General features: G+C 42.3%; 3 protein-coding genes and 2 long non-coding RNA genes across 6 annotated transcripts in view; 3 read left to right on the forward strand and 2 right to left on the reverse strand.

Annotated features, from left to right (window-relative positions):
• Positions 1 to 56,902: 56,902 nt before the first annotated feature.
• Positions 56,903 to 64,280, reverse strand: LOC144014746 (uncharacterized). Its single transcript, XR_013282553.1, has 2 exons — positions 63,511 to 64,280; positions 56,903 to 57,634 (listed from the first exon to the last, which is right to left on the reverse strand). It is a non-coding gene; the product is annotated as an uncharacterized LOC144014746 (long non-coding RNA).
• Positions 64,281 to 83,069: 18,789 nt separating this feature from the next.
• LOC144013173 (forkhead box protein E1-like) lies at positions 83,070 to 84,155 on the forward strand. The gene has a single exon (XM_077511782.1). It carries the CDS (start codon positions 83,176 to 83,178, stop codon positions 83,851 to 83,853), a length of 678 nt encoding a protein of 225 aa, XP_077367908.1. The 5' UTR covers positions 83,070 to 83,175; the 3' UTR covers positions 83,854 to 84,155.
• A 321-nt stretch (positions 84,156 to 84,476) lies between these two features.
• On the forward strand, positions 84,477 to 100,536 carry tmem201 (transmembrane protein 201). Of its 2 annotated transcripts, XM_077514978.1 has the most exons (12): positions 84,477 to 84,728; positions 84,914 to 85,034; positions 85,127 to 85,321; positions 85,392 to 85,571; positions 85,767 to 86,104; positions 86,176 to 86,373; positions 92,080 to 92,297; positions 92,785 to 92,847; positions 94,605 to 94,895; positions 95,582 to 95,701; positions 95,942 to 96,116; positions 99,305 to 100,536. In XM_077514978.1, exons 1-12 carry the CDS (start codon positions 84,628 to 84,630, stop codon positions 99,408 to 99,410), a joined length of 2,106 nt encoding a protein of 701 aa, XP_077371104.1. In that variant the 5' UTR covers positions 84,477 to 84,627; the 3' UTR covers positions 99,411 to 100,536. The 2 variants fall into 2 exon arrangements, with proteins under 2 accessions (XP_077371104.1, XP_077371105.1); XM_077514979.1 differs by lacking the exon at positions 95,942 to 96,116 and having other exon boundaries at positions 84,478 to 84,728.
• Positions 100,537 to 101,239: 703 nt separating this feature from the next.
• Positions 101,240 to 121,685, reverse strand: LOC144014748 (carbohydrate sulfotransferase 11-like). The gene is made up of 4 exons (XM_077514980.1): positions 121,238 to 121,685; positions 108,211 to 108,287; positions 104,663 to 104,827; positions 101,240 to 104,574 (listed from the first exon to the last, which is right to left on the reverse strand). The coding sequence occupies exons 1-4, from the start codon at positions 121,329 to 121,331 to the stop codon at positions 103,894 to 103,896; spliced, it is 1,017 nt and encodes a 338-aa protein (XP_077371106.1). The 5' UTR covers positions 121,332 to 121,685; the 3' UTR covers positions 101,240 to 103,893.
• A 21,559-nt stretch (positions 121,686 to 143,244) lies between these two features.
• The window catches only part of LOC144014749 (uncharacterized), a 2,319-nt gene continuing 2,211 nt past the window's right edge, over positions 143,245 to 143,352 (forward strand). The window contains exon 1 of the long non-coding RNA XR_013282554.1: positions 143,245 to 143,352. This exon is cut by the window's right edge and continues 244 nt beyond it. This is a non-coding gene — a long non-coding RNA (uncharacterized LOC144014749).

A 143,352-nucleotide genomic window follows, 5' to 3' on the forward strand; every position in this document is an offset into this window, starting at 1 on the left:
GTGAACAGGACTGAATTTGACTCTGTGGGATGAATAATCTGGAAATGCGTATAAGGGAGGCAGTGCTATGTAATGTAATGTAGTGCAATTTATTATTTTCAAACGAAAGTTAACTCTGGGTTGGAAGTAACTTGCTTAACACTTTTCTTTATGTCATAAGTTCTTCACTACCACGCATGCTTAGAGGTGAACGAAAGCTAGTAGGTAATTTCTACGTCCAACGCTGACATGGACACCAAACATTTTAGTCCAAGTTGAGTTTGTGGAGCATAAGAGACAATGGTTGAAACAAGGAGTGTGTTTATGATCCCAGCAAAGTCCCTCCCTCTACCCCAAACAGGCCACCCTTACTTAACCCTCTGATGTGGACATTCATTGCATAGCCTCCTGGAGAAAATTTATGTCTGTGTATCAATCACTTCAAAAGTCCAGGAAACAAAAGCAGACGGTGGCAGCATCAAACAAACAATCTCATTAGTCACCGGCATTCTCTTTCACGTGGGTCACATCACGACCAAAGGAGGGTCTGTTTACTCTGGAATATGTGCCACTGTACAAGCAGAATGGGAAGAGGGAACCAACCGCCCTTCCCATTCAACAAGCAAGGAAACATGTGCCTAGTATAAGGTTACTTCAGATCAAGACAACTGAAAGGACAGAAAACAGACTTGTGTCTTATAATGTGCCATGTGGCAACCTTTTTGAATCACACTCGCTCTTCCCACACTCGTACACCAAATCACTATTAATAAGGTCTGAAAAGTACAAGTGCCCCAACCACCCTTCCCTGCTCTTGTCCCATCCAACACCCCCTGCCTGGTACTGACCCAGCCTTAGACCCTGACACCCCCTCTGCGGCCCCCTTCAATCCTGGGAAGAAGAGGCCCACGCTGGAGCAGCGATCGGAGCTCATTAGTTGCACCCACCTGGAGGTAGGCTGGTGGCTAACAGGGGTTCGAGGTATGCTGAAACTGTACCAAACGAGAGATTTCCATAGACAGTAGGTTGCAATTACAGTAAATAATGTTCTGTTTAAGTCTGAAGGCTCTGTCTTCATTACCATCATAAATTCCAGGGGGCGTGTGTTGTAACTGCATAGAGTCGGGTTAGACCTGATGTTGGTAATTTTGTAGATAAGCATAGGCTGGCAGATCTACCAGAGGTAGTGCTGTGCTGCTGTAGAGGTGGTCACAGCTGACTGAATCATGACCAATCCAAGCGACTCCTTTCATTAGTCGCACACTAGAGTCTCGACATGGCGGAAGCACATCTGTACCATGAAGTGGGCACTTGAAGACTGCCCGCGAGGGGACTGGGGAATACAAGTCATGAGATAGTGTTTCTCCACAAGAGTCTTTGTCACACTAAAGATGGTCTGTAGTTCCCGTGCTCAGATGTCCTCCATCTGGGTGGACACACAAAAGGATTCAGAGGAATGGCGGCCATGTGATTCACCAGAAATACTTTGTATGAGCAATGGCAGTAAAAGTCAATCAAAGTCTAGCCAGCTGCCACGATTGTTCGTACTATGCCTGCGTTGTGTTGAATGAGGACAATGGATATGTCGAGATGACTGGTAAACCTCCGTCACAGAGAGGCACATCACATCAAGCACAATTAGCATTAGCTTGACTCTCCAGGCTCATCCTTTAAGCAGGGTGGAAAAGTGACCTGCTGGCTCAGCACATTCCACCTGCATCCCACAGCTCAAAGAGGATCTCCCAACGCACCTCACTGCGCCACGTCTAACCATCCACCACCTGCCCTGAGGCAAAGCTCAACCCTCACCCCCCTGATCTGTGCGCACACCGTGGGTGACCCGGTGCTCCATCACCAACATCCCAGCCATTTTGCATTGCATGAAATTGCTAGCGGAGGCGCTACCTGCCAGCAAACTGCCTTAGGTGATGTTTGAATGGACTTCACTTGAGTCACCCCCCAGCCCCCTGAAGAGCGGGAGGCAGCATATGGCCGCTTCAGATGAATCCCCCTGCTGTTCCACGAGGCTCCCAGGAGCCTTCAGGGTGATTGCAACGCTACGCTCCTTTACTAGATTAAGTCAAATAATCTGCCAGTAACGAGACTTTAAACCCAGAGCGGTAAAACACCAGACCCTGAGGTCTCATAAGCCACAATACATGCCGTTATACTTTTTACACTTTATTTTATGACCACAAGTAAGAGTTAAAGTCTCCCATCAACTTTCTCCTCATCTCAGAGAATAGAGAGTCATTGAGGGAGACCTCAATGGATTGAATTGCAGCAGCTAGCATGTGAGGGGAAATGTGCTTCATCAGCAAGAACTAATGTGTTCAAGAGAAGTACTCTAAGTCTATTCTCTATGCTCACATTTGGACAATCTTGTACAAGAGCTGCATCCAATCTCTGTCTTTGCATAGATAAAGAATGCAGATTCATTCAACTTACTAAATAGGCACTTAATATGTAAAGCAAAGAAAAAGAATATGATTGGATGAATATTTGCAAAATGAATTCGCATGTATAAGGAACATATGGTGTTCCACAGGGTTAAATTCTGGGGCCTCAGTTTTTACAGTATCTGTTGCTCCTGGGTTCCATCTTAAGGTTGTTATGAAGTGCTCTATGAATACAGCTGAGTTGAGTGATAGGAGTCAGCGTCCTAACTGCATGATTTACAAGGCCAAGTTGAACAATTCCAGTCCAGAGCAACTAGCTTGCTTGCAAAACTGAAGGAACACTTCCTGAAGCTGCCTGGAGATGAGGGAATACAACTCTTGCTGAATTCATATTGAAGAGAACCAGATTCAGAAAAATGATACCACTGGGAAAGTTAATCACTCACACACAGATAATACAGAAACACCCATACACAATTGGTTGCATTTCCTGGGAATTATTTGGTGTTCATAATGAAAAAAGGACTCCCATTAATCAGACAGATCCCTTCTGAGGAGCGAACATGAGGCTCATCACTTGTCCTCGGGGCTCTCACTTTATTTATCTTGTCAAATTCATGGCAGGAGCCTGTGCATTGAAGGCTGCTGCATGCACTCATTCAATTTAGACTGACACAGCAGCGGCAGGAAGCAACCCCAGCGATGCTGAATATTAAAAGTCTTGCGTGGGAATTCTTTCTTGAAAATGGCACAATAATGGATTTGGACATGTCAGGTGATAGTAATTTCACCATATATTCTATGTGAAATGCAATGCATGACACCACTTCTAGATTGCTTATGAGTGACTTTTATCAAATATATATATTTCTATTATGCTTTGTTTTTTTTGTTTTTTTTATAAAATTGGTTGGTCCATTTGTGACTTTGCTGCTGTTCACCAAACTTGCAGCTAAAGCAGTGCCTAACACTCAACCACTCATGGATGCTAGTTGCCGAACTAATTGCACTTTGTGATTGTTCATTTGATTTCAACCATGTCGACCAGAAACTTCATTTCAATTTATTCCCAGAACATATTCCAATATTTTGGGGATCCACATCCAGTCATTGCTGCTCCATATTCTGTTATTCCACCTTAAGATCAGCAGTGAAACACCCAGGGCAGGGCAGCTTTTCGAACTGCTGAAGGAGAACGTCTCAAATGTCTGTTATCACCTTAGTTAGTCAGATGTTGTTTGCTCCTCCTCTCAAGACAAAAACATTCCAGCGTGGAGACAAGCTCACCAGGGAAAGGGACCACAACAAGGTGTCTTGGTGTGTGACGCTGTCTCTTGCGACCTTACGGCAGACAGCCGACTGGAAATGTCAGGAATGCTAGACTGCTACTCGATAGGAGATCATGTTCCACTTATTGGCTACCGGTGGGCAGAGCTATGTGGCCAATGTCCAAGATGAGTTCTCACACAATGGGAACAAGACATTTATGACTCTTCTGGCCTTGGAAAAAAAAAATTGAGAGGGTTCACGCTGAGGATGCTCATGGGCCTTATTGCTCCAGCAGCATGCTGGGAGAGAGATGCCGCTCCAGGCTCTTATATTTTCAGGCAGTAAAGAAAAAATCTCCCCTACGTCCAAGCATGTGTCCCATTTGGGGTGATTTAAATGGCCTGTTATTACCTTTCCCAGCCATTGTCCCTCGACTGGCTTTCCAGTCTCATGATGCTTTTAATTATGAGCAGGACCAGCACTCATTAGACAGAAGCCACTGGAAGTGCGGCATGGCATTTCAATGGCATGTTAAACATTTGCGGCCATAACCCAGGCAACCAGTATCACAAATTCACACTTTGAAGAACCAACAAAGAAGCTCATACGTGTGCCATGGCGTGCGCACGCCAAACAAAAGTGGAGCTTAACTTTGTTCAAATAAATGACCAGTGGCGTGAGTGCAACACTTGCAGTTACATTAAATTGTGCTAATAAGATTAAACACCTCCGAAGGTCACAAACAGGCAAATAAAGCAATAAAGTCTTCTGTCAATATTGAACCTGCTAGCCAGTTAAATTAAACCCAACACGGTGGGTCAATTGAAATGCTTGCGCTCTAATAGAGTATTAGTTCCTGAGGTTCTTTGAGATGCTACACTTATTATACACATTAAAACTGTCATGGTTCGGTTCTCAGCCCTGTTGTGCTTGTCTCTTTCAGTGCCTGTAACGAGGGGGGCGTTCCCCAGCGTCGCACCTGCAACGCGTTGGTAATCAAGGCTTTAAAAGGACTCCGAACAGCACTGACAGCTGTCGGATTATTATTTGCTCACCATTGTGTCCAAGTGTTCTCCGCGTTTTCCTATTGGTAAAGTTTTTCGAATCTGCCGTCGTCTTCAGTTAAGTTTTATTCACGTGTGTGTTTCCGCGTCGCCTTTGTTTGATATTTCCGTGTTCATTGATCCCGTGTGCATTTCGTGTCGTCCTTGCCGGTCGCAAGTGTTTTGTGTTTTTCTAGTCCTTGCCTTTTTGCAAGTGTTTTTGGTTACGTTAGTTCTCCTTGCCGTTTGCAAGCGTTTTTGGTTATGTCAGTTCTCCTTGCGGTTGCAAGCGCTTTTTGTTACATTCGCGTTCCTTGCCTTTTGCAAGTGTTTTGTGTTTTCCAATTCGTCCTTGCCTTTTGCAAGTGTTTTTTGTTACTTCCGTGTCCCTTGCCCGTGTGCAGGGACACCTCTGTAAATTTCGTTGTCTTGCCTGCGAGCAAGCTTTGTGCAATCGGTCTATCAAAAAGAATAAATCGAGATTGTTTTCCTGCTCTGAGCCTGCATTTTTGGGATCTGTTTTTCATCGACTCTGCTGAGTCGTCACAGAATAATCCGACCATGGACCCCGCAGACTCAGAGAAGGTGAGAAGGGCGTTGGCCAGCCAGGGGCAACGGGTTGGGCAAACCGAAACTGTATTAGCCGGTCTACAAGAGGTCGTGGACAGGCTAGCTCACCAGTGTGAGGAAATGTTTGCTAGGCTCGTGCAGCTCGGTTCTCGCGAAGTGCCAAACCCGGAACTGTCGCGTTCAGACACTGCCACGTCGGCGCTCCCGGAACCCGTTTTGCCCCACCCGTCACGCTACGAAGGACAGCCCGGAGGTTGCGGTCAGTTTTTGCACCAGTGTTCTCTCATTTTCGACCAGCAACCATTTACATACGCTCGTGATCAGTCCAAAGTGGCGTTCATTATGAGCCTCCTGTCTGGTCAAGCCGCTACGTGGGCGATGGTGGTGAGCAACGCACGACCAGACCTTCGGTCTTCTTTCCCCAATTTTGTTGTTGAGTTTCAACGCGTGTTTGATCATCCAGTCAAGGGGAAAGAGGCCGGAGGTCGGTTGTTAGATTTAGTACAGGGAGAAAGATCGGTCGCGGATTACTCCATCGAATTTCGTATTTTGGCCGCCGAGAGCGGTTTTGATGACTGTGCGTTGCGTAGTATCTTCCGTCGGGGACTGAACACTGGACTTAAGGATGAACTGGCAGTCCGCGACAACACGAGGTCTCTTGAGGGACTTATTGAACTTACCATACGTTTGGATAACCGGTTACGAGAACGGTGCCGGGAGCGTGCTGTTGAGCGACAGGGAGCGGCAGTCAACAACATGTCCGGACTCACTCTCGTCGACGTCGCGGAAACGCATACCCTTCCGGGACCTCCAGCCAACGGAGGGGAGCCCATGCAAATTGGAGGTGGACGCCTGCACCCCGAGGAGCGTCGTCGCCGGTGGCTCGCCGGAGCCTGTCTCTACTGCGGTCAACCTGGGCATCGGGTTGCTTCGTGTCCAGCAAGACCTCCACGCCTGACTCGACTGGGAGGCCGAGCCGACGAGACCCAGGGGTCTGGAATGGACGCACATCAGGGTAAGCACGAACCGGGGGGAACCGAACCAAGCCCATCGTCGAGGTCGATTCTTAGCAATAAACGGCTAGAATTGTCGGGAGAGCTGTCAGGGTACGGGGTGAGTCTTAAGATAATCGCGTTTATTGATTCGGGTGCAGATGATTGTTTCGTAGACCCGTGTGTCGTGGAAGCGTTAGGAAGCCCGCTGGAAACGTTAGAGGAGGTCAAGGAGGTTTTCGACCTCAACGGACGTCTGCTGGCGGAGGTTCGACATTCCACCGGTCCCCTGATCTTGAGACTTTCAGGAAATCACGTGGAGAGACGGAGGTTTTTTGTTATGCCGTCCCGTTCTGCCCCCCTAGTGTTGGGGTTGCCGTGGCTTAAGACGCATAATCCCGATATTGACTGGGAGAAGCCGGCCTTAGAGAACTGGAGTCCCTTCTGCCATGCCCATTGTCTGAAGTCGGCAGGAGGGGCTACCACTGTACCGGTTAGCGTAGCTCCAGAACCCGTTTGTCTTGATCATGTCCCCGAGGAATACCATGACCTAAGTAAGGTTTTTAGCAAAGATTGCGCGCAGGCATTGCCGCCCCATAGGCCTTATGATTGTGCGATTGAGTTGATCCCAAATGCACCGTTGCCGGGTTCACGCCTTTATCAGGTGTCCCAGCCAGAACAGGACGCTTTACGGGAGTATATTACGACTTCGCTCGCGACTGGACAGATACGCCCGTCAAAATCTCCCGTAGGGGCCGGGTTTTTCTTCATCGAGAAGAAGGATAAAACTCTCCGTCCATGCGTCGACTATCGCGGCTTGAATGATATTACCGTGAAAAATAAATATCCGCTCCCCCTGTTAGACTCAGCATTCGCCCCGTTACAGTCCGCAAGAATTTTTACTAAGTTAGACCTACGAAGCGCCTATCATCTGGTGAGGATACGGGAAGGGGACGAGTGGAAGACTGCCTTTAAGACACCACTCGGACATTTTGAGTACTGTGTAATGCCTTTTGGTCTGACTAACGCCCCTGCAGTGTTTCAATGTCTGATTAATGATGTACTCAGGGATATGCTGAATATCTTTTGTTTTGTTTATTTAGACGACATCCTAATCTTCTCACGCGATGAGCACGAGCACAGGCAACATGTCCGCCTGGTTCTCCAGCGTCTCTTAGAGAACCGACTCTATGTTAAGGCGGAGAAGTGCGAATTCCACGCTAAGTCGGTGCAATTCCTTGGTTTTATTATTGAGGGAGGGCAATTACGAGCAGATCCAGTAAAGACTCAGGCCGTGGTTGAGTGGCCGAGTCCCAAAAGTCGTAAACAGCTACAACGATTTTTGGGATTCGCCAATTTCTATCGTCGCTTTATTAAGGATTATAGTTCACGGGCAGCCCCCCTTACGAAACTGACGTCGAGCAAGGTTCCTTTTAAGTGGTCACCTGGTGCCGAAAATGCATTTTTGAAACTAAAACAGCAGTTTGTAAACCCACCAGTACTCATCCACTCTAATACGGATTTGCCTTTTGTGGTCGAGGTTGACGCATCGGATTCAGGAGTGGGGGCGGTCCTGTCCCAGCGGTCGCCAGAAGACGGGAAGCTCCATCCCTGCGCCTTCTTCTCCCGGCGACTAAGCCCCGCAGAGGCCAACTACGACGTCGGGAATCGGGAACTGCTGGCGATTGTCTTGGCGCTGCAAGAATGGCGACACTGGCTGGAGGGCGCCAAGGAGCCGTTCAAGGTTTTGACGGACCACAAGAACCTGGCGTACCTTCGGTCCGCCAAAAGACTCAACTCTCGACAAGCGCGATGGGCATTGCTGTTCACCAGGTTCAACTTTGTCGTGGACTACCGCCAGGGATCCCGGAACCAGAAACCAGATGCCTTGTCCCGGATGCACGATGCTGCCACTCCTGAGACCGGGACGGAACCGGTCTTACCTGAACGTTGTTTCTTGGGTGCGGTACGTTGGGAGGTCGAGAAGAGGGTCATGGACGCGCTGGAAGGAATTGCCATTCCTCCGGAATGCCCGACCGAGAGACTCTTTGTTCCCAATCAATTGCGTGCCGAGGTCCTACGGTGGGGGCATACCTCTCGAGTTGCCTGTCATCCAGGGATTAACAGGACCCTAGCCCTAATCGGCCAGCGATTCTGGTGGCCAGACATGAAAAAAGACACTACTGAATTCATCAAGGCATGTACAGCTTGTGCGTGTGGGAAAGCCTCCCACCAGCCGCCGATGGGCTTATTAAGGCCGCTACCCATTCCGTCGCGGCCGTGGTCGCACGTCTCCCTGGACTTCATCACCGGCCTTCCTAAGTCAAGAGGAAACACGGTTATCATGACCGTGGTCGACCGGTTCTCCAAGCTGTCTCACTTTGTTGCCCTCTCCAAACTGCAGTCATCCTGGGAGACTGCACAACTCCTCGTCCGTCATGTATTCAGGCTCCACGGCATCCCGGTGGACTTGGTGTCCGACCGTGGACCACAATTCATCTCCCAGGTCTGGAAGAAGTTCTGCAAGCTGTTGGGCGCTACAGCCAGTTTGTCGTCTGGGTATCATCCCCAGACCAACGGCCAGACAGAGAGGGCCAACCAGGACCTCGAGGCTGCCCTCCGATGTGTTTGCCTACACAACCCTGAATCCTGGTCTTCGCACCTCTCCTGGATCGAGTACGCCACGAACACTCTGCCATCATCGGCGACGGGACACTCACCCTTTAGGGCGGCATACGGCTATCAGCCACCCCTGTTCCCGTCTCAGGAGAGTTCCATCGAACTACCCACCGTTCAGCACCACCTACGGCGGGCCCACAAGGTATGGCGGGAGACCCGAGCGGCGCTATCCCGCTCAGCAGCCCGTAACAAAGAGATTGCGGATCGGCGGCGGCGTCCGGAACCCACTTACCGGCCCGGGGACAAGGTCTGGCTCTCGTCCCGGGACATGCGCCTGGCGGGGTGCTCCAAGAAATTGGGTCCGCGCTACATCGGTCCCTTCGAGATTCTTACCGTCATCAATCCAGTGACTGTAAAGCTCCGTCTTCCACCCTCACTCAAGGTGCATCCAGTGTTCCACGTTTCCCTCCTCAAGCCAGAGACTCCTAGTCCGTTGAATCCACCTGCACCAGCTCCGCCTCCTCCCCGATTGGTCGACGGGGACCCTGTCTACACTGTGAAAGAGATTTTGGACTCAAGGTGCAGGGGCCGGGGCTTCCAGTACCTGGTCGACTGGGTGGGCTACGGACCTGAAGAGCGGCAGTGGGTCCCCCGCTCCTGGATCCTGGACCCGTCATTATTGACCACCTTTCATACAGCACACCCAGAGAAACCAGGTGGTCCGCCAAGGGGCGTCCGTTAAGGGGGGGGTACTGTCATGGTTCGGTTCTCAGCCCTGTTGTGCTTGTCTCTTTCAGTGCCTGTAACGAGGGGGGCGTTCCCCAGCGTCGCACCTGCAACGCGTTGGTAATCAAGGCTTTAAAAGGACTCCGAACAGCACTGACAGCTGTCGGATTATTATTTGCTCACCATTGTGTCCAAGTGTTCTCCGCGTTTTCCTATTGGTAAAGTTTTTCGAATCTGCCGTCGTCTTCAGTTAAGTTTTAATCACGTGTGTGTTTCCGCGTCGCCTTTGTTTGATATTTCCGTGTTCATTGATCCCGTGTGCATTTCGTGTCGTCCTTGCCGGTCGCAAGTGTTTTGTGTTTTTCTAGTCCTTGCCTTTTTGCAAGTGTTTTTGGTTGCGTTAGTTCTCCTTGCCGTTTGCAAGCGTTTTTGGTTATGTCAGTTCTCCTTGCGGTTGCAAGCGCTTTTTGTTACATTCGCTTTCCTTGCCTTTTGCAAGTGTTTTGTGTTTTCCAATTCGTCCTTGCCTTTTGCAAGTGTTTTTTGTTACTTCCGTGTCCCTTGCCCGTGTGCAGGGACACCTCTGTAAATTTCGTTGTCTTGCCTGCGAGCAAGCTTTGTGCAATCGGTCTATCAAAAAGAATAAATCGAGATTGTTTTCCTGCTCTGAGCCTGCATTTTTGGGATCTGTTTTTCATCGACTCTGCTGAGTCGTCACAAAAATAGCCATTTACGGCATTGCTAGGGGGTCATGGATGTTAATAATGTTGCACATTACACTATTATTACCATGTACACAACAGCAATGTACATTTCTTGAACATGTTTTTGAACATTGTTTAATAATATTTTTCCCTCCAGATAGTTGTGTTTTATCTATGTTCTTAAAAATCTTTAATCTCTTTATTATTTTTGTTATATTTTTTCCCATTAGGTAAATAAATAAATACATATATATATATATATATATATATATTTTTTATCTCAACTGATATGGAATATTTATATTATGATATGTTTTTCAGCCACATCGCCCAGCCCTTGCTGCAATAAACTTTCAATTAAAATTTAATATATTTGTGTTTAATCTTTAGGAACAGTATTTTTTATGTATTTATTTTTTAACTTTTTAATTTGTATGGTTATTTTATGTGCAAAAGATGTTTTGAATCAGCAATCAAGATTTATCTATATGGTATGTCTAAGGGATGCATTATAATGTTCAACTGTGTATGGCGCCCTATAAATTATACTTTAAAAAATAAATAAATAAATAAATTGGCTATACCTTTTAAAAAGCTAAATTGATTAGAATATGACATAATTTATTTAAATCATTCATTTGTTTCCATGTAGAACCTTATTTCTGTGATTGTGGAAAACTGCTTGACACCGTTGAACCGGCCTAAAACGAAGAAAGCGAGTCTTGTTGCTCATTTAAGGTGGGAACATGTGCATAATGTCATAGTGCCTTATAATAATATAATCAATGTAATCAATCGATCTCAAACGTTTTACAAGCCCCAGTTTTTTTTAAGCTCTTCAAGTACCACCTTAATGACTAACATTAAAACTTAAAAATGCAGCAGCATAGTAGGCTAAGTGTTCATCAAAAACAAAACAGAGGTCTTTTTCCAATAAAGTATATAACTGTGTTTGAAAACTAATAACAGGTAACAAGAGACAAATTAGACCAATTAATACTTTGAAATACTTGTGTCAATTCAAGAAAAGGAAATGTATAGTATTTGGTGGAACTTAATGTCCCACAATTCATTAAATGAATGACAGGTCCATTCCCAGACGGCAGAACACGAGACAAGAACAGCCAGCCCTCAGGTTTAGAGTGCCACCTACTGGTGTAACACGGACTTTGCCAGTTGCTGTCTTCAGAATGAGCACTGAACATTTTATTCACGACAAGAAAATTCCAGCATTGTATTCTGTTTGGCTGTGTACAAAAGAGTGAAATAACATGCACCAATTAGTGACACAAGCAGAATGCAGTATCCCAATTTGACCCACCTTCTTCCACTTTGAGATTCACTTTCACACACGAAGGAGAAGACCGAGTTCTTTGACAAGCGGGCCTCATTCTCTTGTTCAGTGCTGGTATTTGAGCCACATCTGTTTCTCCACCTAACCCCTGGAAGAGAGTGGGGTCAGTACCATGGCTCAAAGGTCACCACGTGTCCCATTGTGAACTAGAACCAACATGAACCGCAATCTAAGGCCGCGGTCAGCAGGAAAGAGTTTGTTTTTAGGGCCAGCGACTCGTGAATTTAGCCTGAGAGGAGAAGAACAAACAGTTGTTCTGTGTTTTGTGAATCTTCAATAGCGCGGACATGTCCAAGTGAGCACTGTGGGTTTAATTCTTTGCAGGTGTGCTTGCATGAAGAGGGATACAAAACGTTCCTGATGGAGCATCACAGCAGATTGTAGTTCAATCACAGAAACACTACTCTACTACTATTGACTTAAATAAAGAGTCACTGAGTTTGGAATAACCTACTATTAAAATGCTTCTCGTCTGGAGGGTGTCGGATAAGTAGAGTGTAGCTTCTGTAAATTGTGAGGTTAAGGTAATGGTGCACTGGAAAAAAGCATACAACAACAAATGTCATTTGTTTAATGTTTTTTGTTGTTTTTGTTTTGTTTTTCAAATTCTTTAAAAAAATATTCGTTTTTGTTTATTTAAAGTAAACTTTCCAATTAATATATTTATGGTTAAATGTATTTATTTATTTTTTACTTTCATGTAATATAAATTGACAGAGGATCACCAAATTTAAATGTTTCTTTCGGACTAAAGGATTTATAATTTGCACGTGTGCAGCTTTGAAACTTCCAGTGAAAATGGTTTACGTCATGGGCGTCAAACTCATTTTAATCCTACACATTGTAGTTATGGTGTTCCTCTGGGGGCAATCATTACTTTAAACCCATAATGCGTACATGATAGTCTTATGTTATCACATACTGTATACACAACAAATTGATGGATAGCTAGTTTTGAAATCAGAAGCCATTAAAAAAAAGTTTTCTGGATTATTCTTCAGTTTATTTTGAAGTGGGGATTGGTAGCAAAAAATTGATTGCAATAGCTTATGTCTCAATGACAATTTGAAAGAAACATAAAATCGACACACATAATTTGCCTTTGTGGGCCGCATAAAATGTTGTGGGCCAGATCTGGCCCCCAGGCCTGAAGTTTGATATCTATGGTTTACATGGAAGGAAATATTTACGGGTTAAACTGAAAGGATTATGTAATTCGCCAATCCATCCATCCATCCATCCATTTTCTTGACCGCTTATTCCTCACAAGGGTCGCGGGGGCTGCTGGCGCCTATCTCAGCTGGCTCTGGGCAGTAGGCGGGGGACACCCTGGACTGGTTGCCAACCAATCACAGGGCACACAGAGACGAACAACCATCCACACTCACACGCACACACACACCTAGGGACAATTCGGAGCGCCCAATTAACCTGCCATGCATGTCTTTGGAATGTGGGAGGAGACCGGAGTACCCGGAGAAGACCCACGCGGGCACGGGGAGAACATGCAAACTCAACCCAGGAAGGTCCGAGCCTGGGCTCGAACCGGAGACCTCAGTAATTCGCCAATCCAATTCTTTTAAATTAGGAAAACCAAAATAATTGTTTTGCTTTTCTTTAATAAATAAAATTACTTGAAGGTAAATGTTTCAGGTTACACCAAATGCACATTTTTTTAAATTAATTAGTTAGCTGTTTTAATTAGTCAATTAATAAATTAGTGTATTTGCTGGGCTGATGAGAGGCTATGAAGTTTTTTTTTAAGAAGAACTGGGATGCCCATGTATGTATACATAGCGAGCAGAGTTCTGAAATAACAGCACCTATAGTCTCTAGCTGTCCCTTATCAGCACGCCATCATCCTTAATTGACCCGATTCCCAGATATCCGTCCCTCTGGGCACAAAAATGGGCAGCACAGGAGGTAGAAGATTGTCCGGCTGAGAAGAAAGGAGCGTTAAAGAAAGTATTCTTTCAATGTCTTGTGGAGAGAGAGAAAAAGGAAATCAACATAATGACTTAGCACACATTCAATTTCTCATATGCGCACCCTCCTCCCACCTTCGTCCGCCGCATCCAAATCTTGATTAACCTCCGCTTTCCCACCCACTTACATTCACACGTCCACCAAGGACACAAAAAGTGCCTCGGAGGCCTCCTGACAGATGGGGAGAGAAGGAAGGGGGTTTCCATGTGGGGCGGGTTGAGGGTGGTGGTCCCTAACAAATGGCACCCTAGTTCAGTGTGGTGTTGTCAGGCCCTCAATTGATCCCGGGACTACAGAGGCTTCACTCTGCCAGCGTGTCAAAGTGACAACAAGTGTGTGGAGCTGGGAGCAAGCTTGTACAGGCATGGGAGCCCTAGCGCAATGAATGATAGCTTAGCAAATGGCTGTTCTTTCATTAGTGTCTATTGAAGGTCCATCTCTCCTTTTTCTTTCATAAACACGCCCAGCTTTGTTGGTTTTATTGGCTTTGATTGGTTTGGGATTCCGCAACGTGTCGCGTTTTGTATGTGTGAGCATAGAGAGCATTAGAAGGCGGTCATTTTTGCTTGTTACATTGATTGGTGCTCGGCTCTCACGGTATAGTCTTTGGAAGGATGTAAAGTGAGCCAGCTTTGGCTAAAAGTAGGGAATGGGATTCACTTTTATGCGAATGAAACATTCTAGAAGTTCAGTTTGCTGTCAATGAGTGACATCAACACGAACATCCTGTCTATTTCATAAGACTTATTCAAACTGGGTCATCACACTACTTCAAATTATTTGTAGGCCCATAGCCATAAAGTTTTCTATAGTAATGTGCTTGTATATCAGCATAATAAGCTTCTGTCTCATCAAAACTGACTGAAAAGCCAATGTGACCCCTCAGCTGACCCTCAGTAACAGTTTACAGGCCCAAGAACAATCGTCCTATTGGTGGATAACATCGGCATCATCCCTGCGGCCCTTTTCAACGCCATCACCTCACCTCCTTCTGGTTAATGTTTCATCAGCAATCCTTGCTTCCACACCCGAAGAAGGAGGGGTAGGGAAATGGTGCATGAGGAGGCTTGGTTAATGACAAAAGGGTGATCAATTGATTGGTAAACAAACAGGCAGCGGCAGAGAACAAGAGCCAGGGTGCCTTGCAGCTTTATAGCCAACATGTGATGTGTCCATCATTATTATTATTATGGCTACATCACACATACACGGTTCAAGTATTATTATGGCTACATCACACGTTCAAGTATTACGAACTTACCCTTCAATAAACTACCAATCAAACCGAATATTGTAAGTGGAATCAATGTGTGAGGTCTAGCAAAGGGCGACCATTTATAGGTTGTCTTTAATGCATAAGTGGAAACAGGTCATTAAATGTGGTAGCCAAATAAGGTACCTCGAGTAGTGATTAAACAACCAACAAGCAGGCCACGCCAGTATTAGCGAGCACAGACATGCATCTCTTGCATAGCTATGGAAGGGCACCATTCTCCCTTGCTTTGTGTCACCCTCTCTACATAGCAATGGCCAGCACATTGCAATGTGTTTGAGGAGTTAAGGTTCAGGGAGAGCGTGTATTGTTGAGGGGACAAGGCATGCATATAAGAAAACACAGAGGGAGAACAGGCAAGTGAAAAGACCTTTGAATGAGAATCAATTAATTTTCATTTACCTCTATTAGCACAGTGCTGGCATTTGCATCTGTGAACCTACTGGCAAACTGGCGGTGGCCTTTTTAGTGGAGGGAGAGGGCCACATTAGGCTAATGATGGGGGGGGGCTTAGCGACAGAGACAAAAAGGCTGTGTGTGCGAGAGGAGGAGGCTCGTCCGTCCTCTCCTCTCATTAACACCACAGCGCTCGCCTCTGCTGTCACACAGCCAGGCCGCACAGGCAGATCATTAACCACAAGCTGGGCTGTGGAAAACTGGGTGTTCTCGGCTGTATCGCATACTACGCTAACTATGTGCACGTGCGTGCGTGAGTGTATTTTCCAGCGACAAGGATTGCATTTGGTACCTGGGTCTTCATTGATGATTTACCTGTCTTAATCCACCTCTTCGCATCACATTTATACAAAACATCAGTACCTGAAATAAAAAAATAAAATATAATAAAAATAAAAAGTAATAATCACATGGAGTACTTTGGAATCAATACAGTAACATGACATCAGATTAGATTGACATGGCTACACATAGGCAGTGTTGTGCTCGTTACTTAAATAGTAAATAGTTACTAGTTACGTCATTGTAAAACTCAATTACTCTGGTGACTACTTAAAAAAGTAATGCGTTACTATTAAAGTAACTCTATAATGTTTTGAAAAAGAACATACACTGTTTAACCATAATAAAGTAATGAGCGTATTTCCAAGTCGATATACTCGTCTTGCGCTCGTCTTTACTCTCCATGACTACCAAATCCGAGACCAAACCATAATGCGTCTTCTTCGTTAGTATGGCAGCGGCAATCCATTGTAAACAGGAAGTACAGTACACAGCAGCCATACATGTATTATTTGGTTATGAACCGCTTATCGTCACGGGTGTCGCACAATTAAATTATTAAATAATTTATCAAGTAACCGACTAACGCACCAACGTAACTGTAATTGAGTTACAGTGTTCCCTCGTTTTCCGCTGGGATTAGGTTCCAAAAAATACCCGCAATAAATTAAATCCGCGAAGTAGTTAGCTTTATGTTTTACAACTCTTATAAATGTTTTAAGGCTCTAAAATCCCCTACCACACAATTTAGACACTTTTCTCATTGAGGCATTTACATGTTCTCACATTTCTCTCTTGTTCAAACATTGATAATGTTCAAAACTTCATAAATTTTATAAAATGGGTATATTACTGCAAAAAAAAATATTCAAAATTGCACTTAAAAAAAAATCCGCGATACAGCGAGACCGCGAAAAGTGAACCGCGTTATAGCGAGGGAAGACTGTACTGTATTTAAAAAAGTAATGCGCTTGAGTATTGTAAAAAGTAAGTTACAGTAACACGTTACTGAAGAAACACACTCCTCAATGTCAATTATCATTTATTGACAGCGATGAAGGAGCCCTGCATAGGCACAAACATATAATGGGTATACTTACATAAAACAGGTGGACAACATTAAGAATCACCACCTAACTGATAATCACACATTAAACATGTAGACTCACATGAACAACGTCAGCAGCTCAATGTAACATGAAATTGGCAGCACTGTAACAACATGTCCTGTCGGCAGCACACCAAAATGGAGAACTGCTGCCGCGAGGCAACACAACAAACTCAATACCCCAGTGACCCCTCGTGGTCGGAGGAAACCTCTACATCCCCCCCAGTCCGGAAGGCTATCGATATATAGGTAGACGGACTCAGCCACGAAGCCAACGGCCACTCTCAGGCTCATAGCGCCTGGGCGGCCTCCTCACACGACATGGACGAGGGGTAGGGGGCGACAAAGGTGGCGACCGCGAAGGCGGGGTCGTGGCAGCCGGAGCCGCATCAACAGCGACAGGATCCCCACAGGCCACGAGCCCCACGGGAGGTCCATCACTAGGCGCAGGCACGTCCACATCCGAGGCCGAGTCGCGGGGCACATCGTTCGGCAGGCGAGGGTTCACCCGGGACACCACAGGGCCCGTAAGCACCGACGGGGGAACCAGCACCTGGGCAGGGGGCAGTGGCAACGAACCCGACGGAGGCTGCCCAATGCAGGGGGCAGCCGGCGTGAAGGAGCGGAGGAAGTGACGGTTGCGCAAAGTCAGGCGCCCTGACCCGTCGACCTTGACACGGTACTGATCGTGGCCCAGCGACTCCACCACCACACCAGACCTGTCCCACTTATGAGGGCTTGGACCCAGCTGATTCTGGATGAACACTGTCTCGCCGAGCGCCAGCGGGCGGAGAGGCCTCGAATGAGCCCTCAGCGATTCAGTAGTACAGGACAAGCGGGTACGGAGAGCGTCCTCCTTGGCCGCCCAAGCCTGGCACCATAGAGGACGGATGTGCGGGCTAGAGAACTTCTCCAGCCTGTTGATGAAAGAGAGTGAGTCCCTAAGAGGGCGACCAAAGATAATCTGAGCCGGGGAGAGGTTGCAGTCAGGATCAGGGGTGTTACGCAACTGCAACATGGCACGCAGAAAGCGGTCATTGTCGAGGGTGCCAGTAGGGCCGGTATTAGAAACAAGGAGGCGCTTCGCAGTCTTCACAGCGACCTCAGCTCTCCCATTCGACTGCGGGAAACCGACCGAGGACACACGATGCCTGATGCACCATAAGCGGAAGAAGTTCTCAGTGTCGCTCGACATGAACTCAGGACCACCATCGCTCGAAAGCTCCTCAGGCACCCCAAAGGTAGCGAAGAAAGAACGGAGGTGCCGTACCAGACCAGCCGAGCCACCCAGATCTGTGCCCGCCGTAGAGCTCAGAACCTCCACCCAGCCCGAGAGCCGATCCCCAACGACCAAGTAGTGGCACCCGCCATAGTCAAAGAAGTCGGCGAACACAGCCTCGAACGGGGTGGACGGCGGCGACGACGGCAGAGGCGGTGTGGCTGCCTGCGAAGGGGCATTGCGGTTGCAGTCAGCACAGCCGTACCTGGTGGCGTGTATCCTTGGCCCTCCTTGGCCATCCCAGGCCAGTAGACTATAGCCCTGGTGAGCAGCGTGGAGATGCTGAAGGACCCTACCACTGTGGGATGGAGGGACAACGACGCGGTCGTGATACAGCAGGACACCATCCTGCGCGTAGATCGATTCACAGACCGGAGACAGGCCCGCCAGGGCAGGGTCGCTCGCATCAATCCTACCCTCATTCTCGATGAGGTGCAGGACCCGGGCGAAGCACGCATCCGCCGCAGTTTCCTGTGCGAGGAGGGACCACGATATGGCACCGAGAACCTGTGCATCCTCACGGATGGAGGCCATTAGTGCCGACTCCACCACATCAGGCCCACTACACAACTTCACCGGTGGCTCATTCACCGGTCCAGAGGGAGACGGATGCCTCGAGGCAGCATCAGCGGCGTGGTTACTCTTGCCAGGTAGGTGCACAATGTCAAAGCGCCATGGGAGGGTGTGTTGTTTAAGTCTGAATAGGTGAGAGAGTAATTTCATCCAGCGCTGCTCCGCCGAAGACAGGAAACGAGAGCCAACCAGGGTGATCTTCCAACCCCCCGAGCAACAATCAGGTACACCAGAGGCGCAATCGCAATGCTGTTGGAGCAGGAAGTAACCAATACCACACCTGGACCAGTCCGGGCGGAGGCAGGTGCGTTTCCGCACGTCGTAGATCTCCACGCCCTCGCGGATGGCTCCAATAATGGATAGCTTGGATGCCTGGAACACTTCCTCCAATTCAGAAGACCAGGAGAACTTGCAGCGGGGGCTGAGGAACTGCTTGAATGGCGCCATCGTGTCACGCAACTGCGCATAGTTGGCCACCTGATTGACAAGGCCAAACCAACTTCTGATGTCAGTTGTAGACACTGGGGAGGGAAAGTCCCTAATTGCATCCAAGTACTTGGGGAGTGGTTCGATGGAGGCGTCAGAGACTCTGAACCCAGCAAAATCAACACATTTTTCTGCAAATTGGAACTTGTCAGCATTCAACACAATCCCTGACCGACCGACACGTGCGAGAAAGTCAATGGTCCTCCACCAGTGCTGTTCAAGGTCAGTGTCGTAGTGGACAGTGTCGTCCACACAGCGCTCCTTTCGCTCGAAGTCAGAGAGGACAGCATCAAAACGACGGTTGTATCCACCCCCCGATGACAGAAAGTCTTGAGGTGCCCTAGTGTAACGCCAGCGGCCAAAGGGCATGATAAAGGTCGTCAGGTGACGATCCTACTCACAAAGGGGCACACTATGGTAGCCATTCCAGGCATCAGTCACAGACTTCCAGGTGCCTTTCGGGATGCGACGCGCAAGGTGGAATGGGGATTCAGTAGCGAAGGTTTCGCTCTGGTAGAACTTGTTGAGAGGGGAGAGGTCCACCGTCCTGCGGGGGGAGCCGTCATGCTTCCGAGTGACGACCATACGATGGCACCAAGTTACAGGATCGCCGTAAGGAACACGTTCAATGACGCCAAGGGCTTCGTCCCGCAGAAGGTCATCGTAGACTTGTTGCTGCCAGTGCAGAGGTATGGTGGCGGCGGTGTGGCAAGCCTTTGGCGTAGCCGCCGGGTCCACATGAATTTCGATGGGTGGCCCATCCATACATGGCAAAGGCCGGTGAGGGCAGGTGTTGAAAGTAGATGAGGCGTATCTGTCGAGGAGCCAGGCCTTCATCCGACCATTATTTTCCGGTGTACAAGGGAATGGCAGCTCCGTAGGACGTGGTGGAGGGGCTGTACGCTGGGGACAGAAGCACTGAGTGTCACGGGGACCGTATGGACCTTTACAGCCACCATTAATGGACCATATAGCATTGAAAGGCGGCGGCGTGACCTTCGCATCAGGGGCGTCAGGACCCTGAACGCCACTGGTTCCTACCAGGTTGTCGCCTGACGGGAAGCCAACAGGTAAGAGTCCGAGGTTGAGCAGCATATCATAAGAGAGGTACATGCCACGGACGGAGTTGCTCACATACATCATGCAGCGGCAGGTAGTCACCGCTACATCACCACGTCCGGGGACTGTCGAGAGCTCGGCGAAGAATGCTCCTACAATGTTAATGGGGGAGCGATTGGCAGCAGACAATCCCAGACAGACAGGGTACAAGTCATTGCGAGAGAATCCACAGGCGAGAAATTCCTCTAGAGACCAAAGGTCCGATTGCGCGCCAGTGTCAGCGATGGCGGATACGTTTACCGGTTTGACCGGGCCCCGGCTCCCGTCACCGCCTCCCTGTCCAACTGGCCTGTCGATCGAGATGGCGACGGACACGCGGGGGTGGTCCCGTAGCTTGGCGCGTCTCCATTCACCTTTAGTAAAGATGTGGTGCTCGAGTCTGATAGGTGCGGGTTTGTGGACATCACTGTGTGTAGTCGAAGCACGGCGTCGGGCCCTACGACATCGCGCGGGTTCGGCTCTGGACTGAATCGATGAAACCATAGAGATTGGTTCAGATTCCATGGCGGCCTGATGACCATCTGTCATCTGCGGCAGGTGCCGCTTTTTGTGTCGTCGGGCCCGATAGCACTCAACGCAGACCTGGTGGGGCTTGGTGTTCCACCCCCGAGGCCCTTCAGTGAAAACCCGAAATAGGCTTTTACAGTCCGGGCACGTCGCTTGTCTGGTCCTGTCTGCTGGGGGCGGGGCAGCGTCCATACGTGGATCTCTCTTCTGGCTGCGAAATGACGACATCGCTGAGAGGGTGGGAGACGGGAGAGCATCACGAGCCATTTCTCTGCTTTCGACTAGTGCAATCACATCATTCACCGGCTTACGCAGGACATCAGATATGCTCAGAGTGGCACGGCGTATGTCCGAGTCATAGATGCCATTGATCAAAACATCGCGGATGATGTGGTCAGTAAAGTCCACATCCCTCCCACCCTCGCACACTGTAGCGTAGGCGCATGTCTCCGCTTTCCCCCTCACTCTGGCAGCAAAGGCTCGGAACGTTTCATCACGTTCCTGGTGCAACTGAAGCAGCTCGGTACGTAGCACACAAGTAGCCACTGGGATGACAGCAAGTGAGCGCATGGCGGCGATGAGATCTGGCAAAGGCCTGGAAGCAGCATCGGGATTAGGCTTTCAATAGGCTGTCACCTAAGTTGGGCCCGGCACACTGAAACAGTTGGAAAGGGGCCTGTGCATCTCCTATGCCCGAGCCAGCGCGGAAGACTTCCCAGCGACGAGTGAACACGTTCCATTCCTCTATGGATACACCGATGTCTACTGTGGGTCGGGCAAGTTTCGGGCCTTGGAAAGTCGGCGCCTGAGCTGACGCCTGGGCAGGTGGGTTCTGATGCACAAAGCCATGGTTCGCCAACAGAGCAATGGCGAGGGCCTCAGACACATCGGCAGTGCTGAAAGCGCAGCTAGGGACGCAGCATTCAACGATGACCATGGCTCCTTCATGAAGAAACACACTCCTCAATGTCAATTATCATTTATTGACAGCGATGAAGGAGCCCTGCAGAGGCACAAACATATAATGGCTATACTTACATAAAACAGGTGGACAACATTAAGAATCACCACCTAACTGATAATCACACATGAAACATGTAGACTCACATGACCAACGTCAGCAGCTCAACGTAACATGAAATTGGCAGCACTGTAACAACGTCCTGTCGGCAGCACACCAACATGGAGAAATACCCCAGTGACCCCTAGTGGCCGGAGGAAACCTCTACAGTTACTAGTAACTAGTTACTGCCCAACACTACACATAGGGCCCTATTTTCCTGCCCAGTGCAAGTCCAGTTTACCTGTGCGTGTGGACGAAGTATTATTTCGTTTGGTGCTGGCGGTGTTCCCTAGTTGATTTGTTTGTCATCCCATGGAAGTGGCTCTGCTCGTTCCCTTTAAATTCCACAGAGAGAGAGTCGTGCAGTCTTCATGGCGTACAAAAATGTTATGGTGGGGGTGTGGTGGGTGGACCCAAAAACGGAGGAAACAGATTGACAGTCATATGAACAACTTTATTGATGAGACAGAACAGGGTAGGACGGGTCGTGACGGGGACAGACTGAGCAGGGCGTGGCATGTAGGCTTGGCGTGGCATGTAGGCTAGGCGTGGCAGGAAGATGGTATTTGGCGTAGGAATGGCGATGACACTAGGCATGGCAATGACACTGGGCGTAGGCGTGGCGATGACACTGGGCGTTGGCGTGGCGTGGATGACTGGAGAGACCTGCCGTGGCGCGGATGACTCGGGAGACCTGGCGTGGCGTGGCGTGGCGTGGCGTGGCGTGGATGACTCGGATACAAACATACAACCCTACAAACATGCAACGTGCAAGGAATAACATTGCTCCAACACCCGCGTGAGACAAACACCACTCCCTTATACCAACACTAATGACACTACAGGACACACCTGGGAGCCACAGCAGGCAGAGGGAACCAATCAGCAACACACACACACACAGGGAAGGGAAGACACAAGCAGGTGGACAAGGTTAACCATAACGAGACTAGGGAAAAACACAAGAACACCAGACAACCAACACAAAACAAAAACCCAACCCAAACAAAACTGAAACATGACACGAAAATACATTATCTGGAAAGTAACATAGATGTAATGTAACACATTCCTTTCCAGATATTGTCTTATTGCACTAAACCTCACTGTGTGCCGTGGTTAGGGATGGGACCAAACCTCACAGTGAAGTAATGGATGCCTAACCTTGTTCTGCAAGATTAATTCTTGCGATATTTGTGAGTTCACAAACTCCTGAGAATACACCTTGTACCGAGCCCGTTGTTTTCCACTGATCCGAACGACTGGTGGTTTGGACCACACACAGAGCGACATTGTGTTTGGGGGCGGGACATGCAGCTGTGACGAAACCAGGAAGCAAGCCGGAGCGAACAAATAAACTTAACATGGATGAATGGACGCTACAATTAATTCTGTTCTTGCAAAATTACTCACCATTCCCTTGTTGAATGTTGAATCGTGAGAGGCGCTTCCTGCATTTGTAGTTGGTAATGATGCTTGTGAAAATTAACTTGTTACAGTATTGTACTTTCTAGTTTATAAAAATATACACTTATGACATAATTAAACAGAATATAATTAACTAGAGATGCGAGCAGCTATAAAGGACCCTCGCAGCCTGGGCCATGTTGGGGGTACTTGCACGTTGGGGTACTGGCACATTGGAAGCAAAATTTCTTGGAAAATGGCATGACAAACCTTTATATGTGGGATTTTTTTTGTAAAGAGCAATGGGCTTTAGCGAATGTTAAGTTATGCAAAAATCAGCGTCCTTTTATATTTTTAGTCAATGAGTTGCCCTAATTGTATTTTTTTGGAAAAGTATATATACACATCATCGTTCGTTTTACTCATTGGACAATGTTGATTTTATTGTCCATAGAGGCTAACAAAAATAAATAAAACAAAATAAAAAGTACGTATGTTTGGATAGGTCTGATGCCAGTGAACATCTTGAGTGGTGGAAAGTAAAAGAATATTCATAAATGACTTAGTTATCACACTTACAATAAGTTTATAAATTTTGTACAAAATACCTTAAGTGGGGATTTTTTTTATGCCTCAAGGACTATGTGGCGCTGTATTTATAACTGAGTTTTATCAAAGGGATACCTTCAGGCCTTGACTACAAATATACATGTCAAGTTTGAAATTTTTTGGAGCATGTACCAGGGAGTTATTAAGCATATCTTTCATTCACGATACTGCTTTTAACGTCCATAGAGGCTATCAAAAATCAATAAAACTAAACAAAACATATGTATGTTTGGGTAGGTCTGATGCCAGTGAACATTTTGAGTGGCGGAAAGTAAAAGAATATTAATAAATGACTTAGTTATCGCACTTAGAATGAGTTTACAATTTTTGTAAAAATACCGTTCAGTGTTTTTTTTTTTTTTTTTTTTTAATGCATCAAGGGCTAGGTGGCGATGTATATATAACTGAATGTTGTCATAGAGATACCTTCAGGCCTTGACTATAAACATACATGGCAAGTTTGGGATTTTTTGGAGCATGTACCGGGGAGTTATTAAGCATATCCTTTTTCATTGTGAAAGGTGTTTACAATTTTTGTAAAAAAATACCCTAAGTGGGGTATTTTTTTTGTTATGCCTCAAGGGCGAGGTGGCGCTGTATATATAACTGAATGTTGTCATAGAGATACCTCCCGGCCCCTCGTGCGCCGCTACCCCCGGCCCCAGTTCGGGCGGCGGGCTCTCTGCGCCGCCGCCCTTGGCCTCTCGTCCGGCGGCGGGCTCTCTGCGGCCGCCACCCCCGGCCCCAGTTCGGGCGGCGGGCTCTCTGCGCCGCCGCCCTCGGCCTCTCGTCGGGCGGCAGGCTCTCTGCCGCCGTCGCCCCCGGCCCCTCGTCGGGCGGCCGCCGCCCCCGGCCCCTCGTCGGGCGGCTGCCGCCCCCGGCCCCTCGTCGGGCGGCTGCCGCCGCCCACGGCCACTCGTGGGCCGCCGCGCGCCCTGAGGCCGCCGCCCCCGGCCCCTCGTGGGGCGGCGCGCGCCCTGAGGACGCCGCCCCCGGCCCCTCGTCGGTCGCCCACCGCCCCAGGCCCCTCGTGGGCCACCGCCCCCGGCCCCTCGTCGGGACGCCGCCCTACCCAGCTCCTCGTCGGGCGGCCGCCGCCCCCAGCCCCTCGTCGGGCGGCCGCCGCCCCCGGCCCCTCGTGGGGCGGCGTGAGCCCTGATGACGGGGCCACCCGCTCCAGTTCGGGCGGCGGGCTCTCTGCGGCCGCCACCCCCGCCCCAGTTCGGGCGGCAGGCTCTCTGCGGCCGCCGCCCTCGGCCTCTCGTCCGGCGGCGGGCTCTCTGCGGCCGCCGCCCCCGGCCCCAGAAATCTCCTGCTGAATGAACAAATGGTCTGTTTACTTGTATTGTGTATTGTATGAGTTTTGTATTTTCAAATTGAATTTGTATTTAAAATGTTACATCAACCTGACAAGAAGATGGAGATGATGGAGATGGAGATGGTTATAATCTGGCATGTTGACATGTAAACGCTCATACATATGCAATGTGTCTTAAATATATGTATTGTATCATTATTATTATTATTATTATATTAATAATAATAGTAATAATAATAATAATAAGAATAATAATAATAATAATTTAATATATTATTATTATTATTATTATTATTATTATTATTGTTGTTGTTATTATTATTAGTAATAATAATAATAATAATAACAACAATAATAATATATTATGACATTTTCCATGATGTACTTTTTGTGTGCGAACTTCATGTCCAGTATATATATATATATATATATATATATATATATATATATATATATATATATATATATATATATGAATTTGGCCTGGGACGGTTTTTGAAAACCGTTAAAGACGATTGGTTCAACAGTTTCGGTTCGGCCCGTCTGTGTTCCGTTCGGTCACTTTCACACGACTTTTTTTTTTGTTGTTGTCTGTCCCCGTTCATGAGCACTAATCCAATATGGCGGCGTCCATGGTTACGGAGCGCGTCATGGCCATGCATCATATCCTTCCAGCGTGGCTGGTACATATTGCAGCGGGGCGGGTACAGCCTCGGAACAGCTATCAGTTAACATGCTAAAACACACCATGTTGTTGTGTAGCGTTTCGGCGGCGCGTTTGAAATATCAGAAATGGACTTGGAACGAAAATGTGTGGGGTGGCGTGGAATCGGGACAGAAAGGTGAAAAAAAAAAAGAAACATCCAAGTACTGGCGAGTCTATTTACTTGCTGTTGAACTGTATCGAGCGAACAGCAGTGTTTGTGTTGACTCGCAAAAGTGCTCTACAGAGCAAGATTTGTTACATAAAACGAACGTCAGAATTACAACTGGCTGGAAATCGTTATGTTCATGAATGAGTTGTGTGTTTTGTTTCAAACGGGATCTTGGTTTAACGCGATGATATTCGATGTTAGCATAGCACCACTTAAGTCTTGTAAAACTCATAGGCAGGTAAATCCCCCTCAAAATAACGGTGGAACGTCTGCAACTAAAGTGCATCTTGTCCGTTTCATTTGAAATCCAGTGTGGTGGTGTTTAGAGAACGTGAATGAAGAGATGAGGTGCACACTTCGACAAGCAGCTGAGCTCATTCACACATCACGTAGACACAACATTTTACTCTATCCATATTCGATATGACTTATTACAAATTCCTGTCTTATGTTCATCAACAAAAACTTATTTAATAATTTGGTCTTACAATTTGAATAGTATAATAATTACAATTTGATCTGAGAATAATTCAAAGATCAGTGTTTGAGCGAGTGTTTTAGTACTACTACTACTACTAATAGTAATATATTTTATTTATAACCCACTTTACATTTATAAAATAAATCTCAACATGCACAGTACTGGCAACAATAAAAGCAATGGAAGCACACAGTAAATAAAACGGTCAATTACAAATCAGAGTAAAAACATAAAAAATAAATAAAAATCAACCAGGAAAAGCTTTTTTAAACCTGTGCAGCTAAGGCACTTATAAGTCAAGAACCTCACAGCACACCAACAAAAAAATAAAAAAAATAAAAAGTTAGCATACTAAAATGATTATCTTAACTGTTTAGTCACAAATATACTTAGTGTGAAATCTGGCCTTATATAGTTGAACACAAAGCTGCATATTTGCAGGTAACCATGACTTTGTCAATTGTATGAATGGCAACAGAGGGACACACACAGGTTGCTTTTACCTTCAGTTATTGGTTATGCCTGCCACTATATGCCACTGGCATAAATTGAATAATAATTTAAATGATAATATAATAATAATAATAATAATAATAAATAAATGCCACTGTCATAAATTGAATAATTCAAATCCAACAACAATAATAATAATAATAATAATAGTAATAATAAATAAATTCATTAATTAATTTGCTGTGAATAATATACACTTTATTAACTCCATGACATATTAGATTTTTTTTTTTTTTAAGTCACTGCATACTGAACTGAACCGAAAACCGTCAGCACAAAACCGAAAATCGAACCGAACCGAGGATTTAGTGAACCGTTCCAGGCCTAATATATATATATATATATATATATATATATATATATATATATATATATATATATATATATATATATATATATATATATATGTATATATATATATAAGGCCAAGGTGGTGGCCTTAAAAAAAAAGGTTCAAGGCCAACCAATGGGCCCTGGAAAGGGGAGGAGCGCGGGTAAAGAAAATACCCTGGTGGCATTAAGTGACGGCAGTCACATTTATCAAATGACTCTCTTCCCGCCACTTTCGGCCAAAGTGGCTGTGGGTGAGACCTACATATTCCAGCACTTTGCCGAAGGGGGTGAGACAAGGTCCTTCTAACGCAGCCAAAAACACACATTTTTAAAGGGCCGCAGGTATGATAAGCTCTTGCCACTTTGCAGCGAGACTAAACATGTTTTGAAAATACAACATCTGGGAGTCACTTTGACCTACTCCAAAGAACATTCGTCATATGCCTAACTACTCTTTTCCTGTATCCACAATTTGTCATTCAAATATCTGCAACCACGTCTTGCCTATGCCAAACTGCATCACTTTTGCTAACCATGCTTGTTAAGTTAATTTTATGGTGCTCCATTAAGATATCTAGAATTTTATTAACTGGTACAATACAAGTACCACTGATTGTCACAGCCACCAAAGTGGGATGAAATTCATCGGCAGTTAAAGCTACTATATGGAGGATTTCTTAAAAAAATATCTTAACAATAGCTTTTTTATTTGACCATTTATGACTGAAACATTCGAATTAGTAGATCAACATCTTAGCTGTTCACAATGGGTACTCCTACAAGCCTCTGGCCAATATTATTTAGGAAGCGTCCGGTCTGAATCCTTCGAATTTCCCGCCCTCTGTCTGCGGGATGTGACGTCATGCACGTTCTCGTCAGTTGTTTCCTGTAGTCGCGAAGACGGAACTAGTACAGATTTTCGCTGCCCCAGACACCCGCTTTTACTCCGCGGAAGGCTGCTTAAAAAAAAATGAAAACAATGTCAAGTGCCACGAAAAATAAAAAATCTAAACTTGATAGTGACCGACGCCGGGCAAGAACGAGAGTGAACATTGGTTTGACATTTCAGCGGTGGAGAGAGTTGAGATCGGACTTGGATTAGAAAAGTGATTCACAGCTGGCTTTCTTTGTACTCCAAAAGGTAAGAAGCGAGTATCTTGACATTTAGAAAAAAAATGTGTTGTTTTCAAATAGCAGTAACCTCAAGATCGATCACTTCTCGGTCGTAACTATTGGGGTGAAAGTGAGGTGGACGGCAACATTTAGCGTGAAAGGGGCGGCAAAGTTGAATGAAATAGAACAGAATGACTTTATGAAGAACAGACGTTCCATTCCGCGGCGTTTCAATCAGGCTAAATGTCGCCTTATTTTCCTCCGTGAAAACAGCCTATTTTAGCTACATTATGCTGACGGAATGTGAACGGTACTACTGAATGGCGATAACATTCATGGCCGTATCACACAAGTAGTGAATGGGTCTATATGTTTTTCACAATCGTCAATTTCCATAAATGACAGCCCACCTTTCGGCTAATGCACAATGACGCTAGCCTGGGGGCGACATACACTAATAATGACTAGAATCAGGTTGACGTCCGTCGTGCGGGGTGACTACAATATGTAACTGCATATTAACATCGGAATGAGGTCCAATTAATTGACGTAATTTGCACATCGTTTTGGAGTACAGCACAGGACTGGACTTCGACCGACTAAAGCAATATGATCTGCACGTCCCGTGGACATCAATTGTTTAGTGGGGATCGAGAGTCTCATTCCGTGAAGTAGCCAGCTTTGTATAACATTACAAAGCTTCTTACCTCTGAAAACATAGTTTAATTGGATATGAAGAGCCCAGTCTTCAGTATTGAGGTCGTGCACGTACGAGTGCGCGCAGCGTGTACGAGCGTGCAGTTTGTTTTCGGCCACAGGTGGCAGTAGCGATTTGAAATTTTAAATCTTCCATATAGCTGCTTTAAATGTCTGATTCAGCTGTAATAAAAGGGATACTTTGATCATTGAGCAATTTTCAGCAATAAAATTATTTTGTCTAGAATATGATGATTTATTTTTAGTGTGCAATTAATACATTTTTTTTTGTTTAATCATGTTTGTAATTTTTGTCAATTGAAGATGTCACCTGTGCAGAGAATGGTTAATGACCAATCACGACTCACCTGTTTTCTGGATTTAATAATCAAACTGAGTCATGATTGGTCTTTGCCCAATTCCTTTGCTATCTATAAATGTTAAAATTCACTTGCTCTGCTTACCATGAATAGGTTCACGTGCCAGAAAAACTGGTGGATTGTCCAAAGGGTTATATGACAATTGAGGGACGCCTCAGTGAGGTAAGTTGCACATGTGCACATTCTCACATAGTTAACTCATTTTAATGTCTTTTTGGGATTATATTAGGCAGAGCCTGTTCAAATGGTCACAGCTCAGGGAGTCCATGACCCTATCAGAAACATCTTTATCAAACAAGTATGATATGATTCCTCAGTTCATCCTATTGCCAATCTTTGTAATGCCATGAGCTAACAAGGCTTTTTTTCTTTCTTTTTTTTTTAAATTTCTTTTTAATTGAATTTTCACAGAATCAAGAAATGGTTAAAGTGTCTCTGTGGAGAGAATCAGCCACAGAAAATGTAAATGTGGGCTGTATATACAGACTGACACACTTAAGGGGCAATAAAAACAGTTCTGCGTTTGCCCTTAACACATCAAGCCATACTGAAATGAAAGTGAGTTAAAGCTAGTAGTTTGGTTTAACACAACATATTTTGGCAAACTGGTTTATTCATTTATTTTTTGTTCGTCTATTCAACAGGGATGCTGTACAACAGAAGAAGTACTCATCTTGGGGCTTGATGAGGAGGGGACAAAAAAAAAATAAATCTTTGACATGGCTGGGGACCAGTCCACATCCCTATTAGGATCTGGTATGAGGGTTTCCCTGAAGATCCCAGCATTCCAAGTGAGGGGCTCTTGGCTGAACTTAGCCAAAAAAAAAAAAAAAAATGGCTTCATGGCTGCAATAAAAAAAAAAAAAACTTTCTTGCCTTGAACTTGTGTTGTAGTCATTATTTTATTATTATTATTATTTTAATTTATTTATTTATTTACGGCTTCACGTTTCTTCAACAAGTTAAAACAAACCTGGAAAAATATTGTCCTATAGCATTTTTTTAGTTTTTTTTTTTTTTTTTTTTTTTTTGCAAAAACTCCCACATACTTCCGATTTACAACGTTCACATCACTTCCTCAAAAAAAAAGAAAGAAGAAGAAGAAGAAGAAGAAGAAGAAGAAGAAAAAAAAGACTCCTTACTGGGATATATAGTCTGATTCCACATTACGTGCAGTACTTGCACAATTTAAAATTAAATATCAACTTTCCCCATTTACTTTCAATGGGACTGATGTTGAACTTGTCCATATTCCACGCCCACTTCTATACATACAACTGATCATTACCAGCTCTGATACTGCTCAGTGGGTCACTTGGTATATAGTGCATTGTTCAGTAACCAGGAGGTCACACTTTTGAATCTGACCTCTGATTGCACATTGCAAATATATCCAGGGCCATTATTCTAAGCGATCTACATGTATCCCAACTGAATATATCTAATTTCATTGAAATGATTAAACACGTCTCCAGGTTTCAGCATCAGCTGACACAAATACAAATACGCCATTAGCCATGTTGGAGGTCAAGTTGCCTAGCTTACTGGTAAAGCATCCACCTTGCATTACCCAGGTCTACCAATGTGTGGGTTCAAACCCAGCTTGGAGCACTTTTTTTTTTCTCCTCCAAATTCAGGATAGTCATACAAGTTAACATCCATTTCATTAAATGTCATTTTACATGAACTTTTTTTCAATTTTTATTCATATTTTTACTGAAATGATTAAAAGCATGTGTCTCCATTCAGCAGCCTTTCAGCAGCAGATGACACTTAAATACAAATATGCCATTAGCCATGAATATGAATATGTTGCTTAGCTAACTGGGAAAACAGCCGCCTTGCATTTCCCAGTCCAGCCAATGCGGGGGTTCAAACCTTACTTGGCTCGATCTTTTTTTTTTATGTCAAACAACTCCCACATAATACTTCCGATTTTCACCATTCAAATTTCAATTTGCTGAGAAAATACACGCCTTCCGGGGTATATATTGTCTGATTCCACGTTACTTACACTCGCACAATTTAACGTTAAAGATCAACTATTCCTCATCCATATTCAATGTGCACAGTAAAGTGCACAGTACATGTACAGGCAACAATAAAATCAATAAAGTACACAGTAATTTAAAAACAGTCAATGAAAATTAAAGTTAAAAAAAAGAAGTCAAGACTAAAAATCAAAACTCAAGGGAAGAAATGAATCGTGACGCTGAATTTACATGGCCTACATTCTTTTGTCTTACCTTAAGAGATTCTGAGCGACAAAAATAGTTGTAAAGGTGTCATTTTACAGAGAATTCTGTTGAAATTCTGAACTGCATGACATCTAGTTTAGTATTAACATTAAATCGTATAAGAAAATGGATGGATGGATGTGACTTACCGGCCTTACCATGAAATCATCAAATAAAAACAATGCAGAACCTTGGTTAACATTTTTCACCTACCTAAAGCCTGGTTCACACAAAGAGAATCGGGCTGTTTTTGTCCCGATATTGCCACTTCCCGACCAAGGATGTCAAACGCCCGACGATCGTTTGTCTTTATAAGATTATCTTATAAGATTATCTTTATACAGTATGTGAGATGTGTTAAGAGTGGATTTGTCTCGATAATTGGGTCCAAAACCAGTCGGGGCCGACAATCTTAAATAATGAACATGTTCAATATTTACGACAAAAATCTTAACGAAGTGTGCCTGCGCCACCAACTATGACGTCAAACGGAATGTAGCCAATCAACTGAAAAAGACGGAAGTGCGCATATACAAAAAACAACAATGGAGCACCGATTTGATGATCCACCATGGCAACGGGGAAGCAGAGGGTAGCGTACTTCACCCTAATGCAGTCGTATAATGCTTACGAACACGTTTTTAGGAGAAAATGCAACACTGCAGTAGCTGCAAAAGAGAGACAGGCTGTGTGGGAGGAAGTTTCTGCATGGGTCAATGCGCAAGTTTAAATGTAGTCCTTTGCAATCACAATAACATTTCAGGTTGGGAAAAAATGCTTGAATGGTAGCTCATTAATTCATTTCACTTATATAAGGAAAAGTGCTCCTGGTAGCAACTGAAGATGAAATATAAAAACATTGTTCAAACAGATAAGACCTCCACATGATCTCACAGGTTTACCTAATTTCGACCGTGCTTTATTTCTGTTACCTCCCTTTCTGAAACTGAAGACGCAAAGTTTCGCCACATTTCAGGGTTTCTTGAACCAGGGTTGTCAATAAACTTGCTTTGTGAAATAGACCCCAGACAGACATGCGACATGTAGGCAGACACACATTTATACAATTTCTTTAAAAAAAAAAAAAAAAAAAAAAAAGGAAAAAAGTTTATTTGGCGTTGAGTACCCCTTCAAACATTTCAGGGACAAACAGAATGGGCTGAATAAATGACATCATCCTTTAGCAGCTGCCCAAGCCTGGAACCTGATAAATGATGCAATAGAGGAAGATGAGTATAGGGGAGTCAAGGTAATGGCATGTGACTTTTGGTTTGTCAGGGGTCACGACAGTAAGTCACTCGCATGATTTGTTTCGCACAAGTTTTATCCATCCATCCATCTTCTTCCGCTTATCCGATGTCGGGTCGCGGGGGCAGCAGCTTTAGGAGGGAAACCCAGACCTCTTTCTCCCCAGCCACTTAAACCAGCTCCTCCGGTGGGATTCCAAGCCGTTCCCAGGCCAGCCGAGAGACATAGTCTCTACAGCGTGTCCTGGGTCTACCCCGGGGCCTCCCGCCGGTGGGACATCCCCGGAACACCTCCCCAGGGAGGCGTACAGGAGGCATCAGAACCAGATCCCCGAGCCACCTCAGCTGTCTCCTCTCGATGCGGAGGAGCAGCGGCTCGACTCTGAGTCCCTCCCGGATGACCGAGCTTCTCACCCTATCTCTAAGGGAGAGCCCGGACATCCTACGGAGGAAACTCATTTCGGCCGCTTGTATCCGGTAGGGGTGGGACAAAAAACCGATTCGACCGAACCATCGGTCGTCAAGGGGAGCTAAACGACCGTATCGGTAGCAGACTTGTCAAACGATACAAAATCCGCCGGGAATCCTTAGATACATTGCTTGTAAAGCTGTGGACCGGATATCGCGTTGCTGTGAATCGGTTGCGAGTGAGGCTTAATGGTTTTCATAACAATAGCAAGAGTTCTGCACCGTGCTCTACTTGTTTTGTTTACATTTCAGTAGCATCACTATTCAATCTACTTCCGTGTTTACAGAGAGCGAGCAAAGTCGCGCTCAGAGACGCTTCATTCCCCGGATGTTGTAAACATAACGCAAAGACAGACATTACGCACCTTTTTGGGGAGGGGAGGGGGGGCCGCCTACCGTCAACGCCGTGCTCGCGACACGGCGCGCGCGCGCACACCGAGTGACAACATGCAACAGTGGAGACAGTTAGCAGAAGCCGGTGATGTGATGTGATCTTGGTATTTCCCATGGCTATCGAGTCCTCTCGGTGCACTTGTATGTCCCGGGCCGGCGTTGGTACTGCACGCGAGCCAAAAAGAATAACTCCCGTGACGATCCAATGCATGGATTCAAACGACACAGGTATGTTCTACAGCCAAACACCAGCTAAGCTAAAAGCACACTGCAAGTATCTCATTTCTCAGTTTGTGGCTCCCTGTCAATGTACACAACTAGCATGAGCAGCAGATAGGAGAACTGAGACGTGCCCGCAATTACGTCATCAAACTCAAAATGAACGACAGCCCAAAAAACAAAACAAACAGTAGTGATTCCGTGGTCATCATCGTGTCTCAGATTAAAAAAACAAAAAAGATATCATACATTAACCAAAAATGAATGTGATGGCAAAGAAAAACAAAAATTGTTAAAAACAAAAATTGTTGATAAAAAGGTTAGGGCACTTTTGGAAATATTTTTGGATATATTAAGTTGTTAAAATGGGTTTGATAGATTTATTGTTCCATAAGGTGGCTTCATATTTCTTTTGGCTGGACGGTAGGTTTATTTCATGTCTTAAATTTATGTTTCTGAAATACTTCACAATGTGGACATATTCTGTTTAATTGTGTTGGTGTCTTTTGAAAGGTTAAATATTTATATTTAACATTGAATTATCAGCCTTTTGTTTTCCTGATCCTTATTTTGAATTAAAAAAAAAAAACAAAAAAAAACAATTATAACTGTTAATAACAACTAATACATATTTAAACTGATACATTTTCAGTCATATCGCCCAGCCCTTTGTTCCGCTCCATTTAAATAATTGATTCAATATATAAAAATATAGAAGACATTGTTGTTGTTCTTTTTTAACACATTTGTAGATACTGTAAAAATTTGTGTTTTTTTAAGATTAATGTTTACAAGCAACAAATGTCAATATAAGTTTTGAATATTGAAATTAATCGTATCGAATCGAAAATTGTATCGTTCCCAAACTTAATCGAACCGTATCGAACCGTTCTGTTCTGAAAGATAATCGTTTTTCAATCGAATCGCAACTTGTGTATCGAGATACATATCGAATCGGCCTCATGTCAGAAATTCCCACCCCTAGTATCCGGGATCTCGTTCTTTCGGTCACGACACACAGTTCGTGACCATAGGTGAGGGTCGGAACGTAGATCGACCGGTAAATCGAGAGCTTCGCCTTTTGGCTCAGCTCTTTCTTCACCACGACGGACCGATACAGAGTCCGCTTCACTGCAGACGCTGCACCGATCCGCCTGTCGATATCCCGCTCCATCCTGCCCTCACTTGTGAACAAGACCCCAAGATACTTAAACTCCTCCACTTGGGGCAGGATCTCATCCCCGACCCAGAGAGGGCACGTCACCCTTTTCCGACTGAGGACCATGGTCTCGGATTTAGAGGTGCTGATCCTCATCCCAACCACTTCACACTCGGCTGCAAACCGCTCCAGTTTTATCTGACCCTTTTTTAAATCCATCCCGGCAGGAGCATGTACAAGGGGACTCAAAGGTAATTAACAACTTAAATGGGGCTACGTGTCTGATTAGTGTTAAACATGTTAGGCTGCGGGTGCAACGTTAGCACGTCCGCCTCCCAGTGCTGAGGACGCAAGATGGAGTCCAGGCTCCGGCCTTCCTGGGTGGAGTTTGCATGTTCCTCCCGTGCCTGCGTGGGTCTCCTCCCACATTCCAAAGACATGCATGGCAGGTTAATTGGCCACTCTGAATTGTCCCTAGGTGTGCTTGTGTGTGTGGATGGTCGTTCGTCTCAGTGTGCCCTGCGATTGGCTGGTAACCTGTAAGGGTGTACCCCGCCTACTGCCTGAAGCTGGCTGGGATAGGCTCCAGAACCCCGGCATCTTTACAAAGCAGGAAGGGCACGGGTTGGGCAATATGAACAATAATTATTTTCATTATTTTATTTTTTTGCTCTTACCATTTTCTTTTCCTTTTGTATATGTTTTAGGTTTCTATTTCCCCATGCAAATAAGAAAAATCATGTTACTATAACAACAACATAAAAACTACATCATTCTTCAAGCACAGCACTTTTATCCTAGGGTCCCTCTGATGAACACAACAAAGTAGCATACTGGGAAACAGCCCACAGAGGAATGCAATTGTACATTTGGAAGGTTGCGCTGGACCTTATAACAAAATGAGGGCAGGAGGTTGGGAGACTTTGCGATTGACTAGGAAAAACACACAAAGAAAGAAAATCAAGTTGTTTAGGTTTTTCACTGTCATGATTTTCTTGCCTTCATACATACATACATTAGGCAAGCATAAGACAGTTAGGAATTAAGGTGTAGTGGCGGACACAGGTGCAGGGAAACGAGGTGGAGGAAGAGGTGAAGGGAATTTAATCAAAGCAAAGCAAAGCAAAGCAAAATCCAAAACGTAAGCAAAAAAAAAAGACATTTGGGAAAACACAGCAAACGGCAGCATGATGGGGTGAAAATAATGAACCGAAAAGAACTGAGTGGAAAACAGGTGACTAAATACACAAACTAATTACACATGACACATGACGAAGGGCAGGCAAACACAGGTGGACAAGACAAGGCTTGACAATCCTAGGGGAGACACAAGGAAAGCAGAACATAACAGATCCGTAAAGAAACATGACAAACTCAAAACTAGAACCCAGACATAAGCAAAAAACAAACCAAAACCCAGCCCAAACCATGAGTCCCTTGTTGTTTTCCTTCACCCTTTTGCTCATTGTGCTTCCTGACTCTGACTGAGAAGGACGCAACTTATCGCTCTGCGATTACTCCCTTGCGGCGCAGCTGTAACAACAACTCTTTTGTTTTTACAACATGCCTAGTGGGAAAAGAACGGAAGAAATTGATGAATTAAAGACTATTATCCATAAATTGGAAAGAACCATGGAGAAGAACTTGGAAAAAATGGATAAAACCAACCAGAAACTGCTGGAAGAGGTGATCCAACTGCGGGATGTGGTTCAAGCCCAGAAGGTGGAGATGAAAAAGAAAGACCTGCAAATTGTCATCTTGCAGGAACAGGTAGATGAGCTTGATCAAAAATCTCGTATCAATGATGTCATTATCACCGGCATTAAAGTCAGGCCGCGCACGTATGCACAAGCCGCGGCCAGGAGAAGTGATGAGGATTCTGACCTAAATCCTGACAATGAATCAGTGGAGCAACAGGTGATAACCAAACTTCGGGAATTTGAAATAATGGTGGAATCGCAGCATATCCAAGAGTGTTACACACTTCCATCGGGAGGGAGAAAACCACCCATGGTCTTCATGAAACTTACTGACAGAAAAAGCAAGATCGCACTCCTCAAGCAAGGCCCAAAACTGAAAGGCAAAAATGTCTTTCTAAATGAAAACCTGACCTAAAAGAATGCAGAAATCGCAAGAAAGGCACGTCAACTTAAGAAAGATGGGAAAATCATGGCAACTTGGACCGCCAACTGCAAAGTCCTTATCAAGACAAAAGGGAGCTCACCAGAGGAGATCAAAACCAGGGTTGTCAAGAGATTGCAGGAGTTGGAAGTCTACGACAATTAATCATGTCTCAAAAAGTTGACCCCATATCACCAAACTACACAGACATAGATGATCAATTTGTGGAATATGCCTTGAAGGATCCAAATGGAATATTTGACCCTGACAAAAACTTTTACAACAACAAAGCGGACAAGTGCCACTATTTCACTGATGAACAATTCAACAAATCAATTAATTTCACTGGTAAGCTCTCAATAATTCATTTTAACAGCAGGAGTCTATATACTAACTTTGGACACATTAAAGAATATCTGCAGAAGTTCAACAACAAAATAAATATTATTGCAATCTCAGAAACATGGATGAAAGAAAACAAGGACTTGGATTTTGATTTACCTGGATATAATATGGTATCTACTAATCGAATTGGTAAAGGAGGTGGAGGGGTGGCCTTGTTCGTGGATTGTAACATCACGTTTGATATTTTGCAAAATATGTCTATACAGGTTGACAATCTCATGGAATGTATTACGATTGAAATCAATGTGAAAAAAGGTACAAATATAATTGTAAGCTGTATCTATCGCACACCGGACTCCAAGGTGGAAATGTTTACCGAGTGTATACAAAAACTTCTGTCAACAATCCACAACAAACAAATATTTTTTTGTGGTGACATGAATATTGATCTGTTAAACCCCAACAAAAACATACATATTGAAGACTTCACTGATACAATGTATTCACTAGGTCTGCATCCATTAATTACATGTCCTACAAGAATTACGACTCATAGTGCTACTTTAATAGATAATATTTATACAAATATTTTATTAAATGAAATTAATAGTGGTATAATGATCAATGATATAACTGATCATCTCCCAATATTTGCAAACTATTCATGGTATCAAAATGGTATTAGACAAGCACGAGCAGTGTATAAAAGATTTAGGACAGAAGAGAATATCACTGCATTAAGAAATGAATTGTTGACCCAAAACTGGAGATGTGTTTATGATGCAATAAATGTCAATATGGCTTATGGCTATTTTATAAACAAAATTCAACAATTGTATGATAAACACTGTCCAGTAAAAAAAGGTTTATCTGAAACAACATTCACAAACCAAACCATGGATGAGTAAGTCTTTAATAAATTCTTGCAGAAAAAAGAATAATTTATATAAGATATTTATCAACCAAAGAACTAAACAGGCTGAGGATAGATATAAAAAATATAGAAATAAGTTAAATTCTATTTTAAGGGTCTGCAAAAAACAATATTATACTAAATTATTAGACGAAAACAAAAAATAGATTAGTAAATTATGGGATATTATGAATGAAGTTGTAAGAAAGAATAAAAAGGATAAATTAACCTATCCCGAATATTTTAATGTCAATAATAAAAAAGTAGTGAATACAGAAATAATTGCAAATAATTTTAATTAGTTTTTTGTAACTGTAGGAGCTGACCTCGCCAAAAAAATTCCAGAATCCTCCTCTCACAATGAGAACAATTATGCAGGAAACCTACAATCGATGTTTTTGGAGCCAGTCATGGACACTGAGATAAGACACTTGGTTGCCAAATGCACAGCAAAAAACTCCTGTGACTCAAACGGTTTTGATATGAAGTTTATTAAGAGTATAATAAATGAAATTCTATGTCCACTAACTTATATATGTAATTTTTCATTTCAGACTGGGATATTCCCAGATGAAATGAAAATAGCAAAAATTATTCCTATATATAAAACTGGTGATGTTCATGATTATGGCAACTATAGACCTATTTCAATTTTGCCACAATTGTCAAAAATTTTAGAAAAACTTTTTAATAATAGACTTGATAAATTTATAACTAAACATAAATTGTTAGATGATAGCCAATATGGTTTTAGAAAAGGACATTCGACGGCTCAAGCCCTGACTGAATCTATGGAAATGATCACAGATGCTATTGACAGAAAATTATATACAATTGGAATATTTGTTGATTTAAAAAAAGCGTTTGACACTGTAAATCACAAAATATTATTAAATAAATTAGAGAAAATGGGGATCAGGGGCACTGTATTAAGTTGGTTACGAAGTTATCTAACCAATAGATATCAGTATGTGACATTAGGAGGGAGTACTTCTAATAAAATGGAAGTTTTATGTGGTGTACCTCAGGGCTCAGTTTTGGGCCCTAAATTGTTTATACTGTATATAAATAATATATGTAAAGTCTCTACTGTTTTAAAGATGGTACTCTTTGCTGATGACACAAACATTTTCTGTACAGGTGAGGATATACAGAAGCTAGTGCAAATAATAAATGAGGAATTATATAAACTTCAACAATGGCTTAATGCCAATAAATTGTCTATTAATCTCAACAAGACTAAATTCATGTTATTTGGTAAAAAAGGAACGAAAGAAAATATCAGCATACAAATTTCTAATGTAAATATTGAACGGGTAAACCAACACAAGGTGTTGGGAATAATTATTGATGAGATGCTTACATGGATTCCTCACATAACACAGTTAAAAAAGAAACTGGCAAGAAGTATATCCATCCTCTACAGAACCCAAAAAATATTGAGTCAAAAGGCACTCCAAATAATCTATAATGCACTGATTTTGCCTTATTTGACATATTGTGTTGAAATTTGGGGAAACACCTACAAAAGTCGATTGCAGCCATTGATGGTAATACAGAAAAGAGCAATAAGAATTATCCATAGTGCTCCATACAATGCACACACACACAAATTGTTTATTGAAGCTAAACTATTGGAAATATATGATCTAGTAAACTATAGAACTATTCAGACATTGTATAAGGCGGCCAGATATTGTCTCCCTTATAACTTGCAAACATGTTTTCAGGCAAAGGAGTCGAAATATGATTTGAGAGAGAAACATGTGTTTGTTCAGAGATGTGTTAGGACTACACTGAAGTCATTTTCGATCTCCTGTACGGGTGTAAAATTATGGAATTCATTAGATCTGGGACTAACACAAATAAAGACACTTGCTGTATTTAAGAAAAAATATAAAGAAATTGTATTAATCAGTTATAATGAAGAAAATGTTTAACCTGACTTTTGTTTAACTTTTATGTGCGAGAGCAATATCTCCAGTGTTGAAAACAAGGAGGGAGCTTCAACACAAAAATGTAAATACGTCTGACTATGTTATTGTAATCCAAGGACATTTTATTTTGAATCATTTGAAAACAGCATCTGTGCTGGGTGCTGTGAAAAGGACACTCTGCTCCAAGAACTTTTTGCAAACCAATATGGATCTAATTAGATGGTCTGTGAGTGCTTTTGATAAAATCTTCTCCATGATGAGACCTGCACCTACTGATCGTTCATGTCCAAGTGGAACTCACATGTCTGGATATGCTGAGGATTCCTGGGCAAGGTGGAGACCAGTGTGTCTGACCAGTCTGGACGTGGAGGACATTGAGGACGTATACCTGCTGGCTTTGCTGGTGGTCATGCTGATGCTGATGGGGCTTGGTACCCACTGGCTGTCTCGTACGCTGCGCAAAATGTCTGATCGCCAGAAGAATGCAGAGGAAATGGCCGAGGCCACCTGAGAGCCATCACTGGTGTGCAAGCCGGCCGAACTAAGGCCTATGATGAAACTTCTCTGGTGAAAAACGACATTGCAGCACTCAACCTTGCCATGAACGGAATGAGGAGAGACATGGCCACAAGGTTGCTTGAACTGGAGAAAAAGGTCGCGATGAATCAAAATCGTGATGAAGACGGATCTGACTGAAGGAGGTGTCGGACGCATGGTCTTCACTATGCCCAGTTATCTAAAGCTGCTGGACTGTGATAATCCACATGGTATGAATCAACAAGTGATCAACGAACTACCGGAAAGAATCTTTTGTCATGATCTATATGCGATCAAATCACTGGTGAAGAGGATCTGATTGACTTTCAATAATCCATTTGCCTAATCAAAAGTCTCCGAAAGTAATCATCTCGACAACTTGCTACTTGGACTTGATGAACTGAGTGAACTTTTAATAATCCACCTGCTTGAATCAAAAGTCTCCGAATGAAATCAACTGGAAATCGAACTTCATGGACTTGATGAACTGAGTGAAATTTTATCATCTCTGTTGATTTTATTTTTATTGCTTGATCTTTTGCGTCCTAGTTTAGTATGGGGGCGGGAATTTATAAGCTTTATGCTTCTTCCTGCCAGCCCTTTTTCTTTTCGGTTATTATATGTCTAAACTGTATGATGTAATGTTTGATTGTCATCAATGCTGTCCGAAAGGAAAAATGAACAAATAAATCAATCAAATCAAATCAATCAATCTGATAAAGTTGAGATACATGACAGTGAACCAACAATGAGAGGGATGGTATCACTTAACGCTGAGGGCGCGCGCGCCCGGGGCCGGCGGAGGAGTCGGAGGCTCGCGGGAGCTCCGACCGCCCCGGCCTGCTGGCGGCGTGGCCCGGAGCCGCGGGGTTCGTGGGGAGGAGGTGGCGGCCGGACCGGGCCCTCCGGCTCGGTTCGTGCCGCTTCACCCTCCTCCGCCGCGCTTCCCCACGTCCACTCAAGCTTAGTCCCGGCCCGGGGCCGCGGCCGGCGCGGGGACGCCCCCGCGCCGGTGCCAGCGCGGCCCGGCCACCTCGGAACCTTACCCGACAAGCCGACGGGTACGCAACTCTAACCCGTTCAAAGTCTCCCCCCGACCAGGGGGAGCGCCCGGCCGGCGCCGTCTCCCGCTGCGATTGGTTGGCAACCAGTCCAGGGTGTCCCCCGCCTACTGCCCAGAGCCAGCTGAGATAGGCGCCAGCAGCCCCCGCGACCCTTGTGAGGAATTAGCGGTCAAGAAAATGGATGGATGGATGGTATCACTTAACCTCTTCAGGTTTTTTGTTTTTTTTTGGGACAAATTCAATGCTGACAGCAATGAAAATACAAATGAGTTTACAAAACTGATTTAATTGAGGTTTGGAAAAGATCTCTAAAGTCTCGAGATGTGCATTCACACGGCCTCACGACCAGAAAAGTTCACGTTCAGTAGAAGTCACTTGCGCATTTGCTATCATATGTTTTATTTTAGCAAAACATTTTTACTCTGAAACAGCTTCTTTATTACATTGTTGTATAGGGACGTTGAAAGCCCATGAAAGATAGTCACACGCTGCATTTCATGTGTGTATCGATTTAAGGAAGTGATAGGACCATCTTACAATGTGAATGATGACGTATTGATGTGTTAGAATTTGAATCCTTGACATGTTTGGAATGAAGCAAGATTGGGCTGGCAATAAATAAGGAGGTAGTTGGCAAGTTAACCTAGGTGAATCGCTCACAACACTGACTTAATTGGCTTCTGTCACTTCATAAGGCCACGAAGAGGGAAATGAGAATCCATAACCCTTTAAACAGAGAGCTGGCTCACATATCCGGGTTGGACAATATATATATATTCACCTAAGCGGATTTGACTATATATATATATATATATATATATATATATATATATATATATATATATATATATATATATATATATTGTGTGTGTGTGTGTGTATTAGGCGGGACGATATGGGTAAACCACGATTCGATACTGTGACGGTATTTGAATCACGATATCGATAATATCACGATACACGATATCTAAGATTTTTGATATATTGTCAAAAAAGATTTAGCAATATATCACGATATGTGACTGGAAAAAGTCAAACAAATGCCCATAAAAAGGAAAATGTCCAATTATGCATTTATTTAATGCCAAAACATGTACAATGTACAATGTTCCGCATTGTGCCTCACTGCCTCTTAGCTTTTTAACTATAAACATTGTAAAGTGAGACAAATTAAAGTGCATAAACATTTATTGAAAATCCTGGTAACGATGGATGTGAGCTGGAAGGCACACATTCTAAGCACCTTACCAAGGATTTAATCGGAGCCTGCTAACGTGCATTAAATATTCATTGCTTATACCGTTCTAAAGCCATTCCTTATTGATGCTAACCATTAGCATTATTTAAATTATTTTATTTAGCATTTTTTAAATGTATTTTTATATTTTCTTTGTTCTTAATGGTAAAAGACATGGGTTAGGGTTAGGGTTACCTAACCCTAACCCTAACCCATGTAACAACAACAACCCTCTGAGCCAATCATTTAGAATCACTGTGATTCTAACACACGCCACGTCATAGTCATTGTGATGGTTGCCTAACTGAAATGTATGTTACGATCAGTGTTGGGCAAGTTACTTCCAAAATGTAATATATTTCATATTACTAGTTACTTGCATTTGAAAGTAATACGTTTCTTTACAATATTATCGTCTGTGTAAGTTTAAGTTACTTTTTTTTTTTTAAATCGGGTATTAACTCATTTAATCATGATTTTGACATTTTAAAAAGAAAATGCAAAATTTGCAACCATAGCTGGTAAAGTTAACTTGAAATGAGGAACTGTATCTACATAGCGTGGGGCATAATGTGAAATATTTTCACTCTATTATGGTGGGAGATCACTGCCTTTGATTCATATTTGTAATCAAAATGTATTTTTCAGATATTTTAACTGACATTTGGTCCAGTAAATAAATACACCATAAATGAAATTACCAAAATATTCAAATAAATTTATACACAAGGGAAAGATGAATTTATATTTCCAAATGCCATGTTCCTCTTTACCTTAACAGTAACACAATGTATTTTTTACGTATTAAAGTCAACTTAATCATTGGTCTAACAAATAATAGTGATGGATTAAGTATAATTGATAACTAAATTGAAACATGAAGTATTAGGTATAGGTGTTAGGAGCGGCATGGCTCAGTGGTAAAGTGTCATCTCCCATCTGTCAGGTTGTGAGTTTAATCCTCACCCTTGGGGACCATGTCAAAGTGTCCTTGAGCAAGACACTACCCCGATTTGCTTCCAGTGGACCTGACAGTGTCAGTATATAAATTCAGCCCTGGAGGCACTTCATTTATGATGCACGGCAATGACGTGACATCAGTATAAGTAGATCCTCCAACTCTCCATACTCGCCTCATTTCCCCGAAACATTTCTACCTCCTCCTGCCTCCCTACTCTGGCAATATGAGATTGATAAGGCACGGATTTACATAATATCCACGCGGGATCACATCTACTTCCACAAACCGGTGTCACGTGAGGACATGTTTTGGGTGAATGTCACTCGGTGTTGTGTTTTGTGCTTAATGTGAACGAATACATAAAAAAAAAGCTTAAAAAAACAGAGTGAGAATTGGGCAGCACGCCCTTCAGTGTGAACATAGCCTAATTATTTAATGTGGCGTGCAGTAGTTTGTCCAACGGAGTTTCTTTACCGTGACGTCATTGGCCACTGATGCTCTTCTCTTGGCTCAGAGACAAACAGATTTGCATTTTGCTCGCTAACAGCTAATCAGAATGATCATGATTATCATTTTTTTCATTCTGCAAGTGATGGCACATTCATTCAAATCTTATCTACATAATGACTCTTAGGCTACTTCACATTTCTAAACTCCGTTTTTGTTTTACTTTGTTTTTTTTCTGCTTGTATTTTGAATGTTGGACATTTTATTTCATGAAACAATGACAGTGAATGGTCTTACAAATGATGATTTCTCAGCCGCGGAGCTGAGTATCGTGTCTAAATAAAACAATGTTGTCGGACTCTTAAAAGAGATTGCAACTTGCAAGTGCTACCCGATAGTTGCTCTAATTAGCAGCTTGTGTTGTAAAATGTAGATATTGTAATAGATTGGGTTTAAATTTATGGTGATGTCCCCCCCCCCCCCAACACCACCCCCCCACCCCCTTCTGGTCGTGATGTTGTAACGCGTTACGAGGGTAAGTAACTGTAATAATATTACAAAAATATATTGAGTAACTCGTTATATTATCTCGTTACTATCTAAATGTAATATATTATTGCAACGTGTTACTTTTGAAATGCGTTACCCCCAACACTGGTTACGATGGGGGTGTGATGGGACCTAAAGGTGTTCATTTTTCCAAAACAGTAATCTGATTAAAGTTACTTTCCTAAGTGACTGTACGTTGCTATTTTTTTTTATTACCTCATAATGTATGTAGTATGCGACTTCCGGTTGAGCCTTGGAGAGATGTAGACGTGTCGTCTGAGCTCTCCCACATTTACCTTAAATATACACCAAAAAAGCCCTTCTTTTTTTAAAAATGGTTTACCGCCCGTGGAGCCTTTGAAAGTTAACTTCACATGAAGTTTTCACCCGTTTGGTTTTACTCTTTTTCGACTGTTACATGGAGCTCAACATGCCGAAACTCAAAGCTAACGAGCCTGGAGAAAGCTGTCCTGCAAGCTATTAATGCCCTAAAAGCTGAATTGCTGACTAAAATGGACGAGAAAGCAGAGATGCAAAAAAACAAGTTGTCCAAACAAAGAAGCACCCTTGGAGACGAACTGAAGGCGGCTATTGACCATGCAAACAACAGAGTTAGCATGCTGGAGGAGAGCACGGCTAGCTTGGAAGAGGGAGCCAATACACACTCATACAAAATTACCAAGTTGGAACAACAAGTGTCCTATTTACAAAAAACAGTGTCGGACATGACAGCAAAAACGGAGCACTTAGAATCAAGATCCAGGAGAGATAACTTGCGCGTATTTGGAGTCAGAGAAGATCGTGAATCTGGTGCAAATGTGAGCAGATTTGTTGCGGAACTTTTGCAGCATGTAACGCAAATGGCAACTCCACCTGTGATCGATCGGGCTCACCGCACCAATCCGCAATCCGGCAAGCCAGGACAAGACCAGCCACCCAGAGCCTTTGTGGTGAAATTCCACTATTTTCAGGAAAGGGAAGCCATTTTGAGGAAAGTTGCTTCCCAGAAGCTTGTCTCCAAAGATGGGGAGACCATCCGAATTTTCCCGGACTTCACGCAGCGAGTGGCTCAGCAGAGAGCGGCCCGGCGAGGCAGATTCTTAGACAGTGCGAAGGAGTGAAATACGGACTTTTGTTCCCTGCAAGATTGAGGATCACAACCCCGGATGGTGTGCAACAGATGTTCTCTGACCATGTGAAGGCAACGGCGTTTGCAAAAGGACTGAAGTCGTGGGTGATTTGGCGATGGTTCGTGTTGCCAGGATATTGAGAATTCACTCATTTGCGGCGAGGTGTTTTGACAGAAAGTTGATAGCGTTGGTAAGATTTCAATTACATCTGTCTCATAACTCCTGATTTACACGTATTGAAGTCGGTTATCTCTATATATGTATATAAGTGATGTGTGTGTATAATTGTTTTTTTTCTTCAATATTGTAATTAATAAGAGTATTTTTTTTTTCAATTTTGATTATTTCCTTTATTATTATTATTTTTTATGCTTGATTTTATTTAATAATTTGAATTCCTTGTTTTATTTATTTATATGCTTTTCAGTAATCATTTAATTTTGGATATACCTCTTTCACTTGTATTTTTTTGTGTTCTTTTATTGTCTTTTTTTTATCAATCTGTTTTGGTTTAGTTTTGTACTATATGCATATTTAAATGGCTTTAATATAGACATTTGCCTGTTAAATTTTATTTTGTATTTATTTTGTTTAGAGTGTATTTGTTCTATATTTTACTTTGTTTTGGTTCTGATTTCTATTAGTACTTTGTATTTGTAATCATTTTATTTTGGCTTGGTTCTTATTACAATTATTTATTATTTGTTTAGTCAATTGTTATTAATATTGCTATTATCTTTATAGTTATCACTGTTACTTTTCCCCCCCTTTTTTATTTCTTTATTCCATAACTTTGGATGTTCATATTTCTTAGGCTCAGCGATGGGAATATGTAAATGGGTGGGCCTTGTTGGTGTTTAATGGTGTGGTTATTTACTCAAAACTTGTTTAAGGTTTATGTGGGGTCTCAGTCAGTATTGGTAAAGGTGTAGAGTAGTTTTTTTCAGTCTAGATGCTTTATAGTGGCTTGGGAGTTGGGGTATCTGTAGTCTCTCATTTGGGGAGAGACCAGCAGCGAAGGTTTTGCTTTGGGGTGAAATTTTTTTGGGTGTATGTGTGTTTTTTGTCTTCCGTCTTTCTGCTCTTTCCGTTTTCTTTCTTCTTTTCTTCAGGGCTAGAGAAGTGGAGCAACTATCCATAATCTTTTCTCCAACCGATGATGAGTTCTCCTGGTGACATGAAAGGACGGTCAAGAAAGTTTGTAAGCTGGAATGTGAGGGGACTCAATCACCCAGTGGTTTGTTATTGTACAGGGTAGGTTATATGGTATGCCAGTGGTGTTAATTGTGTGAAGGCTGTTCCAGCCTTCACACAATTAACATTAAATTAAAATTAAAATTAGGGCCCGAGCAGAGACCGCTGCGAGGTCCCTATTGTTTTTTGTTTGAATCATTATTATTATTATTATTATTATTATTATTATTATTCTCCGTAAACGATCGCATTTTTGAGGACCTAAACATTTACGAAAACTCACCAAACTTTGCACACTCTTTGGGCCCGGTGAAAAATCTGATAATATGAAGTTGTCATAACAATGCAACTCTATACCGCCCCCTAGCGTAGAAAAATAAAAACCAATCCCGGCATGTTTGACCTAGTGGCTATTTTTTTTCTTACGAATTTTCTTCAACGTTTTTCTCCAAACACGTTGACTGGACATACCTCATATTTGCTCAGAAGAGGGTTTCGGCCTTCATGATGTTACAACACGAAGTTTGTGAGTTTTCGTGAAACGCTGTGGGCGTGGCTAAGCACTGTTCGCTAAGAAAACACCGATTTTGAGGGTCTAAACATGCACAGAAACTCATGAAACTTGGCACACACATCTGGCCTGGTAAAATGAGTAATATTTTATCATGTATTGTGCTATTTTTACAAAAATGACTCAATAGCGCCCCCTAGAAATTTTTAACTAAGCAGCCCCACTTGTACGTTTAATTAAGCAAGATCTTTGGAAATTTTTAGGTGTACGAGGGAGCCCAAGACCTACAAAAAAGTCTCTTGGACCCATGTGCTAAAATGAACAGGAAGCGAGCTACGAATTTTTGAATGTCCCATTTTTGACGATTTTAGCACATTTCCAGGGAGCATACTTTTGCCCACTTCTCCTACACGTTTCATCCGACTGACTTCCGACTTGACCTGGACCATGTCAAGACCTGAGTCAACGACAGTGGGAAAAATCTTGACTTTTCAGAATACTATATGATGAGGGCGGAGCATCAAATTTTGTGTTTCGCAATGAAAAAGGATATGCTTAATAACTCCCCGGTACATGCTCCAAAAAATCCCAAACTTGACATGTATGTTTATAGTCAAGGCCTGAAGCTATCTCTATGACAACATTCAGTTATACATGGAGCGCCACCTAGCCCTTGAGGCATGAAAAAAAAATACCCCACTTAGGTATTTTTACAAAAAATGTAAACTCATTCTAAGTGTTATAACTAAGTCATTTATGAATATTCTTTTACTTTCCACCACTCAAAATGTTCACTGGCATCAGACCTAACCAAACATACATATTTTTATTTAGTTTTATTGATTTTTGATAGCCTCTATGGACAATAAAAGCAATATCGTGAATGAAGGATATGCTTAATAACTCCCAGGTACATGCTCCAAAAAAAATCCCATACTTGAAATGTATATTTATAGTCAAGGCCTGAAGGTATCTCAATGACAAAATTCAGTTATAAATAAAGTGCCACCTAGTCCTTGAGGCAAAAAAAAAAAAAAGCCTCACTTTTGCAAAAAATACCAATCAGGGCAACTCATAAAAAAATAAAATATATAATATAATATAATAATAAAATAAAAATAAAAAGACGTTGATTTTTGCACATCTTAACAATCGCCAAAACCCATTGGGCTTGACACACTCATCACACCTGGAAAAAATAAAAAATAATCCACGTAATGGTTTATCATGCCATTTTCAAAGAAATTCTGCTTCCAATGTGCCATTACCCCAACGTGGCCCGGGCTGCGAGGGCCCTTTATAGCTGCTCGCAGCTCTAGTTATTCTCATTCTTACTTCTTGTATTTTATTCCTCACACTTTTTTGACCCGCTACTACTCCCACATTTTTCATCCGATTCACTCCGTTCAAACTTTGACATATTCCAAAAATTCACAAGAGGTGTGCGTCTATTTTTCTCAGTTCTAACGTTCATAGTTTTCCCACAATCCCCTGTTTTGTACCCCGATTTCCCCCATTCAAGCAGATGGGGAGAAAATCAAAAAATAGGACCATGTTCCAAGCCACACTGTGCGCGCATACATTAACCGAAATGAGTGATTTTTAGCTCATTTTGTAGCCACACTTCCTAGCTTTAACTCGATGTCAAAAATTTTGTTAAGAAATGTACACTCGCCCTTCTGTGCACGTTTAAAGAGAGGGAGCGTAATCGGGCTTTTAACATTGGTTCGTATTGCGCCAGCCCTTTTTCAGCTAGAGTGGAGCGGACCACGTTAGAGTGTGGGGACTTTTCGAAACATTTCAGATGTACTTGTCACCGTGACCACAATATTTGCTCGATAAACATCAAACTTGCACATTTTATAGTCAGAAGGGTCTTCTTTCAGACAAACACACTTTTGTCTGGAAGAGTCATCATTTAGTACCTTTTATTTGGCTTAAAGTAAGGACAAGTCACGTCCTGGAGCCGTGTAGTTCCATGTAAATGTTGATGCGTCCTTCAGGCAAAATCTCTAAAAGTTACTGGTTTTTAACCTGCTCTAATTCGGTCATTTTTTTTATCCAATATAAAAAATAAAAACATGCTCGCGTTCCTCAAACCCTTGCCGTTCTAACGAGCCCTTTCTTCAATCTGTATCTTGAACCGTGAATTCACGAGAGGCTTTTGTTCGAGGTCTGCGCTTTCGACTCAACTCAGTTGAAAACCATTGTGTGTGCGTGCTCCCTGGAGTGTGCGTGGGCGTGGTGCTCCCTTTTAATGATATGCACGTTTGACTGCGCCAACGCAACTTTTTGACGCTTTGGCACAGTTGTGCCTATTTGTTATTCGATCATTGTGGATGAAAATTGTATTTGTATTTTATTTTTAGGCAATGAGTTGCCCTGATTGGTATTTTTTGTAAAAGTATATATACACATCATCGCTCATACTCGTTGCACAATGTTGCTTTTATTGTCCATAGAGCTGCTAAAAAAATGAAACAAAATAAAAAAGTACATATGTTTTGATCGGTCCGTTGCCAGTGAACATTTTGAGTGGTGGAAAGTAACAGAATATCTATAAATGACTTAGTTATCACGGTAAGAATGTGTTTACAATTTTTGTAAAAATACCGTAAGTGGGGCATTTTTTTTTTTTTTATGCCTCAAAGGCTCGGTGGCGCTGCATATATAACTGAATGTTGTCATAGAGATACCTTCAGGCCTTCACTATAAACATACATGTCTAATTTGGAATCTTTTGGAACATGTACCGGGCAGCTATTAAGCTTATCCTTCATTCACGATATTACCTTTAATCACCATAGAGGCTATCAAAAATAAATAAAAAAGTTCGTATGTTTGGATAGGTCTGATGCCATTGAACATTTTGAGTGGTGGAAAGTAAAAGAATATTAATAAATGAATTAGTTATCACACTTAGAATGAGTTTACAATTTTTGTAAAAATACCATAAGTTGTTTTTTTTATTTTTTTATGCCTCAAGGGCTAGGTGGCGCTGCATATATAACTTAATGTTGTCATAGAGATATCTTCAGGCCTCGACTATAAACATACATGTCAAGTTTGGGATTTTTTGGAGCATGTACTGGGGAGTTATTAAGCATATCCTTTTTCATTGTGAAACGTATTAACAATTTTTGTAAAAATACAGTAAGTGGGGTATTTTTTATTTTTATTTTTTTATGCCTCTTGGGCTAGGTGGCGCTGCATATATAAGTGAATGTTCTCATAGAGATACCTTCAGGCTTTGACTATAAACATACATGTCACGTTTTGGATTTTTTTGGAGCAGGTACCGGGGAGTTATTAAGCATATCCTTTTTCATCTGAAAACACAAAACTTTATGCCCCGCCCTCATCATATAGTATTCCGAAAAGTGAAGATTTTTCCCCCTGTCGTTGGCTCAGGTCTTGACATCATCCAGGTCAAGTTTGAAACAAATTAGATGAAACGTGTAGGAGAAGTGGGCAAAAGTATGCCCCCTGTAAATTTACAAAAATCATCAAAAATGTGACATTCAAAATTTCGTAGCTCACTTCCTGTTCATTTTAGCATATGCGTCCAAGAGACTTTTTTTTTGTAGGTCTTGGGCTCCCTCATGCACCTAAAGATTTCCGTAGATCTTGCTTAAACGTACAACCGGGGCTGCTTCGTTAGAAATTTCTAGGGGGTGCTATTGAGTCATTTTATTAAAAATAGCACAATCAACGATAAAATATTGCTCATTTTGCCAGGCTAGATGTGTGTGCCAAGTTTCATGTGTTTCTGTGCCAGTTTAGGCCTTCAAAATTGGCGTTTTCTTGGTGAACAGCGCTTAGCCACGCCCACAACGATTCGCGGAAACTCACAAACTTCGTGTTGTGACATCATGAAGGCCGAAACCCTCATCTGAGCAAATATGAGGTAGGTCCAGTTAACGTGGTTGGAGAAAAACATTGACGAAAAATCATAAGAAAAAAAATTGCCAGTAGGTGGCGCTATGTATATATGTAATATACGTTAGTAGATGTCTTAAGGGCTGGACTCTCATCAAATGTGTGAAATTTTGAGACGATATTATCATCTGGGTCATGTTAAAGCAGCTTTTATTGTCACGAAAAATTATCAGACTTCGCGGCACCGTAGCGGCCACGCCCTTTGGCGAAAAGTTACAATATTCGGTGTGGGCCATGATCAACATCTTAAGGCTTTTCTGACCAATTTTCAACTGGATCCCTTCAACGAGCTCGGCACAGTAGCTGAAAACATAAAGTATGACATTTATTGTTACCACTAGGTGGTAATACTGAATTTTATCATATCAATGTTTTAAGGCTGTGACTATTAAGTTGCATGAGAAGTTTGACATTTTTTGGAGCTTGTACATGGGAGTTATTAAGCATTTTGTCTTTCTGGACAAATGAAATTTTAAAGGCAATATTTGATGCCCCGCCCCCGTCATATAGTATTTCAAAAAGTCAAGATTTTTTGCCCAGTTGTTGTTCTCGGGTCTTAAGATGATAAATGGCAAGTTTGAAGTTAATTGGTTGAAAAATGTTTGCAAAGGGGGAAAAAGCATGACCACAGTGAATGTGCCAAAATGGGCCAAAATTGGACATTCAAAAATTCATAGCTCACTTCCTGTACATTTTCGGAAATGGCTTCCACTGACTTTTTTTGTGCGTCTCGGGGAGCGACACGTGCCTGCCAATTTTCATAGCTCTAGGTCAAATGGGCCGGGATTGTTTTTTATTTTTCTACGCTAGGGGGTGCTATAGAGTCGCGTTGGTATGACAACTTCATAATATCAAATTTTTCGCCGGGCCCGAAGAGATTGCAAAGTTTGGTGAGTTTTCGTAAATGTTTAGGCCCTCAAAAATGTGATCGTTTACGGAGAAGAAAAGAAGAAGAAGAAGAAGAAGAAGAATTCTTACAAAAACAAGAGGGACCTCGCACTGGTCGCTGCTTGGGCCCTAATAATAATAATAATAATAATTCAAACGAAAAACAATAGGGACCTCGCAGCGGTCGCTGCTCGGGCCCTAATAATTCTTACAAAAACAAGAGGGACCTCGCAGCGGTCGCTGCTCGGGCGCTAATTAAACAGTTTGAGCATCATGATTGAAGTCATTGGGCCTCCCTCTGATGTGATACTACAGGTACATGTGCTGATTAAACACAGCAGCAAATGGCCACAACTTGGCCACGCTTTTTACTCAGGATAACGAATATATGCTTGTTAATATTCTTGCATGCTCTGCCTACATGTTATGCTACCTTGTTGCTATATAACTAAAGATGAGTTTAGGTGGTAATGTTAAATACACAAATTGTAATTCACTTAACTGGGAGTGGCACTAAACAGATTGAAATGAGTCCTTGGCCTCTTGAGAAGAACTGTTCACTATCTAGTTGTGAAGTTCGATGCCACATAACATAAACAAAAAACACCTTGCACTGTATATGAAGAAAAAATCTGGTCACTTGACGCATCACTGTATATAAGGTTTCTTTAAAAATACAGCAACTAGCATAAAACATGTTACATATTTGAGATAACTTCCCAAACAATGGTACTGAAGTAGTTGAAAAGAGTTAAAAAAAAAAAAAAAAAAAAAAAACTTTCCTGATCACCACACAAAGTAAGTGTGTGAGAATTTCGATGTTTCCGTGTTATTCATTGTGGGAAGCAGCCCTGTGAGTCCAGCGAAGAGTGTCAAATTAAAACAGGATTAGCCACAAGGAGGATGGCGGCTTATTGCGACACTATGGTGCAAAGCTGGCAGGCTCACATGTGGGAAGGGAGCCAGACAGAATGTAATGTAGCGGAAGGTATGAGCAGAGACGAGGATGAACAACTTAAATGACAGAGGGAGCAGACGGGGTCACAGATGTGACATGATGCTAACAATGGGAGCGGCGGGGGTAAAAATGCATGTGCAGACATCCCATCTTGGGCAAAGCGGTCTTCCAGCTGTTTGGGTCACCTGTCTATTAAGAGGGGACATATTTCTTCAGGCCTAAAGGGGCACCGACACATTTATTGCACTGACAAGGGCGAGGCCTTTGAGCACTTTCATTATTTAACCAGACCTCATAAATCAAGTTTTCTCTTGTTTTGGCTAACTAAGATGGACATACATGCTTGGTCTGAATTGAGGTAAATTTCCAGAAACTTTTCACATTTGACTCATTATTTATTTATGAATATTAGTTTCCTGTTTACAGACGAACCGTCATTGCTTAAAGTTTGCAGTTTATTCCAATGAATTATTTCAAATTATTGTTTTTGAATTCTTGTTACATAAACACCCCCCAGTGAAGAGGAGTAAGGTGTTTTCTCATCTAAACAAATTGAAGGCTGAGGTAACTTTTTTTTTTTTTACAGGAAACACACCTTCGCACTAAAGACATAAAAAAATTGAAGAGGGGACCAATATCACAAATTTACCACTCTGAATTAAATTCCAAATTCCGGGGTACAGCTATTCTAATAGCTATTCTAATTGGCAAAAATGTGCAGTTCATTTTGAATAAAGTCATCGGTAATGAAAGGGGAAGGTTTGTTATTGTACAGGGTAGGTTCTATGGTATGCCAGTGGTGTTAATTGTGTGAAGGCTGGAACAGCCTTCACATATATGTTATATGTTATATGTTATATGTTATTCGTTATTATAATTATTCTTATTCTTACTTCTTGTATTTTATTCCTCACACTTTTTTGACCCGCTACTACTCCCACATTTTTCATCCGATTCACTCCGTTCAAACTTTGACATACTGTATTCCAAAAATTCACGAGAGGTGTGCGTCCATTTTTCTCAGTTCTAACATTCATAGTTTTCCCACAATCCCCTGTTTTGTACCCCGATTTCCCCCATTCAAGCGGATGGGGAGAAAATCAAAAATAGGACCACGTTCCAAGCCACGCTGTGCGCACATACATTAACCGAAATGAGTGATTTTTAGCTCATTTTGTAGCCACTTCCCAGCTTTAACTCGATGTCAAAATTTTTGTTAAAAAATGTATACTCGCCCTTCTGTGCCCGTTTAAAGAGAGGGAGCGTAATCAGGCTAAACACATTTCAAAGTGACCCATCAGACTTCTCTACCATACCACTTTAGTGGGCGCAGGCCAATATCGAGATGACCTCCAGGCCTTTTCCTGTATTCTGGCGGCCCCATTCTAAAACAAAGCACACATGACAACAGAGTAGTAGAGAAATCACATGGCTTAATTGTTCTCAGACAATTAGACCATCACTCAGTAGAAGAGTGAGCAAGTGAGCAAAAGTAGCAAAGGGAGGAGGCAGCTGGAGAAAGGGATGAAAGAAGAGGACACTAAAACACCCACTGGGAATGAGAAGCAAGGAGGGAGCGGGCCAAGCTATTGAGTGCCTGACGGCACCACAGAAGCAGAGGGCAGTTGACAATACTGTACACTGCTGTTGTGCACCATTAAGTGGCATGGAGGAGCGGCTCGGGACAAAAGCCTTGTGTCTTCCAAGAGGGAGGCCAGCAGCTTCAGAGGAGTTCTCCTTTCTCCGCCCATATGTTTGTGGCTACCTCACAGGATGCTTCAGTACCGCGGCCGCATGCTCGGCATCTGGCCGCACCACGTGGATGGGCAGTCTCCATGACAACGCCGCAACGATAACACAAAGATTCAGGGCAACACTTGAGAGATTAAGGAAAGGAAGTGATTTTAGATGTAGTGGACTCCCAATTACGTTGGATTTAGGGTCGCAATAATGCCACAACAACCGGATTCTGATAATAGACGCTTAACATACCAGACAGGAATTAGGGAATGATAAGATTAAGTCACTCGGGGAAGTCCTGACAAAATAATAATGTTAAAATAAGGAGCTGGACTCGCTCCTAAAATCTTGATTCACTTATCGTGACGATGTCAGCAAGCAAATTCCAGTTGGATTTGTAACTTGATGTGATGTATTTCCAGGGGGAGAAAAAAAGAAGTATTTCTTGGAAAATATGCTAAATGCTATCTTGGTTAACTATTCAACAGCGCTAAACAAGCAATGCAGTGCACTCACCCATATCCAACTTTTTTTGCTCTATCCCGTTAGCTATTGGAAGCTGGCTGTGTCGTTTACGCTGGACACACATTATAACATTGGAAATAAAGCTCAGCTTGTCTTGTCCGACCAGCGACTGACAACCGCAGTGGATAGGACAATTACATTTCCTATGATTCTTGGATTCGAAAGCAGGAAGTTCTAGTTCCAGTCACCACCTGCTACGTAAGTCCGTCCTGCTACCGATTAGATGTGGATGCGAATGAAAATGTGAATTTGTAAGTAAATAGGAAGGAATGTAACTATTAAACTTCATTTTAATGGGTCTTTTTGTATGAATCGCTATAACAACTGTGTGATTGACATGCACGTGGCAAAAACGGGACGCCGGGACAAAACAATGAGGTTGGTGAAATCCGCCAGACCGCCGGGACCCAAGGCTCAAAATCAGGACATGCAAAAACGGTCTGGTCACTATATGCATGTCCTTTTATAATCAGGGCTTTAGCATAGAGACCATCGCCTGTTGAATACGGAAGCCACTTAGAATGATGGCACTGTGTACAGATATCGATTTTGATGGCCGCTTGCCTGAAATGTACATTGCGTGTGTGGCAACACCCAAGGAATTGGTTTTAAACACAAGGCACACGGGTTCGATAGTCACTGAGCATGAGACGGTGTTGATACAAAAAGAATACAAATGAAAATTTATTTAATTCATGCACAACAATGAACTTGGTCCAGAGCTCAACAATGGTGTCAAGGCCCTTTGACGGGGGGGAGAACACCTATAAAACAAAATTACACACCAATAAATGTGACACACTCACGCCAGTGAAGGAGGGGAAGTGAACCCACAACCAGGGAGGCACAGCACACACAAAAAACCGGTCGCCACCACCTTGAACCACCACCGTTGAGCCTGGATAAAAAGGGAAAAAAAGGAAAACACAAATGAGGAAATCAATCCAACAAAACCCACCCAAATTAACCCCAATTGAATAATAAGGAACTATTAAAATATCTATTTTTAAGAAATCCAATCCTCTTAAAATGCAGTCCACGCAGGCAGGTCGCTGGCCGAGTCAGCCGAACCGGAACGTCGTAGTGACACCACCGTGTAGTTCGCTGACTGGCACCGATGAGAGTTCAAGCAGACTTTCCCAGGAGGGAGAGAAGGCGGTGCGGCACCACGGGGATCAGCCGCGCTCCCGACGGCGAGGGTTCACACAGTAGGAAAAGATCATAAACAGCAAGCAACAGCAAAGCAAAGCAGCCGCGGTCTAACGGCGATGTCCGTCTGCTCCCCACAACACGCCCGTCCCCGCAGCATCCGCAGGAGAAGGCAACAGTTCACGCGGACGATCTCAATGAAGATCGCAAGGCAGGGCAGGGAGGAGAATTCTGGTAAACCAGGCATGCATAATCTGAGTCAGACATAGTGACAAGCACCGAGGATGGCAAGACCCGGAAGTGGGTGGGCCTCCACACCAAAGAGTCAGTGCGCAAGATAGTAATCTGCCAGTTTTTATAGTCAACGTTGAAGTGCACTAACCAATAGAGGGTCATTTTAAATCAGTGCAGGTGAGCTCAATCACCTTGTCACATTCTGCCCCCCCTTTTTGTGTCGTCGCCCCGACGATAAAACATTGTCTAACTCCAGGGTCTAAACAAAGCTGACTGCCCATTGGCTGCCACCCCCGAAGAGATTGCTGCCTCCCGCGATTGGACCGGCCGAGGGAGATGATGCACATTTGCATGACGTCCAGCTGTGGCACGACCAGTACGACGGAGAATCCTCTGACTACTCGTGGGGTCAACGGTCAATGGTGCCCGTGATTCACCTGGTAAAGACATTTGTGTAAAGTGTTGTTCCAGAGCTGGATGAGAGGAAGGTCCCAGATTAGGGACAGGCCCAGCTGCCTCCATTTGAGAAGGCCCCACCTGAGGAGCTCCACTTGTTAAAACAAAGAGGGCATCCTCAGGCCACGAGTCATCTTCTATGTGCGGTACATCAGTAGGTGACACTGAGACCGGGGCCTCAACTGGGCAATCAGCTCCAACCACTGCCTTAAGCAGGGTCCGGTGAACATGTTTCACCTTGGTTTGGTCTGCTATTGGGGCAATGGTGTACACAGAACCACCCAGACTTGGTGCTCTCACTATTTTATAGACCACGGAGTCCCATAGGTCTCTGATTTTATGACGACCTCGTGGACCGCAGTCTCTCATGAAGACCAACTGACCTTGCACTAATGGAACATCCCTGACCTGTTGATCATGGGCCTCTTTACGACGGCCTGCTGCAACCTGCATCCGATCCCGAGCACTTTGAAACGCGATCTGCAAACGGGTCTGGTGCTCCAAAATCCACTCATCTACTCTGCCACCAACAGGCTCCTGTACTCTACCCAACAAAAAGTCAACTGGGAGCCGTGGTTCCTGACCAAACATCAGGAAATATGGAGACTCACCAGTGGACTGATGGGGAGTGGTGTTATAAGAGTACAGAAGCTGCGGTAGGCATGCAGTCCAGTCTCTCTTGTGTGATGCTGGCAAGGTACGCAGCAAATTGTGCAGGGTCCTGTTAAATCTCTCACACTGGCCATTACCTGCGGGATGGTAAGGGGTAGTACGAGATTTAACAATGCCATATAAATTACACAGTTGCTGGATCAAGAAACTCTCAAAGTTACGCCCTTGGTCCGAATGAATTCGAGCCGGGACACCAAACTTTGAGAACCACTCTACAACCAGCACCTGAGCCACAGTACAGGCTTTCTGGTCACGGGTGGGAAACGCCAGTGTGTACTTGCTAAAAACATCTGTAATAACAAGGACATTTTCAATCCCATTTCGAGCTGGCTCCAGAATTGTAAAATCAATCGCCAAGATCTCATTTGGTCGGGAAGCCAGAAGGTGTCCCATAGTGGCCCGGGCCCGATGCAGAGTGTCCTTGGCGACTTGACATCTATCACATGTCTGACACCACTGGTCAACATCTGATGTCATGCCAGGCCAGTAACACCTCTGCCTGAGTAACTCCAGGGTCCTCCCTACTCCCTGGTGACCATGTTTTTGATGTACCTCAGTCAAAACTTCTTTCTTCAAGGCAGAAGGCAACAGCAGCTGGAGGACTGCCTCAGCACCATCAGGTCTATAGACCTGGCGGTAAAGGGCTCCACGTCTCTCCACCAACCTATCCCACTGACGAAGGAGAGCCAAAGCAGATTTCGACAACTGCTGGCGCTCCTCCCGGGTTGGCCGCCGTTTGCTCTCCCAAAACGGCCATAACTCAGCCAGGATTGGGTCAGCCCTTTGAAGGGCACACATGTCCACCTGGGGATGATGTGGCAAGGCTGTAATAGCAGCTTGAATAGTTTGTGGCCTTGTCCCCTTAAGGGCTTGTTGTAAAGGTTTTGGGAGGGTCGTGCCTGGAAGCATTGCTTCCAGGTCACTCACACCAGGTGAAGGTTGGCGAGAAAGTGCATCTGCATTGACATTACTTTTCCCTGAACGGTACTTGATTTCAAAGTCAAACGGTGCCAACTGAGCTGCCCAACGTTGCTCAGTGGCCCCAAGTTTGGCAGATGATAAATGGCTCAGGGGATTGTTGTCTGTATAGACAACACACTTATTACCCAGGAGATAATCTCTAAATTTCTCTGTCATGGCCCACTTGAGCGCCAAAAACTCTAACTTCATAGAGCTATAATTGTTCATATTCCGCTCAGTGGGCCTCAATCCCCGACTGGCATAAGCTATGGGCCTTACCTTCCCATGCTGCTCCTGTGAGAGCACAGCCCCAAGGCCACTATAGCTTGCATCCACCTCCAGAATAAACGGGAGGGAAAAGTCTGCATATGCAAGCACAGGTGAAGCAGTGAGCTTTGTCTTGAGTGTTTCAAAGCTCTGCTGACACTCTGGGGTCCAATGCCCAGCTATCGGCTGTGACTTTTTACTTGCCTTTGAGCCACCCAACTCTGCCACCAGCCGATGGAGAGGGGCAGCCAACTTGGCAAACCCTTCTACGAAGCGGCGGTAATAGCTGGCAAATCCAAGAAATGACCGCAGCTCGGAAGTTGTTTTAGGGGGTTGCCAATTCGCCACCACCTCCACTTTACCTCGATCAGTGGCAACACCCTCACTCGAAATAACATGCCCCAAGTAGTTCACTTGTTGCTGGAAAAAGGAACACTTTGACAGTTTTGCCTTCAGGCCTTCTCGCTGCAACCGCCCCAGCACCAATTCCAGTCGCTCCAGATGTTGCTCAACAGTGGTAGAAAAGACCACAATATCATCCAGATAAAGAAGCAAAGATTGGCATTGTTGGTCACCAAAAATCCGCTGCATGAGCCTCTGGAAGGTGCCGGGTGCATTGCAAAGGCCAAATGGCATGCGGTTCCACTCAAAAAGGCCAAATGGAGTGCAAAATGCAGTTTTGGGGCGGTCTGCTTCCGCCACAGGTACTTGATTATACCCACTGGCAAGGTCCATGGTTGAAAACCAGCAGGCATTTGTCAGGGCATCCAAAGATTCCTCTATTCGAGGAAGGGGAAATGCATCTTTCCTTGTTTTCTGATTAAGTTGCCGATAGTCGACACACATGCGAATTGTACCATCCTTCTTTTTGACCAACACTATGGGTGAAGCATAAGGGCTGCAGCTCTCACGGATGACCTGAGCTTCCAATAGTTGGTTAATATGCTCTTTCACAACCTCATAATCTGAGGGAGGAATGCGCCTATAGCGTTGCCTTACTGGAACATCATCCAAAAGGGGGATGTCATGGGCCAACAGGTCAGTGCACCCCAAGTCACCATCATGAGCTGAAAAGACAGAAGAGTACTTCGCAAGTAGAGCATGAACTTTTTGTTGTTCATCACCTGGCAAGGACGACAAATCAAGATCGTTAATTCTTTCTGGTACTGAAGTGGATGCAGACTGGGTCGACACAGTAGCCACAACTGCTGGTACCTCAGTTACTCCTGCTGGGAGACTGACAACACTGACCCCATCCAAAGTTCCAACAACGGTGCGAGGATAGAGCAAGACATCAGTAGCGCCTACATTTATGATAGGAATGTAAGCTGTACCCCTTTCCACCTGAACCAAAGCTGGTGAAGCCAGAAGTCCAGCAGGAAGGCCGGAGTGCAAGGGCTCAAACAAAACTGCAGCACTGACATCTTGCTCTGAACATGTGGCAGCAATGACTTTCATAGTACCACCAGGGATGAGACATGCCTTTCGACCACGTACTCTGACCCTACCAGAAACAGTGCTGACTTGAGCAACACTAACCTGGTGGCACTTTTGCAATGCCTGCAACACAGGCAGGGGTGCCCCAACAACAGAGGGCAGATTGAACAATGCCAAACCGTGCTGGCCAAAAAGCTCATGGTAACACTTGCGGATGATGTTCATCCCCAGCACACAGGGCGCTGGAGGGACCACCCCAATAGGAGCATCTTTGACCACCAACACCCCACAACGTGACATGAACTTACTGCACAGCTCAACATCCAACTCAAGGTAGCCAATATAGGGGATAGCAAGACCATTGGCTGCTCGGAGATGCAACCAATGACAGGATTTTAGCTTTTCCTGACCCCAAGGTTCAAAATGCTCCAGGAAAAAGCTCTGCGTTATTGTAGACACCATGGACCCAGTATCTACCAAGCATGGGACTGTAACACCACCCATACTAACCTCCACATGCGGGCAAGACGACACAAGGTCAGCAACCTCTTCGGAGCCAATGGCTGTCCCCTCCGAACTGTGGCTCTGCAGCTCGGCGGGCCCTAGTTTTCCGACAGCTGAGGGGGGTTAGATTGTTCTAAAGACTGCTGGTTCGGTAAGGAAGGCTTATACTGGAAAGGAACCCGAGGCCCGTCGCACTCCCTGGCAATATGACCTGGTTGTTGACATCGGCGACAGATAATAGGACCACGAGCGGCAGGGCGAATGCCCTGCTGGGACCTCTGCAAAAGGGAGATGGTCTGGCTAAGTTTGTTTAGCTGCTCCTGCTGGAGCTTCAACATCTCCTTCACCTCACTCAACTCTGATGATTTTGAAATACCAGCCACCACATGGGGGGTACTCTTTACCTCACACTGGAAACCAAGAACTGAAGGAACTGAATGGCTCCGCCCCCTAACTCCCCCAGGTAAACCCTCACGTTCCCACTGGATCGCCTCACTCCGAACCTCCAGCAGGCTAGCAGTAGGCCGCCCTCGGACAAACTGCTTAAGTTCCCTACGGAGTGCACCATCCAAGACAAACTCTACGAATTGATCCCGGAGCAACACATCCGAATTTGGCATACCGTTAGGTGCACACCGTTTAACTAGCGTCATAAGACGCATTAATGCCAGTGAAAACTCTTGCAGTGTTTCACCCTCCTGTTGTTTGCGGGAGAAAAAGGCTTCTTGCAAGGCCACGTAGGAGTCAGTAGACCCATAAAGTTCCTGCAAAACAGTTCTAATACATTCTGGATCTCCCTGTTCAGCAATCGAGTGATACCTTATCTCCTCCCGTGCCTCACCCTCAAGGTGATCAAGCAAAAAGAAAGCCTGCTCTGAAATAGAAAAATTACGCCCTCTCATGCAGGCCTGTGTCTCCTCCAACCAATCACTCAACCCTATACCCGAGCTACCTCTAAAGTAAGGGCACTTCCTTTCTCTAGACATCAACACTAGTCTTTCTGTTACTGGGGCACTAGCAATCAAAGGGGCAGTAGGGGGCACAGAGGCAGGGGGTGCTGTACTAGGACCGGGCACAGCCACGGCCTGTTCCTGTCTCAACCGCTCATTTTCTGCCCTCAACTGTGCTATTAATTCCCTTAACTCTTGCACTTCCCCCTCCATATTACAATAAAAAAAACTAACCCGATAAGGGGCCAGACACGGAGGAAAACAAGCTTTGCCCACTAATGGGTCAAAAATAGACCAACGACTGCTTTGCTTTTAGTCAGATCCTACACTGGATTATTATTTCTTTTTGAAAATATTCACATCATACAAAAAAACAAACACACGTCTCAGCTCTTAGGTAGTGAAAATCCTGCCGACAACGCCAAATTGTGGCAACACCCAAGGAATTGGTTTTAAACACAAGGCACACGGGTTCGATAGTCACTGAGCATGAGACGGTGTTGATACAAAAAGAATACAAATGAAAATTTATTTAATTCATGCACAACAATGAACTTGGTCCAGAGCTCAACAATGGTGTCAAGGCCCTTTGACGGGGGGGAGAACACCTATAAAACAAAATTACACACCAATAAATGTGACACACTCACGCCAGTGAAGGAGGGGAAGTGAACCCACAACCAGGGAGGCACAGCACACACAAAAAACCGGTCGCCACCACCTTGAACCACCACCGTTGAGCCTGGATAAAAAGGGAAAAAAAGGAAAACACAAATGAGGAAATCAATCCAACAAAACCCACCCAAATTAACCCCAATTGAATAATAAGGAACTATTAAAATATCTATTTTTAAGAAATCCAATCCTCTTAAAATGCAGTCCACGCAGGCAGGTCGCTGGCCGAGTCAGCCGAACCGGAACGTCGTAGTGACACCACCGTGTAGTTCGCTGACTGGCACCGATGAGAGTTCAAGCAGACTTTCCCAGGAGGGAGAGAAGGCGGTGCGGCACCACGGGGATCAGCCGCGCTCCCGACGGCGAGGGTTCACACAGTAGGAAAAGATCATAAACAGCAAGCAACAGCAAAGCAAAGCAGCCGCGGTCTAACGGCGATGTCCGTCTGCTCCCCACAACACGCCCGTCCCCGCAGCATCCGCAGGAGAAGGCAACAGTTCACGCGGACGATCTCAATGAAGATCGCAAGGCAGGGCAGGGAGGAGAATTCTGGTAAACCAGGCATGCATAATCTGAGTCAGACATAGTGACAAGCACCGAGGATGGCAAGACCCGGAAGTGGGTGGGCCTCCACACCAAAGAGTCAGTGCGCAAGATAGTAATCTGCCAGTTTTTATAGTCAACGTTGAAGTGCACTAACCAATAGAGGGTCATTTTAAATCAGTGCAGGTGAGCTCAATCACCTTGTCACACGTGTTTTTCTAAATGACTGCGTAGCTTTTCAAAATTGTTGAACTGTTGGTGTTTTAACTAACATATGGGAAGAAAAAAGCCCCACGATCAACATGCGCATTTGTCTTTGCTCTATGTCAAATCACCAGAGAAGATTTGCAGGGTGCCATGAAAAATTCAGATCACTGTCAAAAGAACAGGTATGATTTCATCCGTATAGGCTCCCTGCACTTTCTCTGATGCGTTACCTGGCGTTCCCATATTGTTTAAATCTGTAACTGTCATAGAAAGTGGACTCACGCCGAACAGTTATCACGTAAACAAAATGCCGGTTCTAGTGATGTCACGCCATCTGATCAGAGTCCACAAATTATTATTTGATTTTTAATTCACCACGCCCGCTTCAATGAATTCTGAATTACCACCCATTCGCGCCCAGCACGAGATAAAATACTTTGTAATGGGTGCAATGGTGGTGCTGAAGACTAAATTATCTTCAGATGTATGGTAGGCTCAGACATTTCCTGCATTATGGTTAAAAATAATAGTAAGAAAGAGAGATGACGGCATAGTGAGTATCTCATGGAACACATTGTGATGTCTGCAACGTCTTCCAAAAACTCCTGAATTCACACTAAATGCTTCCAAACAAAGCATGTGCATGTCCAACACACTTTGAGCAACTCTGCTCCCCATTGGAGCAGTGACAAAGAGACGTCAAAATGATGGATGATAACGCTGCCGCTGGAAGTACTCCCAACTCCCCAACCTCCCAAACAAGAAACACGTCTAGAAGCAGCCTGCCAGTGAGAGACAACAAGTCATGGGGGAGCCGAAAGTGAAGTATAGAAGTGCAATCTTAACAAGTGTTTACCCAGCCTCCGTTGCCAAGCGGTGCAGCAATAACCCAGCGTGGCGAAAGGCCGCGCCTGATCCAGGAAGAAAAGCCCGCGACTGTGAGGTCAGGGGTCACTAACTATACCATTGTGTCCAACAGGGCAAGCACACTTCGGCTTTTCTCTGGGTTTCAAAGGCCTGCGATGGGGGTGGAAAAACAGGCCTGAAAACACTCGGTCAGGACCGTGGGCTTTATGGTAGCCTCGGAAGAAAGATCTGGAACCCCAAAGGTTAAATGAAGAGCGAAAGGGCCCTTCTGTCCAATTACCGAGGGACAAATGCTCTCTGTGACCCGTGCGGGTCAAAGTTCAGCAGAGCCATTGGAAGTGGCACACTCTGGCTTTTTGTGTGCCCGATGAGATGAACTTCTGCCGTGTTTATCTAACTGACACCGCCGTCTATAGTAAAAGTATAAATAATACGGAGGCTTGTAGGCTGCCACTTAGCAGCATTAATTTATAGACTAAAGTGGGCAAGCGTTTCACAATGAAAGGAGATTTTATGGTGCCTTTTTATTGAAAATAAATAAAATACTAGAAACTTTGAGAGGTCATGTTTAATTAATTATGAAAAAAATGTAATCACCTTGTTCTGCTTCATCACTCCAGGCAATAGCTGCCCCAATAACTGGCCAATGATATTCAAAGATGTTAAATGTTCTGGATTTGAGAGTTTTTTTTTAAAAGTTTTTTTTTTTTTTTCAAGACATTGACATTGCTTATATTTATAAAAAATAATAATAATAATAATAAAATAAAAAACGAATACAATCAACTAAAATTCATGAGTTAGAGAGAGAGAAAAAAAAAAAAGTTAGTGGCCCGATGGAGGACGTCTATTCTTTAACCCAAAGTAACACAAAATACATCAAAACGAATACATCAAAATGTTTGAATTGATTTAAAACATTTCTGATTAAAAGACTCCAACTAACTACATTTTTATTGGGTCCCACAGCAAAGAAAATATGCATCAAAACAACGTAAAAAAACAACAACAGAAAAACTGCAGTAGTTATATAAAGCAATGCATGTAGCGGTCGTACCAACTAGTAAACAAATAATAGAAAATCTCCAGCCAATAGATGTTCTAATCACGAGTCAGTCTGAGGCTCAGACGACACTTGTGGTGTTAATACCAAATAACACAAAGGTCCAGCGGAGTAACATGGTGAGAGTGCTCCATATCCGGGTGTGTTTGGATTAGTCTGTTCCTGGACTTCTCCCTTCTGAGCCTGTGGTTTGACAGGGATTAAATCAGAGAATACATTCATCTGAACTTGAGGTTTTACCAAGCAAAGTACAATAATATTACTGGATTTATTCCTTTCTTTTTGACATCCGAGTTTATTTTAGGCCTTCCTGATGATGGCTTGTTTGCTCTGGCAGAGCAGTGACAACATATTTAATTGAATTTAATTTAAAAAACAAAACCAAAACAAAAAACGTGTAGGACATATGTATTTAGTATTTGTATGTCTGGTCATATTAATATATGACAGGCAGAATGAGAGAGAGAGAGCCTGAGAGCATCCATCAAAGACCTGAGATGCACTTGAGTGAAACAAACTTTATCCAATGAAAAGCTTTAAATCTCTTCCTCTGCAAAATCCATTTAGCATGGCTTTGCCACACTCGACCTAGGGGGTCCGATGCTGGATAGCGGGTGTGGTAGGGCCAGGATAAATCATGCATTTGTGGTTTGTGTGTGTATATTCACTTGTGAGTGTTGGATAGGGAGGATTTTCCTCTCTGCAGGCTCTCTCCCGAGCTGGCACATAAGCCTGTTGGACACAGTTTGGAGCATTAAAGGCGAGTCACTAGCACTGAGTCAGGCTCCCAGGGTCTTACAGGCCCTTAGAAAGCATAGGATGACCTTTAATCTCGGGATCAGGGGTGCAGGCTCCAGCTGGAGGCCTGCAGCATCACCTGAGCACCTACAACAGGGGTATCCAAACTCTTTCATTTGGTGGCTACATCAGAGAAATGAAAGAATGCAAGGGCCGTTTTGAAATACTTTGACTTTAATTAAATTACTTAAACACAAACAATTATATATTGCTTATATTTTCAGGTTATTTTGAATAACTGTTACGAACAAATTTCTGTTAAGGGGACAGTGTGTAGAAAATTTTTACTTTTCAAAGTTCATTCGTTTTAGAAATCCTCTATTAATTTCAATAATATGCAGAAAAATACATTCTATCAAATCAATGCACTTAAATAAAAAATAAATAAATAAATCGTAGGTCTAGTAATGGCTCATTATATTACACGGGTCTTGCTTCACATTACAGAAGGCTGACATGTTTTACCGCCATCTTTCTGCTACGGATACCTGAAGGAGACAAACTTATAGGGAACATAGTAATTGGTAAGAGGTTTGAAGTGTGGTCTCTCTGAGGCACCGTAATGTGCGTGCTTCAAAATGCATACCCTTCGAACTTAGGTTGTTGTCAAGGTTACCTGTTTGACATCTATTACAGTTTTTTCCAATTGCTAAAACACAATTTTGCAAACTCGGCTCGTTTTATCAAAATGATAACACGATTCACAAAGCCACACACCCAAATTGCAAAACCCCTCTCATATCCTCCGAAATGAAGCACTGAAACCAAAACTACATATAGCTTTGCCAAAATCAAACTTTTGTACCAAGTGGCACACACGTCGTTCATGTCACCAGATTTATGTCTCATCAACTACACACTGTTGGGCATAATGCACACCACTGTCATCTTTAGTATGCTTTGCTGTAATACTAAAATAGTTCAAATTGTAGAACATTCTTCAGATTGTTCACAAGCGCAGACGTATTTGAATATACACATTAGCTGTTCAAACTTTTTAACAATTTAAATTGACTTTTTTTTATTTTTCACAGGTCAGTACAACATATGCACAGCAGATATGTTTACATTGAAGTGAACAAATCTATGTTCACAAAACAGTAAACAGAAAGAAAATTGCAGGAAAATATATCTCTTGAACGCACCAATCATCTTTCATATTTGAGGTGGAAGTTATCAGAGAAACAGTTTTATCAGAACAGGACATATTTTCAACAAAATTGGGAGCTTTTCCTTGCCTGGGATAATGACCCATTAGCTTCCTCTTTCTTCTTCTTTTGGTATTTTGCTATCCATCCATCCATCCATCCATCCATCCATCCAAAACCAAAAATTAGGCAACCTCTCACATCGCATTGTCAAAGTTGTTGTCTTGGCCATGAAACCCTCTACCAGCTCTATCCAGCTCTACCCAGACCTCTCACCCCGCCCCCACCCTACCACTCCCTCATTCTCAGCTTCTCTTCCGCTCTCTTTCTCTGCCACATCTTTCATTGTTGTAAAAAAAAAAAAAAAAAAAAAAATTGTTCATCTGTGGCCTTTTTATAGTGCATTGCTTATACTTCCCGATTGATGTGCTAACAATTAACCATTGAGGTGTTAGGCCAAGAGGTACATATATTAGCCAATTAGCTCATGTATTGTGATTTTGAATGGCAGTGTCTTGCAATGGCAAACATGTGACCTTATGTCAGATTGTTGTGTTTTATGCAGGTGAATCGTGTTCAGTGCATTTAAAAAGTGCCATTTTGAATTGGAAAATGCTGCCAATTGATTCAATCCATCTTTCCGAGAGGACCTTCACCTTCGGGAGAAACCGAGGGGAGGTCCAAAGATGGATGCTGCCAATTGTATAGCTGTAGATAGAAACGCAGTCACAGGTAAGAGCAATGATACCAGTGCACACGTTCCTGATGCATTTCTTAGTATGTCATACAACTTTTGACCACCACACCACCACCACCACACATCGCTATGTGGGAGCAGTGAGGCAGTTTGCCAATGGACATCATGACACCATTTTTTTTAAATTTTTTCTTTTTTAGACTTCCCACCCTAATACCTGTCCCTGTAAGGTTAACACAGGAGAAGTTATCCAATGCAACATCAGTATAAAATATCAGTTTATCTTTTACTGCCTGAGTTGTTGGAAAAACACTATTCCATTTGCTTGGTTATCAATGTTATTTGAAATATTGCTGAGGCTACACCTCTTTATCTATGTGTGGTAGGAATAGTTAACTGATTATAATTATGGGTTCTGTTGTTTAGGTATTTTTGCCATCTGTACAGGTGCCCAGAGGTATCATGTAAACAAAAATATCATTATGGCTGTCAACGTTGCAGCCCAACATGCTATCATGTTATTTAGTCATTTTGGAGTCATGTCGACCAAGTCACCCTTAAATGGGTTAGGTGTCTTTTAATCGCTTCACCAGCCTTCCGGTATTTTCAGATACTATAAATCTGCACCCACCTTATGCTGGGCTTCGCTCACCTTCTCCTTTGGGTGACTCAGCTGAGATGACCTTTTTACAGTGTGTAAGGTGTGTGTATATATATATATATATATATATATATATATATATATATATATATATATATATATATATATATATATATATATATATGTATATATATATATATATATATATATATGTATATATATATATATATATATATATATATATGTATATATATATATATATATATATATATATATATATAGCTTGAGGAAACTGACCGCGTTTTGGACGCACATTTCCTTGTGGATTATGTCGAGCACAGTCAAACAAGCCCTCCAAAAAAAAAAAAAAAAAAAAAAAATTGAATATAGGTTATATAATGTCTTTGTACCAAGGCTACCATCCCCGCTGTTGAGGCATGAGACTTCCCATGGCTCAATATTGGCGCCCAATTGAAAAATTTTTGTTATTTTTGTTATCTGCAGTGTTGCCACAGTTACCTTGAAAAAGTAACTTAGTTACTTTACTGATTACTTGGTTTTAAAAGTAACTAAATTGCGTTACTGATTACTTGATTTTAAAAGTAACTAAGTTAGATTAAAAGTTACTTTTTTAGTTACTTTCAGCAGCTGCCGATAACACCATCTCAACATAAAAATAATGCAGTAGAAACGGAGTTCCAAATACTTTGTTGAAAGTGCATTTTTAACATGAAAATAAAGTTTTTTTTTATGAAAAACAAAATAGGCAGTCTCTCTTGACTTCTTGTAACGTAAATACTTTTTATAAAACAAAAAATAAAAATCTATCCAGGTTGAAAATGAAAATCCCCTAAATTCCTCTATTGTTTGTTTGTTCCGCTATTCCAGTGTGTACACATGTATCAGTTTAAATATTTATTAGTAGTTATTGACAGTTATAATTGTTTTTTGGTTTGTTTGTTTTTTCTCTTCAAAATAAGGATCAGGAAAACAAAAGGTTGATAATTTAATGTTAAATATAAATATTTAACCGTTAGACAGACACCAACACAATTAAACAGAATATTTGCACATTGTGAAGTATTTCATAAACATAAATTTAAGACATGAAATAAACCTACCGTCCAGCCAAAAGAAATATGAAGCCACCTTATGGAACAATAAATCTATCAAACACATTTTAACCACTTAATATATGCAAAAATATTTCCAAAAGTTCATTTCCCTTTTTAATCAACAATTTTTGTATTTAACAATTGTTTTTTCTTTTGTCATCACTTTCATTTTTGGTTAATGTATGACATCTTTTTTTGTTTTTTTAATCTGAGACACGATGATGACCACAGAATCACTACTGTTTATATTTTGTTTTTTGGGCTGTCGTAATCGCGGGCACGTCTCAGTTCTCCTATCTGCTGCTCATGCTAGTTGTAGACATTGACAGGGAGCCACAAACTGAGAAATGAGATACTTGCAGTGTGCTTTTAGCTTAGCTGGTGTGTTGGCTGTGGGACATACCTGTGTCGTTTGAATCCATGCATTGGATCGTCACGGGAGTTATTCTTTTTGGCTCGCGCGCAGTACCAACGCCGGCCCGGGACATACAAGTGCACCGAGAGGACTCGATAGCCATGGGAAATACCGAGATGTACGGCACCGGCTTCTGCTAACTATCTCCATTTGTATGTTGTCACTCGTTGCGCGCGCGCGCGCGCGCGCGCGCGCCGTGTCGCGAGCACGGAAACACGGAAGTAGCTTGAATGGTGATGCTACTGAAATGTAAACAAAACAAGTAGAGCACGGCGCAGAACTCTTGCTATTGTTATGAAAACCATAAAGCCTCACTCGCAACCGATACGGTCGTTTAGCTCCCCTTGACGAACGATGGTTTGGTCGAATCGTTTTTTTGTTCCACCCCTACTGAAAACGTAACTTGTCTGACGTCACTCCCCCTGGCGAGAGGGCGGAGACGACCTCATCCCATAATGCTTCACGGACCAGTTGAGGATGGAAATAAATTATTTTTTTTACCACTTTTATGGTCCATAATGCACACTTTTTTTTGTTGTGTTGTGTGCCTGTTGGTTAATAAAACTAGTAGTAAAAGTATCATCACTTTTGTTTTGAATGTGCAAACCATTCATGACCAGACCATGGCTGAATTCAGTGTGGTGATCAATGACTTCTGCCTCATCTTCGTAGTTAGCAGTAGTTGTTTGTGACTGTTACAACAGTGTGATAGTTTGCCTTCTTCATGAAAATGTGGAGTAACGCATTGATTCTCTGGACAGTAACTTTAATCAGACTACTTTGTAGAATAAAGTAACGCGTTAGACTATTAGTTACTTTAGAAAGCAACTTTTTTGAGTAACACGTTACTAAGTAACGCGTTACCGGCAACACTGGTTATCTGTGCTGACATAAATCACATTTTGTAATGTAGCACCTTTTATTTTCCCACAATTTAGTTCTGCTTCCCTAATTCTCCAGCTTGTGCTGATTAGTGTGATGGTGATATTCAGCTTTTAAGAAATGTGTTTCTGTCACTACAGCATATCCCGTTTGTATTTTTCCAAAATCATTTTTCTTTGATGCCATAAAATGTTGTTCATGTAAGTCAAAATCCTACATTCACATGTACCCAAGCAATTTTATAATTGCTTGAGATGGTATTGTGGGACATTCACAATATCCTTGTGGTAAACATATATCATATATATTAGTGTTGTTCCAATACTGGTATCCGCAGAGGCCCATATACTGCATTAAAACAGTGGTATCGGTATCGGTAAGTACTAACAAGTGACATGCCGATACCATAAATTTCAACGCTAATACAGGATTTTGGATGCAGCATCTTGTGTCTTGCTCATGCATGACATTCACTAATATGTAACATGACATTCACTAATATGTAACATGTTCACTATAGTGAACATCAGTTGTTCACTAAAGTGAACATACATGCAATTTAAGATATCCTATTGGCCCTTGAATGCTCTGAACCAATAACAGGACAGCTTTTTCATGTCGAGAATTTAAAAACAAAACAAAACAAAAACAAACAAAAAAAAAAACTTAGGTATCGTTATGGTATCGGCATCAGCCAATCAGCCATCAGCCATTACTTGTCACTGACACTGTCAATCTAAAGATTATAAGGCAAATAGTAAAGATCACAAGACAAATAGACTAGATCCACCCCTGTACTAAGCAGCAAATACAATCTCCACATATAGAACCAAAACAAGAGCTAACTGTAATTAGCTGACCATTAATTAAACAGTTACTTGGTGATCATTAATGTTCACAATTCCAACCTTCTGCGATTGGCTGGTGACCAGTTCAAGGTGTACCCCGCCTACTGCCCGAAGCCAACTGAGATAGGCTCCAGCACCCCCGTGACCGCAAGCGGTTAAGAAAATGGATGGATGGATGCATGGATGGATGGATGGAAGTCCGACCTTGACACAGAGCAGAAAGTGGAAGAAACAATTTTTGCTTCTAAAACTGAATTATCTTTATGCCCCACAGTATTTGGAACACAAATTATTATTTTAGTTGTTTGTATCTTTGCATATCTAGAAAAACTCTACAGTTAAATCTATTTATTCATTATTAGTAGTAGCTGGGAAAAAAAGGATGACGGGCCACAAATGGCCCCATGGCCGTAGTTTGGACACATTGACCTACAGTATAGTAAAGTCATCCCTCGACCCTTATTATTTGTTGTTGTTGTTGTTTTTTTTACCACTGATTATTTTCAAGTGTCCTTTGGTCCGCTCAAAGACTCTTGACACCACTGGAATAGAAATATAGCTAACAAAGCATTTCCCGATGCTCCTGTACTTGTTGACATAATACGGGTCAAGTTATAAACTTACAAATCAAACACAAACATATAAATAGATGCCACCCTCAAGCCTGCACATGCAAGTATAAAAGCTAAAAGAAGAAATACTCTTGGTTGATTTATCTAAGCTTTTGTGTCCCGGAGCAACTCTTGGTCATTAAACAAATTCACACCGCACCCCCCCTCTTTCCTTGGAATCCCTCTGACATACAAGCCCACACGCTCCTGCCATCTAGGGGAAATGCAGCCTCGCCCCAAGGATTAGCCCCCTGCCCCAAGCTCTGTACGCTCTAGACTCTCCTATTGCCCCTATTATCATATTTCATCAACCCCCACCTCCACCCACAGTCTCCTTCATCACTCTCCCACAAGCACCACCAGCAAGGCATGCCCCCTTTTTCTTTTGGGCTACTCTCAGGGAGAAGAAGAGGAGGATGAAGAGGCGAGGGCATTCATGGGGGAACAATCTACCAGGGTGACCAAGAATGAGCGGGCACTCAATTAAGGGCTGCCCATTGAGCCTGCGGAGTGAGCCTGAATGCAGTCCCCTCCAAAGGAATGGAGTCCCATGAATAGATTGCGGGCCTTCATGAAATATTAAAGAGCGGACGGATTTCCCACAATATTTGTACACCTCCCTTTGTGAGGATTTCTCCCTCCATTGAGCCTGAAACTGTTAACACATCCGCTCCGAAGCGCGGCCTCCAGACGCAACTGAAAGAGCGCCACCATCCCAGGACCAAAAACGTAACCCCCCCTCTCACAGAGGAGCTCTATCGCTCCCTCATTCCAGTTCCTTCTGGCCATGAGCTATTCATTTGGTTTACGGCACTAATAACCACCTTTCATTGGACGATTCGTGCTAAACCAAGCAGCGAGCGTGCTCCCAGCCCACCTTTCTGGCATTAAAAGGTCATAATGGTAAATGGTGATCCCCGTCACCAACAAGACAAGTCTGACTATCAAAGCCACCCAGACAGGTAAACCAACCACCCACTTAAGCACCTTGAATGGGCTAAAAGACAATGTAATACAGGCTACATGCTAATTGTTTTCATTTTCCTTCATTTCTAAGCAAATAATGCATACATGTCATTAATAGATTCTGGCATGTGTAAAGACTTCACTTTAGTGCTACTCCAAACATGGTTTGTTTGCTCTAACTTAAGGTCCGGGTTCTTGTTGTTATAAGCAAACGCCAGACTTTGGGGTGTTGTTTTGAACTGAGCCACGAAAAGTTTAGTTTTTTTTTAAATCCCTGCCTCACCTTCCCTTTTTTCCTTTCCTCTCTCTCTCTCTCTCTCTCTCTCTCTCTCTCTCTCTCTCTCTCTCTCTCTCTCTCTCTCTCTCTCTCTCTCTCTCTCTCTCTCTCTCTTCTCTCTCTCACTGGTACACGGTTGGATGTGGTTGAGTGGAGATCTATAGAGTAAAGCCAGCGTGGTTAAGTAGGTGGTTAAATCTTCCATTAGCATCAGAATGGCAAAATATTCCTGCCGTGAGTCAACATTGATTCAGGAATCAGTACTAAAGGGTCCATGGACCAAAAACTGAGCACACGTGTTACATTATAGTAGTAGCCTACTTTGTTAATAGTTCCACATGCATTCGTGGAGCTTTTGCATTTGCAGGCATGGAACATTTCCAATGGTGGTACTGTATCTACAGTTTTGCACCTGGATGTTTACATTTCACATTTAGCAACACAAACATTACCCTGAAAACATTTTAAAGTCTTTCAATTAAAAATTTGTTACCGAGTCCACAAAGTTGCAAGGGGATATAATACATCTAATATATAATTATGGACAGGAGACTTTGAAAGGTGACAAAATTCATGGGTTTTGCCTATATGGGATTGATTGAAGAGTACTTTTTGCTTTAGCTTAGCTATGTTTTATAGGTCTTTTCTATATCTAATACAGAGCAGTAGGTCAACTTCCAATTGAAGTGTAAACATAATGTCTCGTCATAACTGGGATTGTCCTCCACGTGCATATTACTCCATAAAGTCAGCCCCGAGGTTGCTATTTAAACAGACTAGTGCAGGGTATGGCAGGAACATGCAATTTTTTCATAACTCAATTTTATTTATAAAGCACTTTAAAAAATACCTTCGCTGTGTACAAAGGGCTGTACATGGAGTAAAAATCAATATTTGTTTAGAGATACAACCCTATATCTTTTGAATTACATCAGTAAACGTTTGACGAGTTGAAATGATAATTGAGTAGGTGTAAGATATCAACTGCTCTATCTCAAAAAGAAATTCAAATTTTTACAATCATTTCTTAGAAAGAGGTAAAACAATATGTTATTCCTACATTATGAGCAACAGTGTAAATTACATTTAGGAAGTTACTTGCCCAACACTGTACAGCCTTTTGATGTAAAGTGTATAAAATGTGCAATTATGAATTTGACATATAGACTGTAAGCTACTGTACTATAAGTTTCCCTGGTATGTAGCCCAGTTGCCTTTCCGAAATTGTCCGTTGCGCTTGAAGCGTGCTACTAGCAAGCAGCATGTGGTGGTGTGAAGGCCATGTGCCCTCTCCAGCAGGGTCCCAGCTGTGGAGCACATTGGAGAGCAGCCCTCCATATGCTAAGGTCTGGGCCTCGGCCTGGCAGTGTAGAGACCCAGCATGTGGAGGGCAGTTGAGGGGGGCACATGTGGGAAGGGGTGGGTAGCATTGTAACAAGAGGACAAGAGCTGAGTAAGACCCAGCAGGAGAGTTGGGGGGCCTTTTCTAAAGAGTGACCAACTGGAGCTCCCTTTTCTCACAGCTCGCTCATGACGTGTATTTCGCCTCCTCACCCGCCTTTTTTTTTTTCCCCATTAAACCTCCCGTTGCTTTTTGCAGATTGATTTACTGGGCCAAATGTTCACACACACATTCCAATCCATTTTGTGATGGAATCTACGCTGCTTTGTTTTTGAGTCATCTAACGCGCATCTGAGTCACTCACGAGGCTGTCAAAAAAGATGGGCCATAGATAAAACAAAGCTCTTTGGCTTTCCCCTCACACAATACTTCTCATTTGAATATATTGAAGATCACCATTCCTGAATGGCGCCTCTGATGAAGTGTTGTTTTTATGGCTCCTCACATGAATTCTAAAGACCCCAGGGATACATTTTCCTCTTTTTGTTTTGGACTTCAAAGTTTGAAATGGGACGTGTCAGAATAAAGAAACAACGGCATCACAGGGGCCAGTGTTTAGAAGTTGTTTACCAAACTTAACTATGGAGTCACCACAGGGAATTTGTTTTTCTTCCCCATGACTCAGACAAAATGACGCTCAAACAAACAACAAAAAAATGAAAAAGATCAATCACACCTGACAGTGAATCAGTGAAAGAAGTATTAGCCTAAGTAGGGTCTTCTTGTTTTTATGGTTTTCAGACTGATAAGTTGGAAAACTGCCCAAAATGTTGCATTAATCCACTATAAAGTGTGTTTTTTAAATGTATTTAGTAATAACTTAATCCATAAAAGTAACTAACTACATCTCTGATGATTTGTAGTTGTAATACTGCACTTTTATGTGTTGACAAGTGTGTACCTGTGCAAGCCTCATTATTGTCAGTGTGCTGCCCTCTGCTGGTCAGCCCTAAGTCAGGAAACATAAATAGATAGATAGATAGATAGATGGATGGATAGATGGAACCTTGGAAATTAACCAATTTCACTTAAATTTTCCAGAAATTATTTACAGTATTAGAAATGCTGCACATCTTTGTTCATCTATCTATGCCAGTAACATATAGAAACAGGAAGAAATCCTGTTAGGTAACTGCTTGTGTATGTATGTACAGTATGCGTTGTCTTTCACACCTAAATGAAAATATGATAAAGGATGGTCTACTTCACAATTGTTGCCTTCTACTGGGGAATCACAATGTGTTACACATTCCTTAAAATAAAAGTTCATGCCATGAGAAGATTTCAAACTATTCTCGGTTCTTAGCCTGAACCATCATCTTTGTCTGTTTTTGGCTGTTTAGATTATTGAACCAGGGAGGTCAAGTAGTCTTGCATCACTGATTGTGTCACACTCTGCTACACTCTACTCTGAAAAGTTATAGAATTAGACCAAATTTCAACCTTGGTCAACTGCATGGAACTAAATACATCACTCTTGACTACACCATCAAGAGGTCACAGGTTGTGTCGTCACCACTTCTGACACCATTTGCAGCAAAACGTTGAGGAGAACGACCCTTAAAAAGGAACTGAACCAATATGGGTTGTCAAAAGATGGAAGTTGACGGGGAGCTCTCTTCCACAGTAATTAATTTGGTGGAGACCATCAAATTCCTTGGAGTTCACATCTCTAATGACCTCTCCTGGACAGCTAACACCACAGCACTAGTCAAAAGGGCACAGCAGAGACTGGACTTCCTGAGATTACTAAGGAAGGAGCAACTTAACACCAAACTGCTGGTGACCTTCTATTGATCAGCAATTGAGAGTCTGCTGACCTATGCTGTGTCAGTATGGCACTCAAGCTGCACAGAAGCGGACAGGAAAAGACTGCAGAGGGTCATCAACACAGCACAGAAGACCATCGGCTGCCCCCTACCTCCACTGTCCACCATCTACAACTCCCGGTGCCTCGGCAGGGCAAGGAAAATCATCAAGGACCCTACACACCCCGGCTTCCACTTCTTCAGCCTGCTGCCCTCTGGTAGGCGCTACAGAGCAATATCAGCAAAAACAAACAGACTCAGAGACAGTTTCTTTCCAAAAGCTGTCATCATACTCAACTCCACTATGCACTGAGAACTGACATGGACTCATTTAAGGACTGTCATTGCACTTTTGCACATTTGTACATTGCAATATGTAGAGTGGTTTTATACAATATTGGTTTTATTTTATTTTTTAACCTATTTATTTCATTGTATATATTTTTATCTGTCTATTATGTGTGCACTTATGGCAGAGCTTTCATTTCATTGTACTTGTATAATGACAATGAAGGCTAATCTAATCTAATCTAATCTAATCTAATCTAATCTAATCTAATTAAATGATAAACCCAACCTTCCTGACGACACACAGGTAGGCCAATGTCACACACATGCTTCCATTCCAGTTTATCTTACAGCCACACACAATGTCTATGAACGGGGATCAACTGACTCAGAAATTATTCCAACTACCACAAAAGCCTCACAGCTAACCCTGCCACTTCTGAGACCACTTATAATGAAACTCTCAGTGATGTCAGATTTAAACCGGTCGGTGAAGTCTGCGTCCTTTTTTTTTTGTTTCCGACTAGTCTGCGATGGATAATGTTGTCGTTAGCATACATATTGTTGTCTGCGCATTTATGGGCATAATAATATGCCAATAAGGCTTCACTTTGTGAAGTTGCCCTTGTTCCTTGCCATTGATAGGGATGTAACGATATCCAAACGTCACACGATACGATATTATCACTATATGACGGTCACGATACGATAATGATAATATTGTGGGGAGGTTGATGATACAAAAAAAAGTCACAATACTGTGAAAATTAAACTGCACTAAAAAAAATAGCCACCAGGAGGTACTATAACTGCACCAATGGAAATCAACCTGACTTTTTGAACAGATGTGCTGCTTTTAATATTGTGAAATGACGATGACGATACAGTGGTACCTCTACTTACGAAATTAATTGGTTCTGGAAGAAAGTTCTTAAGTAGAAAATTTTGTAAGTAGAGACGCATTTTCCATGTAAATGCCCTAATCCGTTCCAAGCCTCCCAAAATTCAGACATAAATGTTTTATAAAGCATAAAAATGCATCAGAACATGTAACAAATACATGTTACAATTAGATTATTGCACAATAAATGAGAGTTGTGCATAATGTAAAAAACAAAGAATAGAGTAAAGAATAAAAATGATGGTCATTTACTTTTTTAACTGCTGTCCTCATCGTTTTTTGCCCTCTTTGGTTCATGTTCTCTCTCAGAAGTGTTTTTTTGTTTTTTTGTTTTTTTTGCCTGGTGTTTTGTAAAGAACTGATCCATGGATGTTTTTTTTGTGTTTTTTTTTTTTTTTTTTAAACAACAAACATTCGGAAATGTCCAAGGCAAACATCATCTTAAGCCTGGTTCACACGGCAGGAGAATTGGCCCGATTTTAGCCCAGAATTTCCCCTCCCGACAATCGTAAGGACGCGCCGAGACGCAAGCGATAATCTTCACAGATAATCCTGCGGTGTGTCTTGTCACCACACACAAATGATGTGCTGTTATTTTCAATGCGCATGCACAAGTCCCTTTGACTCAAACTAAATATATTACCCAGAGGGCATGAAGACAAGAAAATTAATTGGAAGGAAATCAAGTACTTTATTTTGGGTCCTTTGGACATAATTTTAGTTTCATCGAAATAAAAATTGATGTCTGTCAATGCAAAATAAATAGCTTTCACAATAAAAATCAATACCTTTATCCTGTTTTGAATGGATATTATTACAGTACTTTCAATGAAATGTTGATTGCAATCCTTTTTACAGTGTAGTTTCTACAGCGGCGAATTATGTGAGCCACTGGCAGAAGTGGCATGTTTTCAAACAGATCGCAATTATCTACCAAGTAGCACCAACTATTACTAACTATACGTTAGTGCCATGTTTGTATGTTTTTTTTAAACGGACAATGCACATCAATCAGAAGTCACTTATGTAACTCGTCTAAACTCCCTCCGTGCATCCTCCTCCTTATTGAAAAGGAGAACAAAAAGAACTTCAAAGTCTTTACTTAACTCTGCAATTCGCCAATCATAATGCCCTTCTTAGACGTCCCCTCAAAAAAGAAAAGAAGACCTCTTTACCAATGATAGCCACTATAAATGGTTATTGAAACCTTGAAACCATAGTAAACTGTCAACCTGGTAATCAGCCCATGCCGACAGGAAATCTCAATATAACGGACGTAGAACCAAGCTGTTTAAGTCTGTTTGTTCCAGGATTGGGTGCAATTTGCCACAACGCCAATAAACCACACCATGCCGCTATCAACAGACAGAGACTGGTTTCATTTTTCTTGCTTGCACTGCTCTCGTCGTTAAACAGATTTATACTACATCAAGCTAAACCTCGTGTCAATGTTGGCAAGTGGAATTGATTGATTGATTGATTGATTGATTGTTTTTTATTTGTTCAATAGGGAACAGCATACATGAGTGAACATTTCAATAATTTAAAAAAATGTAAATGCACGGCTAGTCGCAAAGCTGATTTCCATAGTTAGTCCACCTGCCAGAATGTACAGGCCATGCCCTAATAAAAAAAAAGTTCAAATTTGAAAACAACACATTAAAAGACTAATAACATAATAAAAGTATAATACAATCAGTATAAAAGATAAAACAATACAAATATCAATACAGTTATATTCTAAAACATTTCAAGGTACACACACAGCAGTAAGAGTCCAAAAATAAAATCAGATACATAAAACCTTTGCACACTTATTATCGCACAAATTGAAAGTGCAGGTGTTCAAGGGTTCAATTCAGGTGTGCACATATTTGAGTAGGCTTCAGCCACTACCTTAATTATGTTTTCACGTGCTCAGTGTACATCCCTTGATTTGAAAACATGTTCCAGAATTGCCATCAATGACTGACTGACAAGACCATTTGACCGAAAGTGGTCCTCTCAATGGAACAACGCAGTCACCTTTATCGTTGGCTCTAGTGGTGATGCTCATCGGACCACAGCCAGCTAGGTTTCTGTTTCATGTATTACTTTAGTGTGTAGGTGGAGCTAAGTTGTTTAGATTTTGAAATGGTGCAAGCATTTTTAAACGTAATAAAGTTACTAAAACTTAGTAACATATTTCTCCAGTATATTGCATTAGTTATGATTGTGGTTTCCTATCAAGAACACACAGCACTGTAAAAAGGATTGCAATCAGCATTTCATTGAAAATAATAATATTCAAAACAGGATAAATGTATTGATTTGATTGTGAAAACTATTTATTTTGCATTGACAGACATCAATTTTGATTTCAATGGAACTAAAAATACGTCTAAAGGACCCAAAATAAAGTACTTGATTTCCTTCCAATTAAATTTCTTGTCTTCATGCCCTCTGGGTAATATATTTAGTTTGAGTCAAATGGAATTGCGCATGCACATTGAAAATGACAGCACATCAGTACCACCAAGGCAGTGTGCATTGTGCAGGGGTGGCAGAGTGGTTACTGCTGCTTACCTCCGATGGAGGTGCTGTGGGTTTGCTTCCCCACCTGGGAGATCATGTTTCTTTGTGTGAGTGAATGCACTTTTAAAACAAATAGCATTGTACTGTATCTGTAGCCATTAAAGGCTGTACTATATTGTTGGGCTTTGACTGAGTGTTTAGAATTTGCTAGTTTGAAGGTCAACACTACTTTCAGAAAGCATTCTTTGATATGATATTGATGAATTACAGCTTTAGATTGTGTAGGCCTGTTACCAAGTGTGTTTGTCCGGCTCATTTGCTTGTTACACAATCATTTTGTTGTTGTTGTTGTTGTTGTTGTCTGACATTTTTTGAAAGACTGACCATATTATTAATGGGATATTCTGCCTTCTCCATCACCTTCTTTCCTCCTCTTCTCTCTCCATCCTCACCTCATCTCAAGTTCATATGTTGCATATGGATCATGTTTTAAGATTAATAAATATAGTTGGAGTGTACTCTGTTGGCCAAGTGTCTTTGTAGCTTTGAGAGGGGCAATACAATATTATATATCTCTGTCTATCTATCTATCTATCTATCTATCTATCTATCTATCTATCTATCTATCTATCTATCTATCTATCTATCTATCTATCTATCTATCTATCTATCATTATTTTTTTTGTCAAGTAAACAAAACCGGCTCAGTGGACTGGTGGAAGAGTGTCTACCCTGTGACTGAGAAATTGTGGGTTCAATCTCTGCCTTGGTCATACCGAAAGACTTTAAAAACAGAACCCATTTGCCTTCGTGCTTGACACTCAACATTACGGGTTGGTATTGCAGGGTTTAGATCACCAACTACTGCTACTGCCCTTCCCTCACTAGTGTTTATTTATAAAATGTGGGATATCAAATTGCGTATGTGAATTCAGTTAAAACTAAATGAATTTATTTGGTTCAGGACCTAAAATGTTGACAAAATATTTTGGATCAAGGCAAAAAAACAACAACAACAACAAAAAAACTAAGGTTGGTTCAAGTGAAGAATTATTGTTTAAATCAACATGAAATAATCAGGTCATATGAAGTCACTCAATGTAGTTTCTGTGAAGTCAAATATTTTAGATGTGATATCTGGACATATTTCTTTTTTTTCTTTTTTTAGTTTAAGCAGGGTAAAACTTGTAACAGTGTATACGCACACAATTTTGCACTGTATTGGTGTTTTTAAGAACACGAAAAAAGTCATTGGGTTTAAATACACGACTGGTGAGAACATATTTTAAGGGTATGAGGACGATCAGCACTCATCATGGACGACTCATTCCCCCAATGTCCGTTCAACGTCCCTTAGTAACGTAGTAAAAACAACAACACGTGGGCATCAGGATTTTCTCACGCTCGACTGCTGTAATTAATTAACCTGGCAAAAGCCAGATTGATATTGCGAGTTCTCCGCAGCAACTCACAAATACCGCGAGAATTCATCTTGCGAGAGCAAGATTAGTAATTAGTAAACCGTGGGAAAATCTTGCAAGTCCCTCCCTAATCTTTGCGTGCCAAATGTAAACAAGGTCAAATAAAAGAGTGAGCGACGAGCTCAGGGAGGGTCATACGTGGGACACCTGCGAACCTGCTTTCTGCGAGCACATCATTCACTTTGGTCTTGAGGACGCGAACGTCGCCATGGTTGACAAATCTCCTTCGGATACCAGCTCCAGCTCGACTCGGCCCGAGCATCAAGTTTCCGGGATGGAAAACCGCTGGGGAAAGAGGCCTCCTTATTCGTACGCCGCTCTCATCGCCATGGCCATTAACGAGAGCGCGGCCAAGAAGGAAACTCTCAGCGGCATTTACCACTACATCACCTCAAAGTTCCCTTTTTATCAGAGCAACGAAAAAGGGTGGAAAAACAGCATCCGACATAATTTGTCCATACAAGAGTTTTTCGTCAAGGCGCCAATGGAGAGCTGGGAGGCCAAGAGGGGCGGCTACTGGATGTTGGACCGCGCTTTTGAGGACATATTCGAGGAGGGCAAATACCGACGTCGTCGTAAGGTGAGAGCCCAACGTGACCTGACGACTTCGAGACAACCGAACCACCCGACGCCGTGCGTGTGTTCCATGTGGACCGTGTGCCAGCCCTTCTCGCCGCAACCGAGCTTCTCCACCGCGGCTCCGTTGCTTTACCACAACCCCACCAGCAGCAACAGCATTGGCTCCCCCCCTGTGAGCCCCTACTCTACGCCGATGTACTTCCCCGTCTACCATCAGCAGCCGGTTTTGGTGCCACAGGACGGGTACCAGTACGGAACCGCGATACCGCCGGTGAACTCCAACTTGGTCACCGGGTCCTGGGAATGAGTCTCCGTCTACGACTTCACCACCACAGAGGGGAATGTTGAGCCATTGGAGCAGTAATTACCGTTAATTGCTGTAAATGATCCATTCGTTCGTTAAAATAAGGGTTAATTTTGTATTTTGATACAGTGCTTTGATAGTCGAAATATTTTACATGTTCTTATTCTGTTACAGTATTTGTCTTCCTTGTCTTAAGATTTCATGCACTTTATACATGCCTAAAATGTTTACTTGATGTAAAATACATTATGGTTCTCACCAGTCGTTCGATTAAAAAAACAAAAAACAAAACAAAACAAAAAACATCTAACCAGTGTTATTTAGATACTATTATGTTACAGCAGTTGGCAGTTCAAGCACTTTTTACTTGCTTAAAATGTTAACGTGATGTAAAATTCATAATGTTTGGTAAATAAACATATTTTGTGGAAAACAAAACCAGGTTATTATTTCCTTTCTAAAGTAAATAAGAAGTTTGTCAAAAACCTTTGTAAGTTGTTAATTATAATTCAACACAAATTTTAAAACTATAACTATTACGGCGAATATTTTAAAAGAGAAATAAAAAGTTGTGCACGTTAAGATAAAAAAAAAAGCAGACAAACGGCCACAATCATATTGGGACGCGTCCTATGACGTAGTTTCCGTTCCTGGCACATGGGCATAGACAAAAGAGAGACTTATTTGCTGCGTTTTGACGGCCTGTCACATGGACACTAAAAAACCGTAAAAAAAAGAAAGTTCCCTATTTACTCTAGCAGTTTTTTTGTTCATGCAATGGAGGCGTTCAAAGATCTTCTGCAACTGTATCCTCAAGTGTTGTACAGCGCTACAGTTTTTGTGGCCGGCGGCGCTCTCATCTACAAGCTAGCTAAAAGGTAACAACATGGCACGACTGTAGACCGCCACTCGTACTAGCGTACTAACAAACACCAGTAGCAACAAACAGTAAAACTACTCGTAGAAGTAATGTTGTTGTGTCTAAATAACTGCTGTTTATAATATTGCGTAGTGACGTAACTTTGTTACCGCCACAATTTTAAATGTTTCCTTCAATTGACAGGCAGAAGCCCCTGAATGCTACGGTGAACTGCTGGTTCTGTAATCAGAACACAGTAGTTCCATTTGGTAACAGAAACTGTTGGGACTGCCCCAGCTGTGACCAGTACAATGGTTTTCAGAATGTAAGTTGTCATCACTCTTCATAAGAGTCATGGCACAAGAAATATACTTTGTTGCTGTTGCATTGCTAAACATTTGTTTGTGCTAATATCAGAATGGGGACTACAACAAGCCAATTCCGGCCCAGTACACAGAGGATCTGAACCATGGTGTGTTTGGCAGCATTCCTACTCAAGTGACTCTTGGTACCACACAGTGGGTGAACTCCAAGATGCTCCTTTGCAGGAAGTGCAATCACAACCAGTCAACTAAGATCAAGCTGCTGGCCTCTTTCATTCCAAAGGATGATGTATGTATAAATATGGTTGCTTTGCCGTTGTCAAGCCTAGGAGAGTACTCCTTTCTTCTTAATTTTGTAGGGGAACTACGATGAAGAGATTGACCATTACAAGTGTCACTTGGAGGAGCACTACAAGCTGTGCAGGCCGTGTCAGGCAGCTGTAGAGTATTACATCAAATATCAGAACCGCCAACTTAGGTCTGTGCTGCTCAGCAATCATCTTAGACAGACGCAAGAGTCACTGAAGGGCTTCATAAAGGTATGTACAGACCTGCCAAGATTGAAACCAATATGTGAGTAGTTATGATCCAGAGCTGGACTTTAACTACACATAAAATGTTTAGTGCCTATACTACAATAGATTAAAAAAAATATCTTTTTATGTGTTCAAATCAAGTAATCTGAGGTGTAATGCTCACATTGATGGGTCATTTCATTTCTCATCTTTTCACAGGGCTCCCTCTCTGCATCCTTTCCTCTGATGGTTGTACTGCTCAGATGCTTCTCCTTCCTCATTTGTGCTTTCCTGCTCGCTCTGTCTTTCTCGGCCAACCTGCAGGCGTCAAATGGCGGGCTAAATCCTCTCCGACCTGGTGACCATAATGTGTCCTCCACCAACAATATCAGCGATGGAGCCACACAGGCGTGGCACAACCTGATCGAGCTCTTCCCAGTTCCACTCGTAGAGTACGCTAATCTCTTGTGGCTCTTCGGACAAGCTCAACAGATGGCAGTCACTTGTGTCGGCTTGTCATCGTGTCTCATCGGTCTCCTGTTGGCAGGAGCCGCCAGGTATGTTGCATCCTGCTGTGGATGTCTGGTTGAGGAGGAGAAGTCGGTAATCTAATTGGTGTGATTATCAGGTTGAGGAGAATCGACATAGTGTCTTCAGTGCTGTGGTTCCTGGTTTTGTGTTTGCACCTGCTGGCAGTGTACGTTGAGGATGACGTGTCCAGCTGGACTGCCTCGCACGTCACCACAGTACTTTGTTGCCTCGCCAGCTTTGCTGCCGCTGTAGCGACGCGCAACCCACTAGGTCAACGAAGAGGCAGATATCGAAGGTCAGAATTTCAGCGCTGATGTACTTGTCCGTCAATTGTTGTTGTTGCTTCACATTTGTTCTTCATCTTTGACAAAACCAGAATCATGCAAAAATATGTGTTCGAAGGATTTTGAGACACGAGTCAGAGAGACACAAAACAACCTCACGGTTAACCTTAAATATGGCACAATACTTTTGCAAATAGTACCACTTTTTTTTTTTTTTTTTTAACTATAAGTCACACCCGTTGAAAAATGCATCATGTAGAAAAAAAACGTACGTTGCTCTGGACTTTGTCACATTTCTTGGCGAATTTATTTAACTCATTCACTGCCTTTGACAAGTATACTTGTCAATTGTATTTTTTAGAGCGGTGCTAAATGGGGGCGAATCTGAGCATGCTCCACTGTAAATATCAAACTTGGAAACAACTTTACTGATGCCCAACCACCGGTAGATGACATCATTGCCCCATTTTATAGGAAATAAACACAGTTTCAGAGTCCATGGGAGAAATGGCTGTATTTTGGCAAACCTACATTTTTCTGCTGTCAATTATAAAAGAACGGGACGGGACAAAAAGTAGGGAGTCTATTCTGTTATTTGGTAGATTCGGTTTATATATAATTATTGAATGTAATATCACGTGAGTATTGGAAATGTAAAAATTTTCTATAATGACTGGCAGTCAATGAGTTTTTAAAAAAACAAAAAAAACAGAGACCAAGAACAGCAGAGCTCAGACTTGCTCCCAAAATCCTTCCCTGATCATGTTGACGGCAGGGAATTTGAACCTTCCGCTTCCAACTATGGAAATGCTTTTTCATTCTAGTTCAGAATGACTTTCCTTAACTAGAATTCCACATCACATTGTGTCCAAAGGTAGAGTACTGGTCAGTTATTGCACCTTCTGGTGTTGTCAATAGTAAATTCTTGTTGTGGCGGATGCCATATGCCAAATGAATAGGCTAGCAGGGAAGATGGTTTTTTGCTGTAACAAATGATGTCCAAACTATGAAAACAAGTGGAACTTATTGTCCAAAAAAAATACAGTACTTAGAAATAGCAAACAGATTGAAACAGTGTGTTCCATGGTTTATATTCCAATTTACAACTAGTAACTAAAAAAATAAACTAGTTATAAAAGGGGTTCTTGGTTTATGATGGAGTTCCGTTCCTACGACGGCCATGTAACCCAAATTTGTATGCAGTAGTAGAATGCAGGAGTTGTTATTAGGGACTTAACGATATCACGATATGAAGGTCATGATACAATAATTACGGTATTGTGGGGGGGTTTGGCGATATTTCAAAAAGATCACAATATTGTAAAAATAAAAAAAAGCTCACACTAAAAAAGCACAATATTGTGCTTTTGTACATAACAGCAATGCATATCAACCACCTACAATCTCTAATAACAATAAGGAGCCACTTACTTGCTAATGCAAGTACACATTGATCGCTTCACAAGCGAATTAGGTTCCCCTTCATCTGACAATTAGCATAGATTTTAAACATAGAAGGCCAAAACATCCCTAATGAAAATTAAATTGCATTAATAAACTAGCCACTACAGGGTACAATAACTGCACAAATGGAAATCAACCTGACTTTTTCAACAGATGTGTTCCCTTTAAATATTGTGATTCGACGACAATATTGTGGCAGTTTTAATATCACAAAATCACCCTTATCGTTACATCCTTAGTTGTTATCAAAGTAAACATTTCTAGAAAAAGTTTTCTTGAAGTCATGAATATATAACAATCAAATGAAAATGACTAATAAATAAGCGTTCCTTCTTGTGTCATATGAAGGCATATTCTTACACCATTGCACAAAATGATTCATCGCGCGTTGTTCATGAACTCAAAAAGTCATGTGCTGTCATCATAAACGTAGGACCGCACCCCGTTTTTGTTTTTTTTTTAAATAATACAATGCACTTGCCAAATTCAATAACAGCTCTCCTTGTGTCATTTTAAGACAATGACACTTTTGAGATTTTTTTTTATTTTTTTTTTAATTGCCAGTATGCTCACATTTTATGTAAAACATAGCATTTTTATGGTAACTATTTTATGTCATTTACGTAACTTTTCATGAGCTGTAAATAACACCATTTTCTTTTGGTGCCTTCCTGTATTACTGCTTAAATATGACCAACTGTGCAAGTTTAATATTTAAACCATAAATCCTGAGTCAAGATAATATAGTATATCGATACATTTCTGTTCATCAAAACTGCATGAAAGACACTAAACGTCCTCCACACGTCATGCACCTCAATGTTTGTGAAATGAAGAAAAATGCTTTTAATTGTAATAGCAGCTTATTTTTTTAAAGGGATACTTGACTCATTGAGCCATTTTCAGCAGTAAAAAAAATATTTTGTTAATTTGCTAACGTCATCATTTTTTATGTATAATTAATACCTTGAAAAACAAATTTTTCCATTTGCTGTCGAGTGTCGACTAAAGATGACATCACGCATGCTGTGGAAATGGGTAAGAAGAACCAATCCAGGCTCACCTGTTTTCTGGGTTTGGTCAGCAAACTGAGCCATGATTAGTCGTTACCTGTTTCCTGAGCACAGGTTCGGTCTTCTTCATTCGATAAGAAGTGGTAAAATTCGTTTTTAAAGGCGTTAATTGCTCATGAAAAATAATGACGTTATCACATTAATTATAGACAAAATATCTTCTTACTGTTGAAAATGGCTCAATGAGTCAAGTATCCCTTATGTAGTCAATTGAGGATTTTTCATTCTCACTGAAGTACTTGATCTCATATTAGTCAAGAGTTATCTTTGCTGAGAATTTGCTGTTGATAATATGTTGCACTGAGGTCTTGTCAAATGATGATGAGCGTCTGAAAACCTTTTGGAAATGGAGGTGATTTGTAACTTTTTCTTGGCACGTAGTAGTTTGTTTTTCTTTTCCTTTTCCCCTCTGTACTATTTAATGTGTGAATGTAGCCATGACTGTCTGTTCATCTTGTCAACCACATACCAGCCAATGTGTTCTAGCCATGTGGATTCTCTTCCCATATCTGTTCATAGATATAAAATGAATACACTGACTGGACACTTCATAAGATTCACCTGATCATAAATGTGCATAAATATCTAATTAGCCAATCACATGGCAATAGGTTGTCACATTTAGGTTTGTAGCCACGGTGATGACCACAAGTCTGATGCCCCTTAATCCATCTCAAATCATTGGAAATGTGCGGTACTTATACTTGGAATGGCGTCCACTGCCCAACATTTAAATGTGGCCAATCAGGTTAGTTGTATCAGGGATGAACAAATCGAAATGGACCAGCATTTCTATGGAACGTTCCCTCAACAATCGTTGAAACCTTTGTATCGATAAATTGGAGTAGATAACGTAAGTGAACCAATAGTGCAAGATGTTCCTAATCAAGTGTCCTTTAGTATAGTATGCTGACTGTCATACAAACTAGTCCAACTTCAAAAAGCTGTGCAAGTGGGATTTCTAACAGTGTACTCATTTCATTTTACAACAAGTGACTCATTTGGCTGGTGTGTGTCTTTATTTCTGCTCTCTGTCACTGTCCACTTGCTTGTTTTTTATGTCAAGTGTCCAACTTTCCACTGTGCATACAATCTGAGGCAGTGATTCCCAGCCAGGGTGCTACATTATAAATTAACCAATTTAACTAAATTTACCCCTGAAATTGGCTGGCAGCCAGTTCAGAGTGTACCCCGCCTACTGCCCGAAGCCAGCTGGGATAGGCTCCAGCACACCCGCGACCCTTGTGAGGTGTAAGCGGTTTTAAGAAAATGACTGCATGGATAACTATATTTGCCTGAAAATTAAATAAATAACAGTATATTTTTGTTTATCTGTGCCAGGGACATATAGTGAAAGACAGACATTGATGTCTCCCTGGGAGTATATTAGCTTGGTGTTGAATTAAACAGGACCAGATTTTGCAAATTGTTAGTAAGTTGACACGAGATCATTAGTATTCCAGTATTTTTGTTTGCTGGTGTTGATATTTTTCTTTTGTAAAATGGGTGCCTTGGCCCAAAGGTTGGGAAACACTGATCTGAGATAAACAGCAGTTTTAGTTGTGATGCGGTATGGGACAAGCATGCGTTTTTAAGAGCACTACTTTTTGAAACTTATTTCAAATGTAGTCACCACTTCATACGCCAAGCACATTAGTGTTTTACTAATGCGGTGAATGTTTTTAATAGCACTGTGGCATTAATAATCCTGAACATTATGTGAAGTATTAGAAAGTACAATGGTCTGAGATGTGCAACGACCTTCTCTCATGGCCTGCAGTATTTTGAGTTTTACTATTGAGTTTATTATCTGAAGTTTAAAGCTACTGTTCTTGTAATAAACTACTTCATTCTTGCTTTTGTTCCTCATAGTATTCCAATTTGAGCTACAAATAATTAATAATATTTATTCTTGTGAATGTACAACTTTCACGTAATGTATTTATTTTCCTGTGTTGCCCTCCTGATACTTGTAGTAAATTAGCACCAATGTAGCATTGTGGTTGTTTGTAACAAAATCAAATGGGAGTCAACAGACAGCATACCAATGAAAGGTGGCCAAAAAGTCTAAACCAGGGGTCATCAACATACTCTGAGGCGTCAGGTTCCCACCAAGGACCACATGAGTCGCAGGCAGGCTGTGAAGATAGCTTTCCCATTGGGATTTCCTCGGAATGTGATCATTTGAAAACTTATAGAAATATTGCACATGTGGTGTTTAGAAAAGTTTGGTGACCCCTGGTCTAAACACAGTATTTTGCAGGCTTGTATTTTTCAACTGTTTGTGAGTTGTCTGCATGCTGAAATCTGTTGTTTTTTTCCCCCCCCAGTCGTCTGTTATTTAAGACTTTGTAGGAATTTTTGCTGCTTATATATAAATAAACAGCTTACATAAGCATGTGTCCTTTTTATGTGTGGTAAAGGCAAAGATGACTTGACTTGTTCTGTTCAAATAGTCATTGAAAACACCAATTGGCATAGTCTGTTTGAACTCAATTAACTGCCACTGTCTAACTGTCAAATATTGTGTGCAGCTGCTTTGATGTGCATGCACATGCAGCTGTTGCCTGCTGGTTGACAGCGGCAACAGCGTTCTCTGGCACCGTTCACAAAGCGACAACACTTGGCCCAAACATTTGTGCCATTATGGAAAGCCAGTCGAAATTATTTGATATCCTCGATACCTAGCTTAAGGTCCATGTACTAGTATGAGCTTCAGCCTCACAAGACGATTCCGAGCACTATTAGAATGGCTGTCTTAATAGTAACTCTTTTTTTTTTTTTTTTTTTTTTTTTTTTTTTTTTTTTTTCTTCCCCCCCTCCATTTCTGTGTCATATCTTTGCATATTAGTTTGGACAACTAATTTGTTACTAATGAGGCAAAACTGCGTGAGTTGACTTCTGTGCACTACTAGTACTTAACTTTTTTTTTTTTTTATAAAGGACTTTAAAACAACCATTGCTGCATACAGTGCTGTACATGGGGTAAAAATCAGTCATTCAAATAAAGACAGGTAAACTAAAATTAATAACAAAAAATAAATCCATATAAAGTATATCAGAAGTAAATAAAACGGTAAATCAGTAAATGAATGCACTCTGGTCAGTTCTCACACTTATTTTTTTTTGTCTACCATCTCAGTTGCAGGTTAGTAGACTTTCACTGCTCTTGTTTTGCAGAAACTTCCCAGATTCCTCTATGCTCTCCCTAAGCGACCAGCCTGCTTTGCTTACTCCCGAAATGATCCGCTCCTTCATCCCCTCACCTCCTCCCAACATCTACAAGCTCATAAACCAGCAAAAGACTCCCCCGAAACCCAAGGGCTCACTCTCCGCTCTGCCGCGCCGTCTCAAGAACGCCCTCTGCCTTGGCACCATCTCCACCTTCACCATGACAGGTAACGGCAATGACTACATGGGGTGCTCGGGTTATAGCTGGGTTTGGTTCCCAAGGCAAATTTGTACACAAATTGGAACATAGTCTATCACTAACCCACACTAATGCAATAGTAAAGTCACAATTTCTGTAAATGTGTATGAAAGTATACCATAAAGCTAGTGAAAAAACAGTAGTTACGGTCGTAACTGTGCATGCTGCTCAGACTAGTTCACTGTGTTTCGTCTGTCCGTAACCTCAACTTCTTCAATGTCAATAAGTGTCGGAAAGTTTAAACTGAAGGTTGCTTTGTTCAGAGGGCTTGTGGCTCCAAAGGGTGTATTCATATTGTTCTGCCACTAGGAGGCGTGAATGATTCAATTTTGCCTGACCAGCTCACCTTGTCCTGTCAATGGAAAAACCTTGTTACTTATAATGGGACAGGCAAATCACTAAGAACTGCTGAAAGTGAATGTTGGGATTATAATTGTATCAAACTTGTTTTTCAGATTCCGGCTACTTGTTCAGTGGAAGCAGACCGGCCTCAGTCTACAAAGACTCCCCTCCCTCAGGTATTGAATTGCAATACCTCCACAGTCTGCTCTGGGAAGCTGGGGGATTTGGGGAGGAGTTTGATTGATCAAACTGTTGCTATCATAAAACCTTTATTCAATTTAATCTTTTTTTTTTTTTTTCCCTTAGGGAGGGGAGCCAACCCCAAATTGTTATTTACAACAATATGTTTTATGCAGCCTCACTTGTGTAAACATTAAGGGTGTCACGATTTCGATTTTTTATCGAAATCGATCGAAATTACGTCACGATTTCGAGCATCGAAATAGAAGAGAGGACACACGATTCGAGTGAAAGTGGAAGGTGAACAAATAATAACCGCATTTGACAGAACTGACAGAACGGAGGAGAAACAACAATAACCAATAGGGGTATAATACACGGATACACAATAGCGTCGCGCTGGCACAGTCGTCCAATCGGAGTGTCGCGCTGGCACAGTCGTCCAAACGGAGTGTCGCGCTGGCACAGTCCTCCAATCAGAGTGTCGCGCTGGCGCATTCAAACTGAAGTACCATTATACGGGCACCAGCCGACACAAACACACACATACATACTAGGGGAGCGGAGCCGGCGGCGGGCCCGAGCCGCCAGCCGTAACAACGGGAAACACGACAAACATGACGGGACATTTACGCAGGCATCACAAAGATTTAGATTTATCAAATTCAACTAGAAGTGGGAAAACAACGGTCCAACCAACTATTTCATCCTCATTTACAGTGAAACTTCCACACACTTCAGCTCGCGCAAAACGCCAGATCCATAGGTCTATTTATAGCAGCAGACCTGCAGCCTTGGAAAACGCTGGATTCAAACATTTAATTAGTGTACTTGAACCACGCTACAGTATGCCCAGCAACTGTAAATGTTGGGATATAGTTTGTTCAGGCTGTATTTGTTCCATGACTTTGGATACAATATATTTTTTGTTGTTGTTGCACATTGCACATTATTTTAAGAGGAACGCACAGCACACTGTTGTAACCAAAAACAGTCAATAGATGGCAGGCACCCACTGTGACTTTTTGTTTTTGTTTTTTTATTTTTTATTTTACACTTCAGTAAGAACAAGACGGTTAACTTTATATTGTAAATAAATTCTTTGAATTTGATCATTCCTGCCTAATGTCAATTATCATATATTACATAAATTTACACAAAAATAATATGGAAATTGCATCACCTATATGTAGCCGATCTTTTGAAATAAGATTTACTGTATAATGAATAGAACCAATGATCATAGACTAGCCTTAGCCTACAGAAGCATATGCCTCTGTGTTATAAAGTGGGGGAGCGGAAAAAAAAAATCGAAAAAAAAATCGAAAAAAAAATCGAATCGTGACCCCAAAATCGAAATTTAAATCGAATCGTGGAGTTGGCGAATCGTGACACCCCTAGTAAACATGATATTGTGATTAATATTGTGTTTGTGGAATATGGATAAAGTAACAAAATCCACCTGTTTTTAGCCATCACGGGGGCGGCCATTTTGCCACTAGCTGCCAACTGAAAATTACATCACAGTTGCCCAGGAGGCAACGACCGGCTCAGCTTGCGAGAGCAGCTGTGATGTCATGTTTTTGGTCGACGGCAAGTGGCAAAATGGCTGCCCCTTGAGAGCGATTAATACAGGTGGATTTTCATATTCCATAAACGCAATATATAAGGCCACAAATGACTTTTGGCTGTAGTAAGAGCAGGTGTTAGAAACTACATTAACTCGGCCCGTCATCTCACCCGTTTGCCACAGACTACTTCTCAATGAAGTCATGGAGTCGGCCGTCATCGCCCGGCCTCTCGCCGGCTCCCTCACTAGATGGCTCTGCGACGTCCAGCTCAGGTTCGGACAGACAGAGCCGTCCTCTCATCAGCCCGGCGCGTCTCAACCTCAGCGTCCCCAAGCCCAAGTTGTACCCTACCAAGACACAGTCCACTTTCAGGTCCCCACTGGTGTCCTCCTCACATGTGCTCCCCGCGGACCAGACCTCCGTTTACAGTGGTCGCGTTTCACCCGACATACACCGTTTCCCCAGCCAGAGTGGTGAGAGTACAGCAGCATTGTTGGACAGTCATTAACTCATTCAAACCCCAAAACGTGTAAAAACTTTTTTAATACTTTGTTCTTCACTCCCTAAAACATGTTTACATATTTTTATTTTTTTTTAATGTTCAGGTTTTGATGCAGCTTCTGACAAGAGGCCGCTTAAAGCAATGGTATTTATATTAAAAAAAAGTCCAGCAGGTGGCACCAAGTATAAGAGATCAATCATGTCCATGTCGTAACAAGTTGTTTTTGTCAGCGTTTTCACCAGGAATGTGAATATTGATGAAACATAGCTATATGCTAATGCTAATTGCTGCAAAATAGAAATAGACACAAATATTCTTTTTTTTTTTTTTCTGATGAAAGAAGAGACTTTAATCCTTCTTTTGGTAGGCTCCATGTTTTTATAGCAATAAAACAGAATATTCTGTGGGCCTTACAAAATCAGTCATTCCAGCAAAGGGGTTGGCCGGTGAAAATTGCTGTGAATGAGTGAATTAGGACTCCTGGTAAGCCTCATGGATCTCAACCCCCCCCAAAAAAGGTGTGCCTTCACTGGCACGAATAGCCATGAGCAGTTTGAGTTCGCTTTTGTTGTTTATATCCTGACAATGACTTTGTCTGCTAACAAATGCACATTGAAATATTAGTTATTTCCTTTGTGTCACCATGTTTTACTGCAGATTTGACTTCAATACACGAAGACGGCAGTGGGAAGGAGAACGTGAGCAGCACGTCTGGGTCTTTAACTTCACTGGTTGGCACGACGACAGGGACGCCAGACAACGGAACCTCCTCAAATAGTAAGCTTTGAAGCATCCTTTTCACTTTTAGTGTCATAGTGGAACGTCATAAAGGTCCAACAGGATGTCTCCCGCGACTCTGTTCCACATGTGGTCCCGTTTAGATTTATAAACCAGGTTTCCAGTAGGAAATGAGCCATTCTATGATGAAACAAAAACAAAAAAGTGAGGTAAACATCTCAACTTGATATTTGTGCATTTTTTGTCCCCGGGTACCTCCATGGGACTCTTTCGGGGCAGAGCGGTTCGGTTGTAACCGACGATTAGAACCCTTTCGGCAGTGGTTCTGCAGCGACGGTCGTCGGGGGACGAGAGGGGCCGTCGTCACCTGTCATCTGATTGACCGACAGCAACGCATTTTGCGCGAGAGAACCAAAGGTGCCCGCCGGTCTTCACCAAGGGTCATAAAAATACGGTACATACAATCAATATAATAATCTTTTACAACAACGCTGAACTATATTTACAATTTAAAAGGTACTTGTGGATGGATTTGTAATGTTTGTGGTTAAAAAAAAATAATAAAATAAAAAAATATTGCGGTCATGTGTCCCCATTAACTTGAATGAGAGCGCCAGCAGGAGAGTTCTCCATTCACAAATAGCTTCGCGACTCGCGAGCCGGTCGTTCAATCGCAATATTTCATCCATGGTGGTCCATTTTAAATTGTAAACATGGTTCAATGTTGGCGTGACCTGCCACTCGTGAAATGTTATGGCAGATCCGCACGCATTAGGGAACGCAAGATTGGATTGGAGAGTTCAAACGATCCCGCCCCCTTCCCGCTGCGCGCCTCCTGTAACGGAAAAGCAATGGTGGCGGTTGTGGTGTGGTAGCTTGTCATTAGGGGCTCGGGGAAAAGCGGCAGCGAATATAAAAAAATTGAAGCGGTCCATTGTTGATTATTTTCTAAAACAAAATGAGAATGAGGAGGAGAATGATGGTGGTAAATGGATGGCCAGCGCGGTGCCAAATCAAACATACAGATTATTCTACCCATCAGAAGTTTTAGTTTGAATTTTGCAGTCTTTAAGCGCCCTCCTGTGGTTGCTAGGTTTGTTTTTGTTGAGTAAAAAAAGACACCACACCACTCCAATATGGCAGCACAGAACACTGACACGTTCATTGTTACACAGACTGTTGAATCTTATTTTTGTTGTTGCTTTGGACGAGAATTGTCCGTAAGTACACGGGATGTCAATATAAAAACACTGTAGATTTATTTGAGTTAATAAGGGCAATTAGAGACTATTGAATGTGCAATGTTACTAGCTACTAGCATGAAAGTGTGTCGTGTATAGTTAGCTAATATTACATTGTTATTTTAATTTCTAGTTTTACGACGACCTAAAGAGAGTAATGGTCAGAGGCCATCGTTCAATTTAACAGCAAAAAAGGAAAACGAAGTCTGGTTATTCGGAATGCCGTTAAAGGAACAGTTCACATTTTTTGACATGAATCTCTATTTCATCCTCAACTCCGGTGTGTGCGATCATCACTGACTTACCCCTGACAGCGTTCTGTCACACGAGTTCTGGTCCGGTGTTGGACGAGAGGAAAATAGTCCAGCAAGTTGACTTGGGTCACAGAAATAAAGCGTCTATCTTCTAAAAACAATTAGTGGCCAAAAGAGTGATACATTTGCATCACTAAACTCCTTTTCTGAAAAAAAGTCTGCCTTCGAAAAGACAAACAACTTGTACATTAGTGCGCGTCTATCAGCTGTATGCGGGGCACCGCGCAGTGATACGAACGAACAGAAAAATAGTGCCCGGTGGTAATGGCGTCTGACTTTTTTCAGAAAAGGAGTTTAATGATGTAAATGCATCACTCTTTTGAACACTAATTGTTTTTAGAAGAAAAACGCTTTATTTCCTTGACCCAAGTCAACTTGCTGGACTATTTTCCTCTCGTCCAACACCGGACCAGAACTCGTGTCACAGAACGCTGTCAGGGGTAAGTCAGTGATGATCGCACACACCGGAGGTGAGGATGAAATAGAGATTCATGTCAAAAAATCCAAACTGTTCCTTTAACTTGCTGTCTAGCTGGTGAAATCTAGAAGCTTTGGAGCGAGGACAGCCGAGGAGCAGGTGAAGGAAAAAAAAAAAAAAAGTACTGACTTTTAATGAGCTAAACAAAATAATGTTGACATGAGTTAAGTTATACGAAATTATTGACTTGCCGTTGCAGGCAAACCTCGTGTTCCAATCAAATATTTAAAAATATATCGAGTTGCGTATGCCTAAGGTCACGCTTGCACCTCCACAAAAAATGGTGCAACCAAATCCTGTGCTGTGCGAGCAACTAAAAATGTTACTCGCACCAGTGCTACCAGTGGAAAAGTTAGTGTAGAGTAGGGCTGTCACTAACGACTTTTTTAAAGTCGACCTTCCCTCTCATATTGTTAAGGACTTATCGACTTTATTATTATTATTATTATTATTATTATTATTATTATTATTATTTTTATTTTTTTAGTTTTGATGCTGCAAATGTTTGTGTGTTGAATTGAGTGGATAATATGGATATAAATACCTAAACCATTGTTCCTTATATTTCCTGTACAATAATAGTGTTCCATTTATAATCTAACTGCGCGCACACGCACAAACACATAGACCCGCACACACAGTGTTCATCAACTTCCTTCAATGTGGACTTATAATATATATATATATATATATTTATTTATTTTTTTACCCTCCCGGCCGTTCGTTACCCATAGCGACTCAGCGAATGTCAGTGCGTGTGAAAGGCAAGATATTGTGTGCCATCCCGCCTGCATATCTTGTTGAGAATGACCAGTGGAGTTAGACGGTAGCTTAGCAATGCATTGCTACTCGCAGTTGTCGAGCAGCGCCTTAAGCGGTAACCCGTCTTCCACTCACCATACAGTGCAGTGCATTGCGTTCTAAATAGCAATATTATCACACTATGACACTAATAATAATAATAAATATTCTTACCTTGCTCTGGTTTCTTCAAGCACTTCATATGCATGTTTCCCCTAAAATGCTACATCATTGATGACGTACTGCTATGGTACGCCATTGTTGTTTTGCACAATTTGCAAATAACTATTTGTCCTCTTAATCTTCTTGAAATGGTCCCATTTCAATCTATATTCTCAAAGACATTCTTTGTCTTTTGTTAGAGTGCCAGGAATCATTTTTTTAGCTCTGTCCTCCTCAATGTATGGTAGTTCGCAACACATGCTGCGTGTAGGCATAGAAGGTCCGTGTGAAACATGGGCCACGGCGGTGCAAACATGGTTCCGACATGGCGGAGTGTTGACTTAAATTTTTCCAGTCGACCTATTTTTAAAGTCGACCTAGTCGAATTGGTCGACTTTTTTTTCCCCAGCCCTAATGTAGAGCCCTGATCGAACAGCCCTAGTATACAGTGTCGACCCTCCAATAGTAAGCAATCCCCCCAGCAGGTCCGTGTTTGTTTGAATTGTTCAGATTCCATCAAATTTTCCCCATGGCGACAAATGGAAATTGAAATGGATGCATTCACAGGCAGCAAGTTTAAATAGCACTTGTTAAAGAGTTCGAATGCCTCATTACAGTAAAAATGTGTTTTCTTGGTCTGGCACAGATACGACACGGCGGGTTTGGATGGTGCTTTTATTCGTCAGCCTGAGCGCCAACCTGCTGTTTGCCGCTCGCTGGATGTCCTACAACTGGAGATGAACAGTGGATGAGTGTGCTCCCGGACCGGTCCACGTGCTTGCTTACAAAGACTCGAATATCCAACACTGACTTCCCGTTGTAGGAGTTGGGATGAAAATCGCATTTTGCCAACGATGGTCGCTTGAAATATTAGGAGACGGTGTTGAGATGTGGAATAATGTGCTGGCCACCGGGGCACTTATCTCTGACAGTTATGCACTGTTTGGACACTATGGCTCCTTGATGGAGCATCACCTTTGAATGTTATAGTTTACACTAGTGACTGGGTGCAATATCATGGTCGCTACTTGTGGATACTTCCACTTCAGTTTTATTTTGAATGCAGGTAAAGAAAAAGGTTTATAGTACATGTTTTATTGACATATTGCATAACAGCATTTTGCAGCTCACATATTCACCTGTTGGTGGATTATTATTTTATTTTTTTTAAATGAACTCTTATCTTCCATTAATACGTAACTATTCACTGTTTTTATCCTCAGGACAAAGCCCTGTCTAACATAGAGGAAGTGTATTGCTCTTCGTGCCATCTTGTGGCATTTTGGTGCTACGAAACTATGTTTAAGTAAGGGGAGGAGTTTCATTTATTCCTGTCGAATAGAAAAGTAGTGCTTCACCGCCATCTTATAATGTTGTGTGTGTGTGTGTGGTGTGAGGGGGGACAAACGTCCACAAATGTTTGGAATTTTCAGTTGTGAATGCATTTGCACGTTACTGTGTTTTCTTTTCTTGAATGACAGTAATGGCTTGGACTGAAATGACTGCAATATTGCAAATGAATAATGGTGAGTCAACACCTTTAACTTGCCATATGTGTGTTTTTGCTCAGACGTTTTGGTTTCTGTAAGTTCAATGTAGAAATGTTTTGGTGTTTACTGCAAGTAGCCGAATCATGTTACAATGATTTATAATAATTTATTTGCACATTTTTATTGTCAAAAGCAATTTTAATTTGGACTCTTTAAGATTACAAATGCTCTGGGATTTGTTGTATACATTTTTTTGATCACTGTGAGCAAAGTGATGGTTGTGTGCTTTAATGTGTGTTACTTTTTGCAGGGTGAATAAAATCTTTTTTCTTTTTTAACTGTCAAAGTTTTAATTCCATATCTGCATTATACAGAAATTTATGATGAACTGAATATTCTTTATTTGATCCACTTCCCTTCTGGAAGTAGCTGAAAAGTCAAGCTGGAGTTGTTTATGCCATAATTCAAGCGGAAAACTTAGTTGATTCAAAAAGTAAACTCATTTTATAGATTGACAATGCTGTGAAATATTTATTTGTTTATTTTTTCAATATATAATTTTGATTTTTGGTTGCAATCAAAATGAGTAGGATGGAAATTAGTTGGAAACTCGCCTTCTGTAAAGCAATACACCGAATACAGTGTCAACAAATATGTCAGGAGCACAACCTCACCGGCGCTCGAGTGAGTACCTTTTATTGTTTATGCTACAATTTTGCAAGTCATTTTCCAAAAGGTGAAAATTAAAAGAATTCTTGTTGGAAGCATCCTCAAAAATCTTCACCAAAACACCACCTCTTTTATACATGGTCCACACTTATGCAGCGGTGATTCTGGTGGATTCCACCACTTCGTGTCCCTGGTGGGACCTAACAAGGGACGCTCTGACCCGAGCTGGGCTTCACTCAAGCTTCCACCACAGTCATGCCGTTGTTTGTACAGCATAGCTGCCCAGTGTGAAACAGGCGGCAATAGTGGAGGGATGGCAAGTTTTTACTGGAATTGGGCAGTGACTGTAAGCCGAAATGGAAATGACTCAGACGGCAAACGACACTGTGAACATGTGTTGCAAAAACGACACAAGCAGCCAGTTAAGAACAAATAAATGTGATTTTTATTTGGCCTCGGTTCATGTGCAAAAAGCAAGTAACTGGCCCCATGTAAGAAATCCATACTCACTCAAACTCAGCACGCAGTCTATTATTAGAAGGGGTGGGATAAAATGTCAATGATGTCTATGTAATGTGCATTGCCAATGTGTGTGTGATTTTTTTTCTTTATAAGGGAAAGAAGTATCTCTCATTGGCAGTGTCGTATAGAGCTGCAGAATTTTGCCTGGAGCTGTTGTCAGTTAAACCTGATAAAGCAGGTGAGAGTGAATTAAGAAATTTTACACAATGGATTCAAGTTGCAATTAATCAACCATTCCTCAAAGCAGGCCATTAGGCCAAATTGATTAATAGATAATATGCACATCCCAAATGTAATTTCTACACTGAACATGCAAAAATGACGTCTATAACATGTCGTAAAATTACATAGATATTGTCATCCATCATAGATGTTTTCCTTTTTTTTTAGGGCTGCACAATTTATTGAAAAAATATCGATATCATGATACTGGCTTGTGTAATATGCATATCGCAAAGTCATGCAATAAGTTTCATATGGAATTTTATGCTTTTTCCTGCATGAAAAGATGCAATTCTTTCATTAGATAATAAAAATGTAATTTATTTAATTACATATTAAATATCGCAATAATATCGATATCACTATATGCAGCAACCTTATCGCAAATCGCATGATTTTCCAGTATTGTGCAGCCCTATTTTTTTTTTGTCCAACGGTGTTATTGTGTAATCCATGCCATGTGATACTATAGCTCTTGCTGGGAAAATGTTGCATATTTCTCACCCTTAGCCAATAGGCTACATACATTTCTATACAATAATAAATACCTAATGCATCGCCATGTATAATTTAGGATTTTCCAGATAACAGAGGTTCTTTGGAATAAAAGTTCATGTTCACAGTCAGTACCTCCATGCAGGAGAACCAGCTCCTCGAAAATAAGGCTTCACTCACTGGTCCTCGGCTCAACAAGCACGTTTGAGCCATGTCAGAAAATGATCCTGGTCCAGGGCTGGGCAATTTTTTTATTTTTTTTTTGGTCATATAGTTTTTCCCCCTTATATGTCAATTTGTTTTGGGATCACTTTTATTTCCCCCCCAAAATCTAAAAATATGTTGAACAGTAAGGAGCTAATTGGCTATAGAGGCATTTGGATTTGCAGACAATGAGCAACACATTCCACTGCTATGTAGATTTAAAGGCTGTTTAAATCAAAGAAAGGTAGAACTCCCGCTAAATAAACAGACAAAATGAGTAGAATTATTTCAAAAGTAGCCTGGCCAGTAGTCAATAACGGAATCCATCACACTGAACATCGTCATGGTGCCAATTTATACTTTTATCCACCTACTGTCCCATGCCGACTACGTGCAATCTGTACTGTAGCTGATCTAAATACATAACACACGTCACTGGGGTTCATTCCCAACAATTCAAAACATCACTTTTGATGTGACGACTTACGGTGGTATGACTTCACAATTAGAGCAATTGGTGAACTTCCACCAAATGTTACAGCAGTATGAAATAAAGTTCCCAAGGTTGAATAATATAGGCTAGAAGAAGTGCCCCATTTGAAATCATTTTCAGTGTAGGGGTGACATAGTGTGTAACAGGGCATGCGGAAAGCCTCAAGTTGTACACAGGCTGATCTTTCTTGACCAAAGTGTGTTCATTAAAACAAGGCAACCCACCTGGCATTATATACACGGCATGCAGTATTTTGTGTACACGTTAAGGGGTAAAGGTTAATTTTATTTGGAAGCAGCACCAGCATTCCTGTTATATTTACTGACAGTTTGTCTGTCACGTACCGTATTAACCCAAAAGGGAATATTTTTGTTCATTTATTGATGTTGAATTATCAAACGTTTAAAACGTTTTAATAAAACATTAAAAGGTTATGTTTAAAATGCAGCTTTTTTTGTCTACATTTTGAATAATGTCATTGTCCTTTAATTTCAGAAATCAGATTTTTAGATTTTTTTTGGTGACAACTAATTGGGGGATTTTACTTTTCCATATTACTTGGAGGTACGACAAGTCAATAGTTTTCTTTACAATAATTATGTTGTATGTGCCCCTACAAGTCTAAACACTGATATCTAATACTATGTTTGTGAAATATAAATTAAGCAAAAAAAAACAAATCCAGCCATTTTTATCTGCCTGGGGGCGGCCATTTTGCCACTTGCTGTCGACAGAAAATGACATCACAGAGGTCTAAGGACTCAGGTAACGACCAGTCACAGCTCAGCTTAAAAAAAACAGGTGATACCTTAGACACTGTGATGCCATTTTCCGTCAACGCCAAGTATCAAAATGGCCGCCCCTTGTGATGGATACATTTACTGCTTAATTCGTATTCCACAAACACAATATTAATCAGAATACCATGGGGCTGCATAAAATTAATTTTTGTAATATATTTTTTAAAGCCATATCACCCAGCCCTAGTACAAGTAATTTAACCAGAAAATGAAGTTATACTCTGCATATGAGGCTCATCGTACAGCAAGAAGGAGGAGGGCTCGTTTCAGTCCACAGTGATATAAAAGTGCAAATTCCCCATCAGGAAAACAATGGAGTCACAAGCTCGAGCCCCTCTCGTCAAGTTCTCAAATATTCCGGAGTCGAGTAGTTGAAGAGCAAGAAGTCCATTCGATAGAGGTTGAACAGTCTCTTCTGGTAAAAGGGACTAATGTGCTTAAAGTAGCGTGCCGCCATGTTGCCATCCGTCTTGGTGCTTTTTCCGGACGTTGGGAACTGAACCGTGCCTTCCACCCCCGCCAACGAGAGCACGGCGTGGGCATCCGGTTCCAGCGTCTCGTACTTGCCCACCACGTCGTAGTGGATCAGACACGGATGGCAGAGCGAGTGCACCCGCTCCCAGTGCTCATTGAAAGGCTCCTCGCGTTGGGTCCGAGGGTCTACCAGATACTGAACAAACTCGTGGAAAGACACATCGCTCCCTTTCTTCAGAGCTTCCGGGTCCGGGTTCGTCCGGTGCCGCCGGATAATCTTGGTCCCGTAGCGTTTGTGGAAAGCTGTGTTGTAGCTGCGCGTGAACTTGTTGCGGTACGCCGACACCAGGCGCTCGAAAGGCTCCCTCACGAAGACGAACTTGAGATAGCTGCGGAGACGGCGGTTGATCTCGGGGACCGAGAACTCGGACAGCGCGCGCAGGTTGCCCGCTACGTGGGCCTCATTGGCGGGAATGGAGAGCGGTTCGGTGTAGCGGCCGTCGCTGGTCAGGACCATGAGGACGCGCTTCCAGTTGGTACAGGCCACCTGGAAGGGATGCCGCATTGCATCATGCAAACAGATGCAATGTCAAGTCACAATACTGACTGTGTTCAGAAAGGTGAAAAGAACCCACCTTGGGCACGTAGCAGTAAATGAGGCTGTGCTTGTCGTCCACAATGAGGTGTTTGAGATCTTCTGGAGAAAGGACCCGCCGCTTCTTCGTATGGCTCAGACAAGCCTGCTCCAGCAGCTCCCTGCGACCTTGAAGCGATTTCTGATCAGCCAACAGCTGCAGCTGCTAGTAGGACAAGAGTTAAAATAATATTAGCAGGGGCGACTTTTGCATGGTGGCATCAACAGCTGGGCTGTAGGACACCAAATTTGTCATGAAGCCATCATTTCCAAGCAGATTTTAATTTGGCTTGCCATGCTATGTTAAACTCGCGCTTGTTAGGGTGAGAAGGTGCAATGGGGACAGATACAGCAGCTAATTAAATAGCAATGTAACAGAATATTTACGCTCACAGTCAGTTCAAAATGTACAAATGAGTGCAATGTTGTATTTTTAAAGTAAAATTAGAAAGTCCATTGAAATCCTTTAATGCCCATCTTTCTGGAACAAACAAAATTCTTTGTTTTCTACTGTATTATGTTAAATTGTGTAGCTCAAGTCAAGTCAAGTTTATTTATATAGCCCTTAATCACACAAAAGTCTCAAAGGGCTTCTTCACATGCCCACAGTTGACAAATAGTAATGACATCCCCTGATCAAACCACAAAAAGGCAAGGAAAAACATCAGGGGGAAAAAATAAGAAACCTTGAGAAGGGGCCGCAGATGTGGTAATCCCCCTCCCAGGATGACGAGGCTGCAATGGATGCCGAATGGGCAACAATTGACATAGTTTATGATACTAAACATTATTACTAGAATATTGCAAAAGTCCATTGAGGAAGTTGAAGCACTGCAAGAAGACGTCGTCAGGGAAGTGGGTCATCATCCAAAACCAGCCTGGACAATCAGTGTAGTTATCTCCATGACAGCAACTTCAAGGTAAAACTAAACAACATATGCTTACGCCACGTTTAAATGAGTATCTCCATTGGCTAACAGAACTGTCCCGCAAAACGTACAACGGATCTCTGTATAGTCACGGTTTGGCAGTCGAGAATTCGCCTATTAACAGATTTTTTTCTTTTTAACCTTATGTCATAATCAGAAAAACTTGTCCGTTTTCTTTAACCTGTCAGAACAAATCATAAAAACTTGTATTTATTTATTTATTATGCGGCAAAATACTCTCTGAAGCACAATTTATGATATTTATAGTGTCTCTTTATTAGTTTATTTTTATTTTTATTTTTTTATTTAGTCTCTGTTTTAGTACAGTTTTAATCACGCTTGTGAGTTTTTATCATAGTTAGTCAACCTCATCTCGTTTTCATTTCGGCTATTTTTAGTCGACTATAAATTTGAGTCTTTAGTCCAAGAAAACATATTTTTATTAATCTAGTTTTAGTCAACAAAAAGTGTCAACATTGTAGTTTTAGTCAGCATAATCATTTTAACCCCTGTATATTTTGTCAACAGATTATGTTGACCATTTCGGATCTAGAACTATTGTACATAAAAAAAAAAATCAACTTAACAGACAATTACAGTACATCAACAAGTGGCTACTATGGCTCCATGCTATGATCTATTAAATTAGCCAGCATTAATTAGCGGTCGGATTAAATTAATGTTGAAACATTTTAGCTGTTGGATTAATGTTACATTCTAACTATAATTTACTTTTTTATTTTTAGCCTTTCACCTGTCTGTCCCATGTGTTTGTGCATGTTGCACTTGCTAGCTGAAGATTTGAAAGGGGGTGAGTGACAGTTTTGTTTTTGTCTCATTTTTGTTCATTAACCAAAATGTCCATAGTTTTTAGTCTAGTTTTTATTAAGTGAAGTACAATTAAGTGAAGTACATTTTGGTCTCATCTTCATTAGTCGATGAAAATGCATATTGATTTAGTCACAGGTATTATTAATGAGGGTTTTAGTCTAGTTTTCGTCCAGTGATAAATGTGTGTTGACGAAAATATTTTTGTTTAGTTTTCATTGATAAAATTAACACTACTCTTTAATTGAGATGATAATAGTATAATGAAGCAGCAATGTTTCCCCACCAGCACAGACGAAAAAAAAAAAGCACATGGTCTCGTGGCATATATAGTAGGGATGTCACGATAAGGGCAATATCGTGATATCATGATATTAAAACTGCCACAATATCGTCGTTGTCATGTTCACAATATTTAAAAGGAACTCATCTGTTAAAAAAGTCAGGTTGATTTCCCTTTGTGCAGTACTAGCACCCTCTAGTGGCTAGTTTATTAGTGCAATTTAATTTTCATCACAGATGTTTTGGCCTTCTATGTTTAAAATCTACGCTAATTGTCAGATGAAGGGGAACTTAATTTGCTTGTGAAGCGATCAACGTGTGCTTGCATTACCATTAAGTGCCTCAATATTGTTATTAGAGATTGTAGGTGGTTTATGTATTGTTATGTACAAAAGCACAATATTGTGCTTTTTTAAAAAAAAAAATTTTAGTATGAGCTCTCTTTTTTACAATATTGTGATCTTTTTAAATAGCGCCACAATATCGTGATAATTATCGCATCGTGAACTTCATATCGTATTGTGATGTTTGGATACCGTTAAATCCCTAATATGTAGGCCTTTCTTTAAAGCAGCTATATGTAAGCTTTAAAATTTCAAATCGCTACTGCCACCTGTGGCCGAAAACAAACTGCACGCTCGTACATGCTGCGCGCACTCGTACGTGCACGACCTCAATACTGAAGACTGGGCTCTTCATATCCAATTAAACTATGTTTTCAGAGGTAAGAAGTTTTATAATGTTATACAAATCTGGCCACTTCATGGAATGAGACTCTCGATCCCCACTAAACAATTGATGTCCACGGGACGTGCAGATCATATTGCTTTAGTCGGTCGAAGTCCAGTCCTGTGCTGTACTCCAAAACGATGTGCAAATTACGTCAATTAATTGGACCTCATTCCGATGTTAATATGCAGTTACATATTGTAGTCACCCCGCTCGACGGACGTCAACCTGATTCTAGTCATTATTAGTGTATGTCGCCCCCAGGCTAGCGTCATTGTGCATTAGCCGAAAGGTGGGCTGTCAGTTATGGAAATTGACGATTGTGAAAAACATATAGACCCATTCACTACTTAGTGTGATACGGCCGTGAATGTTATCGCCATTCAGTAGTACCGTTCACATTCCGTTAGCATAATGTAGCTACAATAGGCTGTTTTCACGGAGGAAAATAAGGCAACATTTAGCCTGATTTAAACGCTGCGGAATGGAACGTCTGTTCTTCAGCTAAGATGTTGATCTACTAATTAGAATATGTTTCAGTCATAAATGGTCAAATAAAAAGGCTATTGTTAAGATATTTTTTTGGGAAATCCTCCATATAGTAGCTTTAAAATTATCTGTCATTGTTTTTTGGGGAAATATTGTGTCTCAGTACTTGGTATTGGTGGCTACTCAAGAGTTGACTACTCGTGCTGGTATCGGTCTGAAAACAAGTGGTATCGAACTTGGCTTGACAATGTTGACAATGGAAATGCAACAATGTGTGCATTCGTGTTCTCACCTGGTCTCCACTGTAGAGGGTCTGCAGTGGACTTCTCCTGCTTTTCTCTGGTCTGCTGCCAGTCCCAACACTGGGTTCTGCAATCAGACATTTGTAGGTCACATTCTATGTGGACGCATGAATAAACTTATGTTCAAGCTCTTTTCATCCATTTGCTTAGCGCTTGCCCTCATTAGTTTCATGGGCCTGGTTCCTATTGCAGCTGATTAGGTGAGAGGTAGCATAAACCATGGACTGGTCGTCAGCCAGTCACAGGGCACATGCACTGTAAACAAAAATCATTCACAATCATATTCACACATAGGGTTCTGTTTTTGTAGACAGGCGCCCATGCACTTTAAATAAAAATGAGCGTCTCGTCATTTTCGTGTCCAGGCAAGTCTAGTCTACCATGTTGCGCCTCGTTAGGCATTTCGGTGGACACAGCTGCCGTGCCCCTGGTGTATCTGGCAATTTAGTAACAAAAGGTACAATGCATTTTAGACTGGGTAAACCCGGTCTAACTGGCGGTACAGGCAATGTACTGCAATTATGGTGGGTTTGATTAAGGCACAGGCAGAAGATATGGCACTCCGCAGTCGCGTGTGGTGGATGTTGTAAATGAAATATCAACGTATTTCATTCATAAGTATGACAACAGCGTAGCACAATCCCTTTTTTTCTAGATCAGGGTTCCCCAATTCCGATCATCGAGAGCCAGAGCCCTGCAGGTTTTAGATGTTTCCCCCCAACACACACTTGATACTAAAGACCAGGCATGCTGATGAGCTAATTAATATGAATCAGCTGTGCAAGTGGGAGGAAACATCTAAAACCTGCAAGACTCCGGCCCTCGAGGACCGGAATTTGGGAACCCTGTTGTAGATTATCATCTTGAAAATATATTAATAGCACCCCGGATTGTGATTTTGGCTTGTTTACATCTTTTTTTTTTCCCCCCCCCATCATATTACAGACGACTGTGATAATTTGGGTCAATGAATCAGCAGTCACCACTAATCTTTTGGATTGTTTGTGAAAATGGTACAAATTATTAGTGATAGACCGATATGTTTTTTTCAAGGCCGATACCGATACAGATTATTTGTAGTCAAGTTGGCCGATAACCGATATTTCAAGCCGATATTCATTTGCAGTAAAATGGGGAGGGGGGTGAATTCTTTCAAACTATATATAATTTCTCACTGAGTAACAAATTCATGTGAATGTAGCTCATTTGGGGTTTTTGTTAGGGTTCGTAAAAACGTTTCAAAAAGATTTTTGCGGTGAAAAATTGTGTGAATATGTTCCAAATCTGTTTACGACAAATAAAAACTGACTGCGAACATCTTACAAATCCTGATGAAAACCCCAAATTCGCTACGTTCGCAAGTATCCCCTGCTCAGTGAGCTTTATCGGCCTTCAGATTCAAAACATGGCAGATGCCGATATTTGTCAAAATGCCAAATATCGGCGCCGATAATCGGCCTTGGCCGATTATCGGTCTATCCCTACAAATTATGATGCCAGTACAGTAAAATAGAAGTTTAGGCTGATTTACAACAAATGTGAGTAATAGACTTTAAAATAGTTTTGTCTCGTTTTTCAGCAGTTCCAAGTTTTTCCTGTCACTGTGACTACTCAGGATATGTCTGCATGGGGAACTGAAACAGTCAATCACATGAAAATACTAAAACAAGGTTATTTTTTTTTTCTTTTTTTTTTTTAATTGCGACACCATCTCAATGAGCAAGCACCATGACTACCAAAGGGAGGGTCCCTGTGTATCAACATTGCTTCTTGAAAAATAACTTGTGATTAATAAATGTGATGTAATAATGTTTGGGTCATCATTGCATCAAACCTACCAAGTATTCATAGTAACTCTGCAATTCATGCTATTTATTTATTTATTTATTTATTTATTTTATTCTGCTGCCTGCCCTCAGCTTTATGGCTTTCTTAACTCACTGCTCTTCAAGTGCTCAGGATGCATTTCATTGCTGGAGAGCAAGGTAGTTCACCATCATATGACGGAAAGTCTGAAAGCAAAAGAGGCCTGTAAATGACAGTGAAAGAGAGCCTGTGTCCACCAGATGTCTTTTTTGAAGCTGGAAGTGCTCACAACCTCATTTTGCAATGTACTTCCTTAAGCGATAATTACATTAGAAATGCCTTGTTGCACCCTGGCTCTCCTTTTGTTGTGGACACAGTTGCACACGGTCCATAGTTAAAATGATTAACTCAGCGGTTTGGGATGGCTTAATCCTCCATCACTGTGCTGTGCTAATAATGACCTGATTCTGCACCCTGATGATGAGAATGTGAAATATTGACTGATGTGTACAACAAATGACCTCACTTTGTCACTCATGTGCAAGAGATAATGGTTGTCGGGAAGTCAAGCAGACAAATGTCTTATTAAAGAGGTACAGTACAAGCAGGGTGAATAAAATAAAGATTGGGCTCATAGTTCTGTTTTAACTTTTGCTGGGATTGTTTATGGATATTAGTGGTGTGTTGATAGGGTGTGGGATAAGTCAACAAATAAACATTCATTATTATTATTATTATTATTATTATTATTATTATTATTATTATAGGATCTATGTGAACTGTAGGCTTGTGGACTTCTGTGATTGAGGGCTATATCAATAAAGTTGACTTGTAACGTCACTAGTCTACTAGAGTGAGTCTGAATCTCAGCTCATCTAGCCTTGTCCTCCCTCTTCAATTAAATTGTTCCACTGTTGGTGCACTACATTCCAGCTGCAGCATGCCATTCCTGTGTCTGTCTGATTTCCCCCACAGCTGCCCTCTTCGGCTTGATCCTGTCTGAGAAGCCAGTTGGGTATCAAGCCTAGTAAACTGTCACACTTTGCATTCAAAATAAAATCTTGTTGCAGTGTTTTCATGTATTAGTAATTTTGTGTTTTATTTTAGCAAATCATGTTAATTTTGATCATGATTTGAAATTCCCATGCCATTTATTCTCTTGTCAGGACCTCATTCACATGAGAGGTTAAAGTTTTGACAAAGTTCCATTTGAGGTCTGCTGTATTTTGATCCGTATAAACCATCTTTCTCTGCATCACATGTTCTGTCACATCTGAAAACCACAACTTCCTCTCAGACCCAGGAAGTGAAGCAATGCAGACGGTTGAAGCAGAGCCCCTACACAAACAGGCCAGTATTCAGGGTCAGGGTTCAGAGTATGTTGAGTGCTAAAGCCTGTGCAGTGGTGTTGATAGTACTTTATTCACGGATAAACAAGAGTCCACTAAGCCAACGTGACATTATAAACAGGACAGCACTAGCTTTAAAACAATTGGTGGAGAAGGATGTTTGATAATGTGTGGGCCAGTTCTTTAATCTTCAATCATCACAAAATCTCTGCCCTACTTGGTGAGCAATTTAGCTTCCATGTTTAAAAACCTCTTCCCCTCAGTGATCACGATAAAGAGCTGAGAACATTGTGTGACATAGTAAACATTTACTTTGAGTCGTAAAAATTTGCAACCACTAAATCCTCTTTTTAGCAAAGCTATGTACAGCAAAAAAAAGGAAATTGCTTGGGGTGCAATATATTCCATATATCGAAAGTAAAAGTGGAAAAACGTATGTATGAGGTCTGTGGTTGATTATTTCCTCCACCTAAAGTATATACACAAAGTGCATATCAATCCTGAAAGGGAAACCAAAGTAAAACAACAAAGCAAGGAGGGTCAAGGAGCCTCCTTAATGTGATGGCAGACGCATGCTTAAGAGCTACACACGGTTGTAATTACACTGACAAGATGATGTGAGTTTACAATCGGTGACATCCTTTCTCAGGTTGTGCAGACACTTCCTTGTAAATGATTCTTTTAATGAGAGGGCACACTCACCAGTGTCCTGTTCTCTGCTGGCTTGCACTCATATTGTGATTGAGTCATGCTCACCACATAACACACTCCATCACTTTGTGATAGGACGCTTTCTTAACATTGTCAATTATTTGCAGTCATTCTGCTTTTTGTTTTTTATTTAAGATGGTGGTTATAATTATAACGGTCCAGATGAATGATTGCATCCATTGTCCCAAACGTCTACATACTCAACACATTTTCAGTATTTTCAACTGTGTTGGGGCCAAGGAAATTCAGCATGCTTGAGAACTGCTCGTGTAATAGAGCATAGTATGAATTGCTGAGAGTCAGTTTGCCCTACTTCGTTTGGTTATACAAGCATTGAAGTTACATTCAAATGGCTCAAAACTTCATTACATATCCTCCTGAGAACCTGCCTATTTATTTGTACCCACTTTAATAATAAACATTTGGTAGACTGTATATCTTTTGACTCATTTGAGCTAACCTAATAAGTCCTGGTGTGCTCAGTAGAGGATATCCTGGACTTTCCAATGATATCTCATGTGTTGGGGTGGGATCAAAGGAACACTGCTTTCTTGCTAAGACAACATGAAGACTGCAGCAAAACACAAATGCCAGGAAAATAAAAAAATATTGGATTAATATTCTATTAGTAAGTAAGTAGGTGACATGCTATAAATCCTAAAGTATTTTGTTTTTAAATAACATTTTAAAATGTGAGTTTTAGCTCAATGGAAACAGGAAATTAAAAACAAAAACAAAAATAGAAATTGAAAGATACTTTCCCCCCCTTCGGGGATCAGGAAAGTAAACTAGGGCTGTACAGTATATAGAAACAAGTATCACGACAAATTTGACAATGACATGCACAGTAGATGTGAGATAAATTAATACTTTCATATGGAATTGTATGCTTTTAGCAATCAGACTTTGACCAGTCAGATACAACCATAAATGTGCATCACCACCGCATCACAGGCATTGTATGTAAATGAAAAAAAAATGACAAAAAATTATATTAATAAATTATAACTTATTACAATTAATTAGATGAGAATACATTAATCCTGCTTATTTTGCTGCATGTTTTTTCATTCGATAATAAGAATGGCATTAAGTGCATTAAATAAAATTGCTAAATAAAATGAATGAACTAATTAGTTATGTAAAACATAGCGTTACTTTGGTTTGACTCGCTATCAGTTGACTCAAGTTCAACATGATGTTAGAGCAGCTCTCTTGAAAAGTACAAATTTCACAGCTGAGAAGCCAAAATATCAAAATATTTAACAAACATTAGAATAACTTCCCACTCAAATTATTTTTGCACCCTTGCCTTAACAAGGCAACACTGAAAAGTTAGCCTTTAATTTCAAGTGGTTTACATAAATTGCACTGGGGATTTGATGACATCCCAGTTCACAAAAAAAAAAAAAAAATGCTGTCATATGCATAAATATGCTTTTGCTTTTGTGGCCACTGGTCCTTATGAAATGGGTCTTGAATTTGACACTCAGGATGTAAAAGCTTGGTTGGCCTGATTAACGCACTGGCCATATTTTGCCCATCTCATTCCAATAGAGGCATCCCACCATTGTTTTATTGCAGCCTTTTCAATGCTACATAAAGCAGCCCATGCATAGCAGCACTGTTGCAGTCATGTGCTCAGTTTGACACTGGTTGTAAAAGGTCGAGTACGCATCTTGTACAATCTTACACATTTCTGGGTACGTGTCCACTTTCAAATACTACGGTGAGTATGTGGGTATGCCTACAGTAAGTGAGTTAAAATTAGCTGTGGTGAACTGACTCACTCAGAGGCCTTAATGTCTTCGGTTAAAAGCTGCAAGGAGGAATCCATCACTGTCATGAGAACCAACTGAGTGGACTTTACCTCTGGGAGCCAACTGTGGCGCATCTGTGAGAAACTTGTCTGGTCCTTTCTGTAAATTGGATCCATTTATGTTGACTTTTGGTGATTCTCGTGGAGCTGTTAGCAAATTAGCACACGGGAATGGATTGGATGAACACTCACAACATCGCTTTGTTTTCCAATAGTAGGCTATACACATAGCAAACTGCAGTGCTTCACACTATGCTGGTACTTGCATGGTGGCAAACTCAAGCGACTTTGTGACGAATTGCTGACTCCTTCTAGTCAAATAAAAAAAGAGGTAAGATTGTTTTAAAATTGTTTTGTGTTTCTATAAATATATACTATAATGTAATTCTTTTCTTTAAACAGACTCTAAACAGTCCTTTGGAATCATATTACAGCGTTCCCTCGTTTTCCGCTATATATATATATATTAGGGGTGGGAATCTCTGACATGAGGCCGATTCGATATGTATCTCGATACACAAGTTGCGATTCGATTGAAAAACGATTATCTTTCAGAACAGAACGGTTCGATACGGTTCGATTAAGTTTGGGAACGATACAATTTTCGATTCGATACGATTAATTTCAATATTCAAAACTTATAGTGACATTTGTTGCTTGTAAACATTCATCTTAAAACACCACAAATTTTTACAGTATCTACAAATGTGTAAAAAAAAGAACAACAACAATGTCTTCTATATTTTTATATATTGAATCAATTATTTAAATGGACCGCAACAAAGGGCTGGGCGATATGAATGTATCAGTTTAAATATTTATTAGTTGTTATTGACAGTTATAATTGTTTTTTGTTTTAAATTCAAAATCAGGATCAGGAAAACAAAAGGCTGATAATTCAATTTGAAATATAAATATTTAACCTTTAAAAAGACACCAACACAATTAAACAGAATATGTCCACATTGTGAAGTATTTCAGAAACATAAATTTAAGACATGACATAAACCTACCGTCCAGCCAAAGAAATATGAAGCCACCTTATGGAACAATAAATCTATCAAACACATTTTAACAACTTAATATATCCAAAAATATTTCCAAAAGTGCATTTCCCTTTTTATTAACAATTTTTGTTTTTAACAATTTTTGTTTTTCTTTGCCATCACATTCCTTTTTGGTTAATGTATGACATCTTTTTTGTTTTTTTAATCTGAGACACGATGATGACCACGGAATCACTACTGTTTATATTTTGTTTTTTGGGCTGTCGTTCATTTTGAGTTTGATGACGTAATTGCGGGCACGTCTCAGTTCTCTGCTGCTCATGCTAGTTGTGTACATTGATAGGGAGCCACAAACTGAGAAATGAGATACTTGCGGTGTACTTTTAGCTTAGCTGGTGTGTTGGCTGTGGGACATACCTGTGTCGTTTGAATCCATGCATTGGATCGTCACGGGAGTTATTCTTTTTGGCTCGCGCGCAGTACCAACGCCGGCCCGGGACATACAAGTGCACCGAGAGGACTCGATAGCCATGGGAAATACCGAGATGTACGGCACCGGCTTCTGCTAACTGTCTCCACTGTTGCATGTTGTCACTCGTTGTGCGCGCGCGCGCGCGCCGTGTCGCGAGCACGGGGTTGATGGAAGGCTCCCCCCCAAGGGGGAAATACCGAGATGTACGGCACCGGCTTCTGCTCACTGTCTCCATTTGCATGTTGTCACTCGTTGTGCGGGATTGCGCGCGTGTGGTGTCGCGAGCACGGCGTTGACGGTAGGCGCCCCCCCCCCCCCCCCCCCCCAAAAAAAAAAGGTGCGTAACGTCTTTGCATTATGTTTACAACATCCGGGGAATGAAGCGTCTCTGAGCGCTACTTTGCTAGCTCTCTGTAAACACGGAAGTAGCTTGAATAGTGCTGCTACTGAAATGTAAACAAAACCAAGTAGAGCACGGCGCAGAACTCTTGCTATTGTTATGAAAACCATAAAGCCTCACTCGCAACCGATTCACAGCAACGCGATATCCGGTCCACAGCTTTACAAGCAATGTATCTAAGGATTCCCGGCGGATTTTGTATCGGTTGACAAGTCTGCTACCGATACGGCCGTTTAGCTCCCCTTGACGACCGATGGTTCGGTCGAATCGGTTTTTTGTCCCACCCCTAATATATATATATATATATATATATATTTTGGGGGTGAACTACTACTTTAATGTTTTATTCCAATTCAAAAACTCTACATCTTACCACAAATATTTGTCTGAGTTCTAATGAAATTATTATCATCATTAGTATTATAATAGCATGAAATTGTCTAAGAACAATTTCCTTTTCGGTGCTAAGTCTTATCTTAAATGTAATGAGATTTGTTTGGACCATAAATGGAACATTTTAACTATTATTATTATTATTATTATTATGATCTACGTACACAAAACGTGATCCACATACACAAAACCTGATCTACGTACACAAAACGTGTGTTCTACATACACAAAACCTGATCTACGTACACAAAGAAGCATATCTTCAATTACAACAACAACAAAATGTTTTGCGTACGTAAAAAGCAATTCTACATTTACGAATACAACTCACGTGACTTTCGGCAGTGATATTCCGCCGAGCAGTTTTACGTGCCGAAAACCCATGATCCACACGCGCAAAGCCAGTAAACTTTACAGCAGGGGGCGCTGTTGAATCATTGACTGTCACACCAAATTTGTTTGAGCGGATCACCCACTACTCAAGACACGTTGGTAGACTGAAATGTGTAGACAAAATAACCATTAAAGCAATAACTATGACAAGACTGATGAGTTTATATTGGCACACTTGATAGAGCTTGTATTTTTTTCCCGAGAGCCACACCGAGGGTGTTGGCACAGGAAGTCAGACAATGGATGCAAAACAATAATGCGCAACAAGCTTCCTGTACAGCAATGCAGGGTGTGCCTGATAAGGATATACAGTATGCGTCCGCCAGATAATTGGATTTCCTAAGATAAATCATTAGATGTCATTGGCTAAGACAAACGCTAATAAGGTGTTATGATCCAAACCAGTAATACTTTGGACAGATCACCATTAGAGCTGTCTACAAAACATGTACTAACATGTACTTTGAATTTCTATCAATCTGTCTTGCTCATTATCCTTGGGTAATGGGTTGTAAGGGGATTGGGGGTTGTACAGTCCCTCATTCTGACATCTCTCCATCAGCATGTCCTTTGAATTGTTATGCGTGCATGTTTGAAACAGGAGGCGAACAAAGTGATTTAATAGTTTCTTCATAAGATGTTTGAATCGGTAACTATCACATGTCAAACATGCACGTATCCATTCCTGGTCATAAAGCAGACAAGTGCTTCCCTTGTTCCCCAGTCGGATCAAGAAAAAAAAAAAAAAAAGCCAACCTGTACGTAGACATTTATCATGAGCTTCACTGGGCCGAAAGTGGCTACTGGCGAGCCTGGACAAGCAGCACGTGTGGTGTCGAATGCCTCCCTCGTGGGCTGTGTGCGCTTAAGGCTATTCAGGTGTGGTGTCATGTGTGATAAATGCTGCTCAACTTCAAATTTTAGGACATTGGCTGACATGTTGTATGTGATTATGTTATATAACCAGGGGTGCACCTACAAACTTTGGCATGGTTCTCAAAAGAGCACCAGAGGTTGTTTGGTGCTCATTATTTTCCCGACCTCATGGATGAATTTAAACTTACAGCCCATCTGTGCAATGTAGTGCCCAGGGGCTGCATCCAGCCTGTCCATAGTCTCTGCAGCTTTAATGAAGTCAAAATAAAACATCAAGTGTGCAAAGTTTTTATTTTGATGTGCACACGTCTCAACAGTGCAGAGACTTTGTTTGTTCTCAATGTCTGCACACTTATAATATAGAAAATAGGGGGGGATTTGGACACTGTAGAAATGTCTTCAGTGAGTATTCATTAAATAGTGATTTATCGTTAATATACTGTATTTTGACTGACTGTCAAAGCCACAGTGCAGCAAGTCTCGCCAGCAGGCCTCCCGTGACGTGTTCTGCCTGGGAGCCAGCCTAGTCAAGTCAGCCATCGCTAAAGTTGTTCGAAGCTTTTGTGGGAACATTTATCCTCATCCTGCAGTTAGTAGTATATGCTCGAGTGTTATTATTATTATTTGTTTTCTTTTATGTTTTCAGAAGCTCAGCGTTGTTGCATATGCACCATTGGAAAGGCTTCTATTCTTTGAGGTTGATTTTGTGCTCTAAGAAGTTGAGTGGAGCATGTCAAAGTAAGTGTTCGGTTCACATGGACCTCTGCACGTACTGTGAAACAGCAAATGGCTCATTAAATGCGATATGGTGCTTTGATCGCTTTGCTGGCACTTGGATAAATGGAGCGATTAATGAGCTGACACATCATTTACAGTAGCTTTACACCTTTCAGCAGACTGACGGTATAGTTTAAAGCTACTTATATGGAGGATTTCCCCCCAAAATATCTTAATAGATTTTTTATTTGACCATTTATGACTAAAACATATTCTAACTAGACTAAGTGCAATTTCTGGAGAAATTGCGTGGGAATGCTGAAAGCTGAATGCTAATAGCTGAATGCTAATGAAGGAAACAAAGAAACTGTGAAAATTACAAAGTAATTACCTATTAATTACTAGTAATAATAGTAGTAGTAGTAGTAGTCGTAGAAACAGTAGTAGTATTACTAGTAATTATTAAGTAGTAACTTGTAGTTAAATGATTATGACATTTTATGTAATTGTAGTGTACAACAACAAATTTAAAACAAAAGAATATTACAATACTGTATGAGTTCATGCAATCTAGTACAAAGTTGAGCCAACCTGAAACGAAACTAATAGATCGATATTTTAGTGCCAGTATCAATCCGGTTTCGATACTGTGTAGGTATCAATGATATCGATATTTGGATCGATCCGCCCACCACTATTATGCAGTGGGCTGTATTTGCAGATAGGTGTCAGTAATGATCAGTAATCTGATGCTCAATGCAAGCCAAATAGGGACACGTGCATTTACCATTTAATTCCCTGATATGATAGTCAGTTGGTTTAAATTTATATCGCTTAGCATAAATGTGATGGTAATGGTAAAGTAATGGGCGTGAAATAATCTGACAATGATTAGTTCAATATTGTATTTGTACTAAAGAGTTGCTCAAGCAGGGGTTTGAACACACATCTTCCAATGTGTTAAGCAGTGCTCAAACCTCTGACCTAACTTGTCAGCAACATGTGCATGTGTTTGGGAAATGCAAAGTATTCAATCCGTTGCTTTAACTACTAAACTCGTGGACATGGACGTTGGCTGTGACAATGTATGGTATTGTATTTAGTAGTCAAGTGTACAAGCGGTGAAAGATGAAAATATGGATTAATTTTGAAAAAAAGTTTGTCAAATGACATTTAACGCAATAGATGTTAACTTGTTGTATTATGACTATACTGAAAATGAAGAAAAAGAAAAAAAACTATATGAAGATTCCCAACACACTTAAACTGAGCTGCAGCCCTGTGGTCAAGAACAACAATTAACAGGACAGGTTCCACTCAGAACAGGCATCACCATGGTCGACTAATGAAGTTGTGTGCACATGCTTGGCATCATATCAAGAAGTTGTCTTGTAAATAGCCCACCGGAGGCTTTTCATAGGTAGTCAGATAGATAGATAGATTCTACAACATCTTGTCTAATCTAAGCAGGAAAAAAAAAGATGTATTCATAAGAAAGATACTAGACATAGGTAGTTGATTGACAGTTGATAGTTTAGCGGTGTGTGATTTCACTGCATTCAAACTCAAAGCATACCCAACATTCAAGAATGGAGAGAAACACTTTACTATTTTGAAAGCTTATTTTATATACTTGATGATTGTTTTAATCATTGGCAGGATTGTTAAGAACTCTAATTTCTGTGGTGTGTCGACTTTAAATGACAGTGATGTAGCTACACATTGTAAAGCGATAATACTGGTGACTTACCAGCATCTTCAGTTTATCTGCGTGCAGTTAACATTGGAAACTGAACCTTGTAGATTGTTCAGATTATGAGTCAAATTATCAACAATATATATATTTTTTAACCAATGTCACTCACTAACCTATATAGTAAACTTTCATGTTTACATTTTGTTGACACCACTTACTGAACAATTGAAAGAGAAAATGATAAGTCTTCTTGTAATGCATCTAGCTTAAGATTTTCTTACAGTTTACAAATTAACTGAATTTGAACAGGAAACAAAACAGCTATCAAATGACCAGTGAAAACAAACTCTAGTTATATAGTATGTGAAAGCACCCCAAAATTCACACTGAATGTCAACGCCATTGGCCGTATACTCAGAATCTGGGTTTTGTCTTTTCCCTGCTTCTCTACTTGACTCATCTTTTGTACTATACAAATGGAAAAAGAGCTGTACAGGCTCACATGCTTTCTTAGAACCAATCAATCAAGGCCTACTTCCTCACGGTTTCTTTCTCTCTCTTTGGGTTCTGATTCCACTCCCAGAGAAGTCTGCTGTCCCACAGGGGAGCAATATCTGCCTTCTAAAGTCAGATGAGCTAAGCCCAGGAAACAAAAGTAGAGGGGGTGAAGCAGAGGAATGCAGGGGGTCGCAAAACGTTTCACTATCCACAGTGCCCTTTTTCATACTTGATGTACATCAGACTCAATTTGATTGCCCTTCGCAGATAGATCACATCACAGTGAAAGTAAACCCTCTCTTAACACCACTTTACAAGATCGTTTTTTTTATATATATATTTTTTTTTTGTTTTAGTTTTTCTCCAGAAAATGCACTAAAGTTAATGTTATAAAATGAAGCCATATGCAAGATGAAGGTACTCCAAAATATGATTAGGTGGCCTTGGCAGAGGTCTACTATCTAATACACTTTTAACTACATTATTTGTAATTTATTATCTGGTGTAAAACTACACCAAACAAATACAAGTACCTTTTATCCACTGGGTGATTGTATAGTATACATCATATGCAACTTTGCACATTTATTAACGACTAATATTGTAATAGCCTACTAAAATGCAAGAATGGATAGTTTTCCTGTCAATCATTTCATAAAACAGATAAAAAGCTCCACTCGTTACCTAAAAATCAACATCTTTCCGAAGTAATAACTTTAATATTGACTTGTACTGTAAACTGTACAACATTAACGAAACGTTTAGCTCAAAAGCTGTCTTTATTATTATTATTATTTTTAAGTACCTTTACTTGAATGGAACTCGATCGTAAGACATTTGTAGTTGTATTGAGTGTGAATAAAGTGTCTGCGTGACTTACCGGGCTTGCCGACACTCTGAAAGTAAAGCACCAGGACCACGAGAGAACCCAGGCACGTCGCCAGAAACAGGCGTCCTCCTCGGGGCATCCTCATCCTGACGCCCAGCCGGCTCAGCTGCTGGCGGGCTCCTCGTCGCGACCCCTCGTCGCTGTCCTCTTGCCTCGGCCCCGATCATAAAAAGAGGACGCAACTCGCCGAGGACCCGGCAGCCTTTCGGTGGATGAAATGGTGCGAAGAACGGCTGTGAGCAGCCATCCGAGACAAGTGTGGGCTGCGCTTTTTAACTGTTAAGCCTCCAGTGCAGGACACGAGTGACTCATTCGCGTTGCGCCCGTGTGAAAGACGTCAAGCTAAATTACCTTTTTAGAAGATATCAGAAACGAATATTTCGAAACCGAACCGTTAAAAGCAAAAGCCTTCTTCGCGAAAACCGTTTTAAACGCCGAATCGGAACTTAGTCCTGTTGGGTGAAGTTTTATGAGCGACTTCTTGGCCAAACATGGAGGGGCTCCGGGAGCTGACGTCACAGCCCCCCCCCCCCCCCAACCCACAACTTGGAAACTTTTAACTGTAGTTATCTCCTAGTCTAAAACATCACATTGTAGTATCCAAACAATTATTTTATGAATTATTTATTAATTATATTTTTTTTGCACATCCTGACTTTTGGTAATTTTGCAAATGGGCCCATTAAAGCGGATCTGAGAGAGGCTGGGCTGCACCTCTGTGGGAGTAGTCACATCCATCCATTTTCTTGACCGCTTATTCCTCACAAGGGCCGCGGGGGGTGCTGGCGCCTATCTCAGCTGCCTCTGGGCAGTAGGCGGGGGACCCCCTGGACTGGTTGCCAGCCAATTGACACGACGAGAGGAGGTAGGACTCAGACGCAGAGTGGAAGTTGGCCAACAAGGCTGCAGCTTTAATTGCACGAAACTCAAATCGCCTCTCAATGAGGGAAAAAAGGCTGAACAAAAAGAGCTCCAAACTGGAGATACAAAAAAGGGCACTCAAAAACAGGGACAACAAAAGGCGCTCCACAAGGGAGGAAAACCAGGGCAAACTAAAGGCGCAAGACAAGGCAAGGCTAGGCTAGACATCAAACAAGGACTGTGGTACGAGGACTGGGAGGACGCTTCCATGCACTGAGATATGTGACACTTCGGCAACCAACTGGAGAATGAAGGTGGCTTTTATTGTCCGGGTTGATTGGAAACAGGTGGTGCTGATCATGGGCGTGGACCGGTAATCATTGAGCTGCAGGAAGGGTAAGTGACCTGGGGTGAGAGTAGAGTCAGGACTATCAAAATAAAACAGGAACATGACTGTAAAACAAAAGCATGAACCGCCACTCTGGTGGCGGCGTGACAGTACCCCCCCCCCTCAATGGCCGGCTCTTGACGGCCCTTCGACACAGAGTCCAAAAACAAGGGCGGGCGGAAGGGGGCACGGAGGTGGGAACACGGCCCACCCATCCGTCCCAAACAAAAAGGCAGTTCAGTAGGGCGTCCATGACGCCAGACGAGAGTCCCGTCGGGACCGTTCAGAAGACCTTTTCTTAGCGCAGGATCAGGTTCGGAAGGTACCAAGGGAATCCCGTGGATAGTTTTGACTTGGTAGACCTGGCAGACTTGGCAGACTTGGCGAGACGTGGCAGACTTGAAGAGGCGTGGCAGGCTTGGCGAGGCGTGGCAGGCTTGGCCGACCTGGCGTGGTGTGGTAGACTTTGGCGTGGACGGCCTTGGCGAGGACGACTTTGGCGAGGACGACTTTGACGAGGACGACTTTGGCGAGGACGACTTTGGCGAGGACGACTTTGGCTTGGACGGCTTTGGCTTGGACGGCTTTGGCTCGGGCGGCGTGATGCAGACTTGGCGTGACTTGATGCAGAGACTTGGCATGACATGATGCAGAGACTTGGCGTGGCTCAGGGTCTTGGAGCTGCGCCCGGCGAGGCTCGGGGACTTGAGGCGGTGCCCGGCGAGGCTCGGGGGCGAGAGGCTGCAGCGGGCGAGGTTCAGGGGCGAGAGGTTCAAGAGTCACCTGGTTGACTGCGGCTGAGGATGCACTAGTTGATGACTGTTCCAAAACGTGATCCATACAGTCCATTCCCCATGTCACGCCGCCACCGGCGTGACGGCCCATGCTTTTGTTTTGGTATCCATGTTTCCTGTTTTACTTTGAAAACCCTAACTCTCATCTCACCCCAGGTCACTTGCCCTTCCTGTCGCTCCATAATTACCGGTCCCCGCCCATGATTACCAACACCTGCCACCAATCAAGACTCACAATAAAAGCCATCTGCATTCTCCCCTCAGTGCCGAAGTGTCACAGTCAGGGCATGGAAGCGTCCCACAGTCTTTATGTCCTCGTTCATGTTGCCAAGTGTTTTTGCCTTGTTTTTGTGCCTTTTCCTCCCCAGTGGAGCGCCTTTTGTTACCCCTTTTGCCTTGTGCCCTTTTTCCTCCCTAGCGGAGCGCTTTTCGTTGTCCCCAGTACCTTTTGCTAGTGATGGCAAAATGAAGCCCCGTAAAGCAGTGAAGCCCTGCAGTGAAATGCTTCACACACACGTAGGGGCTTCAAGATGATTCATTTCCTCGACTACGCCATCATGTGGACAGAAAATGTATAACATGCTTGGTGCATGCAATAAAATGGTGGGGTGTAAATCATGCTCTAAATACAAAAGAATATATATTTGAAGAGTGTTTTAACATGAATTGTTCTGTGTTACTTTGTCTATGTTTGTGCTTATGCAACAAGTGAAGATGTGAAATAAGGAGGTAAAATAAAGTGCTTATTCATTTTTATTTAAAAAATATTTTTTCCGAAGTTTTTGGACTCAGGCGTTTTTTTTTTGCAGAGAATTTCACCTGCTTTGGAAAAAAACTCTTTCACATGGTACTGATGAAGCAGGGGTGCATCGATATGAGATAGCAAGTTTGTATAGAATTGGACGCGTATATTTCTGTGATTCCCAGTACTGAAGGGGACTTTCAACTGTGAACAGAAAAATGTGAATTTTATGTGTTGTCACATTTTATTTTATTTTATTATTGGAATCTGTTAAAATAGTACCGTAATTGCAGTGCATTACCTTCTGAGGTGAGATCTGCTCAAAGTGCTCCTAAACAAGGGAAAATCTCTTTCTTGCTGGTTCCATCGCAAAAAGAGGCTCGTCAAATCGAATGCCAAAAGCAAAAAAAGTAGCGCAATACGGTACCCGAAAACACAAAAAGTGAAGGGGAATCCATAGCGTTTCTTTGCCGCTTTTATTTCGAACTACACTCAAACCTAGCGAATCATTTCCTGAATCAGTCACGTGGTACACCTGCTTCGTGGGGCTTCAAACGTCACCACGTACGTCATCAACACACGCATTGACACGCCGTTCATGAACCACTCATCTGCATTACTCGGCACACGCTTCAGGGATTCGACCCGAGAAGCACATCACTACCTTTTGCCTGTTTTTTCCTCCCTAGTGGAGCGCTTTTTGTTCTCCACTTTTTTGCTTCCCTGTTCTCCTCTCAGCTTGAGAGGAGACACTTGTTGGCCGGAAATAAACCTGTTGCCTTTGTGGCCTACCTTTATCCTGCATCTGAGTCCTACCTTACCTCGTCGTGTCAGTACACTTCGGCCAGCATGGACCCAGCAGGCAAGGTCGAGGCTGCACTGCAGAGCCAGGAGGCCCGGCTCGACAACCAGGACCGGATCCAGCAAACCATGCTGTCCCAGATTGGGGAATTGACCAGCCAGGTCCACGAGCTGGTGAGCCTCTCACGGCGTCGAGCACCAGCTCCCACCGGACAAATTCCTCATCCTGAGTTCTCCGTACCGACCACGCCATTCACCGGGGTAGGATTAAGACTGGCCTCCCCAGAACGATACTCCGGTGAACCCGGGCGCTGTCAGACTTTCCTCACGGAATGCGACATTCATTTCGAACAATTACCACAGGCATTTCCCACAGCCCGGTCCCGAGTGGCCTTCATGGTGTCTCACCTGACGGGACGGGCCAAAACCTGGGCGACCGCGGAATGGGCCAGGGGTTCCTCGGTCTGCCAAAGCGTACAGGACTTTCAAATCGCTTTGCGCCAAGTCTTTGATCCAGAGAACAATGACCGAGAGAAGGCACGAGCATTGAGCCGGCTTCAACAAGGCAAAGAATCTGTCAGCGATTACGCTGTCCGTTTTCGAACACTGGCAACGAACAGTGGCTGGAACGCCATAGCTCTTCATGACCATTTCTTGAAAGGACTCTCACCTGCCATTCAAGAACTTCTGATCCCCGTAGAACTCCCCACGGACTTGGAGGCTTTGATTTCCCTCGCCATCCGCACAGATCATCGTCGCCAGGAGCTGGCTAAGATCGGCGGACGTCGAAGGAGGGAGGAACCCACCCCCTGGTCACGGCCACCGGAGGCCGGAAGGCCGCAACCCATCCTTCCTTCCCGACCTGAACCAGGAGAGGTGGGCCCCGCCAGAGAGGAACCCATGCAACTGGGAAGGGCTCGGCTTACGCCTGAGGAGAGACAGCGCCGCCGCCGAGAGGGCCGTTGCTACTATTGTGGTGGTCTTGGACACTTGGTGGGATCCTGCACCACGAAGGGCAGCTCACCGGTGAGTTCTCCGTCACCCCGACCCGCCAAGAACCACAGACTCACGCAAATTCAGATAACCCACCACAATGTCACCACCGACCTGTTAGCCCTCATCGACTCCGGATCCGACTAAAGTCTCATGGACTGGGAGCTCGTAAGGCAAATACGAGCCTCCACCGAACCCCTTTCCTCGACCATCCAGGCTAGAGCGCTGAATGGCAAGGAGCTCTTCAAAATCACCCACATCACTGAACCTCTGGAAATCCGAATCAGACCTCACTTCGAGACTCTCCGCTTCCACGTTTTTCATGCATCATCCCCCACTTTGGTTCTGGGCCATCCTTGGTTGCGTCTACATAATCCCAGAATCGACTGGAACACTGGAGTCGTTCTGGAGTGGGGAACGGACTGCATCTCTCACGGGTTGGAACAACCCGCACCCCGAAACTACACAGCCTAGGTTCAACAGGTGACTCTCGTCCCACCGGCTCAAGAAGAGTACCCGAACCTGCACACTGTTCCCTCCTGCTACCACCACTTGCGGGAGGTCTTCATCAAAACCAAGGCCATGACTCTCCCTCCACACCGACCATATGACTGCCCGATCGATTTGATTCCCGGTTCAACCATTCCCAAGGGGAGACTGTATTCGGTCTCAGGACCCGAACGCCAAGCCATGAACAACTACATTGACGACTCCTTGAAGGCCGGTCTCATCCGACCGTCTTCCTCACCTGCAAGCGCAGGTTTTTTCTTTGTGAGCAAGAAGGATGGATCCCTACGCCCATGCATTGATTACAGTCCCTTAAATGACATCACTGTTAAGAACCGGTACCCCTTGCCCTTGATGTCCTCGGTGTTCGATCAGCTGCAACAGGCTAAGATCTTCACTAAGCTCGATCTCCGGAACGCCTATCACCTCATTCGGATCCGCGAGGGAGACGAATGGAAGACGGGCTTCAACACTCCTCGGGGACATTATGAGTACCTGGTCATGCCATTTGGCCTCACGAATGCTCCAGCCGTCTTCCAGGCCATGATAAATGAGGTACTCAAGGACTTCATAGATCACTTTGTGTACGTTTACTTGGACGACATTTTGATTTACTCTCCTGACCTAATGAGCCATCGAGACCACGTAAACCGAGTACTGCAACGTCTTCTGGATCATCATCTGTACGTGAAAGCTGAGAAGAGTTTGTTTCACGTAAACACCATCTCCTTCCTGGGATTTATCGTTTCACCAGGGAAGGTGGAAATGGACTCGGACAAGGTCAGCGCCGTACGAGAGTGGCCCACGCCGGACTCTCGGAAGAAAGTTCAACAGTTCCTCGGATTTGCCAACTTCTACCGTAGATTCATAAGAAACTTCAGTACCATTGCCGCTCCCCTACACGCTTTGACCTCCCCACAAGTTCGTTTTTTATGGAACCCGGAAGCCGAAAAGGCCTTCAAAGACCTAAAAGCACGCTTCACCAATGCCCCAATCCTCAGAGTCCCTGACCCCAAACGTCAGTTCGTGGTGGAGGTAGACGCCTCCAGTATTGGAATTGGGGCGGTACTGTCCCAGCGTTGTCAAGAGGACGGCAAGACACATCCCTGCGCATTCCTCTCACGTAAATTATCCAAGGCTGAACGCAATTACTCAGTCGGAGATCGGGAGCTTCTCGCGGTAAAAGTGGCCCTAGAAGAATGGAGACACTGGCTGGAAGGCGCTGAACTTCCTTTTGTGATCTGGACCGATCACCGAAATTTGGAGTACTTACGCCAGGCAAAAAGACTCAATCCTCGACAGGCCAGATGGTCCTTGTTTTTTAACCGCTTCGTGTTCTCCCTGACTTACAGACCAGGCAGCAAAAACGTCAAGGCGGATGCGTTGTCAAGAGTCCACGAATCCGAGCCATTGGAAGCCGAGCCTGAGACCATCCTGCCCCGGGACTGCATAGTTGGAGCCATGAGATGGCAAATTGAGGACGATGTCAAGGAGGCACTGCGCAACGTCACTCCCCCCACGTCTTGTCCACAACGTCGACTGTTCGTGCCTGAGGAGCTAAGGTCTCAGGTGATACACTGGGCTCACACATCACAGCTTTTTTGTCATCCTGGAGTCCGCAGGACCATGTATGCTGTTGCCCGGAGATTCTGGTGGCCGGCAATGGAAACCACGATAAAAGAGTACGTCGCTGCTTGTCCAACTTGTGCCCGCAACAAGACTTCAAATCAGTCCTGGATGGGCCTTCTCCAACCGCTACCAATCCCATCCAGACCATGGGCAGAAATATCATTGGACTTTGTGACCGGACTACCCCTATCCCATGGTAAAACCACAATTCTCACAGTTGTCGACAGGTTCTCCAAGATGGTTCACTTTATCCCACTATCCAAGCTCCCATCCGCCAAAGCTACAGCCGACATCATGATCCACCACATATTCCGGTTTTATGGTTTCCCTCTGCACATCGTCTCCGACCGTGGACCACAGTTCGTCTCCCGCTTCTGGACACAGTTTTGTAAAGCCCTAGGTGCCAAAGCCAACCTGACGTCTGGATACCACCCTGAGGCCAATGGACAGGCAGAACGATTAAATCAGCAACTCGAAACCGGACTGCGATGCCTTGTCTCCCAGAACCCGACCACCTGGAGCAAGTACCTGGTATGGGTCGAGCTTGCTCACAACTCATTGCCCACATCTGCCACAGGTCTCACCCCGTTTAAATGCGTCCACGGCTACGATCCACCATTCTTCGCTGAACTGGAGGAGGAGGCAACGGTTCCCTCGGTCCAGGCCATGATCCGTCGGTGCCACAAAGTCTGGTCGGCGGCCCGGGCGGCGCTACAACGCCAGGGGGACCGGGTGAAGAGGTCCGCCGACCGGAAGAGGAGACCGGCACCCGGATACCGCCCAGGCCAACGAGTTTGGCTATCAGCCAAACACCTCAGACTCAAGGTACCATGTCCAAAGCTGGCCCGGCGATTTGTGGGGCCTTTCCCAGTAACCAAGTCCATAGGTCCCGCCGCCGTTCGACTCCGCCTGCCAAGATCCCTCAGAGTTCATCCAACATTCCACGTCAGTCAAGTCAAGCCGGTTCACGAAAGCCCACTTGTGCCCTCCGATCCCGCCCCCCCCCCAGAGATGATTGAAGGCGGCCCCGTTTACAAGGTCAGGAAACTTTTAGATGTGCGTAATTGGGGCCGCGGAAGACAATAACCTGTAGACTGGGAGGGATACGGCCCGGAGGAAAGACAATGGGTCCCCTGCCGGTTCATTGTTGACCCCTCGTTAATTGATGATTTTTACTCTGAACACCCTGACATTCCTGGGCCGTCAAGAGTCGGCCGTTGAGGGGGGGGTGCTGTCACGCCGCCACCGGCGTGACGGCCCATGCTTTTGTTTTGGTATCCATGTTTCCTGTTTTACTTTGAAAACCCTAACTCTCATCTCACCCCAGGTCACTTGCCCTTCCTGCCGCTCCATAATTACCGGTCCCCGCCCATGATTACCAACACCTGCCACCAATCAAGACTCACAATAAAAGCCATCTGCATTCTCCCCTCAGTGCGGAAGTGTCACAGTCAGTGCATGGAAGCGTCCCACAGTCCCACAGTCCCACAGTCCCACATGTCCTCGTTCATGTTGCCAAGTGTTTTTGCCTTGTTTTTGTGCCTTTTCCTCCCCAGTGGAGCGCCTTTTGTTACCCCTTTTGCCTTGTGCCCTTTTTCCTCCCTAGCGGAGCGCTTTTCGTTGTCCCCAGTACCTTTTGCCTGTTTTTTCCTCCCTAGTGGAGCGCTTTTTGTTCTCCACTTTTTTTGCTTCCCTGTTCTCCTCTCAGCTTGAGAGGAGACACTTGTTGGCCGGAAATAAACCTGTTGCCTTTGTGGCCTACCTTTATCCTGCATCTGAGTCCTACCTTACCTCGTCGTGTCACCCCATTCCAGTACGTTTCCGGAGTTCCAGTCGATTCTGGGGTTGTGTAGACGTAGCCAAGGGTGCCCCAGAACCAAAGTGCGTGACGAAGCTTGGATTACATGGAAACGGAGATTCTCGATGTGTTGTCCAATTTGAACCTTCAGGGGTTCGGTGATGTGGGTGATACAAAAGAGTTCCTTGCCATTCAGAGCTCTGGCCTGAATGGTCCGGGAAGGGGTTTGGTGATGGCTCATACTCGCTTTACGAGGCCCCAGTCCATGAGGCTCTCGTCGGAACCGGAGTCGATGAGCGCTGGCGGGTCTATGGTTATAGCATGGTGGCTTATCTGGGCTTGCGTGATCTTTTGGGTCTTGGCAGGTCGGGGTGACGGGAAATTCACCGGTGAACCTCTCTTCACGGTGCAAGTTCCCACCAGATGACCAAGTTCACCACAGTAGTAGCAGCGGCCTTCTTGGCGGCGCCGCTGTCGCTCCTCGGTGGTTAACTGGGCCCGACCAAGCTGCATGGGTTCCTCGTCATTTCCACTGACCTCCCTCGCGGTAGCTGACTGGGGAAACGCATATCGTGAAGACTCACTTGCCAGTGGATGCTGGAGGGGTCCCGAATCAGGTATCCTTTGGAGTCCGCTGCTCTGCTTGAGCTCCCGCCTCCGATGATCAGTACGGATGGCAAGCGAAATCAATGAGTCCAGGTCGCCGGGTAAGTCATTTGGAAGCAAGAGTTCCTGCATGGTGGTTGTGAGCCCCTTCAAAAAGTGGTCAAAGAGAGCTGTGTCGTTCCAGCCACTCTTGGCTGCTAGAGTTCGGAATCGGATGGCGTAATCATTAACCGATTCTCTGCCTTGTCTGAGATGGCTGAGTTCTCGCGTCTTCTCTCGATCCATGTTGGTTGGATCAAAAACGAGGCGGAGAGCCCTGCTAAACCCGGCTGCGGTTGAGCAAGTCGGGGAGCGCCGTGCCCATTCCGCGGTGGCCCAGTCTCTGGCTCGTCCCGTCAGGTGGGAAATCATGAAGGCCACGTGGGAACGGTCTGTGGGAAATGCCTGTGGTGAGAGTTCGAAGTGAATGTCACATTCGGTCAGGAATGCCTGACAATGTCCTGGTTCTCCCGAGTATCGCTCCGGGGAGGCCAGTCTCACTCCGGCCAAGGCTGGAGTCGGGATCGGGGATTCAGCTGCTTCCGGTTTCGTGACGGTTGGCGTGGAGTGTTGCAGGTGGTTCACCAGATCCTGCACCTGTCCAGCAAGTTCACCTATCCGGGTGGCCATGGCTTGCTGGACCTCCTCCAGGTGCGACAGGCGGGCGGCCTGTCTACGTAGTGCAGCCTCCAACTTTTCTGCTGGGTCCATGCTGGCCGAAGTGTACTGACACGACGAGAGGAGGTAGGACTCAGACGCAGAGTGTAAGTTGGCCAACAAGGCTGCAGCTTTAATTGCACGAAACTCAAATCGCCTCTCAAGGAGGGAAAAAAAGGCTGAACAAAAAGAGCTCCAAACTGGAGATACAAAAAAGGGCACTCAAAAACAGGGACAAAAGGCGCTCCACAAGGGAGGAAAACCAGTGCAAACTAAAGGCGCAAGACAAGGCAAGGCTAGACATCAAACAAGGACTGTGGTACGAGGACTGGGAGGACGCTTCCATGCACTGAGATATGTGACACTTCGGCAACCAACTGGAGAATGAAGGTGGCTTTTATTGTCCGGGTTGATTGGAAACAGGTGGTGCTGATCATGGGCGTGGACCGGTAATCATTGAGCTGCAGGAAGGGTAAGTGACCTGGGGTGAGAGTAGAGAGGACTATCAAAATAAAACAGGAACATGACTGTAAAACAAAAGCATGAACCGCCACTCTGGTGGCGGCGTGACACCAATCGCAGGGCACACAGAGACGAACAACCATCCACACTCACAAGCACATCAAGGGACAATTCGGAGCATCCAATTAACCTGCCATGCATGTCTTTGGAATGTGGGAGGAGACCGGAGTACCCGGAGAAGACCCACGCGGGCACGTGGAGAACATGCAAACTCCACCCAGGAAGGCCGGAGCCTGGACTCAAACCGGAGTCCTCAGAACTGGGAGGTGGACGTGCTAACCACTCGACCACCGTGCAACCCTGTAGTCACATCTGATTTCAATAATAATAATAATAATAATAATAATAATAATAATAATAATAATAATAATAATAATAATAATAATAATAATACATTCAGTGAATTCATTTCAACAATGAATCAGATGGTTTCCTGCCTGTTATTCACATACTCTTATTTATGAATGAAATATGTTTGGCAGTTAGCACGTCCGCCTCCCAGTACTGAGGACACAAGATCGAGTCCAGGCTCCAGCCTTCCTGGGTGGAGTTTGCATGTTCGCGATCCTTGTGATTAGTAAGCACGGTCAAGAAAATGGATGGATGGATATGTCTGGCATCCACCATACGTGTCCCCGGAGCATAATATCTGTGTTTTCTCCTGATCAAATTCAACAAAATTTCATTGGTTGTGTTTAGTGTTTAGTCAATTCGAAGTGGTTTGAGCAGGTGTAACTTTAGACCGACTTCCTTCCACCAAATTGTCACTCCGCCAGGTCAGATCTCCAAGGGCATGGGGGCTCACTTCACCAGAATGCCGAGCTTGACTCATACAAGTCTTCTAAATTGGCAAACATGTACGGTGAGCATTATTCTTGCACAAAAATCACGATACGGTGGCAATATGTTCCACCTCCACGTTTGTATGATCATCATTTGTTTTGAATCTTTACATGTATATAAATAGCTCGTGTTGAAAAGCTTCACTTTCAGGAATCCCCCCCAAAATATGTATTTGTTGAGCCATAAACATTACCAGCCATAAACTAACTTTACCAGTAAGACTTGACACTCAATTTTTGAATACACATTTATACAGATAGGCAGACAGGTATGGCTCGGGGGGAGGACCGGGGAATTTCCCGGTTGGCTGCCAGGCTGTTGATTTAGGCCCACGGGTTTGATTCAAAATCAGCAAATAAAGTGCTTTTGGTAGACCTAGCCAGGCCCAGAGTGCCTAACATAGAGCAGCCTGAATTTTACCGCATGTTTGGCCGGAATTATGGACTTTTTAGCTGCTATTTTGTACAGAATGGATCATACGCATAATGGTGAAGCAAGTGTCACTCTCTCTCTCCCAACACAACTCTTCTTGTGTGTGTGTGCTCTCAGTCACTCTCTCTCCCCTCCCCCACCCTCGCCAGCGCTCGCTGGCCTCGCTGGCCAACACGACAACCAAATAATATGCTCTGTCCGAGTGTCCAGACTCAAGAGGAGGCCAGTCAAAACTAAGTCAGATAGATGAAACAGAAAGAGTGGCACAGAAAAGCCAAGATTAACTCATTCACTGCCTTTGACAAGTATACTTCCAAGTATACTTGTCAATTGTATTTTTTAGAGCGGTGCTAAATGGAGGCGAATCTGATTATGCTCCACTGTAAATATCAAACTTGGAAACTACTGATGCGGCAGTGATGCCCAACCACCGGTAGATGACATCATTGCCCCATTTTATACAAAATAAACACAGTTTCAGAGTCCATGGGAGAAATGGGTGTATTTTGGCAAACCTACATTTTTCTACTGTCAATTATAAAAGAATGGGACGGGGCAAAAAGTAGGGAGTCTATTGTTTTTTGGTAGATTCGGTTTATATATAATTATTGAATGTAATATCACGTATTGAAAATTTTAAAATTTTCTAAAATGACTGGCAGTGAATGAGTTTTTAAAAGAAAAGGTGCTGACGCACCAAATGGGCCCAAATTCAAATGTATAAATAATCACGTCCCAGTCCCGCCCTGCAGGCTGACCTACGTTAATTCTGGATTTCACTTGAAACTTCCAACCATGGAACTTTTGCTGACCATCAATTGATTACTGCAAATCGTCTCTTCTTGAGATGTGCTCTCTTTATATTGTGATATTTTTTACTCTGGCTTTGAAGGTAACTTTTGCTTGACTTGTCGTCTTGTGTAGTGACGATGCAGGTTGGGACGTTGAAGTCAAATTTGCCAGTTGTTTGCCAAAGAGGTGAACCGCTGTCAGCCACGCCCAGAGTGAGAACTTTAACACCCGAGACACACTGTACCCTTTGTGTTGAAAGCAATTGTGGTTCTCCTGACACACATCTAATTATGTGAATATGGCAACCCGCAACAGCTGTGTGAATGCACACTTCAGACATAGCAATGTCCCGCTTTGGTGAGTTCTGTCTGAAAGGCACTGTCGTACAATTACCTGTGGTTCAGGAAACTTTTTTTTTTTTTTCCTTGGAAAACTGGTGGAGCTTCACAACCAAGCTACTGTCAGAATTTTGACTATGCTTTGTTTTTTACATTGCAAAAATAATTTGTGATTCATTATAAATTTCTGGCGGAAGACTGGTTAGCACGTCCGCCTCACAGTTCTGAGGACTGGGGTTCGAGTCCAGGCTCTGGCCTTCCTGGGTGGAGTTTGCATGTTCTCCCCGTGCCTGTGTGGGTCTTCTCCGGGTACTCCGGTCTCCTCCCACATTCCAAAGACATGCATGGCAGGTTAATTGGGCGCTCCAAATTGTCCCAAGGTGTGCTTGTGAGTGTGGATGGTTGTTCGTCTCTGTGTGCCCTCTGATTGGCTGGTAACCAGTCCAGGGTGTACTACCTACTGCCCAAAGCCAGTTGAGATTGGCTCCAGCACCCCCCGCGACCCTTGTGAGGAATAAGCGGTCAAGAAAATGGATGGATGGATATAAATTTCCCAACTGAAATAACATTTAACTATAATAGACAGCAACATTTTGATTTGGACAATTCCAAGAATATTGCCAACAACAACAACAAAACGACGGAGGGAAGATGGCAACCACTGATGTAGAAATTTGATATGGACATAATTGTGACTAATAGTATGCTCTGTACATGTAAACCTTCCAACCAGGAGATTTCATTTAGAGCAAGGCCAATGGTCAAGTATACTGCATCAGGGAAAGTCTTCGTAAGCCAATACATAATGACGTAGGTTGTGTGTTTGTGTATGAAGACATGTAATGAGGAGCCTTTAACCCATTTGTGAGTGACGGAATTTTCGGGTGGTAATGTGCAGTTTCCCCTCTGGGATGCACAGGTTGTACGCTGCAGTTAGCGGTTCACTTCAGCACAACCCTCTGATCTCATATGGTTTTCTATTTGTGGTTCCGGGATGGGCCGGGATGGCTGGCCCAGTGTTTAGACGTAAGCGGCAAAGCTAAAAGACAATGACAGGGCCTTCAAACATACTCAGCAACATGAAGGGACTGTTTCCAGTAAATGAAACAAGACTATTTTTAAGTCTGTGAAAGTGTTTAATCACAAGCCTGTGACTCCAGGCTGTAATGCATTGACTCCATCATATCAAAAGGTCTCAAATGAGTCAACTGCATTTGTAGCCGATTCATAACATTTTATAATAACCTCTTTAGAAGGCTTCAGAACACGCATTTGAAAAAGAACTGCGAGTGGCACTCCCTTGTTCTGACAATGTCAAAGTAAGAACAAAAAAAAGCCTCCCACAAACCCCATTACATGAAAAACACTTGATTTCACTTTAGTTCACAGTGTAATGACTACGGTCTGTGGAACTGCACATAAACCCACTAATTAGCAAGCCATCAATACAACCAAAAGGTTCTTCCTATGTAAACTTGTGAACCAGCTGTACATAAGATTAGCCCTCGTTCAAATGCGTCCAACTGAACTGTGCACAGAGAGAAAATGTAGTTGATTTGAGACTATATAAAAATACCAAAGTGCTTCAAGTATTTTTTTTAGTTTATAGTTTTTGTTGTTTTTTGTTTAGTTTTTTTAATTCAAAGGTGTGGTGTTTATTATGTTAAAATGAATTTGCTACTTTCACAACACCACCATAAGGAGAGGCAAAACAATATTTTACCAAAATTTATGTAATCTTGCTTTCGTGTGCATGCCGGAATCTTCCCTGGTCTACCATGTTAAAGGTGTCATGTTTGATTGGATGTAATTGTATTGTATTTTGCCAGTGTCCCCTTTTCATGCCATGTCATGTCTGTTTCATTAGGTTTTTGTGCCCACCTGTTCTTTTCAGCCCAGCCCCTTGTTGGCTCCCACAGCCACTTGTCTTGTCCAGGTGTTCCTCGTTGTCTTGTCAATTTGTTAGTATTTAGTTCTTTCTGTTTTGGTCAGAGCATTATTTCTGTTGGTTGTCTATGATCCTGTCTGTAGTTTTACATAACCAAGTCATTTTATGGACAATCTAATCCATGGTGTGTTGTTTGTAAAATGAATAAAATCTCCCCATCATTAAGTTCACAAGTATATTCAGTGCTAGTTCCTATAGTTACACTAGCACTTTCACGCCATCTGCCTGCTGAAGTCAAGCAATATTCCGAAAGTGCAAGAAAAACATTACTCAACATGCCATATCATATTATGCAGCTACCATTTTGGTAAAACTGACATGAACAGAATAAAAAAACAAACAAACAAACGAAAAAAATAATAATAATACAGACTTCATGCAGAGAAATTACTTGGTCATGTTTTTTTTTTGTTTTTTTTTTTAACATATAGTTCATCTCAAGACCCATAACAAGACAAAAATTCAAGGCGTCACACACCACTGGTCCTGATACAGGTGCCTGTGTGGACCCTCGTCAGGCATCTTGTAATTTTTTATTTTCGTGGTATCTGCATACACAGAATTCCTGAACACTTTGCCCTCCACTAACTTAGCCTTGCCGTAGGCCAGCGGCTCAAATGGGCGTTTTGTATCTACCGTTTCATATCGATGGATAATAAACCTCTCAGATGGCATCCCAGTGGCTTATAAGATATTGACAGTGGAGACGTTACGCCATCTGACTTTTCTACCAGAAATACTTCATACATTGCTGTGTATATCTCTATGGTGTATGTAGCCCATTGGCTCAAATGGTTCATTGCCTCATAAGACTTCATGTCGCCCTTAAATTGAGAAGGAGGCAAGGCAAGGCAGGACTCAAAATGTATGTTAAGAATAAGGGCTGGAGAGCTAGGATTGAAAATACGGATTTAAAGTCCAACAAAAAATGTTTGTTTTTAGATTCATGAAGGTGCTATTTGGTAGTGTTGTAGATAGTTCTACTTCAAAATAAACTTTTATATATAATGTGTGCATGTTTAAACATGTTTCCACATTCATATTGTTTTTTTAATTAAAAAATTGCAAATAAATTGTTATTCATAAATAGCGTGGTTAACTGACAGAAACAGGTCAAATGACCTTCCGATGGAACAACATACTTTCCGCATGTGAAAGTCTTTTTTTTGGGGGGGGGGTTCACAGTGGAAAAATATCAGCTCTCATATGAGAAGCAAGACTCCCACTCAGCGATTCAACTGGGTCGACATCTAAAGTGCCATATGTTATTTTTTCCCCCTCCTCATTTCTGCACTCTTCAAACCATTTGGTGAACATTTGTGGCCCGAAGAAATTGTGCAAAATTGATATTCACCTCGACACATGTCCACATACTTTAAGTGTTTCAAGTTATTACGCATATTTAAAGTATTAAGTTCAAATAAACATTTGACGATTCAAGTTTTTCTGTGTACATTTTTGTACTTTGGTTCTCCTATCGAAGTACTTCTGATCAGCATGCAAACAAATAGCGATAACAGGTCTGTCAAAACCAAGTTGACATTTGATATAATTAATATAGCACACCTCAGAGTTCAAATTTGAAATTTTGATGCCATTTCGACCTAAAAAAGTACCAGCACTAAACTAAATATAGTTATACACAACCCCAGTTTGTCACATTTAATGACAGAGGTTATTTTCTCTGTCAGTTAGCGCCCCAGTAGCTTGTAAGACATTCACAGTGGAAACCGTTTTGCCATTTGACCTTTCGAGTGGAAATGTTTAATTTCCTGCTGTGCACAAGGTCCATTACAGGCAATTAGGTTTTTCCACACTTCAAGTAAGTCACAGTTTGTATGTAGGCCTATATTTGGCAAACGAAGGATTGTGTGTTTTTCTGATGGAAATCATGGAGTAATCTGATGCCTTCCGAAAAAAATGAATAAACAAGAACAATGGGTATTTCAATACAATTATTAGCTTGTTAGATAAGCTAAGTTAGATGTTGATAAACGCACACTATTAATGCACTCTGAGCATGATTATAAACCTTATAAGCATACTTACACTCACAGAATTTGCATCTTAATGGACAGGACATACAAAAGGATGGACATTAGAAAAGTGCTTTCTCAGCCATTGGTATCGGCCGCCATATCACGAGTATCGGTACCATAAAATAAGGCTAGTATTATCCTGATACGATCTGGTATCGGGACTTGCCCATCACTAATTTATGTTTACATAATAGTTCAGTACGGTGGTAACTGGTTAGCACATCTGCCTCAGATTTCCGAGGCTGTGGGATCAAATCTGGGCTGCGGCTTTGATATGTGGAGTTTGCATATTCTCCCCGTGCCCGTGTGGGTTTTTTTCCCCCAGGTACTCCGGTTTCCTCCTGCATTCTATGAACATGCATGCAATTGAAGAATTGTCTGTAGCTGCATGTGTGTATCAATGGTTGTTTGTCAACTGGTGCCCTGTGATCAATGGACGCATATCATCTGTCACCCGAAGTCAGCTGAGATCCAGCACATGCACCCGTAGTGAGGTAAGTGGAACAGAGAATGCATGGCTGCATGGATAAGTGTTGAATTATTGCAATTAATATGAAATGATTTCATGACTTTTCTATTCTGATAAGACTGATGTGTTCTATTCTGCTCCACTACAGAGAAGTTGTGGATGCTGATAATGATAATGTTCCTCTGTTTTGGTACAGAGAAAACTGTTTCCTATTAAAATGTTTACAGTGCCTAATAATATATGGTATTGAGCATTTTTTAAATGCATAAAACGGTTAAAGTGTGAAATATCTTTTTCTTCATCAAAGCAGCTCAAAAGGAAAATAGAAGATTGATAAAGTAGCCTACACAAATGTCATGCAGTATGTTTTATTATACTTTCCATATTGCGTAACGTGTCAACTCAGGAAACATGTTTTTGGACATGCGCTAACGTAATACTTGTAGGACAGAAAATAGTTAAAATTCCGACAACTGGCTATGCATTTGTTATTTTATGGCATTCTTAAAGCAAGTGACTTGCTCCAAAATGTGCTAAAACATGACCTCAACATCTTACAGCTCTGCGTTCATGTTGAAATTATGCCAGATTTCAACATTTTTACACGTCCTCATCAAACACTGCCGCTGCATCAAAGAAGTATAGAAAATTATGCATTTTACAAGGATCGTTGGTAACCAAGACTGGCTTTTAAATTATCAAAAATGAGACATTATGTGTCTGTCATGTGACCACCAAAGCCATATAACTTTTTTTTTTTAGTAGCTAATAACCCAAGAATAATAAATTATGCTGGAAGGTTTTAGAATGTGGTACAAGTTGTATTTCTAGATGCAGTTTTCATGCTTACCACATGAGGGCAGCATCTCCCACAACAGACAAAACTGGAAGAATTGCTCAAGGAAAGTGAACAGGACGTGCACGACAGTCTTGAAACAACATTTCTTTTGAAGTTGAATGTATTTCTAAAAACTTTTTTTAGTCAATTCCTTAAATTTTAATAACTTTATTTTGTATAATTTTCCAAGGATTTTTGTTAATGTCATACTACTACTACTACTACTACTACTACTACTACTACTACTACTACTAATAATAATAATAATAATAAAAATAGCATTTTGTTATTAGCACATTTTCGTCACAGTTTACAATAGGGAGTTTTAGAATTTTAACATTGACTGACACATTCTCATTTCTCACATACAGTATTGTATTTATACAAAATAACAGGTTACAAAAACACATTTGTTATTGCGGCTACTGTTCAGGGATCTGAGTTACGTTGTGACGATGACTGATGAAAATGGTCCACGGCAATCATCCTGCATAGGCCACGGCCACAGTGACCCGAGTGTAGCCTGTTTGTGATTACATTAGCCTACCAGCTGTGACTGATATCCATTAATAGGTGTGAAAGAACAAAACTGGCTGGCTACATTCATAGTAACTATGGACTGCAAAGAAAGAGAGTTCCAAACCAACATCCAAACACACCATGGAGCTAAATGGTTGCTTAGCAACAGATACATCACTGGCCTTCCTCCAGGGACGGATTCTCACAGGATGTTTTAACACAAAATCAACTTAAAAACTCATTGGACAAGCAAGAATTTCTCAATATCCGCCGGGAATTGGTTTGATTATTTTGCACGTGTGAATACCTCCAGCATTTCAATTTCACCATTTGTCTGAAGTGTTTTGTTTGCAGATGGAAGCATTGCAGAAAATGTCTTATTGGTTGATAAAAACAAACATGCACGATTTTGTTTTTGCTTATTTGACTGCCCATCACCTGATTTTTATTTATTTTGTTTTAATGCCGACAAATTAACTAACTGACCTCCCTTGTAACCGCTTTCGTCCATATGATGGCGCCACTTCTTCATGTTAGAAACCACCTGTAGTCCAAGTTCAACTCGAATGCAGAAAAATCTGTCTTCTGACTTGAGTTTAGAAATATTGGCAGTTAACCCACAAGCAGATTCATAGGCTATGCACCATCAGGTGGCACGGACACTAGCTGAGTCGTTTGATGTGTATGAAACAGACTCGGGAAGGAGGGATCATTATTTGGGATTTAATAGTGTGCCAGTGAGAGAGAAAACGTACCTTCAAAGCATGCGTGCTTTCCTTTGTAATGGAAACGTTGGATGGGAGCTGCATTGAGCACAGAGATGATTTTTCATGTCGCAAATGTAATTGATTCGACGGACACAGTGTCTGACTGCTTTGTCATATAAATATAATTTAACTTAAAAAAAAAAGTCATATTAGATTAAATGAAGATTAAATCTGTCAGGTACTAAAAACAAGAAAATGTGAAGAATTTCAGCATTATCACCAAATAAACGGTCATTGCTTTTTCATATATAAATTAGGCACACATTAGAACCTATTTTAATGAATGTATAATGAACAAAGTTGATGACACATCTTCTGTTCTTTTTTTTAATTGAAACTTTGCTTTTAACATTCACAGCAGAGTAACAATTATCAATTTGAAGTTTCTATCTTGTTTACATCCACAGTATTTAGAACAGAAATCAGTCAACAATTTTACATCAAAGAACAAAACAAAAAATTAAACTAAACAATGAAAACAAACAAAATAACATAAGGCACAAAAAATTCAACTAGGGTCAATAAAAGATAATTAACCAAGAGTTTTCAATGTATGCATACTCTTCTTGTTTCTTGTCAACTTTAAGGAGTTAATATACAAATTAAATTCCACCAGAAATATATGAAACCTGGGAAGGGACTTGGAAATAAATGAATGCAACCGCGAAAGCTGCTGAAATGCGAGTTAATCGAAATAAATTAGAATATCAACCAGGCCAACCAATGCATGGGTTCAAACCTTGCGTGGAGCAATCTTTTTATTTTTTTTAATTTCAGAATTACCATAATACAACAAGTTAACGTCTATTTCATTAAATGCCATTTGACATGATTTTTTTTTTCCAATATTAATTCATCCCTGTTTTTCTTGTACACTCGATTACTCAATACAATAATATCCATTGCCACAGGCAAATCAGGATTTAAAAGCATTTACACTCGGGGCTGACTTCACTTCTGTTGGCAGCCTATTCCATCTGTTTACAGCATAATAGCTAAATGCAGCTTCACCATGTTTGCTTCGAACTCTGGGTTCCACTAGTTGGCCCAAGTCTGGTAGGTAACATATACAGACTGAACAACAAGGGTCCAAGGGCCTTTCGATCAGATTCAAAATTTCCAATGGTCACAAAGTAACTCCTTTCTTCCAAATAGGACCTGAACCATTTAAGGACTGTTCCATTTAATACCACCCAAGTTTCCAGCCTGTCCTACAGTATATTATGATCAATCTTGTCAAATGCTGCACTGAGGTCCAACAAAACGAGCACCAATACCTTCCCTGCATCAGTGCTCAATCTTATATCATTCAGTACTTTAATCAGAGCTGTTTCTGTACTGTGATGAGGTCGGAAACCTGACTGGAATTTATACAAAAGTCCGTTTAAGCTCAGGAAATTGCTGAGTTGATTAAAAACCACTTTTTCAACTCTTTTAGTTACGAAGGGAAGGTTTGCGATTGGTCTATAATTTGCTAGCAGGGAGACATCCAGTGTTCTCTTTTTTAGAATGGGCTTGACGGCGGCTACTTTCAGACATTTAGGAAGTTCACCTGATTGAAGTGAGCAATTAATTATTTGTTGTAAATTGATCTGAACAGATTTCACAATGGTTTTGAAAAAGCCAGATGGTATTGTGTCAAGACAGCTCGTGGAAGGTTTCAATTGCTGAACCAAGTCTACTACAGTATTTTGATCCACTGAGTCAAATTCTGTCATGGTAATTAAATTATTCCTAGGTGATTTTAAGTGCAGCATCATTTTGTTATTTTGCTGGTTTGTAACAATGTTTGACCTGATGGCTTGTACTTTTTCACTAAAGTAGCAGGCATTCATTGCATTTATCTGTTGAGAGGAGTTCTGGCGCTGTTTGATTTGGGGGATTTGTGAGTTTGTCAACCACGGCAAATAGAGTGCGTGTATTGTTGAGGTTCCTCCTAATAATTTCAGAAAAGTGTTGTTGTCTAGCTATTACTAACTCTTGGTTAAAATGACAAAGACATTGTCTGTACCGGTCAAAATGAACTTGGAGTTTAGTTTTTCTCCACTTTCGCTCTGCTTTTCTGCATTTAGATTTCAAAGTCATTAAGTTGGTAGCATACCTCCAAGGTGTTTTAGTTCGGGATGAAATTGTCTTAGTTTTAATAGGAGCAACAGCATCCAAATCATTTGAGATTTTTGAGGTGAATTCATCCAGAAATGGTGGAATTGCTAGTTCTTCACTTTAAATACAAACTTTGGTCTTTTTTTTTCATAATATTGTACAAGGTGTGGGAAGAATTGGACGTATAAATTTACACTATTTTTTTATTCTACTGGAGTTAAATATTTAGTTAATATTGTAAGAGAATTTATTTTCATTTTGTGATATGTATTTGTTGGGATGTATTTTGTTTTGATTTGGGGGTACGGAACTACATTGTTGTAGATGAGCGTGTGGCATGGAAGGATACATTACGTAAAGAGGGGAGAGATTGTGACGAGAGTTGGATTAGAACGCGAGTCACGTTACGTGACGAACAGACGACGAAATAAAGTGAAAAGCTTTATTCCCTCTCTGACTGTTTTTTTTTCTTCTTGTCATGAAGGAGTGATGTTTTTGTTTCATGTGACATTTTTGTTTTATACAACTATCATCAAGTTTCAACTAGAGTGTGGTCTGAGTGATGTTGCTGTCTCAACAATCATCAGGGCTTTCTACTGTTTTGTGTTATATGATGTATCAACGATACAATGTCCAGATGATGTGTGTAGTGTCAGGAATCTCTGGTACTTTGTGATGTAT

The sequence above is a fragment of the Festucalex cinctus genome, chromosome 2 (assembly GCF_051991245.1).
Source record: "Festucalex cinctus isolate MCC-2025b chromosome 2, RoL_Fcin_1.0, whole genome shotgun sequence".
In the NCBI taxonomy this organism is placed as follows: Eukaryota; Metazoa; Chordata; class Actinopteri; order Syngnathiformes; family Syngnathidae; genus Festucalex; species Festucalex cinctus.

Excerpts from the sequence above, each read along its gene's own strand:
- tmem201 (XM_077514978.1), top strand. The coding sequence starts at position 84,628 with ATGGAGGCGTTCAAAGATCTTCTGCAACTGTATCCTCAAGTGTTGTAC. Across the intron at positions 84,729-84,913 it reads ATCTACAAGCTAGCTAAAAG|GCAGAAGCCCCTGAATGCTA; the intron begins GTAACAACATGG and ends TTCAATTGACAG. Across the intron at positions 92,298-92,784 it reads CTCCACCTTCACCATGACAG|ATTCCGGCTACTTGTTCAGT; the intron begins GTAACGGCAATG and ends CTTGTTTTTCAG.
- LOC144013173 (XM_077511782.1), top strand. The coding sequence starts at position 83,176 with ATGGTTGACAAATCTCCTTCGGATACCAGCTCCAGCTCGACTCGGCCC.
- LOC144014748 (XM_077514980.1), bottom strand. The coding sequence starts at position 121,331 with ATGAGGATGCCCCGAGGAGGACGCCTGTTTCTGGCGACGTGCCTGGGT. Across the intron at positions 108,288-121,237 it reads TCAGAGTGTCGGCAAGCCCG|AACCCAGTGTTGGGACTGGC; the intron begins GTAAGTCACGCA and ends GTCTGATTGCAG. Across the intron at positions 104,828-108,210 it reads CCCTCTACAGTGGAGACCAG|CAGCTGCAGCTGTTGGCTGA; the intron begins GTGAGAACACGA and ends TTGTCCTACTAG.